At 39.1% G+C, this 121,896-nt stretch overlaps 3 protein-coding genes across 8 annotated transcripts; 2 read left to right on the forward strand and 1 right to left on the reverse strand.

The window, feature by feature from the left end:
* The first annotated feature begins 8,487 nt into the window (after positions 1 to 8,487).
* On the forward strand, positions 8,488 to 29,151 carry LOC128510350 (beta-1,4 N-acetylgalactosaminyltransferase 1-like). 4 transcript variants are annotated; one of them, XM_053482571.1, is made up of 11 exons: positions 8,488 to 9,098; positions 9,875 to 10,092; positions 15,046 to 15,210; positions 17,184 to 17,287; positions 19,697 to 19,734; positions 19,863 to 20,043; positions 21,036 to 21,137; positions 21,228 to 21,415; positions 22,868 to 23,008; positions 28,474 to 28,711; positions 28,858 to 29,151. In XM_053482571.1, the coding sequence occupies exons 1-11, from the start codon at positions 9,093 to 9,095 to the stop codon at positions 29,067 to 29,069; spliced, it is 1,593 nt and encodes a 530-aa protein (XP_053338546.1). In that variant the 5' UTR covers positions 8,488 to 9,092; the 3' UTR covers positions 29,070 to 29,151. The 4 variants fall into 4 exon arrangements, with proteins under 4 accessions (XP_053338546.1, XP_053338547.1, XP_053338548.1 ...); XM_053482572.1 differs by having other exon boundaries at positions 8,488 to 9,046; XM_053482573.1 differs by lacking the exons at positions 8,488 to 9,098; positions 9,875 to 10,092; positions 17,184 to 17,287 and having other exon boundaries at positions 15,074 to 15,210.
* A 14,460-nt stretch (positions 29,152 to 43,611) lies between these two features.
* On the forward strand, positions 43,612 to 76,016 carry LOC128510212 (beta-1,4 N-acetylgalactosaminyltransferase 1-like). Of its 3 annotated transcripts, none has more exons than XM_053482325.1 (11): positions 43,612 to 44,039; positions 48,618 to 48,832; positions 58,746 to 58,910; positions 59,452 to 59,558; positions 68,202 to 68,239; positions 68,425 to 68,605; positions 69,213 to 69,314; positions 69,410 to 69,597; positions 73,653 to 73,793; positions 74,180 to 74,417; positions 74,524 to 76,016. In XM_053482325.1, the coding sequence occupies exons 2-11, from the start codon at positions 48,624 to 48,626 to the stop codon at positions 74,733 to 74,735; spliced, it is 1,581 nt and encodes a 526-aa protein (XP_053338300.1). In that variant the 5' UTR covers positions 43,612 to 44,039; positions 48,618 to 48,623; the 3' UTR covers positions 74,736 to 76,016. The 3 variants fall into 3 exon arrangements, with proteins under 3 accessions (XP_053338300.1, XP_053338299.1, XP_053338301.1); XM_053482324.1 differs by lacking the exon at positions 43,612 to 44,039 and adding an exon at positions 44,138 to 44,542; XM_053482326.1 differs by lacking the exon at positions 43,612 to 44,039 and adding an exon at positions 47,717 to 48,272.
* Positions 76,017 to 80,765: 4,749 nt separating this feature from the next.
* Positions 80,766 to 101,421, reverse strand: slc26a10 (solute carrier family 26 member 10). Its single transcript, XM_053481770.1, has 18 exons — positions 101,054 to 101,421; positions 98,961 to 99,071; positions 97,686 to 97,843; positions 96,600 to 96,764; positions 95,954 to 96,106; positions 95,758 to 95,840; positions 95,456 to 95,603; positions 94,062 to 94,175; positions 93,868 to 93,945; positions 92,305 to 92,400; positions 92,100 to 92,206; positions 91,540 to 91,609; positions 83,878 to 84,057; positions 83,699 to 83,753; positions 83,510 to 83,598; positions 82,989 to 83,043; positions 82,500 to 82,606; positions 80,766 to 82,394 (listed from the first exon to the last, which is right to left on the reverse strand). The coding sequence occupies exons 1-18, from the start codon at positions 101,310 to 101,312 to the stop codon at positions 82,356 to 82,358; spliced, it is 2,067 nt and encodes a 688-aa protein (XP_053337745.1). The 5' UTR covers positions 101,313 to 101,421; the 3' UTR covers positions 80,766 to 82,355.
* Positions 101,422 to 121,896: the final 20,475 nt, after the last annotated feature.

The following is a 121,896-nucleotide window of genomic DNA, read 5'->3' on the forward strand; positions in this document are numbered from 1 at the left end:
TAGACGTCAGATTTCTATCTTGTGGCCAGGAGAGGGCGCCACAATGCCGCTCTCTCCCCTTTTTTGATGACCCCCATAACGAATTATCTCGTTCTTGGAATAAACCTTTCTCAGCCCGTATTTTTGTACCATCGACTTCGTTCTATTCGAACATCGTTGATGCAAAAGCACGAGGTTATGTGGTGATACCCCAGATAGAAGAGACGCTTGCAGGCTATTTCTCTCGTGGAACATCATCCTCATTAAAGAAGCCAACCCATCCCTCCAAGCAGTGTAGAACTTCTTCTATCCTGGTGGGGAAGGCATTCCAAGCAGCAGGTCAGGCCGGCACTTCCTTGCACACTATGGCGGTTTTGCAGGCGTACCAGGCTAATCTGCTGAATAATTTGAGCAAGAGCGGCACTGTGAATCAGGAAGCATTCACAGAATTACGCCGGGCTACTGATTTGTCCCTACGCGTGACTAAACAACCAGCCCGTGCTATCGGCCATTCTATGGCCTCCTTGGTTTCCGCTGAAAGACACCTATGGCTAAATCTGACAGGCATCAAGGATAAGGATCGAATGTTCCTCCTTGATGCCCCTGTCTCACCCTCTGGCTTATTTGGCGACGCTGTTAATTCCGTCGCCACCAGGTTTCGAGAGGCTAGGCTGTATGAACAGGCTTTTGGGAAATTTCTCCCATGCCATGCTCAAGAGTCAAGGCCGTCGGCCACCCAGCCTTGACCAGATCTGATTCTCGCCAGGCGAGAGGTGCAGAAGGAGAACGTTAGTAGCCGGGCACCAACCCATAAGGACTGGGGTACGGCTCGCCGCCCTTCACAGGCCGCCTCTAAAAGATCAGATCGCCGCGCCGCCTTCTTTTCAAATAAGAAGTCCTGAAGGCTTACGCACCCAGGACCGTGTGGGTAACCCGGGGAGGGGCATGTAACGTTCTTTTACACCTCCCAGGGGATCGGTGTTTAGTTTCCGCCGCCTTACGGAAAAGCTGGCAGCGTGGAAGCTACTGCCAGGCATATCTCCCTCCCCTAGAATAGTTTATGCCCTCAAAAGGAATGTATTTGAAAGTTGGTGCATCACAAAGCAAATAGAACCAGTCCTCTGCCGAATTGTTTCAGTGCTAGAGCTTCTGCAGGAAAAGTTGTCCTCGGGCTTGTGCCCTAGTACTCTCAAGAAGTATGTAACTGCTATTTCAGCCTGCCACGTCCTGATCGATGGGGTTACTGTGGGAAAACACCCTTTTAGTTTCTTGTTACATTCATGGAGCTAAACGGTTGAGGCCACACACTAGAGCCACAGTCCCTTTTGTGGGTTTTATCTATCGTGTTTAAAGGTCCAATTAAGACCTCTTTTGAACTACTAGAGTCAGCGCCTCAGGTTTCTGACCCTTAAGATGTTTTTTCTAATGGCCAATACCTCGCTAAGAGGATTGGAGATCTGTCAGTCTCCCCATCCTGCCTAGACTTTGCCCCTGGGCTAGTCAGGGCCATTTTGCACCCTCACTGAACTATCTTCCTGAAAGTTCCATTCTCAACATGCACCCTATTGTTTTGAAGGCTTCTGTCCTCTGCCTTTTACAGCTTCGGAGCAGGAAAGACTTCACTTACTGTGTCCAGTACGTGATCTTCAGATTTACGTCTACTGCATCAGCCAGTGGCGTAAGTCAGAGCAGCTTTTCACGTTTTGGGGCCGCAACCGGGGGACGGCCGCCACTACACTGGGTGAGAGATGCTATTGCCCTCTCCTGTGAGGCGCGTGGGCTCACTTCGCCTCTAGAAATCAGGACTCATTCAACAAGGGGGATTGCCTCATCTATTGCATTAGCAAGAGGTATTCCCCTGCAGCAAGTGTTTGACGCTGAGGGTTGGTCCTCTCCGCACACATTTGTTACATTTATAGTCTGGATGTTCATGCTACTCCGGGCCCATGGGTCCCCGAGTTAGCTGCCCAGGCATAGTTCTGAGATCTTCTCGGCCTTGTGCGCACACGCTACACAACCTTGGGGTCCAGACACTTGCAGTGCGGCGGTGTTGGTACTCTCGTTCCCATAGCGTTTTCACGCAGCATTGAGTGTAGCTTTTGAAAGGGAACGTCTCGGGTTACTTTGCTGTAACCCTGTTCCCTGAAAAGGCGGGAACAAGATGCTGCGTCCCAATGCCGCACTGCCTACGTGAACGGACGTCCGTTCAGACAAATAAATCCGAGGAATGTTTCCGGCTCACTCCTATTTATAACCTGCAGGTGCGTCTCATCAGATGACGTCACCCGACCGAGGTTATATAAGCCAAAATTTTGCGTGTTTGATACACACATGCTTCACAACCGGCAACATGACAAGATGTTCCCATAGCGTTTTCACGCAGCATCTCGTTCCCGCCTTTTCAGGGAACGAGATGCTGCGTGAAAACGCCCGAGTCGATTTTTGCCTAACCAACTACACACTGTTGGGTATAATAAAAAGCACCCCTATCTTTAGCATGCTTTGCCATAATACTAAAATATGTGTCAGATTGTTCACATGCACAGAAATATTTGCAAATACACACACATGCTGTTGCAACATATATATATATATATATTTTTTACAAGTCAGTGCAACATATGCACAACAGATATATTTACATGGGACTGAACAAAAATATTCTTACAAAAAACAGTAAACTGAAAGAAAATTTCAGGAAAAATATATTACAGTAAAAAAAAATTAGGCAGCATCTTGCCGCACAGCTGGGTCTGGCCACATCGCCTCATCAACATCACACGCATTATCTTCCCTTGCCAGACATCGAGGGAAGAAGCGCCTTGAGTGCCCTATCCATCCCTAAATTGCACCCACATCAATCTCATCACATGCCTCTTCCATGGCCTGCACAAGAGGCATGCGCACAAAGAGCTGCCAGTCATATACCTTCCACCGCCATGCCGAAAAGTGGAGGTGGAAGGTATTGCACGAGAAATGTTGGGTGGTCAGCAAACCAGTTTTGGACTGGGGCTGCACGATGAAAGCTGATGTTGTCCCATACTACAACGTACCAGTATCTTTGATGGTCTGCATCATTCATACGCTCTGGTGGTATGAAAATGTTGTGAAGTCTGTCCAGAAATGTGAGAATATGGGCTGTGTTGTATGGTCCAAGTTTGGCATGATGGTGGAGGACACCATGCATACTGGAGATGGCAGTGCACATTGTGATGTTTCCACCACGTTGGCCAGGAACATCTATAATGGCTCTGTGGCCAATAACGTTTCTCCCCCTTCTTCTGGTCTTTGCTAGGTTGAACCCAGCCTCATCTATAAAGATGAACTCATGTGGAATTGCATGAGCATCCATTTCCAGTACTCCCTGAAAACAAACAACAAAAATCAGTCAATATGGTGTTATCCAGTACTCTGGGAAACAATGTTGTGTGTAGTGTACTGCAGTCAATATAGTACTTACTTAGTACCACATATGCTCGTCTGAGCTCTTTGTTTCTTTGAGAGTTTCTCTTAAACGGCACTTTATGAAGTTGTTTCATTCTGATTTGGTTTCGTTTGAGAATGCAAGCCAATGTAGACAGACTGACTCGTTGTCGAATAAAGTGTTGTCTTGGATGATGTGGCTTTGAATTTCTCGTAATCTGATTTCATTATTTTTCCCAAACCAAGTTTACAGTGGCAGCTTCCTGTACCCCAGAGAACATTTGGCCCCTTCCTCCACCATGGTGTCGTCTTTCAGTCCTTTAGAAAAAATAAACTAAAAATATAGATAGGGCTTGGACAATGTAGGCTAAATATTTTTCCCGACAGTAGAGTACATTGGACAGGAAACTTATACAGTTCATGAATGGCTGATGTCATACACTAAGTAAACAGGTGTCACCCAACTGATACACTATGACATGGGGTATACTACATGTGTACTACATGAAATTTTGTTACATACCTGTTCTCCAGTCTACAGGTCAGGATGACAGAGGCGACAGTAAAACGGCTCAAGTTTGGCTGCACTCTTTGTCCAGCCTCACGCATTGTCAGCCCATGGTTGATGACATGATCTACTAATGTTGCTCTGATTTCATTTGAAAGTGATTGTCTTCTTTGGCCATGAAGTCCTCTACCTGTTCTACCCCTACCTCTCACTCCTTCTCCCCCTCTTATGTTCAACCTCCCTTTCCCTCTTCCTCTCTCTGCAATGTCTTCCATTGTTGTTGCAAAAAAAAAAATTCTCACCTGTGGTCTTTTAATAGTGCTTACATTCTCATTAAAGTGTTAACAATTATCCATTGAGGTGTTTGGCCAGGTGGCACATGTAATTGGCCAATTAGCTCATGTAGTGTCATTTTGAAATGCAAAATGTATGCGAAGCAGAATTGTGTAAACCTGCGATTGGTTGACAAAATGGAAAAAAGAGGCTCAATTTTTTTTTGTAACACGTGTTATGCGCTGAAATGCCCCCCTGCCATGGATTATCTCCCCTCCCCCCACCCCCCCCCCACACACACACATAATCGCAATAAATATTATATTAGAACATACATTTATAGGTTAATGGTTTACAAATTACATGAGACAATAAAATAAAATAAGCAATATGAAAATAAATATGTTGTATATGAAAAAATAGAAATATTAATATTTTTTTAAATACATGTATACTTTTATATTGTTTGTTATTATAAAATTAGTTTTGTTTATATAAATTATTATTATAAAAATATTTATTTTTATTATATATAATTATTTATTTGCATATTCATGACAAACCCCTGAAAAATGAATGTGCAAGATGCAAGGATATATGCAAGATGCTTTTCTTTTCCCACGTGAGTCAGTCCGCGTCAGTTGTGCTCTTTAACCAATTAGATGTGACCTCACCATTTCAACCAATCATAACCCGCCAGGAGCGCAGCCTAAATCCTGTTTACATGAAATAAACCTGCTTCCGAGCAGGTTCAGGCTTACGGATATGTTGCTATGACAACAAATGCGAGAAGCGCATCGAAGAATGAAACAATCCAAGATCAGGACAAATCCACAACAATCAAATCCAGCTAACTGAGTTAGCAACGTACGAAGAACGGACCCCTGCTCCGGAGCAGGTTCAAGCTTACGGATATGTTGCTATGACAGCAAATGCAAGAAGCGCATCGAAGAACGAAACAATCCAAGATCAGGACAAATCCACAACAATCAAATCCAGCTAACTGAGTTAGACACAGACGAAGAACCGACCCCAGGACTGAGAGGAGTCTGCAGGCGTGAGCACATTACGTTACACAGAAAACCTTCTTCAAGGTCAAATTCAAAGCTGACCAAGAGTCAGCGCTGCGTTCGACACAGAGGCTACGTAACCAGTTCGTTTGGTATGGTCTAGTTAGCTCTTTTAGCCGCCTGCAGACCCTGCCTGGGGAAGTAACCCCAACCATTTTGTGTTTGTTTTCTTGGACATTACTTTAAGAATAAATAAAGCCTTCGTTTCAATTATAATCCTGCATCTGCGTTCGCCTCTTCAGTGCAAAGTCATGACACACTCTAGTCTTTGTGTTTTTATTTTTTAACTGTATTTTGCTCTTCTGTAAAAGCCAAAAGTAATTTTTGCAGTAATCAAACAATAATTTTTACCATAAACAGACATACTTACAGAAATTTAGCAACAAAAAGTAACCAAAACAAAACAATGACGTGTGGTGGAGGGGTTATGGATCCCGTCTTCTATTTGGGTCTGGCCACAAGACCTCATCGACATCACAGACGATGTCCTCGCGGGACAGGCATCGGGGAAAATATCGCCTTTTGTGCCGAATCTACCCTTGAATCTCACCTCAATGTCTCAGCATGCCTCTTCTATTGGTTGCGGAAGAGTCATACGGACGTATGGTTGCCGATCATATACTTTTCACAGCCATGCTGAAAAGAATTCCTCAGTTGCATTTAGAAACAGCCTGTAAGGGTGCTGATATAAAAGTGTGAACTGGTTGTGGTTGTTGAACCAATCTTGGACCAAAGCTGCCCGGTGGAAACTGACATTATCCCATATGAAAACAAACCTGGAACGCTCTGGTCTGTCCTGCACAACTGCATGTAGTGCATCTAGAGATGCAATTATCTGTTCAGTATTGTAGGTCCCTAGTGTGGCATGGTGATGCAGGACGCCTTGGACACTAATTGCAGCACAAAAGGTGATATTTCCTCCACGCTGGCCAGGGACATTTACAACAGCCCTTTGTCCAACTGCGTTACAGCCTTTCACACACGTAGGGGCTGGGTTGGGTCAGTAGAGACAAAAACTACAAGCTACAAGCAGCATAAACCCTCATTCCAACATCACAATATTTAGTATGTAAAGTAAAGTGACACAAACCTGCACATAATCATGATGCACATCCTTGATTCTGACACTGTTTCTCTCAAATGGCACCCTGTACAGCTGCTTCATTCTGAAGTTATATTTCTGTAGGATGCGACTTATTGTAGAAATGCTGCCCCTGTTGATATTGCTGAATACATTTTCATCTGCAATTATGCGTTGTTGCAACTCACAAAGTCGGATTGCATTATTTTCTAGCACCATTTCAGTAATGGCACGCTTTTGTTGTAGAGTGAAGAGCCGCTCCCTTTCACCTTGAGGAGGTCATCCAACCATTCTGTCGAAAATGCCACCACAAGATGTCATAGTTTGCGTTCTTTTTCACATACTGTAACTTCAAACTGTACACAGTACTGTAACATCACAATGGTATTTCTTTAGATATACTTCACAGGACTACCCATTTTTGTATGGTACAGTTACATACTGTAATACCCTATGATACAGAATTATGTGACATACAGTAATTATAGTATAAACTTGAAGATATACTTGTTCTCCAGTTGGAATGTCCTTATTATCGATGCTACTGTGTACCGACTGAGGTTAGGTTGGACTCTTTGCCCAGCCTCCCTCATGGACAGGTCATGATTGATCACATGGTCCACCAGAGTAGCCCTGATGTCATCTGATACACGTCTCCACTCTGGTCCACATCTATGTCCTCATCCTCGTCCGACTCCTCTCTCTCTTTGTCCTCCTCTCACTCTGACTCTTGTTGCCTCCATGTTTGCATAGTTCTCAAAATGTCTTACCTGGGGCCTATTTATAGTCCTAAGACTGATTGGTGTTCTGTTTTTTGTGCAAGTGTTTTCAGGTGTGTATGTGAGTGACCACAATTGCCAGGTGAGCATTGCTTTGTGTGCAACAGTGTTTTCCCAATGATAACAGGTGATTTTAGTATTGGACAAAGTGTCTAATGAAAAAAAATGTGTGTAGTGTTTCGCAATAAGTTACAAATTTGTGAACAAAGTGCAAACTTGAAAATGAGTTTAAGCTTTGGTTACACTGTGTTTAAAGTTTAAGCATTGAGCCTTTGGTCTAAGCATTCGCTTTTAGTGTGTAAGCGATTGGCAAAAACTGTAAAACAGACATACCCACATACACATGCACGCACACACTCATACACATATGCATGCACAAACACACATATTACACATATACACACTCACATCTCACTCTCAGACACATAAGACAGACACACGCATGCACGCATAAACACACTCATACATCACACACATACTCACTCACATCACAAATGTTAACACTTACATGTACCTCTCCCTTTCACACATGCACACAGACACACATCAGCTTTTAGGAGGTCTTAACATATAATTCCCTTTATTCTACAGTACACACACACAAACACACACAGTTGACATGACAAATATTTAAGGCCCTAGCTGTCATCAGCTCTATTACTTTCTTGTAATAGTGTGAAGTGTGCAAGTTGTGCAGTGCACCTGGGCGGCGATGGCTTTTTGTAGGTCTTAACCACTCAAAAGACAAACAGGTTGTGCGGTACGCCCAGGGTGGCGTATCGCACAACTTATAGGAAAAATATACTTGCAAGCAACAATGGCGGGCAGTCAGTCTGCTGCTTTAGTGTTTTTAGATATTTTTATTAGATGTTATGGTATACAAAAGAATACTTACAAGCATTTCATAAGTGTCAAATTCTTTTACAGGTTATGACTGTACGACTTACAAACATCTGAGTTACATACGCACAATAGATATAAAAAGAAAAAAAGGAAGTAGCTCACATGTATTGTACAAAAACAAACACTGGAAGCTACAGGAGCCTCTGGACCAAGACAAGTGTGTTCAGCATTATTACCTTGCACTACTCATAAAATACTACTATACATACACTGTAAATAGAATTGCACTACACATCATTATAACTGTAGCACCTATTGTATATTGTATGAAATTACTTTCCTCATTTCACTTTCAATAACAAGTTGACTGCAATATCATAACCATGGTGTACAATACGTTCCTTCATGGCAAACCATTGCACTCATTGCACATAACTCTTCTTAGAATCAGAATCAGAAAGAGTTTTATTGCCAAGTACGCATGGACGTACAAGGAATTTGTATTAGTGACAGAGTCCGAATTGTGATATTCTGTACATTATTTACATGTGCATATTATTTTATCATGCTATATATCTTTCTTCATTGCTCTCAGTGTATATAACTTTTTATTAACCCTTTTTATGTACAGTTTACATATGCAAATAATTTATCATGGTATACAACGTCCTTTTAATTGCATACATCTAAAATCATTGCACTCATTGTACATAAGTCCTTCTCTGTATACAATACCTTCCTTATTGCACCAACTATACAGTAAGCATTTGCTCATGGACTCATTGCATTTACCTCCTTCACTGTAGTTCATAATGTATATTCAAATTAATTTGCACTGCGATTTGAAATACACTATTGGTTGGATGTTAACTGTATTTTGTTGTCTTGTAACCTACAGGTACATATATATTTTTTTTTCGTTAGTGACCTAGTAGCGTAGCCTGCCTGTATAACGCTTCCACGGCCCTATACTTTATGTACTGAATCTAGAAACTTCTTCGGCTCTGAGGGCGCCCGCTTGCTTTGTTCGCGTACATCTGGCAACCCTAACTGGAACCGCTCCCTTAAGCGCCGTTATGATCACTTTCAGGTGACAGATGTCGAGAGTTCATTTTTGAAATTAAACTGTTATAGATATGAAGGTAAGAAAATGTGTTGTTTGAATCGCTGGGTTGTTTGTTTATTTGTTTGAACTACATCTTAACTTTGTTTTGTCGCAAAACGCCGAAAAAAAAAGATGAACGCCGCACAAGTTTTACATGACATAGCTAAATAACTTACCACGAGTTAGTACTCCAAATTATTTTACCATGTTTAGTGGGATTTCTTTTTTTTAATAGTAAAAATTATTATTTATTTAATTATTATTATTATTATTATTATTATAATAGTTTATTTAAGTGAATTGTTGTAATTATATTTTCAAGGTTAACATTTGTGACCTTTTAAAAATACTTTTTGGTACTTTTGTCAATTCTTTAGATTGTGGTAAAGTAAATATAATAAAGATAGTGTTGTAGAGAAATAGCAGTGGCAAAAATATACCAGGTTTAATTTAGTATAACCTAAATGTTAATATTTGCAATGTACTACACAAAAGATTCTCAATAATAGAAAATCAAACTAATTAATTATTAAAGCAACATTTCTTATACATAAATAAATAGATAGATCAAAGACTAATTTGTGTTGCAAGTTATTTTTTAATATTTAGAATTATATACTGTATATACACACAAACACAAAGATTCTATACATAGGGAAAATAAATATTTTAGTTTTTAAAAACGTGTGTGTATGTGTTATATATATATAAAGAGAAATCCTGGTGGGAAAATGCTGTTTTTAGCTGTTTTTGAATAATCAATAATCTAACTATTTTGTACATCATCTATATCCCCATCTCTGTGGTCTCTAGGTCATCATGCATGTGCGGAGGGTAAAATTGTTGGTGGGATTTGCAATACTGGGACTATTAGTAGCTGTTCGTTTTCAGCTCTGGCCCCTAAGAACTTCAAATGTGATACACAATCAAAAAAGACTAAATTCTGCTAAAGAGGAGCTTCTTAAACATAATATACACAGAAAGAACAGTGACGAGAGTATTTCCTACCAGAACAAACAAACTGCAGCACGGTGAGTAGACTTTATTACAGCATTGCAACTCTAGTAATATGAATTTTTCATGAAGAGCTTTGGAAAATAAAAGTTTCATGAATGTTTAATAGTTACAGGTTGGTTCAACAGTTACAGGTTTCAATTTTATTTTTATAGCGCTTTTAACAATGGTCATTGTCTCAAAGCAGCTTCACAAAAATGAAAGAAATTCATAAAAAAATAAAAAAAAATAAAATAATAATAATGATAATAAATTGTGTATGTGAAATAAAAATGTGTCTAGATAATAATGAGATGAATGAATGAAATGTCTCTGATGAGCAAGCCAAGGGTGACGGCGACAGTGGCAAGGAAAAACTCCCTGAGATGGCAATAGGAAGAAACCTTGAGAGGAACCAGACTCAACAGGGAACCCATCCTCATTTTGGGTGATAACAGATAGAGATGATATAACATCATGTGTGTTATGCAGCTGAAAGTACAATATAACAGAGATTCTTTAAATTAACATGAAGTCCAGTTCAGCACAGGAATGAGTCAGTAGGTGCAGAGGGCAGATGGGGTCTGGATCACTGGGAGCACAGGAGCAGGATGTGTAGCTCCAACCATAATAAGCAGAATCCAGCTGGAGCTGGTCCTTCTCTGGATGCCTCAGGATCCTCGCAGGGTTGGCCTTTGTCTACTGAAGCTGGTACAATCCCCAGATGCCTCGGGATGGGTAGAAAAGTACAGAACAGATGGAGAGAATTAGCGTAGTTGCCATTCAGGATAGATGTACTGAAGTATGAAGTTATGGGATGAGTTACGCGTATGCCAGATTAAAGAGATGCGTCTTGAGTCTACTTTTAAACTGGGAAACTGTGTCTGAGCCCCGAACACTGTCTGGAAGGCTATTCCAAAGCTTTGGAGCTAAATATGAAAAAGCCCGACCCCCTTTTGTAGATTTTGAAATTCTGGAAATTACAAGAAGTCCAGAGTTTTGTTATCTTAAGAAACGTGGTGGATTGTAGTGTATCAGAAGACTGGTTAGATATATGGGAGCTAAACCTTTTAAAGCCTTGTATGTAAGTAATACAATTTTGTAATTGATTCTAAGCTGAACAGGTAGCCAGTGCAGGGATGATAATATTGGGGTTATATGATCATATTTTCTGGATCTAGTGGTAACCCTGGCGGCTGCATTTTGGACTAATTGAAGCTTGTTTATTGAGGATGCAGGACAACCACCTAGTAATGCATCACAATAGTCCAGTCTGGAGGTCATGAATGCATGAACTAGCTGTTCTGCATCAGATACGGATAAGATGCTCCTAAGTTTGGCGATATTTCTAAGATGGAAAAAGGCTGTTTGTGTGATATTGGAAATATGATTGTCAAAGGACAAGTTACTGTCTAATATTACGCCCAGGTCTTTTACTGTCGAGCTGGTAGTAACAGTACATTCTTCTAAACGCAGGCTGAATTGTGAAAGCTGTTGTGTGCTGGTTTTTGGGCCGATGAGTAATATATGTCTTTTTTTTCTGAGCTTAGTTAAAGAAAGTTATTGTTCATCCAATCTTTTATGTTCTGGACACACTCGGTTAATCTAGACAACTTAGGTAGTCTGGTTTTGTAGAGATTTATAATTGGGTATCATCAGCATAACAATGGAAACCAATCCCATGTCTTCTAATGATGTTACCCAAGGGAAGCATGTATATTGAGAACAGCAGAGGTCCTAAAACTGACCCTTGTGGGACCCCATATTTCACTGGCATTACACCAGACAGTTCTCCATTTAGATCTACAAAATGGTATCGATCAGACAGGTATGATGTGATTTTGTAAGCGATCTATGAAAATATTATGATCTATACTGAAAAACTAAATGTGAAACTTTAGGCTGAACTAGATCATGAGATGCTATTAGAGGTTGAACCTCCGTTATTTTCTTCCTTATGCTATCAATTTTTTCATTACAGAAGTCCATAAAGTCTTCACTATTAAAATGTTGTGAATTACTCTCTGCAGGCATCATCAGAAAAAAGGCTACTCTATCAGGGCTCTATTAACATGTCTAGATGACATAAAGGCATAGTTAGACCTGAATTTTTTATTTTATTTTAAGAATAAAAAGACAGGTTTTGATGTTTGGTCCTGGTGCCAGGGGTATAGAGTCCCACCTCTGGATTTGAGAGTCTTTGAGCAGTATGTTGGCTCCACAGCATCAGATTCAGGTCTTTTTTTTCGACCATGACCTTAAATTTGATAAACAGATCAGTGCTGTGGTTTAGTTCAGCTTCTTTCAATTGAAGCAATTGGCAAAACTTAAACCTGTTTTGTCTATTAGGCATTTTGAAATAGCCATTCACGCCTTTATTATTATTCGCCTCAATTATTATAATTATTAATGCTTTTTATTTTGGGGTTTCTCAGGCAGCATTACATCGAATACAGTTAGTCCTCCAGTCCTAGATTCCTTCATTGGCTATCGAATATAAAAAATATAAAAAAAAATTTGTCACGTTCAAATGTTTCCCCACCCTCCCTCTCAGACCTGCCTCAGCCCTATGCCCCACCTGGTCTCTCAGATCATAGGATAAATTTCTGCTGACTGTATCCTAAACCAAATGTAAGCTCAGGGGTGATTAGGTGTCCTGTGGCTGCATCCAAATTTTGGAATGACCTTTCCTTGACTATTCGTGAGGCTGAGGGTGTTTAAATTCCATCTAGAAACTCATACGTTTTCTTTGGTGTTTAAACCAATTAATTCAATTTAATTTTATTTGATTTGTATAGCACTTTTAACAATTGTCATTGTCGCAAAGCAGCTTTACACAATCAAAATAATTTTTTAAGTTGGTATGGAATGTGAATGTGTATGTGTATGAATTAAAATGGTCAGATAGTCCTTGGTGAGCAAGCCGAGGGCGACAGTGGCAAGGAAAAATTCCCTTAGATGGTAATACAGTAGGAAGAAACCTTGAGAGGAACCAGACTCGACAGGGAACCCATCCTCATTTGGGTGAAACAGAAAGCAGGAATTGATCTTTATTCATACTGTGTGTTAGGTGGCAGCCAGTTCAGCTATAACAGTTGATGTTAATTGATGTTAATATGGAGTCCAGATAGCTTATTGAAGACTCAGGTAGACTAAAACCATCCCCAGATACCAGACGCATCCCAAAGAGAAACACGGGGAATCCATGATCTCCAAAAAGATTGACAAGATCTCCAAAAAGAGGCAGGGCACCAGGATGGTTCAGACAGGTCTGGAGGGCAGAGGGAGTCTGGATCACTGGCACCTCAGGAACAACATGTGTAGCTCGACAGAGAGAGGGAAAGAGAGAGAGGGGGAGAGACAAAAGGAGAGAGGTAAACAAAAGAGAAGCGATAACAGTTAGGTATGGACGCAGTCACATAATGTATAATGTGAATGTATATTTGGTGTTTAATGCAATTATCAATGCATGTTGATTTTATATGTTGTGTTTGGGTTAGAGATTTGTGTGATGTTTTTTTATTTATGTCTTTTTATATTATTTAATTATTTATGTGAAGCACTTTGGGGCATTCTTTGTTTTTAAAGTGCTATTCAAATGGAATTTAGTTGATTTGGGGTGTTCTAACAACAGTTAACTCCACTAACTGTTGGTTGCCAGCATGAGTGAAAGAAGGTCATTATGGTCCACAGTACTGGAAAGAGTGGAAAGCAGCTGCCTACCAAAATCCACATTAATATCCATTGTCGTCTTAAAAAAACAATTTGTCTTCTATTAATTGCTCCTAAGTCGTTCCAAATTGCCTTTGAAACTTGTTGCTCTGTTCACATGCAGTAATTAGAGCTACGAAGCAAACTAGCTTCTAACACAAGCCTGAAATTATATTAAGGGCACTACTTGGTGTGTGGAACAAGGATATTGTACACGCAACATAGCGCACCAGCTTTCTCACTCACTCACACAGGATCACAGGTGGTCCTGGAGCCTATCACAGTAGACTTGTGATGAGGTACACCCTGGAAGAAGTGCCAATCCATCACAGTGCACACACTGACATGCTCATGCACACACTGCAGGCGATTTTGGAAACCTCATTTGCCTAATTTAAATGTAGAACATGCAAAGTCCATGCACACAGACCTGAGGCGGGATTCGAACCCTGACCCTGGAGGTGCAAGGTGACAGTGCTAAATATTAAGGCAGCTTGCTGCCTTCACTAGCTTTCCATTTAAGACTGCCAGGGGTAGCTCAGTGGTTAAGGCATTAGACTACGGTTCGGAAGATCCCAGGTTCAAACCCCACAACCACTAAGTTGCCACTGTTGGACCCTTGAGCAAGGCCCTTAACCCTCAACTGCTCAGATGTGTAATGAGTTAAAAAAAAAAAAAAGTAAGTCTGCCAAATGAATAAATGTAAATGTTTGGAATTTAAACCTGGAATCTGAAAATTAGCTGATCTTCTAAAGTAAAAATTTGTGGAAACATAAAGTAAATATCATAAAGTTCTCTGTTAGCTACCTCAGTATTTTATTCTCCTCACATTTTGGCTACAGACAGCGACCCAGTCAGCACAGTGTTCAAACAGTGTTCCTTCTCGTTTGATACTTCTTAAAGAAAAAATGTTTTGGACTTTAGGATTTTCAAGGGTAACATATAACTTTTAAGAAAGTAATTTTTTCCACAACCTTTTTCTGTTTTTGTTTAATTGGTTTTGGTATGGTAGCTTGTGAGTGTATACTCAGAAAGTAAGAAATATAAGCTGTTAGAATATGCTGCTTTATAAAACTCTTCTTCCATTGCAGTACTGACTGAGTAAATACTGTAGTTTACTGTATATTGTTGCTCTGTCAATGTTGAAAATCTCCTTAATTATATGCAGAGAAAACCTTATGATTCTGTAAAGATGCACAATATCAATATTCAAGATGAAATCTGTTTTAAAATTCTTTTTAATTTAATTATACTTATATAAGAATTATTTTATTTTGCAGAAATGAGTGTGTCTGTAAAGGAGACTCATGGCATATTAACGTGCCGTTTGGGCACTTGTTCTTTCCTTGGGTGCAAGCTGAGGACCTGCAGTCTGCATTCAAAGCCTCAGAGTTGGAAGAAATAAAAAAGCGTCGAAAACACGAGTACAGAGTCTTTCTCAAAAGGTGAGAAGAAAAAAATAACCACATGTACCACACCTTGTCCGGAGTACTTTATTTTTAACTATATACTTAGTTTCCTGAACTGAAGTATGTTTTTAGATGTTCAATTCTTACGATTTCAAATACGGTCACATGCAAAAAAAAAAAAGGGAGAGAAGAAAGGGAGAAATTATATAACAAGATCTTTTTCTAAATAAAATTCCACAGCTTTTACTTATTCAACAGCTTTAATTTATATGCAAATATAAAAAATTATTAAAACAAGAATTTTATTGTCAGTTGGAAATGTTACGATGATACCATGTCTATCTTTCTGCTTTATAACTGTAAAATAAGCTTTATCTCTCACTCATCGTCATTACCGCCTAATCCTGTATTCAGGGTCGCTGGGGGCCTGGAGCCTATCTCAGGAGACATAGGGCATGAGGCGAGGTAGACCCTGGACAGGGCGCCAATCCATCGCAGGAGACACACACACACATACACTCACACACTACGGGCAATTTGAGAACACCAATTAACCTTACCCACATGTCTTTGGACTGTGTGAAAAAAAAAACTGAGTACCTGGAGGAAACCCACCGAGCACAGGGAGAACATGCAAACTCCATGCTTGCAGAGACGGGAATCGAGCCTTGCCTATTTTTTCGGAATTAAACCTGGACCCTGGATGTACAAGGCGACAGTGCTAATCACTACACCACCGAGCCGTCTGAGCCTTATCTGTAATGTTTGTTGTTTTTACCCCCACAATTTGAGCTGTAACCTATAATATAGCCCCTGAAACATCAGATTAGAGAGTCGAGGTTTGGTTTATTAATTTATTAGTTAGTTCACTGACTTTAAATAATCCCTTACCATGTGTGGGCCACCCAATGATATTTGCTTACCTTTTGTAAAATACTGCCATCTCTGATCAGTTTACTGGTAGCGGGCAGTTCACTCTCGTGCTGCCACTCCTGTATTCGTTTGTTCTGCCACCATAAGAGCGGCATACTAAGAGGCAGTAAATGCAGCGGATACTAGTTGTTAAAGAACGAATAAGAAGGGCGTACTGATGATCGCACATGCTTTGCAGAGAAACACAGGTTGGCACATGAACAGGCTTTTCCGTAAAAAAAAAACTTAAGGAATATTAAAACTTTTAAAATTCAGGCAACACAGATCTATGTGGGAACACATCATTAGTCAATGAAAAAAAAAACACTTATTCTGCCGGTGTGTATACATCAAACTGTGCATTTGGCTTTTCTGAAACGTCACATACTGTGGAACCAAAGTTATCACTACTTTTAAAGCATGTAAATTTTACTGCTTCCAGAATAAGGGAATAACGAGGCAGAAATGTAGAACTCCCAAAAAGCGATTATTATTATTAGTATTTTTTGGTCTTAGGCACAACCTAAAACCACCCAAAAAAACAATTAATGTTATGAATCTGCGCTGTGTATTTTTCATTTTTTGCTCGGTCATGTTTGTATATATTGCCTAGGTTGTGCTAAAAAAAAAAGAATATGCCACTCTATATTGCACAATCCTGACCCCATATATATATATATATATATATATATATATATATATATATATATCAAAACAGAGTAAGCAAAATTGGCTCTGGTTTTTAAGTGCTACATACTCTGTACACCAGACAGTGTCTACTTTTTTCTCTTCACATACGGAAAGATAAAGATGAAGGTTAAATATTCAATAAAAATATTGTGTTAAAGGTATTATGTATTTTTTTATTTGTTGCATTTTGGAGACCACTTTTTTCAGATGGTGGGAAATCTTTAACACACATAGCATATGACGCAACTCCCTTGCTGTTTTAATAAGAATGTCGTTTATTAAGCAACTACTTATGGTTTATTTTGGTCACAGCAAAGTTTTGAGCATTAAATTAACACCCAGAGTGTCAGGGATTTCACACTGTCTTATCACTGATATTGCTTGCTCTTAAATCGTTGGACTTGCAGGTCAAATAATGCAGAAAAACTCATTGTTGCTGAAGCCAACATTCCTCTTCAGTACCCCACCCAGGGAGTGGAAGTCCGTCCTAAAAAGTCCATTTTAATTCCTGGTAAGTGCCACCATTTAAACGTGTTGATGAAAAGTTAAATAAAGTTAATTAAGGTTAGCACTGTCATCTTGCGCATGTGCAGCTGCTGTGTGTGTGTGTGTGTGTGTGTGTGGACTTGACATGTTCTCCCCATGGTTGGGGGTGGGTTTCCTCCAGGTACTCCGCTCTTCTCCCATAGTACAAAGATATGTGGTGTATATACAGGTCCTTCTCAAAAAATTTGCATATTGTGATAAAGAAAACGCTGCACAACGAGAAGAGGTGACCGGACCCTGAGGAAGATTGTGGAGAAGGACCGATTCCAGACCTTGGGGGACCTGTGGAAGCAGTGGACTGAGTCTGGAGTAAAAACATCCAGAGCCACCGTGTACAGGCGTGTGCAGGAAATGGGCTACAGGTGCCGCATTCCCCAGGTCAAGCCACTTTTGAACCAGAAACAGCGGCAAAAGCGCCTGACCTGGGCTACAGAGAAGCAGCACTGGACTGTTGCTCAGTGGTCCAAAGTACTTTTTTCGGATGAAAGATAATTTTGCATTTCATTCGGAAATCAAGGTGCCAGAGTCTGGAGGAAGACTGGGGAGAGGGAAATGCCAAAATGCCTGAAGTCCAGTGTCAAGTACCCACAGTCAGTGATGGTCTGGGGTGCCATGTCAGCTGCTCGTGTTGGTCCACTGTGTTTTATCAAGGGCAGGGTCAATACAGCTAGCTATTAGATTTTGGAGCACTTCATGCTTCCATCTGCTGAAAAGCTGTATGGAGATGAAGATTTCATTTTTCAGCACGACCTGGCACCTGCTCACAGTGCCAAAACCACTGGTCAATGGTTTACTGACCATGGTATTACTGTGCTCAATTGGCCTGCCAACTATCCTGACCTGAACCCAATAGAGAATCTGTGGGATATTGTGAAGAGAAATTTGAGAGACGCAAGACCCAACACTCGGCCCAACACAGCGGCTTAAGGCCACTATCGAAGCATCCTGGGCCTCCATAACACCTCAGCAGTGCCACAGGCTGATTGCCTCCATGCCACGCCGCATTGAAGCAGTCATTTCTGCAAAAGGATTCCCGACCAAGTATTGAGTGCATAACTGAACTTAATTATTTGAAGGTTGACTTTCTTTGTATTAAAAAACACTTTTCTTTTATTGGTCGGATGAAATATGCTAATTTTTTGAGATAGGAATTTTGGGTTTTCATGAGCTGTATGCCAAAATCATCAATATTAAAACAATAAAAGGCTTGAACTACTACAGGTGTGTAATGAATCTAAAATATATGAAAGTCTAATGTTACATTACAGAAAATAATGAACTTTATTACAATATGCTAATTTTTTGAGAAGGACCTGTATTTAATTGAATTGGTGTAGGTTGCTTGACATTTTCAAAAATCTTTTAATTAAATATAAGTGTGCTGTAAATATAAGGAAGCTGTTTATTTCAGACTTTAAGGTTTATGCTGAATATTTTCCTATGCCTGTGAGCTTTGAGGTCAGCGTGGAAAGGTGCAGCTGCAGTGAGTGGCCCAAGCCATGCCCCCTTGACTCACATACAATCCTTATATACAGTATACAGACTTTTTGTATCTGCATAGGCTACAAATGAGCTTTCGCAGCATTTTGAGCAGATGACGAGCATTTCACCATTGTGCCCACACCCCACAATTTCTCCAGGAATTTGTAATACTTGTCAGATGGTGTGGTAGCATAGTGGTTAACACTGTAACCTTACATCTCCAGGGTTAAGGGTTTAAGTCTCCTCTTCAGGTCTGTGTGCATGGAGTTTGCATGTTCTCCCTGTGCTTAGTGGTTTTCTTCTGTGTACTCTGGTTTCCTTCCTTAGTCTAAAAACATGCAGATTAGCTTAATTGGTGTTCCTGTGTTACCCGCGGTATATAGGCGAGTGTGTTAATGCTTGTGCCTTGTGATGGACTGGCACCCACTCCAGGGTCTACCCTGCCTTGTGCCATGAGTCCACTACTGCAGTCCACTACTGCAGGCCTCCAACGAGCCTGTACAGAATAACCGGTATAGAGAATAAGTGAGTGAGTAATACTTGCTAAATTGAGAAATTTGAGAAATTCGAGAGAAATTAAGCATTTTGGGATGTTAATCACCAGGCGTTGGGTTTTGTTTACACTAAAGTAATTGAAAGAGACATGTTCTTGCTCATGTTCTCGAAAATGTAGGTGTTTGTTCATAAAGCCAACTTAGATGTTAGGATTGTTAGCAATGTTCAGTGTGAACCCTGTTTTCTTTCGCAAAAGAAGTATAATGAAAAGAGGATGTGTGATCAACTATTTTAGAAATTGCTGACAGTTTGCCTTTAATGCAAGTGTCCCTCCCTTTTGTATTTTAATTAATTTCCTTCGTTTTTTCAAATCCCAATTCCTTTTTTTTTCTCTAAGGGTTGGGTCTGAAACCTAAGTCAAGGGAGTTTTATTCAGTAAGTTTTCTCCTCTTCCTCTCTGTTTATAGTTGCTATGTATTTTGTAAGTTTAGTTAAGGCAATTTATTGTTTGTATCGACTTTTCTATAGTAACGTTGACCTAAATGCACATCCCTTGTTTGCAGGTCACTTTAACTGCCAGCATGGGTACATTTGGTGTAGCAGCTTTGGTGGATGATGTCAGCAAAGCCGGGGAAGGGAAAATGCGCATGACCCTCTCCAGCCCATTTTTAAATGCTCTTAACAGACAGCTGCAGTTCGTCACGTATACAAATACAATTTTTCATCCCAATACTGCAGACATAGGTGAGCTGCCATGTGACAAAGTTTGTCTGTTAAATTGAGTTGAATTCATTTTTTTTAATGATGCTAACATTATTTAGGTGTCTGATTAATATGAATACTTCCATTATCCTGTCATAAATAAGATTAGATGATTTCTTGCAAATTCAAAGATGATGACGAGAGATTTTTATTTCTGCTTGGAGTTTGACATTAAACATATACTAATCAGCCATCATAACAACTGACGGATGAAGTGAATAACATGCAAGTGACTTGTCCCTGAAGTTGATATGTTGGAAGCAACAAAAATAGGCAATCCTAAGTATTTGAGGAACCTAGGTACAGTAGTGGCCAAATTATGATTCCTAGAGAACTGGGTCAGAGGAAGTCCCAAACTGCAGCGTTTGTAGTCAGAATCTCCCAAAAGGTGGCCCTAGAAAGAGTCATGGGTGGCCAAGGCTCGCTTCACAATGTTGGAGAGCAAAGGCAGGATGATCCAAAGGAAGAATCTGTATATATTGTATATACTGTACATTGCATGTAAAAAAAAATGTTAATATTATGGAAAAGTTTTTTTTTTTTTCAGAGTTTAATTAAGGTGACACTGTGAAACAGTGAAACAGTTGACTGGGATGGGAAGGTGTGGTAGGAAATAGTGTGCAAGCAACATGGATGAGCACAACCTTAAGAAAATTGTCAAGCAAACCCAATTTAAGACCTTGGGAGAGCATGAGAGGCAGTGGATATTAGATCTTTGATTTTCATGAGCTGTAAGCAAAATCAAGAAAGGCGTAAAATATTTCACTTGATCTGCACAGTTTTTCACTTTTTAAATTTAATTACATCCAAAAAAAAAACTTTTCCACTATATTACCTTTTTTGAGATGCATTGTATATATTTTAAATATAAATCTCTTAAGCGTGTCTGGTGTTAGCATTTTTTTTTTGTAGGGCCATGTTTTACCAAGAAACATGAACAACTAATCGTTTTTTTTTATTTTTTTATAAATCAGTGCAATTTGCGATTGATGGCTTCCAGGCAGCCTTCACCATCAAAATCCGACATGAACTAATTCCTAAACTCTATGATACTGGACCTGCTGGACCTACTGGAGGTAACTGACACATTTATTGAAGCACATAAAATGTTTTTTTTTAAATTAAGTAATTGTGTCTCATTAATATATACATTTCTTCTTGTGTAGAATACGACATAAGCAAGCTTGTCACAATTGCTACAAAAACATTTATTCGTTATGACAAGCTTCAGGATTTGATTGACAGCATTCGACAGTTCTATCCAACGGTCACGATAATTATAGCTGATGACAGCGAGCATCCCAAGCCTTTAACTGGCCCTTACATAGAGCATTACACCATGCCTTTTAAAAAGGTAGAGTTTTGTTGTTTCATAGTATAAAATAAAGTTAGGTGAGTTTTAAAGGATTATTGTAGGATATATTTGGATTCACTGTGGCCTTAATCTAAACATCAAACTTTTCATATTAAATTGTCACTTAAGTCTAATCCTGGCACATATAAAAAATAGTTACAGTAGAACTGAACAAATCATGTACAGTACATGGATTGTACCAGACACACATGATATACAGTTTTGGCAGCCTTGATGAGTTTCATTCACTCTATATACAGTGGAACCTTGGATTACGAGCATAATTTGTTCTTGAAGCATGATCGTAAATCAAAGCAAATTTCCCCCATAAGAAATGATGAAAAAATTTTCTTTGGTCCACACCCCAAAAAATAAATATATAAAAATAATTGCAAAATATAAGTGGCTAGCACTGTCGCCTTGCACCTCCAGAGTCCAGGTTCGATTTTCGGCCAGGCTCGATTCCCATCTCTGTTTGCATGGAGTTTGCCTGTTCTCCCCGTGCTTGGTGGGTTTCCTTTGGGTACTCCGGTTTCCTCACACAGTCCGAAGACATGTAAGTTAGGTTAATTGGTGTTCTCAAATTGCCTGTAGTGTGTGAATGAGTGTGTGTATATCTGTGTGCCCTGCGATGGATTGGCATCCTTTCCAGGGTGTACCCCGCCTCGTGCCCCAAGTGTCCTGGGATAGGCTCCAGGCCTTTGAAAAGAATCGCGACAGAGCAGTGTCTGTTAGAGAGAGAGAGTGTGTATGAAGGCGATAGGAGGAGGGAAGGGGCACGCTGCCCAATGACGTGTGCACACACACACTAAAGAAGTCAGTGCAGGCTGACAGATAGAGGACGAACCTAGGTTTATTTACCTCTCTAATAAGCCTTGCTTTTGCTTCACATGCATGCACACACGTTATAATTAACGTGCGTGTGAAAGGATGACTTGAAAGGACACACATATAAAAAGACAAAATAAAAGATGCCTTGCGCGCACACATGGTCACAGTGTTATAGTAAACAGTACATGCGCGCATGGATGTTGATTATGCGAGATAGAGACACGTACTAAGACCAAGCAGGGGAGACGATTACCCACAATTACGCAGCGCGCAAGAAAGAAGAACCATTGGCTCAGTGGTAATCATGTGACGCTCTGCATCAAAACAAAGAGCGCATACGTGCCATCATACTCGGTACTCGTACATGCTCGTTTTTCAAGACAATTTATTAGAAAATTTTGCTTGTTCTTCGCAACGCTCGCAAACTGGGTTACTCACATTCCGAGGTACCACTGTATGTTTATGTAAAAAAATTTTGTCAGTCAGTGTTGGTCTTATGATATGATTATTATATGATCAGATAGTCAGATAGATTGTTAATTTTACATGCAATCTGACCGCTCATTACACTGCCCCAAAACTTGCTAATTTTACTTGATACTTTTTTAAACTTTCCCACAGGGTTGGTTTGCTGGGCGTAATCTTGCTGTCTCTCAGGTGACGACTAAGTATGTGCTGTGGGTGGATGATGACTTCATCTTCACCTCTAAAACAAACTTGGAGAAAATGGTGGATGTTTTGGAGAGCACCAGTTTAGACTTGGTAAGAGGAACACATTTTCTTTTGCTTTACCTTAATCCCTGATTAGGCTGATCACCCAAGTCAGCTTTGTCTTCTGACTTGTTGCAGATTTTCTTCTATAAGTTTCTTATACATTTTCATTATATAAGTAGCAATGGTAAAATTAGGCTTTTTGAAAAGAATTATGGATCCACTGTGTTGAAAATTGGTTTGCAGCTAGATTTCTATGGGTTATGCACTCATCCAAGATACTGTTGATGGATCAACTGGAATGTGATGCATCATGTATGCACATTTAATAGGCTGATTTTCCCCAAACTGTATGTTTAATTACATTTTAGAAAAGGCAAATACATTACTGAGCTGAGATCTACGAATGCACTGCTATCTTCACTTTGTCATCAGAAGTTAATCTTCATCCTTTTAGGGCTGCTTTTATGGGACATAGAGTGTCGTCAGTGTGGGTGGAAGTGTGCAGACATGCATCTTCATGCAACATCACAATGCCCTTTCACTGGCATCTCACAGTAATGAGCATTGTTGGTTGTTAAACCTTTTTCCTGATAATGTTGAACTACAGTGGTAAATAATGTAAATGCAGATAATCTGTTTCAGCCACCCCCAAAAATTATAAATATTACCAAAACTATGAATATATTTTTTGCATAAAAAAAAACAATCAATACATTTCTAAAAGACTACTCATCAATCACTCACTCATCCTCTATACCGCTTTATCCTGTTTTCAGGGTTGCGGGGACCTGAAGCCTATCACAGGAGGCTTAGGGCACGAGGCGGTGTACACCCTGGACAGTGTGCCAATACATTGCAGGGCACACACACATACATACACACACTCACACGCTCATTCACACACTATGGGCAATTTGGGAACGCCAGTTAGCCCAACCTACATGTCTTTGGACTGTGGGAGGAAACCGGAGTACTGGGAGGAAACCCACCAAGCATGGGGAGAACATGCAAACTCCATGCACACAGAGACAGGCATTGAATCCTGAACCCTGAAGGTGGAAGGGAACAGTGCTAACCACTACACCACCGTGCCGCCTCCTTGATAACATTCCTTTAAAAAAACTTTGCTTGACTTTCACTAACGCAAACAAGTTTTAAATAGCTCTCGAATTAATGTGCAACTTAACCAGTGTTTCAAAGTCAACTTTATTTTTATATATTTATATTTTTTATGTGTATAGTACATACATATAGGGAATTAAAATAGTTAGTCTCAGTCTCTTACAAACAACACTAAGTACAAAAATTTCAATGTAAATGAACAAAATAGTGTTAAAAAAAACGCTAAAATAATACAAACTTTATCTGTCCTGCAAAAATGGATAGATAACACTTGGCAGAAGGCCGATATGGTGCAATGTAGAAACAGTGCAAATAATTCAGTTGTTCGTATGTAAAGTTCCAGAAAGACATTGGGGACTGCAATCTCCTCTGCTTCACTGAGACATGACTGAACCCAGCGGTACCAGACCACGCCATTCAGCCAGCCGAGTTCTCCTGCATGGACAGGACACGGTACTCTGTGAAGTCAAGGGTAGGCAGCATGTGCTTAATGTTGAACAACAGCTGGTGCAACAGTGTGAGTGTTGTTCCTCTCACACGCTCCTGCACACCCAACCTGGAACTATTGGCCATTAGATGTCGACCTTTTTACCTTCCTCTAGAGTTTACATTGGTCATAACTAGCGCCATTTATATTCCACCATCTTGTTCTGTAATCTCCACATGCTTTAAAGAGTCAATCATTGTTCCTGTCCCAAAGAAACCCGTCCTGTTTCCCTCAATGATTATCACCCAGTAGCCCTGACTTCAGTGATGAAGTGCTTTGATTGGCTGGAGACTCCATCATTTCTTCACTACCTGGCATGCTGAATCCACTAAAGTTTGCATACTGTCCAAACTGTTCACCAGATGATGATGCCATTTCACACATCACTCACTCCCCTGTAAGGAGAATTATGTTAAAGTGCTCTGTCAACCACAGTTCAGCGTTTAACACTATGATTCCCTCTTCACACTCACCACCAAGCAGGAGCACCAGGGACTCAGCCCATCTATGAGGGACTCAGCCCATCCATACTTTGCACACTGTTATCCTGCTTTACTCATGACCGCACATTTCCATCTTATTTCTATTTTTAAATCTATTTCTTATTTTTATTACTTGTACAGTGGAACCTTGGATTGCAAGCATAATTCGTTCCAGAAGCATGTGTACGGGCTGTGTATGTGTTTGTGTTTGTGCGTGTATGCGCTGTGTATGTGTGTGCACGCAACACCCTCTCCCTCTTCTCGTCTTGCGCAGTAACCCTTTCTCCTCTCTTATTTGAGAGGGAGGAGGAACTACTGTGCGGCATGACTCTCTCACTCACACACACACACACACACACACACACACACACACACACACACATACTAACAGTAATACTGCCTCAGCAAGAAAATTAACAAGAAATACCCCTGACACTCTGTGTGTGTGTATGCACGGGCAAGTGTGTGAAAGAAGGTGAGAGGAGAGGCGTGTGTGTGACGATGAGAGAAGGAGAGGTGTGTGTGTGTGTGTGAAGACGAGAGAAGGAGGGGGGGAAGGGTTACGGTGTGTGAAGACAATTTATTACAAAAATTAGCTCGTCTTGCTAAACACTCGCAAGCCAGGTTAGTTGTGTATGTAACAAATAAAAATTTTAATAGAATTTAGTAATTTAAAGAATCGAAATGACTCCCCAAGTCCAGTATATATGTCTGTGTGTGTGTGTGTATATACGTATAGATGAGCTGAACTCAAATATCATTTTCTACATACACAAAACACCCATTACTCTCAAATATTGTTCACAAATCTGTCTAAATCTGTGTTAGTGCGCACTTCTCCTTTGCCGAGATAATCCATCCCACCACATAGGTGTGGCATATCATGGTGTTGATTAGACAGCATGAATATTGCACAGGTGTGCCTTAGACTCCCCACAATAAAAGGCCACACTGCACAGTTTTGCCTTACTGGGAGGTTCAGAAAACCAGTCAGTATCTGGTGTGGCCACCATTTGCTTCATGCAGTGCAACAAATCTCCGTCGCATAGAGTTGATCAGGTTGTTGATTGTGATCCGTGGAATGTTACTCTTCGATAGCTGTGCGAAGTTGCTGAATATTGGCAGGAAGTGGAACACGCTATCGTTTACGCCGATCCAGAAAATCCCAAACATGCTCAGTGGGTGACATGTCCTGTGAGTATGCTGGCCATTCAAAAACCGGGATGTTTTCAGCTTCCAGGAATTGTGTACAGATCCTTGCAATATGGGGCCTTGCATTATCATGCTGCAACATGAGGTGATGGTCGTGAATAAATAGCACAACAATAGGCCTCAGGATTGTGCATTCACAATGCCATCAATGTTGGCATTGCCCATACCAGAACCCCCAGGCACCATGGGCCACTCGATCAAGTCGGTTACAACGACGACCTGCAGTGAGGTCCAGACCCCGATGAGGACGACGAGCATGCAGATGAGCTTCCCTGAGACGGTTTTTGACAGTTTGTGCAGAAATTCTTTGGTTATGCAAACCGATTGCGACATCTGTGGCATTGTGCTGTGTAATCACACTGCACATTTCAGAGAGGCTTTTTATTGTGGGCAGTCTAGGGCACCCCCGAGGAATATTTGTAAATAATATTTGAGAGTAATGGGTATTTTGTCTATGTAGAAAATGTTACAGATCTTTGAGTTCAGCTCATAATAAAATGTGAGCAAAAATAAAAGCGTTGCGTTTATATTTTTTTTGTATGTGTGTGTGTGTGTGTGTTTATATACAGTAAAGCTCCACATAATAACTTTTAAGTTAAATCACACAAATGCATTGGACACCTTGCACGTTTTATTCTGAATCACAACATGAAGAAAAATGTGGTAAATGGATTATTAGTTTACAGAAAGTGAAGAAAAACAAATATTAGTCTGTTAAAAAAATAGCAGCGTTATCATTCATCTTTACAAAGTGATTAATTTATCGTTTAAACAAAAATGCTTGAAGTTTAATCTTTCTTGTGCATCTCTGAACTAATATTTAGTTGTATAACCATGCTTTCTGAGAACTGCTTCACATCTGTGACAATTGTACTACACGCCACAATTCCTTGGTTTTGCCTCTGAAACAGCATTTTATTGTCAGGCCAGAACTTTTCTATTGGATTAGGGTCTGGTGGTTGGGCTGGCCACTCCATAACGTCAGTCTTGTTGGTCTGAAACCAAGATGCTGCTCGCTTACTGGTGTGTTTGGGGTCGTTGTCTTGTTGAAACACCCATTTCAAGAGCATTTCCTCTTCGGCATAAGGCAACATGACCTCTTTAAGTATTCTGATGTACTCCAAATGATCCATGATCCCTGAAATGTGATAAATAGGCCAAACACCATAGGACTAGGAGCATCCCCATATCATGATGCTTGTGTGTCTTCACAGTGTACTGTGGCTTGAATTCAGCGTTTGGGGGCCTGACAAACTGTCTGTGGCCTCTAGACCCAAAAAGGACAATCTTGCTTATATCAATCCACAAAATATTGCGCCCTTTCTCTTTAGGCCAGTCAATGTTTTCTTTGGCGAACTGTAAGCTCTTTAGCACATGTCTTTTTTTTTCAACAATGGGACTTCTTGCTGATAGCTTGGCTTCACATAGCCGTCTTCTAATAATAACAGTACTCACAGGTAACTTTACAGTAGGTGTTCTTTGACCATGCTGGAACTGATCATTGGCTGAGTTTTTGCCAATTTTGTTATTCTTCGATCCATTCGAATGGTAGTTTTCCGTTTTCTCCCACATCTTTCTGGTTATGATCTCCATTTTAAAGCATTTGGTATCATTTTAGCAGAGCAGCCTATTATTTTCTGCACTTCTTTGTTTGTTTTTTTTTCCATCTCTAACCAACTTTTGAATTAAAGTACGCTGTTGTTCTGAACAATGTCTGAAACGACCAGTTTTACTCTGGTTTTTAGAGGGAAATGCACAGGACAACCTTTTCTGCATTTATCCTTAAATAAGGGAAACTTGTTTGACACCTGTTTTTCACAGAATAATTTACCTCTCAAATCCAACTCCACACTGCTATTATTTTGAACACGCCCAATTAATGATTAAATTACACAGAATCAGGTTCATCCAATCTTGACTGTTGGGTCTGTTGGTTTGCTATTACTCCACTACACCTACAAGTAAAATATTTACCATGAAGAAATATAATTTTTCTCCAAAACAATTATTGATCTGGTTACTGATGTTGGACTGCTATTATTTTTCAACACAACTGTGTGTGGGTGTATGTGTGTGTGTGTGTGTGTGTGTTTGTGTATATATATATATATATATGTATATATATATATATATATATGCTGATGATAGTAGCTTGACACAAATTGTTTGCCTACTTGAATATGAGCATTTATTATATGTTATTCATCCAGGTTGGAGGGGCTGTCAAGGAAGTCTCAGGATATGTTGCAACCTATCGCAATATCATCTCATCGGAAAAAGGTGGAGAAGATGGAGACTGTTTACACATAAGAAGAGGCTTTTATCATGCCCTTGAGGGCTTTCCTAATTGTGTGGTTACAGATGGTGTTGTTAACTTCTTTATGGCACGCACAGATAAAGTGCAGCAAGTGGGCTTTGACCCTCTCCTGGCACGCGCCGCACACCTAGGTAAGCAGTTTAATGTGGAAAGAATATCTTTATCTGATTGGTGCTGTTGATTTTGTGCTGTTTTACTTTTATACCAATAAAAAAAAATCCATAAATCTCAAAAAAAAAAAAAAATGAAAATCACAATAAATTTTCTTCCACTTTAGAGTTTTTTGTTGATGGCCTTGGTGATCTCCATGTGGCTTCCTGTGATGACATTGTAGTCAACCATGCATCAAAGATCAAAGGGATGTTACCATGGGGACAGTCAGAAACTGATAAGTCCTATTCTAAGTTTCGTTATGTCGACTATGCTGGCAAAGTAAATGGTCTTTATTACTTTAAGAACCATTTTAAATGCTTAACCAGTAATGCCTAACTGTGATTCTACCCTAGTTTTAAGTAATGTCATTTGCAAATTTATACAGCTGTCACTGAAAACATGACCATGTGCCTAAACACCTCTGTTGTCACCATGTTATTCTCTTGAAGTGAAGAAAAGCATCCTTTTATCTGTTTTATATTTTTATTTAGTTATTTATTTATTAGTTTTAAGTACGACATTATGCTAAAAGTCCAAAAATATAAATCCCTAAAATTAATGTTTAAACTATTGTGGTTTTGTACCCGTGTTAAATATTAAAATTATTTCTATAAAACATTTTTCATAATATTTTTTTTATATTTTAAACTTAATATAATAGTAAAATAAGATTTTACTGTTCTAAACATTGTATAATGTAATATGTTTTACTTCATATGACATTTTACATTTACCATAGTGTTGGTTTCCTGGACATAATCTCACCATTTCCATTGATTACACATCTAATGCAGTTAGAAGATTTAAAGTTCTAGGAAGCTTAATGCATACAATTAGCACAATAATATTGTAACATATTGTCATGATTTATGCCCTGTCTGCCTCGTATTCCTTTTTTTCTCCACGCTGTCACCTTACCCACGTGCCCATGTTTTCCCCCAGCCTGTCATGCATTCTTTCCCACGCCCCCGTTTCCGCCCCGTCCACACACCTGTTTCTCATCTCCTCCGCTGATTATCCCAGTGATTTAAGCACGCTCAGATAGCTGGATTATTGTGTGTAGTTATACCTCGATTCTCTCGCGTTTTCTTTCATTGCCTTTCACGTTACGACCTCGCTTTGTTTTCTCTCGTTTTTGATTTTTTGCCTGCCCATTTTGATTGTTCGCCTGCCTTTTGATCTCCCGGTTTCGACTCACGCTTCCCCCTTTGATTTACGGCCCCTGTCTCTCGTCCTTTTGGTTTCGCTTTGCCTCGCTGCTTGTCTCCCCGGTTTTGACCTCGCGCTTTTCTTTTGACTACGGCTCTCGCTTTGTGTTTTGTTTTGGACGCTTCGCTGACGGACTCACGGCATTCGACCCTCGCTCACGCCTCCGACCACGCCCCCCCACATCTCGATACGGTCATTATCCGCGCTTGGATTCATATCGTTCTGCCATTTCCTGCGTGACAGAATAATCCAGCCAGCTATGGATCCAGCGGCTTCTGACCGTATGAGAGCGGCATTGGAGAGTCAAGGTGCTTTGCTTGGAACTCATCAACAGGAACTGCTCAGCACAAAGCAGACTCTCGCTGACGTCACGTCCCAGCTCCAGAGGCTCCAACTCTCCCTACCACAAGGAGCCACTCCCCACGTGCAGCAGGAGCCACGCCTCCCCGCCCCGCCCACCTACGAGGGAGATCCAGGCACCTGTCGCTCCTTTCTATCTCAGTGTTCCCTGATCTTCGAACTCCAAGCCTCCGCCTTCTCAACCGAACGATCCAAGGTGGCCTACGTCATCACGCTCCTGTCTGGACGTGCCCGGGAATGGAGCACCGCGCTTTGGGATGCCCACGACCCCTGCTGCTCCAATTACGAGGACTTCGCCAGAGAAATGAAGAGGGTGTTCGACCGCTCCTGCCACGGCAGAGAGGCAGGCCGAAGACTGCTGAAACTCCGCCAAGGCTCGCGCTCGGCCTATGATTATGCCATTGAGTTCCAGACCCTGGCCCTCTCCAGCGGCTGGAACAACCGAGCGCTATGTGACGTATTTATGGAGGGGCTGACAGAGAAGCTCCAAGATGAGCTAATATCACGAGAGCTCCCCTCGTCTCTCCAAGAGCTTATGGATCTGGCCGGCCGAGTAGATGCACGCCTCCGTCTTCGTAGGCCGGTCCGGTTTTCTCCACCCAGGACTCTGCCGCGACCTCCACCCCATGCAACTGGGCAGAACCTGCATCACCCAAGAAGAGCGTCTCCGCCGCCGAGTGGAAGGGGCCTGCTTTTACTGTGGGAAACCAGGACACCTACTCAGGAACTGTCCAGCAAAAGGGGGCGCCCTCTAGTTCAGCTGGGAGCACTAGAGGGCGGGACTCCAAGGAGACTCCCAGAGCAACGTCACCTGCTTCCCATCCTTCTCATCCATGAGCGACAGACCCACCTTGTGCAGGCCCTGGTTGACTCAGGTTCAGATCGTAACCTGCTGAATGCGGCTTCAGCCAAAACCCTGGGTATTCCCGCGCTGCCCTTGGAGAACCATCTCAAGGTCCAGGCCCTCGACGGGAGTCCGCTCCCATCTATCACCCACAGAACCCCTCTCATTGGTCTAAGGGTCTCCGGCAACCACTTGGAACAGACGTCGCTGTTCATCATGGAGGGGTCACATGCCACGGTCGTCCTGGGCCTCCCCTGGTTAACCCAACACAACCCGCACATTGATTGGGTCAGGAACTCGATCGTAGTCTGGAACCCTTCTTGTTCCACGTCATGTTTACGCGCCGCCACCACGCCATGCCTCGACCCCGTTCCCACAGAGGAGTCACCGGACCTCACCCGTGTCCCCCCAGAATACCATGACCTCAGGATCGTGTTTAGCAAATCTCGTGCTGTCTCTCTTCCCCCTCACCGACCATACGACTGCGCCATTGACCTTCTCCCAGGCACCACAACCCCCCAAGGGCCGTCTTTACTCTCTGTCACCCAAGGAACGCCAAGCCATGGATCAGTACATCACGGAATCCCTCGCTGCAGGAATCATCCGCCCTTCTTCTTCTCCGGCAGGAGCCGGATTCTTCTTCGTAGGCAAGAAAGATGGTTCCCTTCGCCCGTGCATTGATTATAGGGGTCTCAACGACATCACAATTAAGAACCGGTACCCCCTTCCTCTAATGTCTACTGCTTTCGAACTCCTCCAGGGGGCCAGCATCTTCACCAAGCTCGATCTGCGCAACGCCTATCACCTTGTCCGCATTCGGGAAGGGGATGAATGGAAAACAGCCTTCAATACGCCAACTGGACATTATGAATATCTGGTGGTCCCCTTTGGACTTACTAATGCCCCTGGAGTCTTTCAGGCCTTAATTAATGACGTTCTCAGAGATTTCCTCAATTCTTTTGTATTCGTCTATCTGGATGATATCCTGATCTTCTCTCAGAACCCAGAAGAACACCAACGTCACGTCAGGCAGGTGCTGCAGAGGCTGCTGGAGAACAACTTGTTCATCAAGGCTGAGAAGTGCGAGTTTCACACCACGTCTACCACGTTCCTCGGGTTCACCATCGGCCCCTAAGGCATCGAGATGGAACCTGCTAAAGTCCAAGCTACCCCCCTCCGCCGGCCACACCTGCATCATGACCGTGGTTGATCGGTTCTCTAAAGCTGCTCACTTTATCCCCCTACCAAAACTTCCATCCGCCAAGGAGACTGCTGAGCTCATGATTAACCACGTGTTCAAGCTCCACGGCCTGCCTATGGACATTGTCTCAGATCGGGGCCCACAGTTCACCTCTCGATTCTGGAAAGCGTTCTGTAAGCTGATTGGGGCCACTCCCAGCTTGTCCTCTGGTTTCCACCCCCAATCTAACGGCCAGACGGAGAGAAAGAACCAGTCCCTCGAAATTGCCCTGAGGTGTATGTCTGCTCGAGACGTTACCTCCTGGAGCCGTTTCCTACCTTGGGTGGAGTACGCCCATAACTCCCAACCCTCATCATCCACCGGTCTGTCTCCCTTCCAGTGCTGCCTGGGCTATCAACCGCCACTATTCCCGTCTCAGGAGGAGGAGGTCAGCGTCCCATCTGCCCAAGCTTTTGTCAGGCGCTGCAAAAAGACCTGGCTGCAAGCGAGGAGAACGCTGTTACGGGTCGGCAAAAGATACAAGACACAGGCCGACCGCAGACGCTCTCAGGCTCCCAAGTACAGGGTGGGACAGAGAGTCATGCTCGCTGCCAGAGATATCCCCCTAAAGACCACCTGCCGCAAGCTCTTAAACTCTTGCTCCCCTCAACTATGCGGCGAATTAATCCTACATTCCACGTGTCCCAGCTGCGCCGTCTCGCCTCATGCCCATTAAGTCCCCCCACCCACCCTCTACCTCCTCCCCGTATCATTGATGGCAGTGAAGCCTACACTGTCCGCCGACTCTTGAAAGCTCGCCGCCGAGGTAGAGGCATTCAGTTTCTGGTGGACTGGGAGGGTTATGGACCTGAGGAGAGAAGCTGGATCCCTGCCAAGTTTGTCCTAGACCCCAAGTTAATTTTTGACTTTTATAAACGTTACCCTGAGGCCCCGCGCTCTAACGCCCAGAGGCGTTCTTAAAGGGGGGGGTACTGTCATGATTTATGCCCTGTCTGCCTCGTATTCCTTTTTTTCTCCACGCTGTCACCCTTACCCATGTGCCCATGTTTTCCCCCAGCCTGTCATGCATTCTTTCCCACGCCCCCGTTTCCGCCCCGTCCACACACCTGTTTCTCATCTCCTCCGCTGATTATCCCAGTGATTTAAGCACGCGCTGCGCGCTGCTCAGATCGCTGGATTATTGTGTGTAGTTATACCTCGATTCTCTCGCGTTTTCTTTCATTGCCTTTCACGTTACGACCTCGCTTTGTTTTCTCTCGTTTTTGATTTTTTGCCTGCCCATTTTGATTGTTCGCCTGCCTTTTGATCTCCCGGTTTCGACTAACGCTTCCCCCTTTGATTTACGGCCCCTGTCTCTCGTCCTTTTGGTTTCGCTTTGCCTCGCTGCTTGTCTCCCCGGTTTTGACCTCGCGCTTTTCTTTTGACTACGGCTCTCGCTTTGTGTTTTGTTTTGGACGCTTCGCTGACGGACTCACGGCATTCGACCCTCGCTCACGCCTCCGACCACGCCCCCCCACATCTCGATACGGTCATTATCCGCGCTTGGATTCATATCGTTCTGCCATTTCCCGCGTGACACATATTCACTATTCACATTTACATGTAGGCATTTGGTAGACGCTATTACTCTGAAATTCTTTAGTCGTAGCTTAATGATTGCCAGTGACTGTCACTCATCTAGAGGAAATTCATTCCACCACCTAGAATTTAGCAAGGTTTAAAACAAGCTGTCCAGCTACATTCTGGATTAGGGGAAAGGATGAATGAGTTGCAGTAGTCCAGTCTTGATATAACAAGAGACTGAACAAGCACCTGTGTGGGAAGAAATGGAAAATTATAAACTACTCTAAAGAGACATGACAACGAATGAACAAGCCACATTTTGCTGCAATCAAGCAGGACTAATTCAGTGTGTATGCGTTTTACTGTGAAAGAAAAACGAAAAAAAGCAAACCATCAATAATTAACAAACTTCAAGAAGAAGCATTGCAGAAAATACATAATGTCTGTTTAAAAGCATACAACCAATTAATTTATTAACAGTGTTTATTAACAATTTGCATGTCTATAGATATACAGAGAAAGAAAAAATTGTTGGTTTGTTCAGTTTTTATTATTATTATTAATTATTATTATTATGAAATGTTATTTAAAAGCAGTAAAATGCAAAGAACTTATGTGAAATCTAAATGATGAAATATTTGTGATTTACCTTAATATATTCATCATAAGTTTTCAACAAGATCACTTTTGAGCATGAAGTTTATAAAGATTTAATAAAAACCCTGTATTGTTTCTTGCTGGATGATATTCAGAACAACTTTGTCAGTTTCATTCAGTCTGATGTTTTTATACAGTATCAAAATATGTAGATTAAGGATTAGATATCATTAAAATCCTTCGAAACAGATTTAAAATTGAATTGAATTTATTGATGTAAGTATGCAATCATTTTCATGGTCAGCTGAAATTGCTAGGTGCATGCAGAAATGTTTATCTAAAACAATTTTACACAATAATGTATGTATTTTAATCTTTTATCTTTGTCATTTACAAATATTGTACATTAATTTTATTTCATTTTAAAATTTGTTTAGCTCTTACTTCGCTCTTCAACTGGCTAACTGTTTGTGAGAAGAGACTGCAAATAAAAATATAGTTGCAAGCAACGTTGACAGGCCCAAGACTATATAATTAAACAAAGTTATTAACCACTTTTCAGCATAAGTTTAAGGCTTTATCATGGCTGACCCGTTTGAAATATCAAAAATCCCTCTGCAGTTTTGCATTCTCAATGCCTTTAGATCACATTGACCCATATACATTTCCTAGGAAGAGTATATCAAAATCAATCGGGTGTGTTTTTGCGAACGACCAAAAATAACCGACTTCCTGTTGAGTTAAACTCATGACATCCTTGCGAAAGTTGCTCTCAAATAGCTCTAAATGTGTCCCGAGTTTCCTGTTCATATGTGCAAGTGTGTATGAGCTATGCAGCAAAATCTCTTGTGGGGCCAGGTGACTCTCAGATTCCAACCTGACTACCAATTTTCATAAGTTTTTGAGCATGTTAAAACCCCCAAATAGCCCAAAAGGGTGGAGAGAAAAAAATGATCCTTAGGAAAACAAAGAGGGTCCTGCGCATCGTATAGTGTTTAGGCCCTAATAAAAATCCTTAGGAAAACAAGAGTCTACACTACCATATAGCGCTTGAGCCGTAACAAAAAGACAAATCAACACCAACTAATTTCATTCACAAGACCAAAACAGGCCCTTAAAAAAAACACACGCACTCACACTAACCCAACTTTAATTTTTCTCCCTGTTCTTCTTGTACCTTCTTTCAATAATTTGAACCTCCTGAAATAATAGTTTTTTTGTTTTTGCCCATGCAGTGTATGATTGCAGTAAGAAATTTATTTATTTATATATTGGAATGTGTTTCTGACTTAAAATAGCCATAAGGTGAAATAAATATCTATACTTATTAAATTATCAGTATAAAACATAAAAAATAAGGATTTTGATATTTCACTAAAACCTTGGTTTGGAGGATGAAATTATGAATTTTCTAAGTATAGTAGTGGCAAAACAGAGTTTGATTTATCCCAGATATATATTGTCCTTTTTCCTGAGTTTTCAATGCTCCAACTCAATTGTAAATTTGCAGCACACAAGCACTCAATCTAACCGTACCAGAGCAGCATGTTTGTGCAAATCTTTGGACCTGTAATACCCCCCTCCCTCCCTCCCCCCTAACAGCTTTTAAGATCTATCCATTATATATACCGCTGGACTTGTTACCACTGAACCTGTTGTTGGGGCCTGGACCCTACCGCTGAAAAACAACATGGGGTATGCCCTGGATGGTATGCCAGCTCATTATAACAAAAACAAACTCATTTGTCACAAACACAAACAGACAACCTCCCACAACAGGTAATTTTCCACCTAAAGGTTTAAGGCGGCACTGTTAACCACTAAGCCATCATCCCACCACTTTTATAATTAACAAACAACAGTAACATGGGTTCAGGCATTCAGGCTTGGTCTTTTAAATGAGTAATAGGAAGGAACTCCACCTCTTCCTTTCTACATTATTTCTTTAGAATCTTGTGATTGTGTGCAACTGTTGCTAGAAACATCAATATCAGAACCCCAATCTTCCAATGTTAGAACCCATGATTCATAAACAAATTAATCAGTTAATCAATAAAAGTACCCAGTTTTTTCCACTAGTATACATATGTAGTCTGTGGTAAAATGGGTAAAACAAGCACACATACACAAACAACAAAAACACTTTTACAAATCTATCTACAGCAGGTATATAAATGAAATCACTTTTTTAAAATAATCAATTTTTTTTTTTTTTTTTGCTTTGCAGACTGAAATGAAGACGGTTTTTGTTTTAGCCAACAGTTTTTTCAACTTTTAACATCCAAGATATAACACTCACTCACTCACTTACTCATCGTCTATACCGCTTTATCCTGTACTTAGGGTCGGGGGGCCTCAAGCCTATCCCGGGAGACTTGTTGCATGAGGCGGGGTACACCCTGGACTGGGTGCCAATCCATCACAGGGCACACAAAAATACACACTCTCACACGCTCATTCACACACTACGGGCAATTTGGGAACGCCAGTCAGCCTAATCTGCAGGTCTGCAGGAAACCCACCAAGCATGGGGAGAACAAGCAAACTCCATGCACACAGAGATGGGAATTGAACCTGGCTGGGATTCGAACCCAGACCCTGGAGGTGCAAGGCGACAGTGCTAACCAATATAACACCAACATGTCGGAACAAAAAGAAAAAAACAAAAAAAAGCACTGATTTGAAAAAAAAAAATGAGATGAAGGTAATCACCTTCTCAGTGGCACAAAAAGGCATTTGACTTTCCACTCTCATCAGCTGTGGTTATTTTTATTATCTCAGCAGGAAAAGCCAGAAGATTTCAGACCTTAGTAGTTTAACTGAAGTAATCAACTATGGGTGGGAAAGCACTTTTAAAAGATCACTGAGATAAAGTTGTGCAAGGGCAAAATTCAGAAGTTTTTAAGGCTTGATCACTCCCTAGAAGCACAGCGAAGTCTATTATTAAGAAGTGGAAGGTATTTGATACAAAACAAACTCTTACTGGATCACCAAAGGCACAATTCAGAAGTTGGATACAAAAAAAAATTCAAAGGCTTTATCACTCCCTAGAAGCACAGCAAATCTGTTATTAAGAAGTGGCAGGTATTTGGTACAAAACAAACCCTCCCTGGATCACCACGTCGCCTGATGAAAACTGACTTGAAAGAGCCAGGAGAAAACTGGTCAGAGAGGCTTTCAAGAGGCCTACAGTTGCAGGAATTTATGACAAAGAGTGGTCATTGTGTGCTTGTAAGAACAATATAGTGTAACAAATTCTCCACAAATATGGCTTGTCTGGGAGGGTTGAAAGAAAACCCACTCCTCAAGAAAGGTCACATGCAGTCATGGCTGAGCTTTGCGAAAACACAGAAGATTAGATGGAACTAAAATGTTATTATTTGGCCACAACGCCAGTATCGGAAATCCAAAACAGTTTACAATCCAAATGACACCAACCCTATAGTAAAGCATGTACAGTACGAGGTATGATCATGATATGGTGTGTTTCTCTGTGGCAGGATTTGAGCACTTGTCAGGATAGGGCAAATGGATAGGGCAAAATACTGTCAAATTCTTGAGAAAAATCTGCTGCCCTCTGCAAGGACAGTTGGCTGACCAAATCTGACCACATATTGTTTGAAGGAGTAAAAGCTGCATCTCCTTGCATGGACTAGTCACGGACCAGACTTGAACCCTCATTAAAAATCTGTGGAATGACTTGAAGACTGCAGTCCACAAATGGTCACCATAAAATGGTCACTAGAAATTATTTTACAAATCAGTGATTGCTTTATTTATTTATTTATTTATTTGTTTATTTATTTGTATATATTTCGCTTGAATGTTTAAAATTGCACAACTAAATGTTTCTAACATGAAATAGCCGTACAGTGAAATAAATATCTACACTTTCTCACATATACACAATTCTCAGTATGTAACATTAAAAAATAATGATTTTGATATTTCACTGATTATGAATTTCCAAGGATAGTATATACCGGATTTTTCTTAGGCATATATTTTTCTTTTTCCGAAATTATTTAAGTTTTCAATGACAAACTCAATTTTATATTTGCAGCACACACGCATTGGATTAAATCGTACCAGACCATCAAGTTTTGAATCTCTACCCCTTACAGCTTTTGAGATCCTGTATCTATCCATTATCTGTACCACTTATCCTGTATAGGGTTGTAGGGGCCTGGGAACTTGGAGAACAAGGCTTGGTATGCCCTGGATGATATGCCAACTCATCATAAGGCACAAGCACCAACAAACACATACCCACAACAGGCAACCACATGCATTTGGAATGTGGGAGGAAACCAGTGAACAAACATTCCTGTGTTTTTGAAGGTTATAAGTATAAATATATACCTGAAGGTTGAAGCAACAGTGCTATCCACTAAGCCATCAAATAAATCAATCCATGAAATTACAGTGAAACCTTGGATTACTACCATAATTCGGTCCCGAAGCGGGCTTATATTTCAAAACACTCGTAAATACAATTTTCCCATAAGAAATAATGGAAACTCAAATTATTAATTCCACAGCCCAAGAAAAAATAAATACATACAATTAATTAATACAAAACAAACTAAGAATACAACAAATTATCCTGCACTTTACCTTTGAAAAAAGTAAAAATTAATCCAGACAGATAAGTGTTTCTATTAGTGTTTCTATTAGTGTTTATATAGTGTGTAACTGTGTGTTTGTGCACAGCTGTGTGTGTGAAGCTAAAGTAAGAGGTGAGGCGGAATGAGCCCCTCCCCTCTCTCTCTTCTCGTCTTACACAGTAACCCTTCCTCCTATCTTATTTGAGTTTCCAAGACCTTGGAAAAAGATTTTTTTCCAACTAGTTTGGTATACGTATATACAGTAATATGTGATAAAAACATGTCCTATTTATTAATTGACAAATAGATATTATAGAAAAATTACACACATGGTGACTATTACACACAGTTAAAACTGAATTAACTTTACACACAGTAAAGAAGATTTTTTTTTTACCACTCAACTGGGTAAGCAAACTAGAAATGTCATGTCATTTGTAGATTTTAACAAACGACACCAGTCTTCACACTTTGTGGCATTTCACACTTTGTAGACTTTCACACTTTTTTAAGGCTGACTGGCTTCTGCATGGAATCTGCTCTTTTTCGTTTGAAAAAGAGCACATGCTTCTGTACAAGCATTATGAACATAATGTACTAAGTCGAATCTATCTACAGCAGGTATATAAAATAATTACCTTAAAATACTACCCTTTAAAAAGAATTACGCTTTAAAATAATCACATTTTAATCACATTCATCAAAATGAAGACAGACACAATTTTCGTTTTATCCAGCTGTTTTTACTTAGTGCAACTTTTAACATCCAAGTGAGAGATACTCTATAACACCAATATGTCAGGAAAAAAATAAATAAAAAGCAGAATCACTTAAGTGAAAAAAAGGATCCACTACCAGCAGCTTTTAAAGTGGATTGTATTCTTGTAGTCAACAACTTAAATTTTGCAATGTTGATCATTCTATTTGTTTCATTGTTTTCCTTGCACAAGATAAGCAAGGAAAAAGGATTTTCAAGCATTTACAAAAATGGATTTGAATGGAAGAATGGATTTGACCAGGATATACAGATATTACTTCTTCTCACTAGGAGAAAACACTTTGGCGGCATTAATAAATATTTATGAATGTTGAATTATTTTTAATTAAATTAAATTGTAATTATATTTTAGAACCTAAATATGTTGCAAAACCTTAAATAATGACGATATAGTCAACAGTCAATATTGGTTTAGTTGCATACTTTTTGGTTTGTTTTAAGGAAGCACAGAGTTTTTTAAGACGTGCCCACAGTTTGATAAGACTCGAGTGTCATTAGAGATATTTCTTGGTAATTTTCCCAATCAGGCAGTGTTTTCATTTGTGTGTGTGTGTGTGTGTGTGTGTGTGTGTGTGTGTTAGTATGCGCACAAACAGAAGCACCTATATGTCAGAATTTATTTTTACAAAAATTATTTTTATGTATTTATGTATTTATTTTTTGGGGCTGTAGAACAAATAATTTGAGTTTCCATTATTTCTAATGGGAGAATTCACTTTGATTTACGAGTGTTTTGATAGATGAGCCCACTTCCAGAATGAATTATGCTGTATTTGTAAGAAAAAAAGTGGATCCTTTTTTTTAGAGTAATCAAAGGCTTTCACTGCGGGTCACCACTGGAAGTCATTTTACATATACATTCATAAGTTTGTTATGTCAGATTTGGCCTCTTACTGCAAAAGATATTCCATAATATGTGAAAGAATATGTAAAAACATTTTAGATGAAGTACAAAAGGAATGAATGTAAAAGTGCCTGTTAAAGCATAAAATCCAAAATATTTTCAGAATGTCTTCATTTAAAATTAGCATTAGTCTTTTGTATTTAGTTTTTATTTACCTTTATTCAACTGCACCTTTCCCCCACCCTCTCTCTCTCATTTACACACAGTGCACCTCTCTAGTCTCATCTCAACCTGCTTCCTACTGACTTACTGTTATGAAAGATTGTCGATGACCGCAGGTCATATGGGATTTAGGAACATACCCACTGCTGAGTAAACAGTTAATTACTTTTAACAGGGGTTCTGTTATTGCTGGAACTATCTGCTTGAGAAAATGTGTCGGTATCGGATCTAATTCACAGGTTGACGATTTTGAGGAGGAGATGAGTGAAATTAGTTCACTCGCTTCAAGGGGAGTAAAGTATTCTAGGTTCTGATGTGATGTGATTAATTTATCATCTGTATCACTTAAATTGTCTGGTTTTAAAGCCTGAATTTTTTGCCTAATATTTATGATTTTGTTATTGAAAATGTTCATGAAATCCTCACTACTGTATGTTGTTGTTGTGGAGATTTCTGCAGTGGTCTTGTTTTTAGTTAATTTAGCTATGGTATTAAATAAAAATCTAGGATTATTTTTGTTATTTTCTATAAGAGTGGAGAGATACATTGACCTAGCAGCACTGAGAGCTCTCCTATAGTTCAGGATGCTCTCCTTCCATGCTATTTGGAAAACTAACAATTTAGTTTGACGCCATTTGCGTTCTAATTTCCGAGCGGTTTTCTTTTAGAGTGCGTGTGTGATCGTTATACCAAGGAGCAAGTTTCTTATCTCTAATCATTTTTCGTTTAACTGGAGCTACATTATCTAAGCTATGATGAAGTGTTGACTCTAGATATTCGGTCGCTTGATCGAGTTCTGTGAAATCAGATGGCGATCCAATCAAAGTTGATAACTCTGGAAGATTATCGATAAAGCTCTGTGTGGTATTTGATGTGAATGTACGTTTAAGGCGGTAGCGCGGCGCTGTGCGTACATTATTACTATGAGATAGAGTAATCTATGAGATTACTATGATCTGATATAACTTCAGACTGTGGAATTGTAATTATGTTTCTTATACTCACTCCGAAGGATAATATTAAGTCCAAAGTGTGACCTGCTTTATGAGTGGGTCCTACTACACACTGATTTACTCCTACTGAGTCCAGTATGGACATAAATGCTGCTCTCAGAGGGTCTTCTGGATTCTCAAAATGAATATTAAAATCTCCAGCAATTAACGCTTTGTCTACGGAAACGACAAGGTTTGAAAGGAAATCTGCAAATTCACAGAGAAATTCAGAGTACGGCCCTGGAGGTCTGTAAATGATGATTAGCGGAATCGTCTGAGCTGACTTTATGTTACTAAAGAGAATTTCAAATGCATTAAATTTAAATCTGTGTTTTTGTACGCTAGCCAGATTATCATTGTAAATAACTGCGACGCCTCCTCCTCTACCAGTTAACCGAGGCTGGTGTATGTAGCTGTATCCAGGAGGACTAGCTTCATTTAGAGCTACATACTCGTCCTGTTTAATCCAGGTTTCAGTTAAACATAATATATCAAACTCCTGGTCTGTGATAGTTTCGTTAATAATAACTGCTTTAGATGCGAGAGATCTAATATTTAACAGTCCTAGCTTCAGATCAGAGGTGCCGACTGCGCATTCAGTATGATCTGAGTTTGTAATATCTATGTTAATTAAATTATTAAAACAGACTTTCTGAGTCTTTCTAAATTTGTTTTTAGCTCGGGGAACAGACACAGTCTCAATACAGTGAACATTTATAGTGTGCACATTTTATTAAAAAATATAGCACTGTCTCATTAGCTATGCAACAAGTAAGCTAGAGGCTGTAGACTTTTTACCGGACTTTGGTCAATATGTTTCATCGTTGTCACAACAACCGCAATACATTTTACATTTGTACATTTGTATACACTTACGCCTCAGAGAGACTCAATGACTGCTCTTGTAAATAAAGCATATCAACAAGATGTTTCCAAGAATAGTTGATGCCATTTTTGTTGGTCCTCAGATCGGACATGTTATGAATGACATTCAGTTCAAAGATCTTATGCTTGGGCCAGAACAGATTGCTTGGAAGGCCTTCAAAGATGTTGTTGACAGTTTCCTTGGCAATCACTGAGCTCCAAACTATATTGAGCTGGTAGACAATCTTCCTAAAACATACCAAACAATGAAGTGCAACATGTCACTCAAGATCATTTCTTCCACTCAATTCTCGGTGCCATCAGTGATGGTGTCCTTTCATCAGGACATTGCTACACGGGAAAAAAATTCTATTTGCAGTGCACAAGAAATTTCAATGAAAAATATTCTATGTGATGCAGCCAAACCAATACTATATTTGTATAGTTTACAATAAGGTGCCTATCACAATTAGCAAAAACTTTTCAGGAAGCCTTTTAAAACATTTGTTGCAGTGTTTCCTCCCACAGTTCAAGGACATGCAGATAAGGCTAATTGGCGTTCCCAAATTTCCCATAATGACTGTGTGTGTGTGTTTTGATGAAAGTCTTCTGGGGTTTCAGGCCCCTCCATGACCGTGTTTACAGGATGAAGCATTATAGACTACGAATGAGCACTAAAAAGGAAGTACTGTACTGTAACACCAAACACATGTGACACCTAAACCCATGTAACCCCATTCTGTGGATATTTAGGTTACTACAGCTACAAAAGGGGAAGATGTTTTTACGTAACTTGTTTGAAAATAACATTTTAGGCACATCGCAGATGCCCTTATCCAGAGGAACTTACATCATTATAAATCTAAGGAGTTGAGGGCCTTGCTCAAGGGCCCTAACAGGTCCCAGACCACTTGGTCCCGTCCCGGGATTTGAACCTGGGACGTTCCGAACCACTGTTGCTGTTTCTGTCCTGCTCTGTGTCTTTATCTTTCTTAACCGGAGTTCAATGCTGAACCCACTTCCTCTAGTGCAAGATTGCATAGGTTTGCTTATTTTTATTTTTTTTAAATGAGGAACATGCATGTATAATGGCTGGTACATGTTGGTTTGCTTTGTCCAGGTTATTTGACTTGAATGCAAAGAAAAATGCAGTTTCCAATCGTGTATTCCAATAATACACAACTTAAAGTGGGAGAAGTGGTTCGACCTACAGTGAGAGAATGGGGTAAATATATACATGCTTTTTAATTATTACCTTTCAGTCGCGTCAGCTGAATAATAATTATAATAATAATAATGATAATAATAATAAAGCCTGTTAATACTAAACGCATTCGACGAAAGCAAGGGTAATTCATTTTACTGTATGGGTAACGTATGTATTCGTATAATATTGTTGTATATGTAATGTAAATATTTTGTACAATTCTACTCTAAAGGTACACGCTGATGGGTTTTTTTTCGCGCCGATCTGGCAACCCCAAATGTAAGGCGCGCCTGCTGTACGCCGGGCACTCGGAATTACGCTCAGCTGAGCCATACTTTGGAATTAAAGGGATTAAAAAGACAGATTTTTTTGGCGGAGGGGAGATATTTATTTAATAATTTTATAATGTAATAAAGCTACATATTTAGCTCTGATTTTTTTGTAAGACGAAAAAGGAAAGAAAAGGCTGAACATCCGCTGCGCTTGGCATCGAAACTCGAATCGCCGACACACGTGTAGATGTAAGTCTTTATGTCTTTACGTCTCCAGGTTTTGTCTATGTCAGAGTTTTTTTAAATGTTACAGTTTAGTAGTTAATTCATATTTAAAGGATTGTTTTTTTTTTCCGTTTTTTTTGTCTCAACGAGCTTCCTACACCCGTACGAAGTTAGCCCGCAAATAAGCGGAAAATTAGAGATATAAACAGGTATAGGTTTTTTTTTCCCCGTCGTTTGTGCGTCTTCCTCTTTCAACATTGTATTTAATGCACTTTAAATAAAAAAAGAGCGACAATTCTTAAGACTTTCTTTGCTCCACAGATGAAATCTGCTAATTATTATGGTTTTTTTTAAATTTATTTATTTATTTATGAAAACAGGACAATTAAACTATTGATTGGCTATGGGTCATTTACAAGTTATTTGGCGTATCATAGTGTACAATAATCTGTACTGTACATATAAAACTGTAAATTGCTCATAAGAGACACACTAAGTGGTGTATATTAGATGAATGAGAAGTTTTCTCTGTCTCTTCTTGTAGCATGTATTTTGCTTTTGTGTTTAAAATTCAAATACAGACAGGGAAGTTCAGAGGCAAGAATCAATCCGTCAAAAGAGCTTTTTTTATTTCATTAACTACATCAAATTAATTTCTTTTTAATATGGCATATATAGGGTGTCCCAAAACATCTGGCATATCATTTGAAATATGAAAGATTTATTACCAAAATTCCAAGAATTTTGTAAAAAAAAAAAAAAAAAAAAAAGATTTTATAATCGATTTTACAACCCTAATAAATCTTCAACATGCACACACCGCCTGTGAAACGACGCACGTCCAGTCGGTAGTCCAGCTTCAACACATTCACTTTCGGCGAGTTCCTCTTGTGCTCAGCTGTAGCGCAAGGATTTTCTTGAACTCGCACCCTATGCTTGTTGACTTTGACATTTGTATGAAATGTGGCCTCAGCACTGAAAACAAGAAGTGTTTCCTCATCTTCCAGGCTCTCAAGACTTAAACATTGAACTAAGTTAGTTTTTTCATATATTGTTAAAATTTGAGATCATAATTGACTGTTGACTACAAAATTGTCATTTTTGGGACGCTGTGTGTGTGTGTGTGTACATTTATACTGTAGGTATAAATAATCAGCCATAACAACATGTTCTGACACATTTCTAGCACAACCAGCATGCCTTGTGCATCAGTCACATCAGGGCCACCCATAGCCCTATAACCAGTTCACCGGTTTCCCATGTTTGGATTATTCTGATAGTCACTCAAATCCTTATGCTTGCCCTTTATTTTTTTCTGCTTCCAACACATTAACTCACATAACACATAAAGGTTTATTTTCAGACTAATATAACCCACATACATCTAGCTGCTCTTGTAACAAGACATTAAAAATGTAGCTATTGAGAGAAGGGCCAAATTTTAATGGCTATACAACTGGGTCGGACCAACCCCAAAACTGCAGCCCTCGTGGGATGTTCCTGGTCTGCAGTGGTCATGAGTGGCCAAGCCTCACTAATGCACATGGGGAGTGAAGGCAGGCCCGTGTAATCCGATCTAATAGAAGCAATAAAAATAAAGATAATAGAGAGAGATAAAGTGTCAGTGCAAAGTCCAGTGGTGGAGTGTAAATGTTTCAGTAGTAAAAGTACAGACTACCATCAAAAGGACTCTGCTTTCAACACATACACTTCAGGGCAAAAAAGGTTAATTTGCAGCCTAATATATCCCACATACTGTACATCAAGCTACCGTTGTAACAAGATATTGAAAATGTTCTCTTTTGAGAAGGGCCAAATTGTAACGACTAAACAACTGGGTCAGAGCAACTCCCAAACTGCAGCTCTTGCGGGATGGTCCCACGCTGCAGTGGTCTGGACATACCAAAAGTGATCCACGGAAGGAAAAACGGTGAACCGGCTGGCCCGTGTAATCTTATCCAATAGAAGTAATATATATTACACATACTGTACATAGAGGTAAACCTTTAATGCGAACATAATTTCTTTTCAGAAGCATGCTTGTATATTACAAGATTCAAGAGTTTTATTGTCATATGTACTAGTACAATGAACTTCTTACTTTGTTAACTCCTCTCGAGAATGATGGAGTGGAAGGGGGGAATGATTTACAATATAAAATATTTTTAAAAATATAGTATATACAGTAAAGTTTAATCAAAATGTAAGCAACAGCAGCTAAATTTTTTTAAAGGAATGAAAGAACAATAGACGACTCGCATTCTAATTCAAACAACCAACAATAAGAATTTTTTACAGTTTAAATGTACAGTGCAAGTAGCAATAAAGTGACCATTTGACAGTATCAAGTGGTGATAAATTGTCAGTGTAAAGTCCAGTGTTTGAATTGTCCCTGATATTAGTGAACATGTTTTAGTAGTAAAGGTACCATGGAACAGACTTTTTTTTCCCCCATAAGAAGTAGTTAATTTATTTATATATATATATATATATATATATATATATATATATATATATATATAGGGCTGTAGCTATTGAATATGTAAGTAAGTGAGTATTCTACCAAAAATGTAATCGATTAATCAAGTAATTGGATAAAATGTACTTTTGCTTAATATTTGTTGCACGACAAACAAATATTGCAATGTAAAATATATAAGAGAAACAAAGATTAAATGGTTTTTAGAAATCAACTTTTATTTTTTAAATGCATACAGCATTTTATCAAAAATAAACATTGTCATTATCCACAATACAAGGAAGGGCTTAAAGTTGACAGAGATGAATTAAGTGTGTTACAGTGCCATACATTCTTATTTTAAAGCGTTTTCTCAAATTCAAAAACTAAATTAATTTTTTTTAAATAAATAACTATGTATCAAAAAAACTAAGGCACAGGTTAATACAAATTTTTATATAATTTTATCGCTCCCTTTCAGTTTGCATCCCGCAACAGAACGCTCCCTCAAATCAATACACAGCTAAATGTTTGCTTCTCCTTCTGCTTTGTGGGTGACGTAAGCGCTTCTTCTTTGTTGGTGTTTACTGGCGGCTTACATCCGGAACACGCTGTGTCACGCCAAACAAATAATTGCACAAAAACACAACACAACCTTTTAAAATTAATTAAAAGAAGCTTTGAGGCAGAAGATTTTGCCCCGATAATTTTTTGTAATCGAGTTACTCGAGGAATCGTTTCAGCCCTATTTACATCACAGGATAATATATGCATGGCTGTAAAGAAAAAAATATAGTACAAGACAGACCAGTTTTCAAAGGGAAACAAAAAACCTAATGTACGCTTCTGGAATTTGCATTAAAAATAAAGCAGCGTTTTTATACAAATCTCAGGAGTATAAATATCTTTCTCCGTCATCTTCCTGGCCTCTAAAAGTCGATTTTCCACATCAGCCTTCCTTAAAACGCCTAATGCATCCTTTCCTAAGTCTGTTTTGATGACTTCTGTTTCTTGACCTCTTTGCCTGTGTCTTGATCTCTTTGTCTGCTTTTTCCTTGTACTTCCACACACTCCTCCTATACATTTCCCTTTCAGTACCACTCAGCATCTATTTGGAATTCTGTATCACCACCTAGAGGTCTCAATCTCCTCAGCTTCCATGTTTTTTAAAGCCGACTTTCAAGTCCAGTCTCAACAATAATCTTTTCTTGATCAGTGACTCCTGGTTCTAAAAGGCTCTTAAACATTGCCTTCTACTCTCTGTAGTTTTCCGAGCTGTGCCATCATATCTAGCAGGTATATTATAGCCTAAAAAATTCTAATTATTTAGGTTGGCATTCCTGTCAGACTCGTTACCATTGGCACAGTAGCATATTTTGAACTAGGGCAAACTGATCACTCTAAGCATTGTTTTTATTTTCAGGAAATAAAAGTTAACCTGATTTGCCTGTTGCTGTTTCAGAAACATTTTGGTTGTAGACTAGTGAAGTAGTAGTAGTGCATTAGTAGTGATCATAGTAAAATTGGCCAACAGGGCACTAGAACGATAGTACACACCATAAGAGGCAAATGTTATGTAATCTGTGTTATAAAAATTATCTGTACAGTATTCATATGCTGTGCTGTCTCTGTGACTTCTAGGTCATCATGCGTGTGCGGAAGGTAATGGTGTTGCTGGGTTTGGTGATACTAGGACTATTAGTAGGTGTTGTTTATCACTCGACTCAGATCAATCCAACTGTGACACAAAGTCAAAAAAGACTGCACTCGACCATACAGAAGATTCTTGACCGAACCGAACAGCTGAAGAACAGTGACAACGACATTCCCTACCATCTCAAACAAGCTACAGCACGGTGAGTAGACGCTGTTATGGCACATGATGAACATCATTATATCACGTTCATATAAATTTGGGGCCAAAAACAAGGCCGCCCAAACTGAATCCTTTTGTCTGGTTAGTGTTTTTTTTTTTTTTAAAGCTACACAGCCGTCACACTCCCCTGAGTTCTATTTGCATTGTATGTGGAAATGCTCCTACTTCCACTAATAAACACAGCTGAGGGTTTAACTTTTTTTTTTTTTTCCAGTGCTCAGAGAAATAAAATAAAAACCGTAAGAGCGCCATCTCAGACACTACAGACATTACTGAGCATGTTAAACGTTAAAGTCCTTTAAATCACAATTTGAAAAGGACTGAAAAAGTATAATTTGTTTGGAAGGGTTGTCAGAAGAAAGCCATTTCTGTCTAAAAATAACAGATGCATGACTTCTGGAACGATGTTCTATGTACAGATAAGACCAAAGTGGAGCTGTTTGGCCTTAATGCCCAGCACCATGATTGGCAAAAGCCGAACAGTATTTTCAGCAGAAACACCTCATATGAAGTGTCAAGCACAGTGGGGGATGATTGGGTTTGTTTTACAGCCAACGGCACCTGGGCACCTTTATCTCTGTATATCAGATTATTCAACAGATAAACGTAAGGAATGTAAAAAAAATAAATAGGCCAAAATTCCTCCAGAACGATGAGGGTGATAAAGTCATGCAGGAAACGATTGCTTCAAGTTATTCCTGCTAAAGGTGGATCTACAAGTTATTGAATCATAGGGGTACTTGTATTGCCCAACTGTTTTTTTTTTTTATTTGTCTTTATTTTTGTTAAATTAATAATGGCGCAATGAAAAAAGCTGTTTGTTGGAGGTAGTATATGCTTAATACTAAAACCCATAAAAACTATCAGATGATCCTTATTATGTTTTACACAAAAAAAAATATAATTGAAAGAGGGTTTTCTAGCTATCTTTCTCTGTCTCTCTTTATACTGTATACAGTACTGTGCAAAAGTCTTAGGCACCATAATATGTGCTGTACCAATTTTGTTAAACATGTTTATCAAGTCTGCATAATTATGTACAATATTGAGTATTTCCATATACAACTTAATAATTAATAAATAAGTAACATTAGAGGAGAATATATGCATGGCTATAAAGAAAAAATATATAGTACAAGACAGACCAGTTTTCAGAATGAAACAAAAACCTAATGTACACTCCTGGGATTTGCATAAAAATAGAAAGGACAAAGGTAAACCTAACAGCTGTTTTACTTATAGTACTGTGCAAAGGTCTTGGGCACATACAAAAATATGGCATAAGCAAAAGATGCTTTTGAAAACATTTCTGCATAAAAGGAACTTCTATAAAAAGCAATAAAGAGTAATAAAATAAACAGTAAATATTTTGAGTGAAAACTCATTGCTTAAAATCAGGAGTTTTAGACACAGATTTGTGCAGTTTTATAAGAAAACAGGTTTTACTGATCTTGCTGGAGAATATGAGTTCTTCTGGTAACTTTGTCACACTCGCTCCATTCTATTTTTATGCCAATCCCAGGAGCGTACCTTAGGTTTTTCATTTCCATAAATAAAACATGGATTAAAAACATGGAATAAAACATGATTTTGACTTGCTTCTTCCTGGCTATAACAAACCTTGACACCTCTACTTAAAAAGCCTGTATGAGGAATGTACAGTGGTGGCCAAAAGTTTTGAGAATGACACAAATATTGGTTTTCACTAAATTTGCTGCTAAACTGCTTTTAGACCTTTGTTTCAGTTGTTTCTGTGATGTACTGAAATATAAATACAAGCACTTCATACATTTCAAACGCTTTTATCGCCCATTCGACTGGGCATGATCTCAATCAACTTCTGGGCCAAATCCTGACTGATAGCAACCCATTCTTTCACGATCACTTCTTGGAGTTTGTCAGAATTTGTGGGTTTTTGTTTGTCCACCCGCCTCTTGAGGATTGACCACAAGTTCTCAATGGGATTAAGATCTGGGGAGTTTCCAGGCCATGGGCCCAAAACTTCAACGTTTTGGTCCCCGAGCCACTTAGTTATCACTTTTGCCTTATGGCACAGTGCTCCATTGTGCTGGAAAATGCATTGTTCTTCACCAAACTGTTCAATTCAATTAAATTTTATTTGTATAGCGCTTTTAGCAATTGTCATTGTCGCAAAGCAGCTTTACACAATCAAAAGAATTATTTAAGTAGTATGAAAAGTGTATAAATCAAAATGGTCAGTTCGTCCCTGGTGAGCAAGCTGAGGGCGACAGTGGCCAGGAAAAACTCCGAGATGGCAATAGGAAGAAACCTTGAGAGGAACCAGACTCAAGGGGGAACCCATCCTCATTTGGGTGAAACAGAAAGCAGGAAATGATCTGCATTTATACAGTGTTTTAGGTGACAGGCAGTTCAGCTATAATAGTTGATGTTAATTAATGTTAATATGGAGTCCAGTTAGTTATTGAAGACCCAGGTAGACTTGTAGAAAGTTTCAGTCCTGAACTATCGAACTGTCAAGTCTCCAGAAAAACAGTTGCCAACACCAGTCGAGGCCAGAACCGTCTTCTAGGTAGAGAGAATCATCCCCAGACGCCAGACGCATCCCAGAGAGACACATGGGGCATCCATGTGACGAGATCTTCAGCCAGAAGCGGGGCACCAGGATGGGTCAGACAGGTCCGGAGGGCAGAGGGAGTCTGGATCACTGGCAGCTCAGGAACGACATGTGTAGCTCGACATAGAGAGAGAAAGAGTGAAAGGGGGAGAGAGGAAAGAGAAAGAGGGGGAGAAAGAGAAGAAGAGGAGAGATGGCAGTTAGGTATGGTCACAGTCACACAATGTATAATGTGAATGTATATTAACTGTAGAGTGCAAGCAGAGACTCCGGCAGGACTAACTATGACAGCATAACTAAAAGGGAGAGCCAGAAGGAAACACAAACATGAGGGCTTCCTGAAATGTAAAGCAACCAATCACCTCACTGTCAGCAAACCTGAGTGATCAATGAGAGTGAGGAAGACAGCATCCAAACATACCAGTTCACCATAATACTCTACGTCCATGAGTCCCCCAGATCTGCTCCTTTACCTATGGCAAATCTATTTATAAAAATGCTTGGCTAAATAAATAGGTTTTTAGCATAGACTTAGTCATTTACTACTTTAACGAGTGATGTCTCTGTACTGTGATGAGGCCTAAATCCTGACTGAGCATAGCTGCTCCGCTACTATCTTTTCCAGAATCTTAGAGATAAAGGGGAGGTTTGATATTGGCCTGTAACTGGACAGCTGACAGGGGTCGGGGTCAGGTTTCTTAATTATTGGTTTGATAACTGCTAATTTAAAAGATTTTGGAACATAACCAATGCTGAGTGAGGAATTAATTATTCTCAACAGGGGTTCTGTTATTGCTGGTACTATCTGTTTAAGAAAATGTGTCGGTACAGGATCTAATATACAGGTTGATGAGTTTGCAGAAGAGATGAGTGAAATTAGTTAATTCTCTTCAAGGAGAGTAAAGTATTCTAGATTCCGATCTGACATAGTTAGTTTAACATCAGCATAAATTACATTGTTCGGTTTCAAAGCCTCAATTTTATGCCTAATATTTACAATTTTATTATTAAAAAAGTTCATGAAGTCCTCACTATTGCATGATGTTGTTGTGGAGATTTCTGCAGTGGTCTTATTTCTGGTTAATTTGGCTTCAGCATTAAATAAAAATCTAGGATTATTTTTGTTATTTTCTATAAGAGTGGAGAGATATGTTGATCTAGCTACACTAAGAGCTTTTCTATAGTTCAGGATGCTCTCCTTCCATGCTATTTGAAATACTAACAATTTAGTTTGACGCCATTTACGTTCTAATTTCCGAGCGGTCTGTTTTAAAGTGCGCGTGTGATCGTTATACCAGGGAGCAAGTTTCCTATCTCATATATTTTTTATTTTAACTGGAGCTACATTATCTAAGGTATAGCGAAATGTCGACTCTGAATATTCAGTCGCCTGATCGAGTTCTGTGGGGTCAGACGGTGATCTAATCGAAGTTGGGAACTCTGGGAGATTACTGATAAAACTCTGTTTGGTAGTTGATGTGAATGTACGTTTCATACGGTAGCGCGGCGCTGTGCGTACATTATTACCGAGACACACTTGATTTGAGACAAGATAGTGATCTGAGATAATTTCAGATAGTGGAATTGTGAATAAATTTCCTATACTTAATCCGAATAATATTATTAAATCTAAAGTGTGACCTGCTTTATGAGTGGGTCCTACTACACACTGATTTACTCCTACCGAGTCCAGTATGGAAATGCTGTTCTCAGAGGGTCTTGACAATAACTGCTTTTGATGTTAGAGATCTAATATTTAACAGTCCTAGCTTCAGATCAGAGGTGCCGGCTGCGCATTTAGTATGATCCGAGTTTGTGGTCTTTATGTTAATTAAATTATTAAAACAGACATTCTGAATCTTTCTACATTTTTGCTAAGCTCGGGGAACAGACACAGTCTCAATACAGTGAACCCTGGGTGACGACTATGCACCTAGTAGATGGTTGGTTTAGCCTGTCTGTCTGCTCCCTGGCCTGGGCTCTGGATTGTCACCGATTAACTAGGCCTTTTCTGAGACTAAGAGCTATACAACAAGAACACCGTCCCCGTCTCGCCCTAACAGGCCAGTTTTGCCCTCAAAGGTCTTCCAATTATCCATGAAACCCACGTTGTTTTTAGAGCACCACCTGGACACCTCTATAAAGTTGTTCTTATAAACCTCTGACTGACGAAGGCGTATATCATTAGCTCCAGCATGTACTACTATCTTAGAGAACCTGTGCTGTCCTAGAGCCCTAAGATAACCTGCTATGTCCGGGGGGTGGTTATCTCCGCCTGCGGCACCCAGACTGTCCGCTACAGGAATACCACTGCTCTCACACTCTCTAACCCTTTTTAAAGTCTGGATGCGCTCCTCTAACGCTGATATCTTCTTTGTCAGAGTGCTCACTAATACACACCTATCACAAGTAAAATTACCACTAACGACGGAGGAAGAATGTCTAAACATCCTGCACTCCACACACTGAACAAGCTGAATATTATCCATGATATCGTACCTGATTTGGAGTTTAGTTGTTTGGAGCTGAATTCCTTTTGTTGTTTTTAGACGAAGAAACTCGCGCGTTCTCAACTGTTTTTGGATCGTTAGAAGAAGTTGCTGTTGGAGGGTGTTTTGGTACTATTCTTTATTCATGGCTGTGTTTTTGGGCAAACCTCGTGAGTGAGCCCACTCCCTTGGATGAGAAGCAACCCCACACATGAATGGTCTCAGGATGCTTTACTGTTGGCATGACACAGGACTGATGGTAGCGCTCACCTTTTCTTCTTCGGACAAGCCTTTTTCCAGATGCCCCAAACAATAGGAAAGTGGCTTCATCGGAGAATATGACTTTGCCCCAGTCCTCAGCAGTCCATTCATCATACTTTCTGCAGAAGATCAATCTGTCCCTGATGTTTTTTTTGGAGAGAAGTGGCTTCTTTACTGCCCTTCTTAACACCAGGCCATCTTCTAAAAGTCTTCGCCTCACTGTGCGTGCAGATGCGATCACACCTGCCTGCTGCCATTCCTGAGCAAGCTCTGCACTGGTGGCACTCCGATCCCGCAGCTGAATCCTCTTTAGGAGACGATCCTGGCACTTGCTGGACTTTTTTTGAACGCCCTAAAGCCTTCTTAACAAGAATTGAACCTCTTTCCTTGAAGTTCTTGATGATCCTATAAATTGTTGATTTAGGTGCAATCTTAGTAGCCACAATATCCTTGCCTGTGAAGCCATTTTAATGCAACGCAATGATGGCTGCAGGCGTTTCTTTTGCAGGTCACCATGGTTAACAATGGAAGAACAATGATTTCAAGTATCACCCTCCTTTTAACATGTCAAGTCTGCCATTCTAACCCAATCAGCCTGACATAATCATCTCCAGCCTTGTGCTCGTCAACATTCTCACCTGAGTTAACAAGACGATTACTGAAATGATCTCAGCAGGTCCTTTAATGACAGCAGTGAAATGCAGTGGAAAGGTTTTTTTAGGATTTAGTAAATTTTTATGGCAAAGACATGCTATTATAAAAACTTAAGCAGCAACTTTTCCAATTTCCAATATTTATGTAATTCTCAAAACTTTTGGCAACGACTGTACATCAAAAAATGCCCCGTGCAACGATTTAACGCATGTTCTAAACATGCCTGGACGATTCTTTTTTCTGTTAGTAGAATTTTAATTATGCTTGATGTGTAGCCAAATGTAAAAATGAAACCTTCGGTTTAGAAATACATGTAGGGAGAAGTCGTTGGTGGAACTGATCACTTTCACCTTTTTATAGCATGATAAACATGTATAACAAAATTGGTACAGCATATAAAATGGTGCCTAAGACTTTCGCACAGTCATACATATACAGTGAGAAGAGTGCGAAAGGTGGTTAAAAAAATAGTATGCGAGTGCTGTTATGTTTTCTTAATAGTCCTCTATATACATTATGTTCTTACTGGCTATGACTATCGCCTAAGGGTTTGGTGCAGGAACAAAAACCGTCCTTTTGTTTGTTGGGTGGAGGTTAACAGAACCAGACATCCTGGAAAAGTGTACAGCTTTAATAGAGAAAAATTAACAGGGTGGTTGACGGCTGAGAATAGAGAAATAAACGTAATTTTTAAAAAGTTGCTAACCAAATTAACAAGTAGCACACCACTAGCTGACAGCTCTTGACCAAGTTAATCAAGATACAAAGGGTGGGACCTGCCCCTTTTGCTAGGGTGAGATAAACAATTATCTGTACCCATGTGGTGAAATATACTGGCATGCACAGTTTTATCTCTCTCTTCAAGGTGCGGAGCCATCAGGGCTCCACCAATAGCATGACAACGGCTTATGAATAATAAATGGATTACAGTTTATTCAGTATGTTGAATAACTGTATGGCACCTTGCTGTTTTTGCAGTACTGTTTTAATATTGAAAAAGACATCGGCCATGGAGAGCATCAGGTCCTGGCATATTAAAAGGCTCAACCTAAAAGTAAAAGCATTTCGACACACACACAGTGTCATGAGAACTTGCAGGATTGCAACTAAATAGTTGTGTGGGCCTGAGCAAGTCACTTGTTACTAATTAGAGAAAAGGCTTCAGTTTGCTAGGAAGCATAAAGATTGGACTTTGGAGGAAAAGGAAAATGTCACATGGTCTGATGAGTACCGATTGCCCTCTATTCCAGGACGATGGTCATGTCAGGGTAAGAAGAGAAGCACATGAAGCGATGCACCCAAGATGCATAGTGGCCACTGTACAAGCGCCCGGAGGCAGTGTTATGACCTGGGGGTCTACAGTTGAACTCTGATGCACTGTGTATATACTCTCATACCCATAGATGTGACAAATTTGAAAATCCTGCAGATTGCTTTTGGCCTATATACATATAAATTTTTTCTGTATGCATGTGACGGCACTGCAGGCTTTCATCATTAACCTTGGGTGCTGTCAGTGGAAAATAGACTGTATACAGTAGGCGAAAGTTCGTTTTTTTTCTTCCTCTTATGGCCCTGCCCCTTTTATACATGCTTTTCACATAATACGCTTCGGGGAAATAGAAAATTTCCCAACCACTGTTGTCTGAAATGAGGTCATACTGTAACTAGCTAAAGGTTTTCTTAGGTACTGTAGTTACAAAGAGTTCTAAGAATTCGCTGAAATAATTAAGAAAAGCATTTTTAAACGTTTAAAAGCATAAACAAAGGATTTAAAAGCATACAATATTTTTGCTCCATGATAACATTTAACGTAAATTTGATTTTCCTTTTTTTGGATGCTTTTTTTAATTATTGTCTTTGTAGTTTGAGTGATTCGGTGAGATAATGCTGTTGGTAATCTGCATTAATGTCTGAGTTCCTTTTTGCTAACTACAAAAGAACAAAGATAAATAGCCATGAGTTCTGAACGGTCAGAGGCAGATTTTCAAACTGTTTGTGTTATTTTCCTCCTCCTTTTTGAGGAGTCCTCTAGTGCTGCACTGAGACTGTATACAGGAGAAGTATACAGGATAACAATACAAATGCAAAGTCAAAAATGAAACCTGAAGACTTATTAGAATCGTTCATATAAATAATAGATTAGTTAGGTAGTTTCCTTTTACTAATATTTGACAAAAATTTGTAGATAAGCAATATAATATGAGAGGGAGTGCTGTTATTATGAATATCAGCACGGCTGTGAAGTAGCTTAAGGCTTACAATCTATTAAGTTTCTCTTTATATTTTCCACTTTAGAATATCTGCTACGGTAACTTACAGGTTCCAGGGTTAAATCCCTAAAAGCGTTAAATTGAAAGCTAGTGCGCTAGGATGTACAATTACATGTCCACACACCAAGTAGTGCCCTTGATTATGGGGTTCAGATGGATTTGGGATTCAGCCTTGTGTAAGAAGCTAGTTGGCAATGTAGCTCGCCTTAGGAATAAATAAAACCACACAGAGGCTCTTCTGAACGACTTTTGGTTTTGGCAGGCAGCTGCTCTCTCCTCAGTACTGATGAACCATTTGTTCTTGATCACACCTTACCAAAACAAGTCTCTGACTTTCCGGAGATAGAATTTAAACACATTTGAGGTTAAGTTTTTGATATGAAGGGTTCCCTTTTTATGCTAATTACATTATGCAGATCATTGTTACTGGTTATTGTTTCGCAAATTATTTAATAATTTATATGATGATGTAAGAGGACAGACTGCCCTGACACGAATTCCACTCCAGAGAATGTTTGATGCTTAAAATAGGGCTGTGCGATATGGACAAAAGAAACCTATCACGATTTTCTTGAACAATATTGCAGTTTTGATTAATTACGATTTTGACACACACAGATGTTTTACAGCGTGAATATGAAACATTTTTCCAAAGGAAAACAAATGGATCTTTATCAAAGACCTGTAACATGTCACTAAAACAGACATAAGGCAAAAACAAAAATCACCTAGTAAAGGTGTAACAAAATGTCTCTAGAACAGACCCATGGCAAAAAGTAAATGTGTGTTAGGGCTGTAGCTATCGAGTATTCTACCAAAAAAAAAAAAAAAAAACCTTAAATAAAATGTCATGTAGTTTAATAGAACAGCAATGTAAAATATATAAGAGAAACAAAGATTAATTGGTTTGCTTTTTAGAAAAAAGTTTGCTTTTTATTTTTTAAATGCATACAGCATCTTATCAGAAATAAACATTGTCATTATTCACAATACAAGGAATGGCTTAAAGTTGACTGAGATGAATTGCCTTACAGTGCCATACATTCTTATTTTAAAGCCTTTTCTCAGAGAAACTAAGGCACACTGTTATGCGCTAAAATGCCCCTCTGCCAGTGGTTTGCTACTCGTCTATTTGCATTTTATTTCCTGTATTTTATAGCTGCTTGACCTATACACTTTCAGTGAATTCTTTTTTTAGATAGTAAGTCATTTAATGAGAGCCTAGATCCTTCACTTTTGTGGTGTAGCTCAGAAAGTAAGAAGGACAAGTTGCCGGTATATGCCGGGGTATTAACTTTTTACTAACCAAGTTAATATTTTGCATTAATATTGTGTGAGGTTTAAGCTTTGTTCCTCTTTGGTTACATATGCAACCTTGTAGGCTTCTTCGTGATTTTGCATTCAGAACCATAAGATTTGTCTCATGATCTGTGCACATGGTTTAAAATGAACCAAAAATTAATGTAATTATAAAGTTAACTCATTGGTAATTTTCTCAAATTTGTGGCAGTATACTGCATGTTGCCTTTCTTTATATATATATATATATATATATTTTTTTTTTTACCACCACTTATTTTTATACTTATTTACCAACAACTGTTACATTTTTCTCAACAGAAATGAGTGTGTTTGTGAGGGAGACTCAAGGCTTTTGAACGTCCCTTTTCTTGACGTTTTTTTTCCTCCGGTCGGTGCCAAGGAGTTGCACTCGGCATTTAGCGCCCCGGAGCGAGAAGACATAAGGAAACGACGTCACAATGAGTATACCAACTTCCTAAAAAGGTAAGGTTATCAGTTCCACCACAATGAGTTTCGCCTTCGTGTATTTCTAAACTGAAGGTTTCATTTTTACATTTTGTCACTTCTCAAGCATAATTAAAGTTCTACCAATGGAAAAAAGAATTGCACAGGCATGTTGAAAACATACGTTAAATCATTGCACAATGCATATTTTGATGTACATTCCTTATGCAGGATTATTTATGGCTTTGAGGCGTTTTATTACAAAATTTTGCCACAATTGTTTTATGCTTTCTCGGAGTACCCCACACGTACAGTAACAATTTTGTTATATATGTTTATCATGTCTGGATAATTATGTACAAAATCATTCAGTATTTCCATAAATAACTTAAAAATGTATAAATAAATAACATTACAGGAGAATATATGCATGGCTGTAAAAATGTTTTCAGATGGAAACAAAAAAAACCTAATGTACGCTCCTTAGATTTGCATAAAAATCGAATGGAGCGATTGTGACAAAGAGGAAATCATATTCTCCATCAAGCTTATTATGAATGCATTCTTTTTGCTCTTTCAGATCACATACAGCAGCCGACGTTCTGATCATCGCCGAGGCAAACAATCCTCTTCAGTACCCCACCCAGGGTGTCGAGGTCCGGCCTAAAAAATCTACTTTAATTCCTGGTGAGTGCCACTGTTATGAAGATCACTCTGAATAGATAATTAGGGTTTTGAGATTGTATGTGAACATATCCTTAAAACTATGTTTTTAAAGTACAGTACCTTAAAAAATTCTACATCCCCCTTGTACTTTTCCACATTTTGACATGTTACAGCCACAGACGTGAATGGATCTGATGGGAAAGTGGCAGGTTATTTGTGAAGTGGAAGGAAAACTGATGACAATGAAGTTCTTTTTACAAATACAAATATAAAAAGTGTGCTGTGCATTTGTTCTCAGTCCCCTGTACGCTGATACCGCTAACTAAGTCCCGATTATCTAGGGCTAATATTTATTAAAAATAAAAAGCATGTTATTTAACAAAAGAATGATTGATATGCCGAAGCTTGTCCTTTTTAAAGACCTACATTAAACACCAAGTTTCCTGCCACAAGAACGCCCTTCAGAGGCCTGTTCCTGTTTCTTGGTTTCTCATCTGTTTTCTTTCTCTTTTTTTTGGCTTATGTGTCCTTGAAAAAATAAAAAAGAGAAGTAGTTAATGGAATGATTGTCGTGTGACCTGCCTGCACAGTGGTGTTAATTTCGTCAACAAAAATGATTATGAATATTATTGAAAATTAACATTCGTTAACGACATTTTTCTTCTGTGACCAAGACGAGACGATGGCGAGACGTCACGGATATCAGTGAACAGTAACGGTGACGAAATCAGCATACGATATCGTTGACGAAAAAGACGAGACTAAAATGTGGTTTAAAAAATTAAAACTAATAAGACATCTGTCATCATTTTCGTCAACATGAATTTTTTGTCATAATCCGCTGTGTTATTCGTGTGTTCAGTCATTATGGCGCGAGCAGCAGTGTTCACCGGGTCACAGCGCGCATCGTATCAGGAGTAGTTACAAGCTCAGTCATGTTTAACTCTTTGTCATCACGGCAGCATTTGAGATCCTTTCTATAGAATTTAAAGAGACGTATTAAACTTCCCTTAAACACACACAAGCTCTGTGTGCACGCACCTATGAGACGCACGCACACACACAGATTATCCGTGCAGCACATTTCATATGTAATTGTTTGAGCAGTTAGTATTATATGTGTATGAATGGTTGTTTCATATGTGTGTGTGTCAGTGTTTCGTGTGTGTGTGTGCGTGAGGGAAGTTTGATTTAAGCCGTATACGGAGCCTCATACTGTAGATTTTGAAAAAAAGTATAGTAATATCGGAGGGAAAACAGTGTGGGCACACAATTGCGAGGAAAAATACTAAAAACGTGAACGGACACATTAAGGCATACCATAAAAATCTGCCTCTTTGTGATAATTATGTGACCACATGTTACCACATGTTAACATAATTATGTTGTGAAAAACCTTAAAAGGTTTTGGCTAGACTAGATTGACTGTAGGCTTAATAATAATATTATTGCTTAAATGTTATGTTTTCATCGATTAAAACTAGACAAAAAAATACTTAAAGGTTCCTCTGACTAAAACGAGACTAAAATGTCCAGACTTTTAGTCGACTAAAACTTGACCAAACAAAAATAGAATAAGATTGACTAAATATGATAAACACTAACAGGGACATTTATCCCGGGACTAAGACTAAAACTGAAAATAACTGACAGAATTAACACTACTGTTACAGTACAGACGACACGTACAGTACATCACCCCGCGCCATCTTGCAATCGCATCATCCATTGTCGTCACATTTTTCTTTTATAAGCATCTCCAGTAAACCATCCTTAGCAATTTGATCAAAAATTCACAGAACCTTTATTAGCTGGTATAGAAGTACACTGGCTATGTTATTAGTTTTTTTTAAACATTAACCACAGGGGGAGAGTCGAATCTGAAACTCCTCATAAATCATTTATAAGACTTGTTGTAATCATTGACCAAATTGCACAGTACCTTTTTAACAGAAAGCACAGATGACTAACTTACTTTATACCGTATGGTGGACATGAAGTCTGTCCCAAGAGACTTTGGTAACCATAACCAATGATCAGATTGTCCCTGGTGAGCAAGCCAAGGGTGACGGCAACAGTGGCAAGCAAAAACTCCCTGAGATGGCAGTAGAAAGAAACCTTGAGAGGAACCAGACTCAACAGGGAACCCATCTTTATTTGGGTGATAATGGAAATGAATATAGCTACAGTATAGAGAGAAAAAAGAGAGAAGAGAAGAGCGCAGAAGAGAAGGAGAAATAACGGTGAGGTATGGTCACTGTCACACAATGTATAAGGTGAATGTACAGTATATTTAGTGCAGAGGGCAAGCAGGGACTCCGGCAGAACTATCTATGACAGCATAACTAAAAGAGAGAGCCAGAAGGAAACGCAGACATGAGGGCTCCCTGAGATGTAAAGTGACTTCACTGTCAACAAATGATTGACGAGTGATCAGTGAGAGTGGGGAAGACAGCATCTAAATATACCAGTTCACCATAATACTGTATGTCCTTGAGTTTCCCCAGATCTGCTCTTTTACCTAAAGCAAATCTATTTACAAAAATGCTTGGCTAAATAAATTGGTTTTTAGCCTAGACTTAAACATTGAGACTGTGTATGAGTCCCGAACATTAATAGGAAGACTAGTCCATAACTTTAGGGCTTTGTAAGAAAAAGTTCTGCCTCCTGCTGTAGTTTTCATAATACGTGGTACTGACAAGCAGCCTGCATCCTTTGACCGAAGCAGGCGTGGCGGATCTTAAGACACTAGCAGTTCACTCAGATATTGCAGCGCGAGATCATTTAATGCTTCATACATCAATAGTAGTACAGTAGAACCTTGGATTACGGCTCGTGTTCCAAAACACTCGTAAACCAAATCAAATTCTTCCATAAGAAATAATGGAAACTCAAATTATTCGTTCCACAGCCCCAAAAAATAAATACATAAAAATAATTAACACAAAATATAAAATGAAAAAAGTGTATATGTACGTGTCTGTGTGAATCTAAATTAAGCTCCCCTCTCCCCTTCTCATCTTAGTTACCCTTCCTTCACCAATGCACGCGCACACAATGCAAACACTGTTTAATCAGAAAAATTAAAAATTACTCTCTCTAATGACACTCGATTGAGCGACAAACTAACGGAATCACTGCTATAAAGTAAAAATAAAACAAATTAACCTGCACTTTACCTTTGAAAAGAATCACGACAAAGCAATGTTCCGTGTAGAGAAAAGAGAAAGTGTGTGTGTGTGTGTGTTTGTGTGTCTGTGAAGACGAAAATAGGAGGGGTCTGTGTGTGTGGGGGGGATGTCCAATGACGCGTGCACGCACACAGACACAGAGCAGGCTGAACCAGGTTGAGAAAGAAAATAGATTTTTAACCTCTCTAATGAGACTTGCTTTTGCTTTACAACCGCGCTGTACACACATGCATACAGACACAAAATAAAATGTTTTACGCGCACACACGTGTTCAGTGTTAAACAGTACACGCGTGCACAGATGTTAATTATACCAGTAGGAGACACGCACTAAGATTCAGCAGGAGAGTTGATTATCCACAATTCCGCAGCGCGAGAGAGAGAAAAACCATTGGCTCAGTTGTGATCACGTGGTGCTCTGCGTCAGTACAAGAAGCGCATGCGTAATCGTGATACTTGGTACTCGTGAACCAAGACAAGTAAAAATTAATTAAAAATCTCTGCTCGTCTTGCGGAACGCTCGCAAACCGCGTTACTCACAAATCAAGGTTTCACTGTATTTTGAAATCGATGAGAATTTCACAGGGAGCCATTGCAGTGTGGATAAGAGAGTTATCATATCTTCTGGTTCTAGTGAAGACTCTCGCTGCTGCATTCTGGACTAACTGAAGCTTGTTTATGCACCTAGTTGAGTGAACAGACAGTAAGGCGTTACAATAGTCCAACCTAAAGGTGATAAAAGCATAAACTAGTTTTTCTGCATCGTTTAGAGACAATATATATGAAAGAATGCTGTCCTGGTAATATTATTTACATGTGCTTCAAATTAAAGGCTGGAATTTATAATCACACTGAGGTCGTTTACTGTTGCACTTGATGGAACAGAAAGGCTTTACAGCTAATAAAAACTCAAATTTCATGATCTCAGAAAATGTTTTATCTTATTTAAGACTAATTAAAATATTTGATCAATAAAAAAAAAAAAAAAAAAAAACACACAAAAATGTTGGATAACTGAAAAGTATGAACATGTACAGCACTCAATACTTGGTCAGGGCTCCCTTTTCATGAATTACTGCACCAATGCACCTTATTGCTGGCCTTTGAACTCTGCTGATGTTTTCATGCTGTTGCCACCTACACTTTTTTTCAGCTCACAGCAACACACACACACACACGCACACATTAATAAGGCATGTTCTCTTTAGGTGTGTTCTCACCCACCCACCCGCCCACTTACCACACTCTCTGGACCTTCACCCTACACGTCACGTCACTTCACCACTCCCCTTCACCACAGACTTATCTAATCTTTTTTCGTTACAAGATAACTCCCATAATTACCATCTGCCATTTTTAAGCTTGAATAGTATAATTATTGTTTAATTGCTGCTACTTTACTGATTAAACAAAAGCTAAAACCAAGGAAAAACAAAGTTTATTAAAAGACATTTTAATGAAGTATTCATCTTCATCACCTTGGCTCAGTTACCACATGCACAAAACTGCCTAACTCAACCATCTCCTTCTTAGGTTTTTCCCCTTTTTCTTACTTCCCTTGACCAAATTCGCCCACTGGTTCCGGTTACTTGTTTTCCCTTTTTTCATCCCATGGGTTTGTTTTATCTGGTCTAATTTATCGGGTTGTTTCCTAATAAGAGATAACGAGTGCCTCTCGGCTACAACAGCCCAACAGTCCATTCATACTTTGTCCATTCATACTCTGAGTCCATTCTCCTTACCCTTTGCTTTGGCGTGGCATCTCTCCTCAAGTTTGTATATTTCTTTTCTGAGTCGGCCAAGGATAACGTTTTCTTCCTGCAGTGTAAGAGTTGTGCTCACTATGATTTTAGGTGCGAACGCACCTCGCTTTTCTTGGGCCCTCTAGTCCCACAGTTCATCCCATATGAGTTTTTTTTTATTTTATTTTTTTAATGAGTTCTAAAATTAGGTTAAATGGTTATTCTTAGTATTTGATTAGTGAAAATATTTGTTTCAAGTGTTTAACATGATTAAATAGTCATTTACTTGATTAAATATGTTTTGTCTAAAAACATGCTTCCATACCAGTCAACTTGTATATGTTAGTGCGTGTGTAAATGTGTGAATTTGTATGTATGTATATGCATGCATAAGTGAGTGCATGTGTTGAAAGCAACACATGATTTTACATTAGGTTTGTATTCACAATGTTGATAAATACATTTTAAAGCTGTTCTAATGCAGCCATTCCTTTAACAGAGGGATTTTAGTGTCTGAAGCTTTCTTAGAGCTATACCTTTAAGAAAGGTTTTTAGTGTCTAAACTGCTTTTACTGCTATTTATTCGAATGAAGAATCCTAATATCCTGATGATAGAAACTGATCCATAGTTTTTTAGTCCATGCGGACAGGCCCATGTACCGCCTGCCAGGTGGCAACAGAGAGAAAAGTCTCTCTCTGTTGCGGGCAGTGTGGTTGTGGTCCTGGATAATGCAATGGGCTTTCTGCAGGCATCGCTGTGTCCACCACTTTTTGCAGTGCTTTGGCTGGAACAGTTCCCATACCACACTGTGGTACATCCTGTCAGCAGGCTCTCGATGGTGCATCTGTACAACTTTATGAGTGTGCTGGTCTTCATGCAGATCTTCCTTAGCATCCTCAGGAAATAAAGCCCCTGGTGAGCTTTCTTTACCCCGGTTTCAATGTGTGTTGTCCAGGAAAAGTCATTTTTGATGTTGATGCCAAGGAATTTGAAGTTGTTCACTTTCTCGACCTCCGCGCCATTGATGTAGATGGGGGAGTGTCCAACCCTCTGCCTCCTGTAGTCCACTATCATCTCCTTTGTTTTGGAAGAAGAAGGTTATTATCCTTGCACCAGTTGGCTACTCCCATGACAACTTCTATGTAGGCTCATGATCTGTAATGAGACCCAAGGTGGTCATGTCGTCCTAACATGTAGATGTAATTTGAGCTGTATTTAGCAATGCAGTCATATGTGAACAGAGAGTACAGAAATTGTATTGAGGGTTATTGATGATGAAGTGTGGCTACCGATTTTTACCACCTGTGACCTGCTGATCAGAAAGTTAAAGATCCAGGTGCACATGGATTATGGATCATGGATTTGCATATCCATCCCCAGATCAGCAAGTTTATTAATTAGTTTAAAGGTTATGATGGTGTTGAATGCAGGACTGTAGTCTACATAATGCATTCTTACATATGTGTTCCCTCTATGTCTGTGGCCCTTTCGTTTTGTATGCAAACAAAGTAGTTTGTAGTTTGTTTAGTGTGTCAGAGAGGGCGGGGCAAATATGTGTTTTGACTAGTTGCTTGACGCACTTCATGGTGACTGATGTTAGTGCCACCGGTCGATAGTCGTTGAGACAAGATATTTAGTTTTTTAGGAATAGGAACAGTGGTTGATGCCTTAATGATGGAAGGGACCACAGACTAACTCAGAGAGAGGTTGAAGATACTGGTGAGCGCCTCCATAAGTTGGTTGGCACATGGCCTCAGGACCCGGCCTGGGGTGCCAGCGGGTCCTGGGGCTTTGTGTGGATTAACTTATTTGAGTGCTTGTCTTACCTCAGCCGTCTCCAGAATAAGTATAGCTTCATTCCTTTTCACGTGTGGTCTAGTGCAGTGGGTGATAAGATTATCTGGAAGTGTTGCGTCGAATTCTAGCTTACTCCTTTGTAATCTGTGATAAAGCGTATTCCACAGACTCCTGGGATCTTGACTTTGGGAACTCCACCCTTCTCTTGTACTCTCTCTTTCTGAGGTTATTCCCTGGCAGCTTTGTAGTCATCAGGATTCCCCGAATTAAAGGCAGATGTCCTTGCTTTCAGCTTAATGTGGACTGCCTGATTCACCCACAGCTATATGTTGGGGTAGAAGCAGATGGTGGATTTAGAAACAATGAACTTAGGGATATAGCCTGTGACAGTCAGTGTATTCATTGAAGCTGCCATCAGCTGCGTCCTCGAACACCTGCCAATCAATTCTTTTTAAAGCAGTCCATTAACATCTCTTCAGTTTCCCTGGTCCACTTGTAAATGACTCTGAGAACCGGTTTACCTTGTTTTGGCTTTTGTCTGGATGCTGGCAAGAATATAATTGAGCAGTGGTCTGATTTTCCGAAAGCGGACCGGGGGAGAGGTTTATAGCAGTCTCTGAAAGTGATTCAGAGTTTGCTCTCCTCTGGTGGGAAAAGTAATGTGCTATTGATATTTTGGAAGCACCTTTTTTATATTAGCTCTTTTAAAGTCTCCTGAAACAATAAAAGCAGCATCTGGGTGTGGGTTTTCCACTCCATTTATGATCTTGTACAGTTCCTCCAATGCTCGTGATTTATCAGACTGTGAGTGAATGTAAACAGCTATGAGGAGTACTGTGCTGAACTCTCTGGGGAGGTAGAATGGCCTAAATGTAATAGTCAGGAGCTCTAGGTCTGGTGAGCATTGAGGTATTAGCATTCAGACATCTGTAGCCTACGCAGAATTAACCATAAAGCAGATCCCCCCCTCCCTCAACCTGCCTGAGTTTACTATTCTATCCAGTCGGTAGAAGGAAAAGTTGTCCGATATAACAGCATAATCCAGAATGCTGGGCTCAAGCCATCCCTCTGTGAGTGCAAGGATTAATTTCTGATGTCCCAATGGTATTTAATCTGCACGCAGCTCATCTGAATTATTACCCAGGGACTGGATGTTTGCAAGCAGTATGGAGTGCAGAGAGGGTCTGTTGTTTCTCTGCCGGTCTCTGTACAGCTCGCCTGCGCGCGTTCCTCTTTTCCGAATTCGCTGCCAGTCACAGTTGAAGAAGAGAGTCGCAACTGTGTTGAAAGTGCGAAAGTGCAGGATAAACCAAACAAAATAAAAATAAAAAGACAACAGTTTACTAAGTTAGCACTGGTGGCTCAGTGGTAGGCGTTTCGTCTGCCATGCGAAAGGTTCAGGTTCGATTTCCAACCAGTGTCCAAACCCCAGCCACTAAATACAGTGCTGGTCCCGAGCCCGGATAAAATAAGAGGGTGGCATCAGGAAGGGCATCCGGCATAAAACCTGTGCCAAGCTTGTATGTGCGGACCGGATGTTCCGCTGTGGCCAAAAGTTCAACAGTTGGAATAAAGAAAAGCATGACACACTGGCTAGATAAAAACAGATTATGCAGTTTTACAAAGGGTAAATTAAAATCTTTCAAATAGGACTGGGACTACATGCCACAACCTTAACATTGATCAAACAAACATCCAGAAATCTCACACACCATCCTGAAATTGCTTTTTGCACAATATTTATCACCTGCTCTTTGCACAAGGACTGTTTTTATATCTTCGCTGCTAATTACAAGAAATGTTTATTGTTCTCATCTCGCTGCCTGAAATCATCATCTCATTACTAGTCTATGGGATTGTCATGCTGTTTCTCGTGTTGTTGCTATAGTACTTATTTTTTCTGATAAATATTTCTTTTTTTTCTTTCCTTAAGGGTTGGGCCTTAATGTAAAACCACAGAAGGTTTATTCAGTAAGTTTTCCAATTGCTTTTCTTCCATCATGTTTATTATAACTGCGTGTTTGGTACATTTAGATTTAGTCCATTCTCAAGTTAATCCCTGCAGGATTTTATACAGTATGCTAACAAGACATTATTTTCTATTTATTATCTTTGCTATAGTAATATTAACCTATATGTATGTCTGTCTATCGCAGGTTAATTTAACTGCCAGCATGGGTACATTTGACGTAGCAGCCTTGGTGGATAAGGTCAACATATATGGGGAAGGAAAAATGCACATGACCCTCTCCAGCCTACGTCTATCTTCTCTTAACAGACAGCTGCAGTTCGTCAATTATACAAATACAGTTTTTCATCCCAAAACTGCAGACATAGGTAAGCTGTCACATACTGTACAGCTGAGGCTGTTAAATGAAAGTTGAAGTAAACTAAATCGTTTTAATTGTCGGCGGCACGGTGCTGTAGTGGTGGTGTCGCCTTGCACTTCCGGGGTCTGGGTTCGATTCTTAGCCAGGCTTGATTCCCGTCTCCCCGTTGTTTGTGGGTTTCCTTCGGGAACTCTAGTTTCCTCCCACAGTCCAAAGATATGTAGATTAGGTTAATTGGCATTCCCAAATTGCCTGTAGTGTGTGAATGTGTGTGAATGTGTGTAAATGTGTGTGTATGTGTGTGTATGTGTGTGTCCTGCGATGGATTGGCACCCTTTCCAGGGTGTACCCCGCCTTGTGCTCTAGGTCTTCTGGGATAGGCTCCAGGCCCCCCGCAACCCTGAATACAGGATAAATCTGTATCGCTACGTAGGTTGTAGAATGCCTTGTTCCACCAACCAAGTAGTGCACATGTTCAGGGGTTAGAGAGGGATTTGGGATTAATGGCATTTGGATTTATTAATGCCGTATTAAATTGTAAAAGAAAATGTAGCTTTGTATTATTTTTATATCTGATTCCTTTGGTTAACCGATTGTGTACCTTTCCAAACCAGTGCAATTTGCTACTGATGGGTTCCAGGCAGCCTTCACCATTAAAATCCAACATGGAATCATTCCTAAGCTCTATGATCCTGGACCTATTGGGCCCAAAGGAGGTAACTCACCCAGTCCTTCACATGTAATAATGCACATAAAATGTTATTAAAATAAAATAATTGTTTCATTCATTTTTACTTTCTTTCTCTTGTAGAATACGACATAAGCAAGCTTGTGACCATTGCCACGAAAACATTTATTCGTTATGACAAGCTTCAGGATTTGATTGACAGCGTTCGACAGTTCTATCCAACGGTCACGATAATTATAGCTGATGACAGCGAGCATCCCAAGCCTGTAACTGGCCCTTACATAGAGCATTACACCATGCCTTTTAAAAAGGTAAAGAGCTTCACTGTTCTGTAGTGTAAGATACAATTTTTAAGACAAAAAATTAAATGTGTTTTAAGGATTATAGTAAAATAGATCTGTATTTATCTGATTTTTTTATTTTAATTTGTCCTCAACATAATGTTCCAGGCCTGATCTCACCAGCCTGAAGCAGGGACAGAAAGAAAGAGAGCAAATAAACTACACTGGATAATATTAATTAACTTCCATTTTCAGTAAATATGCCGATTGAAATCGGTTGCCTCTCAACTGGCCAGTCATATAAACCGTTATTATTGTGGTGACACAAAACACAGGAGGCGACACCCACATCAACATGTCGTCGCTGGTCTGGGAATATTACCCTGTGTCTTTTTAAATGCGTTAAATTTGCAATATGCAAAGATTTTTCTTAAGCAAAACCATGTGGAAAGGTGTGCTAAAAGCTTTAACACGACAAATCTTATTCACCACTTGAGAACACCACAACGTGAATAATTTGAGTCTGAATAATTACCCGCAAAGGGAGCAGATAAATCTCGTAAGTCGACCCTCACTCAACCAACCACCTATAGCAGAAGTCCTTAAAAAGACTTCTTTTTTTAATGTTCGGTGCAGATATTCAATCAGTTATTCACTTAGAGCTTTGTTTCATTTGCTGCATGCTGTAACGAGTGGCATGTGAAAGTTTGGGCACCCCGGTCATATTCTATTAATGTGAACAGTTAAGCAAGTGTAACATAAAATGATATCCAAAAGGCATCAGGTTAAAGGTGACACATGCCCTTTATATTTCAATCAAAATTTATTATTTTATTTTCATCTTTTATATTTTCAAAGTATACAAAAAAGGAAATAGGCCTGCAGCTAAAGATTTTAATCTATTCTTTCTTATAACAGTAAAGTCAAGTTAAGTTGGCTTTTATTGTCTCTTTAACCGTATACAGTTTAGTACACAGTGAAACGAAACAACCAAGGTGCTACATACAACATAAGGTTTATACAAAAGAGACAAAGTGCGTGTGCAAATGTGCAAACAAGCGTGACAGAATGACATTGCGACAAAATGATATCAGTACTTTGTGGTAATGAGATAATGAGTTGAGGTAGTGGGAGCAGAAACAGTAAACGTTTCTTACAAGTAGCAGCAAAGATAAAAAATATTTTGTGCAAATTAAAAAGTAGTGAATTAATATTTAAAATAGTATATACACGCTGTATATATAAAATAGTTTTCATTTAAAAAAAATAATAAAAAAACAGTATATTTGTCATCTTTTTACTAGATAAACTTTTATTAAAATCTTTAAACTGGGGCAGCTTTGACCAGCGCTGTTCTAAAGAATGCTTCCAGAGCCGGACTGAACACTGATGTGCGCTGTGCAGCATTCGGAGCTCATGCTGACTTAAAGAGTAAGATCAGTGTCTGACAAAGTTAATAAATGTTAAATGCTCATTGCAGCAGCTGACTGTTGAAACCACAGCAGTGGGCCCTGAATCAAGCTGGAGGTGCTCTATAAACCTCACTTTGCAGCTTGTATTGCATAAAAACACACAAAAAAGGACAACAGGAAAAAACACACAAATGACCACATACCACATGGTTTCATTTTAAGTATTATTTCCTTAAGTAAAAATGTACGACACTGTCTTGAGTATGTAGAGTATTGATGACAATTTATTCCAAAAAAACTTTTTTAATAAATCTGTTTTTATTTAGCAAGCATATGAGCGTTGTAATATTAGTTGTACAAAATAAAAGCTTGTATTTTTTGTACTAGCATTTATTTGTTTTCTATCCTATCAATTTCTTTGTCCAATAGAGCCTGCAAGAAAAACAAAATATTGTCCTATGTGGAAATATTTTGGACTAGTCACTTTAAATACCAATATGCAACAATTAAAGCAAGAATTAAAATTGTTTAGCCAACACACACACACGCGCACACGCACACGCGCACACGCACACACGCGCACACAACAAACTTGGATGTATGCCTAACCATAACAGTGGGCATTTCAGTGTTTCTGTACATTCAGTTCTGTATAATAGTGTGTGCTCCAGTGCTTTCTTCTGTTTTGTACCACATGTTCTGCTCAGTTGCAGTAACAAATCCAATCACACTATTACTGAACCCCCCGATAATGACATTGCACCCTTCATTTTATGTTTCGGTGCATCCTTTACTTTGGCAGTGCCAATTACTACAAATTATTTAACCAAACACTAATAAATAAAAATAGTTATGTATGCATTAGGTACTGTGCAGCCAGTTTCTTACAACATCCTGCATTGACTAAGCAATGACTGATTCACACAACATCCCTTTCCGAACTGTGAATCAGTTAGTTTTCATCCGTTTCTGGGAATTTAATATCCTAAAGGTCAAATATTATACTACTTTCAAACAAGTCTGCATCAGACTTGGAGCTCTCCTGCTGAAATACAGCGCAGATCCAATATTCTGGCAAGCCTGATTTCCTTTCTGTTTTACTTCTTTTCCAAACGCGCTGTTTCAGTGTCTGTAGCTTTAGATGAGCTGTCCCAGAACACCCCTTTGAATGCAAGGACTGGAAACTTTCTAATTTCAGGACCTTATCAGGCATTTCCCATCCATGTTCAGGCTTTTCCCACCAATGTTTCTGACAAACAACAATAATGGAGAAAGTATATGTATATGTAGGGTTTACGCTAGATGCATCCAGGGGCAGGCTTTGGGCATTGGGTGTGAATTGAACCCCGGCCTTCCACATGACAGGTGAGAAACCTCTCACTGAGCTGCCGATGACCTGGAGAAAGTATAAGTAATATCCTTAATTCTCAGTGACATCCTCACTATTTACTCTCTCACTCACTTATTCATTCTCTGATACCACGTATCCTGGGCGTTTGCCACGGCACAAACATAAACAAACATAAACTTGCATACACTTACACACCACAAGCAATGTGGAATTGCCAGTTAGCCTTATCTACGTGTCTTTGAACTGTGGAAGGAAACTAGAGGAAACCCACCAAGCATGGGGAGAACATGGAAAGACCCGAAGGTCTGATTGAACTGTTGGGAGGGCGTGAGTGCTAACCAGTACGCAACCGTGTCACCTCCTCAATATTCAGTGGAATAAAATTAACAAATAAATAAATAAAACATCACCAGGTTGGCCGCCACCCAATCATTATTTCCTGTAGCTTTTAAAAAATTTATTCCAAAGAACAGCAGAGCTTGGCTGGACTAAGCGTTAAGCCAGGGAAGGGTCTCTTGAAATATGAGGTCACAACAGGGGGAAATTTGAATTGATTATTTAAGCCAATACAAAAAAGCTCAAACAGCAGGGAATGTTTTTTTTTTTTTTTGGTTTGTTTTTTTGTGCCCAGTATGTTTTTTTTTTTTTTTTTAAGCCAACTGGAGAGTCATTTGAATGTCTAAAAATGACAAAGTGAATTTTGCATATCGGATCTCCTTTAACACTACATTTTTAAATGTAGGTTAGCATAGCCTCTACTTGCCACCAACTGCTAGCTAGCTACAGCACATGCTAAATCACTAGACTAGCATACAAACTGTGTTCATTAACACCTTTTTAACATTAACATGACCTGATTTCAAATTAGGTTTTAAATTTAACAGTTTATCTAGGTAAATTGGCATAATATTTCAGATGTGTTTAGTTCACTCGTCCTAGTTCTTGGTTGGCCTGGAATGCTAGTTCCAGTTTACTGTAGTTACTGGTTAAAAAAAAAAAAAAAAAAAAAAAATATATATATATATATATATATATATAATATATCTTTATTCTTATTGTTTTAAGGTCTGTTTTTTTCTTTTGGTGTGATATTAACTGCTACCTTTCCTCATTGCATTCCTGTGCTCGGTCAATGATCTTCATTTTAAAGAATGTTAAAGATTTCTGTCGGTTTTAAAAGGATAGCATATTTACAGTACCTGCAGTGAGGCATTTAACATCCTTTGAGCAGTTTATCAGTGTAGTTCTTCTAAAGAAAGCAACTACAGTATTTCAGTCTGACTGCTGAACTTTATCAATAACATTTTTAAATTTAACCACAGGGTTGGTTTGCCGGGCGTAATCTCGCTGTGTCGCAAGTGACGACTAAGTACGTGCTGTGGGCGGATGACGACTTCATCTTCACCTCTAACACAAGATTGGAAAAAATGGTGGATGTTTTAGAGAAGACCGATTTAGACCTGGTAAGAGGGACGCACTGACGCTCGCTTTGACTTTTGCTCTGTGAGGTTATGCTGATGGGCCATGGCTCTTTTTTTCCTGATTTGTTGACAATTTGCTTACATTCTGCATATACAAATAAGCAGCTGAGAGGGAGTGCTCAAGTTCAGTCATCCCTTTAGCCAAAGCTTCTTCACTGGTTTCTGTTCACACTTGCTTACCTTTCTTTTGACTGATCCTTATGTGCCACAAATGTTTTTCCGTCATTATTCTGGCTTATTGCAGTAGATTGAGTCACATTTTTCCAAGACATCGAATGTTTTTCAACTTGAGAGAGAGAGAGAAACTTTTCTCGATATTTAATTCACTACAGTGTGAGACTGCTTTGTGTGTGTTTGCATGCAATCAGGTTGGAGGGGCAGTCAGGGAGGTGACAGGATACACTGCCACCTACCGACATACTATTTCTACAGAAAAAGGTGGAAAAGACGGAGACTGCTTACACTTGAGGAAAGGCTTCCATCATGCTCTCGAGAGCTTCCCGAATTGTGTCGTCACGGATGCCGTCATCAACTTCTTCATGGCACGTACCGAAAAGGTGCGGCAAGTAGGCTTTGACCCCCGCCTGGCGCGGGTTGCACACCTGGGTAAGAATTATAACATCTTTCATATTAATTGATCATCTGATCAAAGACTGTTGATTAAATGACTGGAAACCTTTAACTTTAACGTTTATTTCCTCTGTCACTTTAGAGTTTTTCATTGATGGCCTTGGGGTTCTACATGTGGGTTCCTGTGATGATGTTATAGTCAACCACGCATCAAAGATAAAAGGGCTGTTGCCATTTGGACAGTCAGAAACCGATAAGTCCTATTCGAAGTTCCGGTATACAAACTACTCAAGCAACCAAAACGCTCTGTTTTACTTCAAGAACCACTTCAAATGCCAAACCAGCAATGGTTAACTGATCCTAAACATATTTGCACTATTTATGTCATGCCCAATGAACGTGATGTGCCTAAAGAGACTTTTTACAAAGTTTAAGTTTGTTACAAAGACATATCACATAAAATGCAAATCTCGGGACCAAACATGACGTGTTAGTGTGTACCTCATGCAACATTTACTCTGGAAATCACAGAAAGCACGTTTGCAGTTTTACCTTTTCATTTTTCAGTATGGACTTGGGTGTCGGTGTGGCCTTATTTATATGGTATATGGTATTTGGTAAGACTAAACAATTGAAGCACTTGAGAAACACTTTTGGAACTTTCAAGCTTTTTTATACTGTAAATAAAAATGGCTGTTATCACTTAACATTTTTCTTATTTTATATAATTTCTATTTCCTTTTTTTTTTCAATACCTAACTGCTAGTTATTGGCTTGCACAATGGCGGAGCAGGTAGCATTGCAGTACTTAACACTCATCATAACACTCCTGTGCTGGGTTACTGTCTGTGCAGTGTTTTGCACCTTTTCTCTGTCGCTGTGAGTTTCTCTCTAGGTACTCAGGTTTGTTCATCATCATGCAGCTAGGTGGGACTGTTGCGCTGAACTACCTATAAGTGTGAATGAAAGTGTATATGCTTATATGCATGGTGCCATCTATTGGACTGGAGTCAGATTCAAGGTCCAGGATGAATGTATGGATGGTTCTTCCAGAGCTAATTTACATCCGGTGTTCCACTTCAACCACTGGATGGCAGTATTGCATTAAAAGTGTTTTTATGTTATATTTTGATGTAATTATTTTTTTATATATAATAATAGAAAAAAATGTAAACTTTTTAATATAACTTTTTAAATGTTTACATCTCATTGACTATTAGATTACATCCCACTGTCGACTAAAAATGAGCTGTTATATCAGCTCCTTAAATTATAGATAAGTACTAGATATCAGAAAATGGTTAGTTTAAAATATCTTTAATTACAGTAATTACTTTTTTATTAATTAGATAACACCTCAATGTCAAGTGTTCAAGGGAGATTGTTGCATACTTTGGATGATATTTTGGATGCCTTCTGTATTGTTTTATTTTGCAAACAAGAAAAAAAAATAAAATGAGAAAAACCCATTGAATTAGAAGATGTGTCCAAACGTTTGACTGGTAGTGTATATGTTCAGTATGTTTATAAATATCAAATTATATAATATTTTGTTTTATACAATGCAGTCTAATGGGTGGTGGGCACTGTGAATGTAACCTGTTTAAAGGTTAAAATAAAAAAGCTTTAGGACAATGATGTCAATTTCTATTTTTGTTGGGCCCACCTTGTCTTCATTCATTCTGAGTGTACGGACAACACTGATTAGCTCCGATTTGTGCATACCTATACTGCCTCTAATGCAATTTCTAAAGTATGATTATGGGCTAAGTATGTATAAGTATGGGCATTCAACATCATGCAGCAAAATGTTTTATTTTCTTCCCCACTTTTGCATGCTGCATTAACTTGCGTAAGGTCAAGTTAAGGGACAAGGATTAATGATGACTAGAGCAGCAAAGATGAAAGGAGACAGCAGAGGGCAGTGTGTCATTTTGTGGTATAGTGCCATAGTGTACATACAGGGTGGCCTCATGAAACCATAGGCAAAAATAAAATTCATTTTCATCTCAAACTGGGAATTGTGCAGAATAACTTTAAATAATAATAATAATAATAATAATTTTGGTCTCTGTATAATCTCCTGCTGCACTAATGCACTCATCCCAGTGTTTCACTAGTGCTTGGAGTGAGTCAAGGCTTTTATTAGGAATCTAGCCTTTTATTGTCATTTCAACCATATACAATTCAGTATATGATGAAATGCAACAACTTTCCTGCTGGACCAAGGACCAACATAAATTAACAAATACTAACCAGCTAACTAACTAAGAAACCTAATTAGCTGACTAGCTGAGACGAAACAGATTAACATTATAAATAAACAGAAACTAAGTCCTATGAAGAAAAAGATATGGGATACCATTAAGATAAAAAGTTTTCTCAGTATGCCAGAGTTATGATCAGATTTCTTTTCGTCTGAAATGCCGGCCTCCCGGGAACTCCTGTAATGCCCCAAACATGTAGAAATGGCTTAAACCGAGGTCAGGGCTGTACATGGGATGTGGGAATAACTCCTAGTCGAGTTCCGGTAATGTTCAAGTGGTGTTCCTGAATGTGTGTACAGTTCCCATAGACTGTTGTGTTTCTTCTGCAAGTTGGCAACAAGTTATCAGTCAACTTTTAAGCATTGTGTGTTCCATATGTAGAATGTTCATGGAACGACTGCAGTGTGCTCTTAACCACCTCGGTTGGGATGGTCATTCATGGATGTCCGGGCTTCTTTAAAACATTTGCATACAGTAAAACCTCGGATTGCGAGTAACGCGGTTTGCAAGTGTTCCGCAAGACAAGCAAAGATCTTTAATAACGGAGCCAACGGTTTTACTCTCTCTTGCGCTGCGGAATTGTGGGTAATTATAAATATGTTTACGGTGTTTAAGGTTCACTTTTTTGACTTTGTACAATAGTCAGAGATCAAGATTATATTTGTCAGTGCTTCTTGGTGTCACAGTTTTGTACTAATAAATGAAGTCATTCTTAAACATTAGCATTTCTATTTATCGTTTATTCACCGGATCTTAATTGGTAGGACATCACATAATGACTGATAATAATAATAATAAAAAAAACCACATTTAATTATACAGGTGTTTTAAAAAATGTGACATAATTTCATATTCTAATAACATGCCCAATTCTTGCTCGAATGAATAAATCAGTGCTTTGTAACATTTAGTGTGATGTTTGTTTGTTTGTTTGTTTACCGCACTGAAAAGTTGTCAGGACTTTCCTTTTTCTCATTACATCAATTTTTTTAAACACATGATTTTTGTCTTAATTTGATGATTGTTTACTGTTAATAGACTATTATGCCATAAAATTATGCCTAAAGTAGGATTAAGCAGTATAGACGATGAGTGAGTGTATTTAAACATAATTACAAGTAAAAAGTACAGTTTGGTCCTATTGTTGATCATGTGTCATGCACTGGGTCACAGGAGGCCTGGAGCTCAGCAGACCCGGGGTACGAGGCGGGGTGGACCATGGATGGTGTGACAGTCCCTTGCGTAATTTAAAACTTGGTGCCAAATGTTTAATGTTTTTTCCAGTTTTACTATAATGACAATGTGCTGTTAAAATAGCCACCATGTTCAACTGATTTGACACATTGTGATTTTTTTTCTATGGGGCTACTGTATGTGAAAATAGTGGTCTTTATCATTCATAGTTTGTATGAAATGTGAATGTGTGAAAGGGGTTTCCCTTTAATTCTTAATTCAATAACTCCATTTTAAACTTAAAAACATCTCCTGTTATTCTGAACTTCCAGTCTCACACAGTATGACTGCAGATCAATCCCTGCTATCCGTTTCACCCAAATGAAGATGGGTTCCCTGTTGAGTCTGGTTCCTCTGAAGGTTTCTTTCTATTGCCATCTCAGGGAGTTTTACTTGCCACTGTCGCCGTTGTCCTCTATGAAGGTAAAACAGTAGCAAAACAATTTGTATTTGTAAGTTGAAATTTGTACTCACAGCTCTGATGTAAAAAGCTGCATCTATCGATTTGCACACCTGTGTTTTGAATTCGAAGTTGCAGATTAACAGGCACAATTGTGTACTACACATTTATGTTTGCGCTTTACTTCAGTTTCGCTGTACAACCACAAGTCGGCGCTCACAACCTCTCAGATCTGGCAGTACAACCTCAAATCCCGGCGCTCTGACTTTTGCTACTCATTTTGCGATATTCCTGTAGCAAAACTGACTTGTGCACTTGTAAACACGGGGGCGGGGCTGGGGTGGAAATGAAGTCATTTTATTGGTCAATGCCTCACTAATGAACAACGCCAGCCAGAATGCAAACATTTGTATGCATATGTATCAGCTATTTTGTTTTTAAACGCTTGGAAATTTTTTTTATTAACTATCATTAGTTTTACTGGATTTTATATACCAGTAAAAACGCAGCAATGTCGTTTAATTGGTTGGCATAGACGACCACCACCACCGAAACGGCGCAAGCTGCTCTGTGTAGTCTGTGACGTCATCGCGCACAAAACGTCCCACTTCATTGGCTGGCTCCAACCAATTAAATGTTCATTGGTGAGGCATTGACCAATAAAATTACTTCATTTCCACCCCAGCCCCGCCCCCGCGTTTACAAGTGCACAAGTCAGTTTTGCTACAGGAATATCGCAAAATGAGTAGCAAAAGTCAGAGCGCCGGGATTTGAGGTTGTACTGCCAGATCTGAGAGGTTGTGAGCGCCGACTTGTGGTTGTACACCGAAACTGAAGTAAAGCGCAAAGATAAATGTGTAGTACACAATTGTGCCTGTTAATCTGCAACTTCGAATTCAAAACACAGGTGTGCAAATCGATAGATGCAGCTTTTCACATCAGAGCTGTGAGTACAAATTTCAACTTACAAATACAAATATTCATTTTACAAGTTCTCACATTCGAATTTGCAAGCTCTCGGGTTTTGCTACTGTTTTACCTTCATAGTCCTCGGCTTGCTCATCAGGGACAATCTTAATGAATCAATCTTAATTTTGATTCATACACATTTACATTTCATACAAACTTCAATAATTCTTTTGATTGTGTAAAGCTGCTTTGCAACAATGTCAATTGTTAAAAGCGCTATGCAAATAAAATTGAATTGAATTGAATTGAATTGAGGAGAATGTTATGCAAGATATGCTAGGGATACCAACTTGACATGTGTCATGTCCCAGACAGTGCGCATATTGAACATGTGTGAAGCTTTGTGAAATCAATTATAAAATCTTTGTCAATTTGAATATGTTGTTGGAATTTTGATAAATCTTTTATTTTTCAACATAAAGCATATTTAATTTAATTTGCCTATAGGACATTTACAGTAGTTACTCAGATATTCATATTTAAAAGAAATTGAGACACCCTATATATTCATAGATAAGCTTTCTGTAGGGATATATTTAATATTTACGAAAGTCTCTGGTGTCAGTGCTTTGTAACATTTAGCGGGATTTTTGTTTTTGTTTGTTTGTTTACTGCACTGGAAAGTTGTCAGGCCTTTTTCTTATTACATAATTTTATTTTTAAACACATGACACATTTTTGTCCTAATTTAATAATTGTTTACTGTTAATAGACTATTATGTCATAGAAAATACACTACTTTTATAAAGTAGGATTAAGCAATATAGACAATGAGTGAGTGTATTTAAACATGATTCCTACTGTTGATCATGTATCCTGCACTGGGTTACAGGCAAGGCGGGGTGCACCATGGATTTACTTAAAAGAAGAGATACCCTAGGTAAAATATTACTTAAGTTAAAGTCCTCCATTTTTACTGGATCCAAAGTACAAAAGTATTTACCTTAAAATTTATTTAAGTATCAAAAGTTTTTAGCTACTGAAGCGCATTGCAGTCACAAAAAAAAAAAAAACCCTCCTCCTTTCTCTTGTAATGTGCTAAAAGTGTTGATTCGTCGCTGTATGCAATGATCTGGACTTGATTTAAACACCTGCTACATAAATAAGTATTTCACAGAAGAAAAACTAATAATGAAATTATGCATTATAGTCAGCATGTGGCATTTATTTATATACTATTTAAATACTAGAGATTTATTTAAAGACTATATGAATACTACAGAGTAAAATCCAAGCCCAGGGAGAACATGCACACAGACCCGAGGCGAGAATCGAACCCCAACCCAGAACGTGCAAGAGAACAGTGCATCATTTACTGTAATTTTTTTATGGAATCAACTTCGCAATGCGTTTAAACGATTAGAGTTCAACAACATACTTTCATATTTTAATAGTGTTAGACAGTTCTGAACCCAGGCCAATTATTTTACCCTTCTAAAACTTTTTTGCCTAGTATATTTGTTTTGCACAGGCCTGATACTCATTTATGAAAATTCCATATCTGTGCAAAAGTTTTGAGCCTCCTTACGTTTCTTCATATTCTGCTTACAAAGAGCCAAACATTCTTGTATTTTAATGTTGTCTTAAACTTTTCACCAGGGTTGGTGTAAGACTTTGTAGCTCTCATTTTCAGTCCAGTCTTTTTACCTTACCAGATTCAGAGGAATGATTAGAGGCATGAACCAGTGAGAAACAGGTGCAGATAATGACAGACGATCAGGCCAGTGATTAGTATACTACTGATGCTGAGTGGTTGGACGAGAGGGGAAATAAGGTTGCTGCTGAAGTTGTTACATAAACAATAGATTTTTTTAATTGTATTTTAGGCACTTTTTGCCTTTCGCAGTAAAGCATTTGTTTCTATTTCTTTCCTTTAATGAATTCAGTTGAATATGAAAAAATCATGGGTGGGTCAAGTTTTTGCACAGTTCTTTAGTTTTAATGATACACACATACCAAAAAACTGATATTCATAATGAGCATTTTCAAAATTTATTAAAATACATTTTGGCCATTCAGTGCATCCTCCTTTATAATTGATCATAAAAAAAATATAATCAATTACAAATCATACAGGAAATAAAAAAATAAATAAATATATCTAAGGAATGGTCACAGGTTTTGCAGTATACAAATATACTAAAAATGACAATCAAATAAAGGTGGCTTAATTACAGATCTTCCCATAAAACCCTACATTCAGAGGTTTATGGAAAATAAAGGCACAGACTAAAAGAAAGAGAAAGAGTACTTGTGTATATATACATATTTTCTGTGCACTTGAACCTTTAAGACATACGATTATGTACAGTATTTGTGTGTGCTTCATAAGACTTACAGCAATAGTGCACATTTGATTAGTGATGGGTCGTTCTTAAACGATTCGTTCATGTTAAACGAATCTTTAGTGAGTCGTCACTGGGAATTCTTGGTTCAGTCGCCCATGCGGAATATCGTAGGCTCTGTACAGGAATTAGTTCATCTGTTTCGAATATCCGGTTTTCCCGAGATGTTCGTTCATCGTGTGACAGCCCCGGACTTAACCAATGCAGTCTGAGCGCAGAGAGAATCGATTTGTTCGTCTTTCGAGTCTTCGAGTTTTTTGAGTCGTTCGTTCACAAAGTGACAACCCAAAGACTCGAAAGGTGAGGAACGAGCTACTTAAACCCGGGAAAGGTCACAAGAGAGGTAAGCTGTATTAATCATAGATTAAAGACCCAGGTAAATAATAAATTAAATTAAAATTAATTCTATTTTTATCTTGTTTGTTGTGTGATCAACATTTGCGTAAGTACAGTAGTAGTAGTAGATGTTAGGGAATTAACACGTAACATTTTAATTACATTTTGCTAAAATGAATGAAATGGCTCAAAAAAAAGATCTGTTAATTTTGCTTAATGAGACTCAAAGATTCGAGTCGCTATTATCGCTTTCCATCACTATTATCTACCACAGTGATCGAAGTGACACATGGCCCGCTCTGAATACACTGACTCCACTACAGATATGTAATGCTAAAGAAAAAAAAAGATTTTTGGTATCAGCTGTGTTTATACCCAGTGTTGAAACTGAAGTAGCTGTGTATTTTCTGATGCTCTTGGATATTCACACCCAAATCATTTTGTTTTCTGAATCAGGCTTCTCCTGTGAACGAAACAGCAATGACATTTACTATAAAATCACTTTACGTAAACAAAATGATTTAATTTTTTTGCGTGAATACGACTTCCGAAGGCCAGATCACTTTACCTTTTGCTGTTGGATGAAAACAACTGCATCGTGGACTGTGACGAAGATGTGCTGCGGGTTCATGTAGCTCATCAGGCCGCTTGCTGTAAGAATCTCCAGCACACTCTCTGTAAATATACAAGATTAATCTGCTTTGTTAAATAGACTCGTTTAAGATTCAGTGCTTAGACTGGTACCATTTGGTTTAATGTTTATAATTATACCCCAGAAACTGTTGATTGAATAAAATAAATCAAATAAACTGTTGATTTTCCATTTTGAATCCAAAATGATGTGTTGTACTGATATGCTTAGACATAATCAACTTTATTATTAAATTAACTCACTTTTTTCCCATTTATATTAGCATGCATTGTTGTGTTTTATTTCCTACTTAACACATACTGTACTGAATTTGTTGGCTGGGTTTTTTTTTCTAAATACTGTACATGGAACCTGATGTCTATAAAACAAATACTGTACATACAAAACACACATACAAAAACATACCATTACAGTTGGCCAAGAATATCCGCAATCCCATCTTCTGACAATCGATACACATCTATAACAAACAATAATGTACATATGACAACAATGTACAGTATATCATGAGAAAGATACACTCATATTAAGAGACAGTCTGGTCAAGCCTGGACTCAAAATAAACATCTGTCTTTGGGAACTGTACACACAATCATTCACGAACACCACTTGCACATTACAGGATCCCACATAGGAGTTATTGCCACATCCCTGTACAGTCCTGACCTCGCTCCAAGCCATTTCCAAAGCAGGCAGTCGGATCGTGGCATCAGCGTATTGAGAAAACTTTCTCTGTGTTAATATCCAAGCACTAATGAAACCCTGGGATAAGTGCATTAGTGTAGCAGGGGATTATACAGAAAAATAAAGGGAGCTTTTACCCTAACTGTGTTCTGCACACTCAAAAGTCCTGGTTTAACTTAAACGCCCTCATAGTTTAATTCAACAGTGATAATGAAAATTCAAAAGCCAGTCAGTCGGTGTACCTGTATAAAGAGCTTGGCTCCTGCAACATCCATGAAAATCACACTGCTGCAATCAATTAATACAGTCTGGACCTCAGTCTCTACTATTTCTGCAGAAATTTGAATAAAAAATACAGTATAAGCATCAGAAACAAGACAAAGACAAAGTTTGCATCAAAGCCTAGTTTTTTCTTGATCAGTATTAAATACCTGAAGTAAAGAGGTCATTGTCCGAGGAAAATGAGGTGTTCGCTAATCCCCGGTCCTGAAAATAATCAAAACAACACACAAGCATGAAACTAAACATAACGTTCACTATTACACAAAAATGTGTTTTAAAGAGGTTATGTGTGTGTTAGTTTAAATTAAAGCCGAGACTTGTAACTAACCACAGTGTTAATGGACTCTTGTTCCCTCTTCTCCAGCGCCTTCCTGGCCTTCTCACAGCTACGGATACGTTCAGGTGTGAGACCGAGCAGCTGGGTCACATCTGCCTTAAAGAAACTGCGGTTGCCATAGTAGATGGGTCCGTTATAGGTCAGTATTTTCATGCCAGGGACTTCATAGCACTAAGGTGGAAAAAAAAACAGATAAGTGACTAAGGATGTTTACATGAGCACTAGTGACATAACAATAACCTGCTTTGACAGTTTAACTCACAGGATTCACAAAAGAAGCAATCAAACATAGATGAATAAGAGTAAAAGGCATTAAACTTATTAGCAATAGTGGAGTCTTTGTGGCATAAATAGTGATAATAATTAAAAAAGTGTACTGTACTGTGACATAATTTATTATATTATATTATATTATATTATATTATATTATATTATATTATACATGGTGCTTTAGAATTATTTATCTGATTATTTGATTAATCAAAAATGTTTATTAATTTTTATTTTTTTATATTAAGTTAAATTCAAGCACTGTCGCCTTGCACCTCCAGGGTCTGGGTTTGATTCCCGGCCAGGTTTGATTCCCATCTCTGTGTGCATGAAGTTTGCATGTTCTCCCTGTACTTGGTGGATTTCCTCCAGGTTCCCCGGTTTCCTCCCACAGTCCAAAGACATGTAGCTTAGGTTGATTGGCGTTCCCAAATTGCCTGTAGTGTGTGAATGAGTGAATGTATGTGTGTGTCCCTGCGATGGATTGGCACCCTGTCCAGGGTGTATCCCGCCTCGTGCCCTAAGCCTCCTGGGATAGGCTCCAGGCCCCCCACGATCCTGAATACAGGATAAAGCGGTATAGAAGATGAGTAAGAGTTAAATTCAATCATTTTAAGTTTATGCAACAACCTCAGCAGTGACTTCATTTCTCAGAATTCGGCATCACCAGTATACTAATCACTGGCCTGATCATCTGTCATCATCTACACCTGTTTCTCACTGATTCACGCCGTAAGTTGTTTTTTATGCCTAAATGATTCACAGGTCACTGTGTGGCTAAACAAACAAAAGACATTTCTCTGAAACGGCTCAGGTACAGGGACTGGACTGAGAATGAGGGCCAAAAACTTGACAAATCCAGGAGGAGAGGGAAAAAAAATTTCTTTAGGAAGCTTGGAGAACTATTTCTCAAGACGACATTTAAATACAAGAAAGTTTAGCTCTTTGGAAGCAAAATATGAAAACAAATGATGGGTGGCTTAAGACTTTGTAGCGCAGCCACATAAAAGGGCATTTTAACAAACAGGGAAATGGATTAAGGAGCTAATGCTGCTCACCTGTGCTCGTAAAATTGCCCGATCTGGTTTTATTTGTCCCCATTGACAGTGTTGGTCACAGGGTAAGCTCTCGCGAGCATGCGCGATCGCAGCGCGAGAGAACCCGGAAGCGGCGTCGGGTCACGTGTGCCGGTATAAAGCCGGAACCGGCAAGTGGCTCGGAACGGAGAGATTTACCCAGCGCGCTGTTTTTCAGAGAGAGAGTTTGTTGGATGGTTGTAAAGGAGTACTTTTCCCCGGTCGGATTATTCCTCATAGACACTAACAATTCACCTCTCGTTCCGTTGCTCGAGCTCCCGGATTTGTCATCAACACCGGTGAGGCCGAGCCAATCTCTCCCGTGCATCATTTCACACACTGCAATATCATTAACTCTGGACTATCATACACGCACTCACACACCCGCATACACCATACACATTGTTTCTATTTGTATATATTTTGTATATATTGGTTTTTGGTGCACCTTGTTTGTTTGTTTGTTTGTTTGTTGGTTTAATACACGTTGGTTTGGTTTATATATAGTTATTGTGTCGCGTCTTTACTTGTCCTGTCTTGATTGCGCAATACCGGAAGTGTTGTTTAAAAACCCGTATTATGATTCTCGACCCCGTAGCAAAGTAACTAGTGGTTTAATTAAATCCAAGTGTTACATAGTGGTGGCCCGTACGTACGGGGAATCAGTATTTTCGGGTATTTTCCGGTTTTGTGTGTCTTGGCAGAACAAAATGGATGCTAACATTGCTAATGCTAATGCTAGTGGTGCCGTGCAGGCCGACCTTGCTGTAGCTAATAATGTGCTGGAGGATGTAGATGATGCATTTGTTACACGCCGTAACCCTACAGCTGAAATAACCTCATTGATTAGCTCACTATATATATCTGACAGACATGATGATGATGATGATGATGATGTTGTGTCTGATATTAATGTTGTGCATACATTGCAAACTGAACTGAATCAATGCAAGGAGGATATGGGGGCGCTTACTGACAAAGTGAACACGTTGGAGCAGGATTTTAGACAATCCGTAAACAGCAGTCTGAACAGAGAAACCAGTTTTCGGGACGCAGTGGACGCTAGCTTAGAAGGGCTGGAGCGCTACTGCCAAGAGGCCCTGGAGAAACTGGAAAGAGCTGTCACTGACTGTTTTCTGCGATGTGACGTAATCTGGGAAAACCAGATGAAAAAACTACGGCTCACAAGTACGCCCACCATCCAAAGGTTAAAGGCCTACACCCCTGCATCTCCCCAATCTCCTGTTCTACTTTCTCCCAGCACGGCGATCACAACATCTACAGCAAAGGTACAGCACATAAGCAGGCATGAAACATACGACATTCCACCTTGTGTTCAACCACACGCTTCTGCTCAGCTTACCTCCTCAGTTTCACCCTCTTCTTCTTCCTTTTATGGCCGACCACCCATCCGCCTGGAGTTTCCAGCCTTTGGCGACGCTTCAGAGACAGCGGATGTTCTTAACTTCATTGAACAGTGTGAAAACTATCTGGAGATCAGACCACTGCCCAGCCCAGAACTGCTAGGAACCCTCAGCACGGTGCTACGAGGACCAGCTTTGAGCTGGTGGAAGGCAGAGAAAGGCAAGGTGAAGGACTGGAGGTCTTTTAAACAGGCATTTATGGCGGCTTTCTTACCGGATGACTACCTCACAGAAGTGGAAGAAAACTTAAGGTCTCTGGTACAGCAGCCCAGTCAACGCCTTAGAGACTTCGCCTATGACTACCGCGCCCTCTGTATGAAGTGGAAGCCTGATATCTCAGAGGAAGAACTAGTGGGGCGAATCCTGAATAACATCAACCCAAGAGTGGCAGGATGTATGAGAGGAACAGTGAACACCGTGGAACAGCTGGTGAAGATAGGTTCTAGGGTGGAAAAAGACTGCAAGAGCTCCAAAGACTATTGGCAGAAGGTGGACTCCCAGCACAACAAGGAAAAGAGTCATAAGAAGGCAGGTGAGCGAGTTCCTTCAAAGCACGCAGCGGGACTCTCCATTGCTCAACCTCTGGCAACTCCTTCGCTTCTCCTGGTTCCAGTAACAGTGCAAGGAAGGAAGGTGAATGCTGTGGTCGATACAGGAAGCTCCTACACGCTGATGAGGGAACATCTATGGAAGCAGCTCTGCGAACAGGAAGTCAGGTGTGATGTTCCTTCTCCTCAGAAGTTTGTTATGGCTGATGGGAAAACACACCAGGCGCAAACCCAGAGAAGGCTGCGTTACAACTGGCACACGATCGACTGTGAGCTAGACACTTACGTCATGAGCAACTCTCACCTGGCTTTCCCGCTGATCGTGGGGCTGGACTTCTTAAAAGCCACAGGAGCGACCTTGGACGTCGCACGCGGGGAGTATGGGCTGAAAACAGAGGAGGGAGTCACTTATCATCCCTTTATAATGTCCCAACCCCACTCTGCGCCATCTAAGTCAGCTCAAAGGACACACACACATCTCCTGGCTACGGCTAACCTGTATCTAGCCTTACCGGTGATTCCTGAGGATCGCCTATGCGTGGAGGAAAACACAAAAAGTGTGACATCCTGGGACACCGACAATGAAGAGGAGCTGCTGAAACTAATGGCCACTTGGCCCCGCACCACCTCCAACATCTTGGGCAAAACAGCATTAGAGAGACACAAGATCACTTTATCTGACGACACCCCATTTAGATCCAGAGCGTACCGAGTATCACCCTTAAAGAAAAAAATTATAGAAGATCAAGTCGACCAGATGCTGAAGGACAACATCATCGAACCTTCATGTTCATCATGGTCGTCACCTGTTGTTTTAGTACCTAAACCCGATGGGACTTACCGTTTCTGTGTGGATTTTAGAAAATTGAACAGCAAAACCAAACCTGATGCATATCCAATGCCTTTAATACATGACATCATTGAATCACTGGATGGCGCCTCCTGGTTCTCAACGTTGGATCTACAATCTGGTTACTGGCAGGTGGAGATGGAGAGAGACAGCTGTGAGAAGACTGCCTTCATCACTACCAAAGGTCTGTTTCAATTCCGGTCCATGCCCTACGGACTCAGAAACGCAGCTGCAACGTTCCAACGACTGATGGAGAAAGTCTTGGCGGATCTAAGAGGAAAGTATTGCTTCGTCTATATAGATGACATCATTATCTACTCTCAATCACTAGAACAACATAGGATGCATCTCAACGCAGTATTTTCCAGACTCACCCAAGCCAATCTCTCCCTCAACATGAAGAAGTGTCATTTCTTCAAAAGGCGGCTGAAGTTCCTTGGTCATGTCATCTCTGAAGAAGGTGTGCAGTTAGACCCGGAGAAAACAAAGGCGGTGGCAGAATATCCTCCTCCTCAAGACTTAAAATCTCTTCAACGTTTTCTGGGTCTCGCCGGCTGGTATCACAAGTTCATTCCCCACTTTGCCGACATAACAGCTCCATTAAATAATTTAAAAAGGAAGGGAGTAAAATGGGAGTGGACCGAAGAATGCCAGAACAGTATGGATGTCATCAAACACGCACTTCAAAACCCACCGGTACTAATACAACCGAACCTAAATCTGCCATTCCAATTGCACACCGACGCCAGCGAAGTGGGCCTGGGAGCCATCCTCACCCAAATGTCAGCAGAAGGAGAACGAGCAGTAGCTTACGCCTCACGAATGTTGAGAGGAGCTGAGCAGAATTACTCCACATCAGAAAAGGAGTGTTTGGCCGTGGTCTGGGCTGTAGAAAAATGGAGGCACTATCTAGAAGGTCGTGCTTTTGAGGTCTTTACCGACCATGCCGCCCTGTCATGGGCCTTCAACTGCCCGAAAACCAGCTCTCGTCTCACCCGATGGACGTTACGCCTACAACAGTTCGTTTTTACAGTACATCATAGAAAAGGCTGCTTAAATTTGGGACCAGATGCGCTATCCCGGGCGCCCCCGCCGTTGGAAGTGGGCACCGCTCCATGTCTCGCCATCACAACCTCTAAATGTTCATCCGACTTACCAAACGACCTGTGCGAAATAACTCAAGCCCAACATGAGGACCCCACCATCACGAAGCTGCTCTCTAATGACCAGCCACGAAGCACAAGGGAGCAGAGGGTCTCGTTCGAACATCACCAAGGGGCGTTATATCGCCGGGTACCGGTAAGACACGGAGAAAAATTTCAACTAGTTGTCCCCCAGTCATTAATAAAAAACTTTTTACATTACTATCATGACAATCCCTTGGGAGGACACCTGGGGCAACTAAAAACCCTGCTGAGGTTACTAGATGTGGCATGGTGGCCTACGGTGCGGAAAGACGTCTGGCACTATGTGAGAACTTGCAGCGTCTGTCAACAGTATAAAACAGAAAACACTAGACCTAGTGGGCTACTACAGAGCACGGAGGTTCCAGAGCCAGGACACACCGTGGGATTGGACATCATGGGTCCTTTTCCCCGAAGTAAAAGGCAAAATGAATATTTGCTGGTGGTGGTAGATTATTTCACCAAATGGGTGGAGATGTTTCCCCTCAGGGATGTAAAGACGCCAAAACTGGTGAAGGTTCTAAGAGAGGAGATCTTTACTAGATGGGGAGTCCCCAAATATCTAGTTTCCGATCGAGGACCACAGTTTACGTCTCAGCTCTTGGCACACCTCTGCCAAACCTGGGGGAGCGTCCAAAAGCTAACTACGAGCTACCACCCACAAACGAACCTGACGGAACGAGTTAACCGAACTCTGAAGACAATGATCGCTTCATACGTCGGGGACCATCACCAAAACTGGGACCAATGGTTACCAGAGCTCAGATTCGCCATCAATACAGCCCAACAGGAAACTACTGGAAAGACGCCTGCAGAACTCACACTAGGTCGGCAACTAAAAGGGCCACTCGAAAGGCTCATGAATCACCCTCCAACACCTGATCACACCGCCTACTCACTACTGGACAGACAACGACTTATCACGGAGGAGGTGAGACAAAGAGTAAAACAACAACAGTCCAAACAAGCTAGATACTACAATGCCCGGAGAAAAGATGCGCACTTTAAACCGGGAGATCTAGTTTGGATAAAAACTCACCCACTCTCCTCCGCAGCGAAAAGATTTTCTGCCAAGCTAGCGCCCAAGTGGGAGGGACCAGCAGAAATAAAAAACAAAAAGGGACCAATCAATTACACAGTGTCTTGGGGCAATCCACAAAAAACTGATACAGTGAACGTGGTTAATCTGAAGCGCTTTTACGGACGTTCTCCTCAGACGCCGGAGGCTTGGGGGGGGGGTCTATGTAGCGCAGCCACATAAAAGGGCATTTTAACTATAACAGGGAAATCGATTAAGGAGCTAATGCGGCTCACCTGTGCTCGTAAATTTGCCCGATTTGGTTTTATTTGTCCCCATTGATCGTGTTGGTCACAGGGTAAGCTCTCGCGAGCATGCGCGATCGCAGCGCGAGGGAACCCGGAAGCGGCGTCGGGTCACGTGTGCCGGTATAAAGCCGGAACCGGCAAGTGGCTCAACACGGAGAGATTTACCCAGCGCGCTGTTTATTTTGAGAGAGAGTTTGGTTGATGATTCTAAAGGAGTACTTTTCCCCGGTTGGATTATTCCTCATAGACACTCACAATTCACCTCTCGTTCCGTTGCTCGAGCTCCCGGATTTGTCATCTATACCGGTGAGGCCGAGCCAATCTCTCCCGTGCATCATTTCACACACTGCAATATCATTAACTCTGGACTATCATACACGCACTCACACACCCGCATACACCATACACATTGTTTCTATTTGTATATATTTTGTATATATTGGTTTTTGGTGCACCTTGTTTGTTTGTTTGTTTGTTTGTTGGTTTAATACACGTTGGTTTGGTTTATATATAGTTATTGTGTCGCGTCTTTACTTGTCCTGTCTTGATTGCGCAATACCGGAAGTGTTGTTTAAAAACCCGTATTTTGATTCTCGACCCCGTAGCAAAGTAACTAGTGGTTTAATTAAATCCAAGTGTTACAACTTTGCAGAGGACTGTATGTCTTTGTTTTAAATTGCTATGGTTTGTACAGAAAACTCCACAAAACCTTTTATTGCAGACACTCCACATAATCCGATGAGTTTCTGTGCTATTAAACTCAAGAAAAGTTAACTAACAATAAATATATCTATAAACTAAATCAACCTGTTATATTACAAAAGGAATAAAACACTTCTGGAGACATTGATGAATGATTGTTGATTATTTTCCCATAACAGCATGGCCATCATATTTTATTGCTTACATATCACCTGACCTAATTCACAAACCTTGTGAAGACATGCTGTTAATGTCTTTATTAAGTTAAATTACCTTATTGTGATTGTTGATAGGTCGGTAGATTTCTGTATTGGAGGCTCGTCCTAACACCGAGCAGTTAGCTCTGGAGGAACAGAGATTAGTAAGGCGTGATGGTAATATATTTATGTCTTAACTTCATCTCATTATGGTTCATATGCTATTAAACATGTGGTTTGCACTGCATATTAATTCAGAGTTTTCTCAGACTGCTTTTGAGCTTTGGCATGCATAAGTAAAAAAAATATATATATTAAAAATTCAGTTAACACAATTATTGAATATAATAAATGAAAAGATATTGGAAAGAACACTTCTTATTACATTGGCTGTATTACTGCATGTGCTCAATATTTGCTTTCCCTGGGACTGCTCTAGTTGGAGAGCTTATGCGGGCATCCCTGGTGCCATGACGGATACATTTCATAGCAAAATCCCACAGTTTGTCTTCCAATTCTTTTAGAAATAATAACTTTGTTATGAATAGTACAGACTGACAGTGTGACCGACCGACTTCCTGATGATACAGAAATTAACAAAAGGAGGTTTCTAATATCAAAGCAAACTTGATTCACCTCTGTGTACGGCAAACGACCGTCATCATGGAAAAAACAACCCCAATAGCCAGACCCAAATCCACATTAAGGACAACCACCGAAAGCCAGGTCACCAGCCACACCATCTGCACACACACACACACATGCACATAAATGTTTCAAAATTTCATATATATTTTGTAGGTGTAATCAAATCAAACTGTCCCGTTGATGTTAATCTTACAAAGTCGATCCGGCTGACCCTCCACAGATCCGGCAGGTCGTGAAACTGCAAAAACATTTGCCGCAAGCTGGTCACATTTATACACGCCAGAACGGCCTGGACGGAGACACAGAGAGACAACACTGCTGTGACAAATTGAAGGGAAAACTTTTGGCTCCATTTTGCAAAAGATTTTCTTTTCCAAAATTTTATTTGAGTCCACGTAACTAATAAGAAGTTATTTAATTATCCTCCTAATTGCTTTTAGGCTTAAAATCTCTTTTATTTTCTTTATGTTGATCTTTTTCATATTTGTGAGTATATTCTGTATCAGGGTGTTCTGACCTGATGTGTCCCAGCATAAGATAAGTGCATGGAATGCTCATAAGGAGAAAGATAAAAGTTACACGTTATCAAGTTAAGTCTTTTCATCAAACACTGAGCTAAGCCCTCATGAAGCCCTCATTTATAACCTCATGAACAAAAAATTTTTATAAACCTCTAAGTCCATACATATTTGGTCAATGACATAATTTTCATAATTTTGCCTCTGTGCACCATTACAATGTTTTAAAAATGAAGCAATCAAGATGTGACTGTATTGTAGTATTATACAAAAAAATAAATAAAAACAATAAAAAAAGTAGGCCAAAAGTATTAAGACGACATACAGTATATCATGTATTATGGTTTTCCCTGTGCACAAAACAGATGATGCCACTAATTTATTCAAGCCTATCTGGTTGTGCTATTTAAAATTAGCGGCTTGGGTTTATGGATGAAGCAAATATGTAGTAGGACTTTTACTTTCTGAAACCAGAGTGCAAAAAAAGGCTAAAACTATCTAAAAAAAACAACAACATATTTTTTATTATAAAGTGCATTACAAACCTCTGTTGCTAATTTCTATGAGTAATCTTTAGAAATTGAACAAGCAGGCATGCATTAAGCGATTGACACCACAGTACCGAAGACACCATGTGCAGGCGGATCCAGCATATATATATATATATATATATATAATGGTTATGTTTAACAAGAATATTGCATTTACAGTTTATTATTACAACATAATTATTTTTTATCAATTGGTTATTAATTAATATTTTGTTTATTTAATTATTTGATAAATGATAAAAACTGTATTACTGTCCAAACATATATATATATATATATATATATATATATATAGAGAGAGAGAGAGAGAGAGAGAAGAAAATATTACTTCAATAAATCCAAAGCTATTCAGATTAATATTCGTAATAGACGTAACATCATGATCCCACAATGCAACGTTTCTAACCAGATGGTAGTGGACTCTTTCAGTATGACCCCTCCCCCTGTGTGCTGGGTACACTGGCTCACCACATGAGTTGATGAAGACGTAAATATATATTTTATACTCTTCATTGATTTCAGTTGCTCCTGACTGTCATTGAAACACCAATATATGGAAGAACAGTTCCACTTTACTAATGTGCACCAAAGCGCTCCTGTTCATTTGTGGTGGTTTGACACCTAAATTTTCCTTTAACTATTTTTCTTTGTTTAATACTTGCACTTTGCACTTAAGCCACAACTCACCTTGGGCAAAAAGTGGAAAAGAGGGCCAATGAGCAGCAGCACAATCAGGACCACCAGACTTGTGAACAAACCTGAGAGCTAGCAAATTAAACAAAGCAGCAAGCTTACAGATCAGTCACAATCATCTATATGTGAAAAAATAAAATAGAGACGAGCAGTCTGATATGTCTGTGGTGTATGGGCTTACTGGGTACCTGTGTGTAACCACCAGCGCTTTCCAAAATGTTAGTGGTGGCCAGTGTAGCTGAACTGGGAAAGCAGGTGAACAGGGAAGATACAGTGTTGGAAATGCCATGTGCCAATAATTCCTGTAAGAAAAAGAAGATTCTGCATTGGCCCTGTGTTTATACGATGCATTTAAACCTTAAAACAACTAGATCCATTTATGATTGGAGTAATAAATATTGCTATTCAGTATTTCAAATAGAGGGTATTTAATGATAAAAAAAAAATGTACTGTAATTATACATGATTTTTTCTGCTTAATTTGTGCACATTATACAAATCTTGTGTTATTCTGATTATTACTCTGATTTGCAAATGTTATCAGTGACATTTGTTATTCTTGACATTACTCCACTTACTTAAGAACAAATGTTTATGCATTTATAATCTAAAGCAGTTGTGCTATGGTCTTACCAAGTAAGAAATATAGTAGAAAGACACAGACCTGGTGTTAACTGATTAAATGCAGTCATTCAAATCATGAATACAGTGTTTCTATATTACATTATATTAACGCTCTATTACATTATACACTGCCTGGCCAAAAAAAAAAAAAGTCAAATAAAAGAAGGGTCAAATATTTGGGCTGCATCAAGCAAAGAAAATAACAGAATAAAATAAAGAGATTTTAGTAGCCTATAACTGCTGGAACTGATTTATTATTTATATGAGTCTTTATCAAAAACATGGAAAAACTGTATTAACCTGTCAACTTTGTGGATGAAATGTGTTAGAAAAAAATTATGAATAGAGATTACACTTGGTTAAGTTGCATGGTAAAAAATATACTTTAGCTATGTTTAATAGTGGAAGTAAAAGCATTACACACACAATGTGATGAGAACTCACAGGATCAGGACTAAACTGTTGCGTGGATATGAAAAAAAATTTGTAAGAAAGAAAAAAAAAATAAAGGCTTAAATTTGCTAGAGAGCATAAAGATTAGACTTTTGAGCAGTGGTCATGTGGTCCGATGATTCCAGATTGACCTTATTGCTGGGTGAAAAGGTAACAGATGAAGCGATTCACCCATCATGCATTGCACCCACTGTACAAGGAGGCAGTGTTATGAGTTGGTCAGGTCTAGACCCAGCAATGTTATGGGACAATAAACTTGAGTCAGCTGATGACCTGAAAGTAATGAATGACCAGGTTATCGCATCTATGGAGTTTTTCTTCCCTGATGGCGTGGGTATACCGCAGGACCCACATTGTGAACGAGTGGTTCTGGGAGCATGAGGAAGCAGTTTCACAAATGAACTGGCCACCACATTGTGTAGCTGTAATCACAGCTAAAGGTGACTGAATGTGAAAAACTTAGTTTTGGCCAGGCAATGTATTTCAGATATTAACATAGCTTTACCTGATTAGGATGAATAGAATAGCCATGCTTATCGGCGTATATCATTGCAAGTGACACAGACACGGCATAGCCTACGAATGTGATAGCAACTGTATCACCAGCTATGTCTGGCACTGTGTGCAAAGCGGGCAGACGAGGACGGGGGAACCTGCAAAACAGAACCAGCGTTAGGCCTGCTACATTCGTTAGGCCTGCTTTCAGTATTCAATTTAAAACAATGTAAACTACTATTTATCATACAACGAATACTCAAGTGTAAAAGGAATTTGAAGATAATAAGCAAAAACAGGACTAATTGTTACCCTGCAGGAATGTGACCCACTATCTGGACATCATATCTGGAATCCAGAGATGAGGCATAAGCTACACCTGTAGCAATTATCACCTGTAGAGAAAGAGAATAAGGCACTGAACAAATAAATTTATAAAATCTATGTTTTACAATTTTAATTTTGATATATTGTAGATTGTTGTTTTAAAGTTCAGCAGATGGCGTACAGTGAGGATCTCGACTGGAATGGGAGTGCGCAGACGCTGACGAAATCGTGTGTTGACTTCCTTAATGGGAACGAGCACGGCTAGGCAGAGCAGCGAGATAAACAGCTCGGCAAGGTTAGTGTGGGGCAAGTTCTCCATCACCGAGGCCAGCGTCTGTGGGATAGAGTGAATTACTCATGTGTAAACATATTTTGTCATCAAGTCACTAAACTGGAATAAATTTACTCAGCTCTAAATTTTCTTTTTTTTTTTTTTCTACAACGCAGAAAATCTGCTATAAATAAAGCTGCTAAAACAGGCCCGGGGACACATTGATCAGTCAGAACAGATGACAGCCTGGCAAGATTAGTACATTTTTGTCTTTCGGTTTACCCTATTTGGTATTCAGAGGAAACAGAATGAACCCAAAACAGCATTATGGACTTGATTAAAAAATAAAATAAATAAATAATAATTTTTTAAAAAGATCGTCTCATATATTTATGATTCCACTACTGACGAAACCTCACGATACATGATTTAATTGTGACCGATCAATATATTAACTTTTGGCCCTCCCTAATATTTAATACCACCACCTGCCATTACTGATAGTGTTATAACAAGTATTGTAATAACTGGACACAATTCATTGCCTCTCACAAACCTTGAAGAGAGAAAACGTGCCCGTGTGGCGAGGAAGCCTCAATCCCAGCATGTTCTGCAGCTGAGAGACAGTCACATGAAATGCAGCAGCGCTGGTGAATGCCTTAACAATAGGCTCTGATAGGTATGTGGAGAGGAAACCCAACTGCAAGCCAAACATACAAAGCTGGAAACGAAAGCCATAAAAACAAGCGCCATGAGCATTCCATAACACAATCATGCTTAGCAAAGAACAAACATAATACACAATTCAGCCTTTAATATATGTGCCATACATCTTACATTTAGGAGACACCCTTAATTAGAGCGAATTACTTTTGTATTTCATTACTCGTGTAAGCAGTTGAGGGTTAAGGGCCCTCAGGGGACCAACAGGGACAATTTGGCGGTCGTGGGATTTGAACCTGGGGACTTCCGAACTGTAGTCCAAGGCCTTGATCACTGAGCTATCCCAGAGCTATTGTATACATATTTTTATGCATACAACTATTTGCTGGAAAAAAAATTGAGGGGACAAAAGATAGTAACAGAACACATCAAGAATTTTTTTTTTAATTTTTTTCTGTCTGTTTGTTTGTGCATGCATCATCTAAAAACTACTGAACGAATGTTAATGGGTTTTTTTTATCGCAGTTGGCCCTATGGAATACTTTTTATTATTTAAATTATAATATTTAAATTTGAAATTTTAAAAGAAAATGCTTTTATATATATATATATATATATATATATATATATATATATATATATATATATATATATATAAATCATTGGTTCAATTCAACAGATGGTACTGAACATTTTTTTAATACGCTTTTATGAGTGTGCACTTGAAATCTACTTATTAAACACGATCTCACACCTTCATTCCGCGCACTTCACGGTGACACAAAAAAATTTTAGTTTATTCCAAAATTCAACAGATGATGTTGAATGATGATTTTATAATGCGCTTATGAGTATTTTATTAAATTCCCCGTGAATAACGTTGCGGGCACATCTAGTATGAAATATTGTTAGATATACAGTATATATATATATATATATATATATATATATATTTTTTTTTTTTTTTTTTTTTCCTGACCATCATCACTCCTGACAGGAATGCTATGGCCGAAGCCACTCCGATCCTCTGATTCTCGAGTTCTGTGAGCTCTGGGCTACTGCAGTTCAGATCAGGAGGAGTCGGCACCAGCTGCTCCACCACCGTGCCGGTCATCAGACTCACTACTGCAAAAGTACCTGTACAGAGCAACACTAGAAGTGAGTATAAACAGGAAGAAATACATACAATATACATGAAGGATGAATATGCTGCATCTTGGAAAGATATTTTATGTATAACAAATACACATACAAATTTAAACTTTGAATAGCTTTAATGACAGAATTCAATAAGGCGTGACAACGCTTTGATCACCCTTTAGTCTCAGGTACGAGTTTTTATAAGGATATTAGTTACTATGTATTACTAAGCATCCTTTAACACACAGTTATTCTGAATAATCTGACTTTTGCATGCAAAATCCAGCAACTTCCTTTTTGTTTTTTGGTTGTTGTCGCAACCATTCCATTTTATCCAGACCTGGGACCGGCACTGCAAGCAGTGACTGGGTAATATAGGGAATCCTCAGACCCCTAAATCTGTTTTTATAAGCTCTTGTTTCTTTTCTTGATTTTTGCATACACTGTAGACATTTATACACAACCAGACCAAAGTTTGGACACGCCTTCTAATTCCATGGTCTTTCCTGATTTTTATTTCTTGAAGTCATCCAAAATATGCAATAATCTCCTTAGAACAGTTAATGTTGAGAAGTGTTTCCTAAGTATGCTTTTTAAAGCCTTTATAACGGTGCTAATCTGTGGTGCTGTTAATTGGTGCTGTTAATTTTTGAGGCTGGTAAGTCTAAATCACCTTTTTTATCACGGTGCTTGATGGGTTTTGCAATAGCACTTGACAATTCTGTTTTTGTAAGAACTGTTCTAGAGCAGCTGACCTTTGTACCTTACAATAACAACTGTTAGTGACCTAATGGCATATGTATTATTTCATAGTTTTGAAAATCTTCAGGTATTGTTCTATAATGCCAAACTTGCATCCAAACTTTGCACAAGGAAACAAGTAAAAGTCAAGTGTCGTGACAATCATGAATTTGTAAAATTCTGTACATAGTTAATTAAAACACTTGACACTGCACATTGCTTAACTATGTTCATTAAAAAAAAAACATGACAGAATAAAAGTTACCACACAGCACTACAGTAAAACCATAACTAATAAGTTACCAAAGAGACATTTCCTAAGGAATGTCTAGACTTCTACTACTGAACATTGAAATTTATTTATTTATTTTACCTGTGGAGACATGACGCCCCGTCCCGAACAGCATGTAGAGTACTACTGGGAAGAACGATGTGTACAGGCCGTAGATCGGAGCCACTGATGTCAATAGTGCAAAAGCCATACCTGGTACATAAAATCACATAAGTGAGGAGTGCTAAAATTCACCTGACTTTTACAGATATTTTAAAGACAACTTTGCATTTTGGCGAATTAAAAGTAATTTTGATCAACATGTTTTTTTCCATATATCAAACATACAAAACTTGTATAGGTGGATTTTTAGATTTTAAAAAGGGTCCAAGAAATAAAACAATTCGGTCTCTAAATTTTTTTTTTTTTTTGTGTATATGTTACAGAAGTACAGTCTACCACTATTAAAGTATTAAATAACTAAAGTGTAGTTATTTGAGATTTTTATTGTTATTACCAAACGTGATGGGTCAGCCTATAAATAAAAACAAGCCTATAAATAATGTCAGTGTGGCCCTAAGGTAGTCAGTTATTACTTTAAAAAATAGCTAGAATGTTACTGCACATAGTTAAATGTCCTTAATGTTCAAATAGCTGAACAGGACCAAGTTCATGAAAGAAATATTGTCAAATGGGAGTCAGTAGATATTTTTAACAGTTAAAATACATGGTACAGAATACAGATACATGCCAAGTTTAAACTCAATCTCTAACTCACTCACTCCTCGTCTTCACCGTTATCCTGTATGGAGCATTGCGTGGGGCCTGGAGCCTATCCAAGGAGATTTAGGGCACAAAGTGGGGTACACCCTGGATGGGGTGCCAATCCATCGCAGGGGACACATACATACACACACTGATGCACACAATGGGATGGATATTGTAGATTTTTTGGTATTTTGGTCCATCCATGTACCATCTGACACATCTGATGATGGTTACTCCCCACTCTTCAGACATTTTTTTGTCATTTCTGTGGCAGGTACTTAAGGGGTTGGGTTGCCAGCTCCACGTCCAACTGTTATTCACGCACACTATGGGCAATTTGGAAACACCAATTAGCCTAACCTGCATGTTTTTGGACTGTAGGAGAAAACCAGAGTACCCGGAGGAAACCCATCAAGCACGGTAAGAACATGCAAACTCCATGCACACAGACCCGAGGCGGGAATTGAACCTGGACCCTTGAGGTTCAAAGGTGACAGTGCTAACCACTAGGTCGCCATGCCACCCTGAATTTAAACTATTTAGCAGAATTGGTGTAATAATACTAATAAAACATATACAGTGCATAAGGTAAAGAGCGTCTCAGCATCACAAATGACGACTTAAGACATCTTAATTGGCTTTTGGTGGCCTTAGAAATTAATTAAACTTTAAATGTAACTTTGTTTAATGAGTATTATAAACTTGCAGGAACACATTTTAAGCTGGTGTAAATTTCTTTACCTTTAAATTTTATTACCTTTAAGAGAAAAGAGTCTTAACATATCATATGAGCTGCACTTCATACTGCAATTATTCATCAATCAAAATCCTGTCCTATTAGCAGTGCTGGAGAAATGCATATAAATTCCGTAGAACAAGAATGTCTTCAAGAATATATATATAAAGTTAAAGTTGAGTAAACAGAAAATAATGAAAGACAGTCAGTATTTGGTGTGATATACCCTGTGAGGAACTTTTAGTCTCGGGTACTCTAGCTGCCTTCAGAACAAACACCAGTTCTTCTAACAACTGACTGCTTCTTTTTTGCACACAAAATCCAGCAACTTTTTTTTTTTTTTTTTGGTCTGAAAAGTTATCGCCTGTATAATGTACTGCTTTCCTTTCTGGCAGGTAAATATTTTTCTTTAAGTTTATCTTTTGTGATAGAACAATAAGGCTTGAAAATCAGAAATGTTTTATTGTACTAACTCTGTAATAACTCAAAGCAAAATTAGAAGGGGAAAAAATGAATAATACTAATAAATATATACAGTGCATAATATAAGGCGCGTCTCAGCATCACGTGACGACTTAAGACCTCTTAATTGGCTATTAGTGTCCTTAGAAAGTAATTCACACGGAAAACTTTGAGTGTAAGAGTATGAGACAGTAGCAGGAACACAAGGGAAGCGGGTGCAGATTCCTACCCTGTGGAATGTGCAGAATCCCGACTGTCAGCCCTGCCACTGTGTCTCCTAAGATCCATTTCCTGAGTCTGTATCTCGGCAGCCAGCTGAAAATCGGCATCCGCCGCTCGAGCAGGTGCGCGCACCGGAGCGGAGAGCAGCGGCAGCGCGCGCACAGGCGCTCCCGCAGAGGCTCGCGCGGTTTGGCCTCCGTGCCGTAGGTCTGCCTGAAGCGGTCCTCTGTGTAAATGTTCCTGTACACTGCTACTGACGCGCTCATCTTGTCCCCTCAGTGCGTCCCCTCAGTCTACAGATTCCTGGACGCGTTACCTGTCCATCCTTATATACAGCCCTGAGCAGTCTGACAGCAGGAACCATTGTGTTTTCCTGTCAAGCGTTTTCTGCGAACTGACAGGATCAAAGCGGAAGGGGTTTGTTTTCTGGAGCTTAGAAGAATCACTTTGTAGCCTTTTTTTTTTTTTTTTTTACCTGATTTGGTGCACTCACATAAAGGTGTACTTGTCCAACTTTAGGCAGATGATGTTTTCTCTGGGTCCTACTGCTAAAAGATTTCCGAGACATGTCTCCTCCTCATCATCATCACCTAATCTAATCACAGCCTTCATTTTTCTTTTTCTATCTAAGATGAACCAACAACAACAAGCATAAAAAAACTAGCAATATATCAGTGTGGCCTTGCACCTCCAGACTCGATTCCCGCCTTAGGTCTGTTTGTATGGAGTTGTGTGGAGTTTGCATGTCCCTGTGCTTGGTGGGTTTCCACCAGGTGCTCCAGTTGTGCCCACAGTGTGTGAGTGAGTGTGTGCCCTGCGATGGATTGGCACCACATCCAGGGTGTACCCCATCTCACTTGGGATAGCCCCCCCCCCCCCAATAACAATTTGTCATTGCCGCAAATGGTATGCAAATAATAATAGTATGTTTTATTTCTTAATTGCATATATTAGGCTTTATTATTCCCTTTACAATTTGCTTTTGTGATCTTTATAATAAAATTTAGAAATTACTCTATTTTCTATGTAAAAATAAATAAACAAATAAATAAATAATGAGCAAATAACCCTCAGCAATGTTCGTCCCTGACCAGTGGTGTCAAAGTCATAGGTCATTGAGGCCAACCATCAGTAAGCCATGTCAGATTGAATAAATGGATGAAATATAATTAAGCAATATCACACTAGAGGATGTGCTGTTGTGCGGAATATGAGAATGGCTGTAATGCAGTTGTAGGCACAAGTGTGCAGCTTGTGCTGATAGCATCACAGATGTGCTGATATTCATTACAACTCTATGACCTCAAGTGTGATATTGCGTTTATACAACTGTTCCAAAAATACCATTTATTATCAATGGATTATGGTTTGTTTATTTAATCAGTTATCTTGTCCATTAAAACAAATCCTTCCACAACTTGCGACTAAGTACTAATCACAACTAACTAATCGCAACTGGTGGGACTGGGTACCAACAGCTAGTGACCGCTGGTTACTTACCGCTAGTTTTATTAACAGCAGGGAAAATAGGTTTTCTTACCAGTACTATGTAGACAAAAAGTAAGAAGAATGAACCATGAAGGTGGCGGCATCAACTATCTGGAAATAGGTTTCAATGAAAATCTAGTGCACTAGGGTGAACACCTACTTGTTCAACATACCATGTAGTGTCCTTAATTAGAGATTACAGAGGGATTTGGGATTCAGTCTTGAATTAGTTAAATTAGCTTTCTCGACCACCAGCTCTTGGAACTACCAATGGCAATTTGGAATGACTTAGAAATAGTCATTAAGTAGACAAAGTTTAATTAACGATTATACACATGGAATGCAGTGTAATACAGTAATACAGTTAAACAGCCCAGCGCTGTTACCATCAATTATCACCACTTGTGGAATGCCACTTCTCCAATCAGATTCCTTCATTGAAACTAACTGGTGTATAATAGTATTGCTAATGGCACAATTTCAACATGAAGACTACTGTGTCTATTACATTGTCTAGATTAATAGTACTATATCTTCACTGATTTTACTTTATTTCGCACTACTATGACTGCACTAATGATGTTGTCCCTCTTTCAGCCACTTCTGTTAGTGATTATCACAGCAGATCATCAAGTCTGCCTATTTGAATTGGCACAGGTTTTATGCCGGCTGTCCTTTCTGATGCAACCCTTCCATCACTTAGAGTGCACTGACTTATGCACCCTTGTCACTGTGGCTCCAGCCACGCTATTGATATATACGTATATTAGTTTCCTTGCTATACAAGTATATTTAACCGTATTGTATAAACACTAATAGTACTATACCTACATGACTACCTCCACTTACATACACATAACCCTAAAAGCCTTGTCTTTATAAACCTTAACTCTTCTTGCTTGTGTGCCATACAGGAAAAGAAGTGTACAATGTGTACCTGTGTTTGAGCCCACACTGTGATCAAAGTGCTATTGTTTATAGACTGAAGGTGTAACTTCAAACCATGTGCATTTAACAGTTATTAGAGTCACTCATTTCCTGAGGGGGATGGATTTCTCTCTCAGACTCCCCCCCCCCCAATATTCTGCTTAGAAACAAAGCAAGTTTAAGACATGTAATGATATCGGTTTCGGTCTCGTCTCACTGATCAAACTGGAACTTGACTCTGATGAGTCTGTGTTGTCTTTTTTTTTCTTTTTCACATTGACCATCATTGGAAAGGTAGTGTGAATGGCTGCAATGTAGGACAAAAAGTTCTCAAAAATTTCTCAAAGTATATAAAACATATGCTTTTATTGAAAAAATATTGATATGTTTAATTGCAGGAGACAGAAATAGTTTATTATATACACCATGAAGTAGATACCACACTTTGTCCAAAGTGGGTTATACCTCTTCTACCAGAGCAATGTGCCAGTGATTACAATTATTCCAAGCTTTTAATCATATATTTACATTTAACCCAAAACATTTTAGTCATTTTAATGCTTTAATGAATATAAAGTCAGGCCCCCTGTTTCATGTCTTCCTGCAACACTGTACGGGATAAACATTAAAAAAGATGAATGAATGAATGAATGAATGAATGAAAAAAATGGCACAGATCCATGCCACTCAAGATTTAAAGCTTAATGCTGTGGAACATCTTTGATCCATGTTACTTCAGCTACTTATGTTAACTCTTCAACATCTTCAAACTTCTTTCCCTATTTTATTTATTTGAGTCAAAGATAACAATCAATGTTGTCAATGCAAATGGTTAAGATGTTGCCTAATGATAAGTATCAATATATTTATAAACAGAAGAAGTCACAATAAATGCTAAATTGTTGTGTGATGGTGCAAAAGCACACGTGTGTTTGGACCTTAAATCCACTTTTTGTTTCGTAATATGATATAAGGTAATTAAAAAGCCATATTATTATCATCTGATTTGTTATTGATTTTTTTTTATCATAGCATACTTAATCAAATGGTAGAGATGGCTTAACATAGTGACTGTTACTGAGTGCTGAAGACCTTTTTAATAAATTAATTTTTTCCTTCCTACATGAAGTTTTACTAGCCAAATAACTTTTGAAATTTACTTACTGTTGTTAGCCTTAGATTATAAAGAGCATTCATTGTACAAGTCCCTGTTATTATATAACTGTGTGCATTAATATAACTATTGCAATCAGAAATTCTGTTACTGGTGTAAAAAGGATTTTTTTTCTTCTCAAAGCCATTTTAACATTTTACCCTATTATCGAGGTTAATAATTGAGAAACATTCTAAGGGCCTTGATGTTCCACCTTCATACATATGCAATGAAACTGGAGTTTCTGATAATATCATTATCAAAGGAACTGAAGGAAGCTAAAGCTTGAACTTCAGTGTGAACGTGATGGAGCTCACTGCCTGTATAATCTTAAAACAATGTCTGCAACGTGTGCCGCAGATCCCAATCTCATACCTACACCAACCTGGTATGAAACAAAGAGTGAATGCTTAACATATTTTGGTAAAAGCTCAATGTTTTGCATTATGAACAGACTCCTCCCATTTATTGTTGTATGCTTAGTGCTCTGTGCAGAAGACCATGCTTTCAAGCTGAAAACATCATGGCTGGCATCAAAGTTACCGTCCACCAGATTAATCAAAGTATTAGCTGATGTATTGACATAATGCTTTTATTGTAATATGAAATCAAGATATTAATATATACACATATCTCTCACTTACTTATTTTCTATACTGCTTTATCCTTTATAGAGCAGCCTGGGGCGTATCCCAGGAGACATAAGGTACAAGGCGGGGTCCACCCTAGATTGGATGCCAATTCATTGCAGCACACACACATATACACACACTCTCACGCTCATTCACACACTACGGACAATCTGGGAGCGCCAGTTAACCTAATGTGCAGGTCTTTGGACTGTGGGAGGAAACCCACCTAGCATGGGGAGAACATGTAAACTCCATGTACACAGATCCGAGGCGGGAATCAAACAAGATATTATTATAGTACAGAAAAATTACACATTACCAAAATAGTAGAAATAATGATAATAATATATATTATTATTATTATTATTATTATTATTATTATTATTTCTACTATATAATAATAATAGTTATCATCATTTGTATTATTATTATTATTTATCTAAAACAAATATTTTTATTTTTATTTTTTTGAAAACACAGATGTGTTACCGTTTTCCACTATAAAAAAAGATTTTGTTTTTTCTAGCAAATACATTTCTAGCATATGTTAATAATGATTTGTTTTATAATATAATAATATTATATTATTTGTCACATGTACTTTACAGCAGAGTGAAATGTCTTCTTTGCATATCCCAATTAGAAAACTGGGGTCAGAGCACATGGTTAGCCAGCTTACAGCACCCCTGGAGCATATAGGGTTAAGGACCTTGCTCAAGGGCTTAACAGTGGCAGCTTGGTAATGCTGGGGCTTGAACCCCAAACCTTCTGATCAGTAACCCAGTAACCCACAGCCTTAACCGACTGAGCCACCACTGCCCCTATAAGGTATAATACTATAAGATTATGTCGCTTCTTATACTGTACCATGGTAGCACCAGTTTTATACAGCATTCTGATATATTGGTGGTTCAAGTCTTGCGTCCAGTCTGTAAGCATGGAGTTTGAGTTTTCTTCAGGTACTTCCTTCCACAGCCCAAAAACATGCTGATTGGCATTTCCAAATTGCTCGTAATGTATTATTGGATGGGTGGGTTTGTGAGCTTGTACCCTGCGAAAGGCTGGCACCCCATACAGGGTGTACCCTGCCTTGTGCCCCAGGATAGGATCCAAGGCCCCTCATGGAACAACACAAAGTGGTATTAAGAAAAAAATGTAAGGGTGGATATACAAAAGATTTACATCTACAGTATATGATGCAGTAAAGACTGTGCAGGTCTATTAGGGGTCAGGTCAATCATGCAACATATACTGTACTTAGTCTCAGTCTCAGCAAAGCAAGGATATTACAATGTGACATCTGAGATGGAGTAAGGTTACTGCTGTGTAACAGGCTCTTATCTGTGATGTCTCCTTTTTGCTGCATTATTCTCATTTTATTTAAAAAAATGTCCTGTTAGGAATGTTTTTTCTATCTGCATTCTGAGCAGTTTTAGGAAACTAAGCTTCAACGTTTGCGTTATCATTTAAAAACACCTCACGTCATGTTAACTCAATTCATCTTCATTTCGGCAAAAAGGATAGAACCTTATAATTCCAAGGGGACCATTTGTTGTTGCAATTTTAGCAAGCGATAAATATCATCTGACAGTTAATTTTCTATTTTTGGCAGTCATTTTTATCCTCGGTGGTGCCACACTGATTTACCGTAGTGAATTTGTTTTGCAGAATCTCGAGATCTCAAGTGTTATGGAGATGCTGTGCTATGTGTTTAAGAATGCAGCTATTGTGTTGATCAGCTCTAGAGAATTTATGGACACACTAGCGGTGTGTTGCGTCTGGTGGCTGTTTAAACAAGATATTAATCAGCGGTAAAATGAACAATGCGCTGAATAGAAGAGGATATGGAGCGTTAAGCCGGTCTACCAAGACAAAGTCCAAGCATTCCAGTACGGGTTACTAAAACTCGAACAAAAACAATATAAACAGCCTGGCATCCCGATTCGCTTCGCCTGGTGTTTATCCACTGTCTAATTCAGATATCTGTCTGTTTTCACTTAAGATATTTTCGAAAATATTTTTCTAGTCTTTCATTCTTGTTTTTGAAAGTATGACTAAAATGTGCCAAGAATATTTTATGGTACATGGTGAACATTTATGGCATTTCTTTCTCAGCCACAGCGCATGATCTCATCTGGGAGACAGCTTCATATGTGTTTATGCACTTAAGAGGGGAAGAGTTATGGCAAAGTTATTTATGAGCGTCTCCATGCCTTTGTGTCTTATCACTCTCCTTCTTAGATAAACATTTATTTCTTTACAAAAATATCCAGTTGGCTCCGATGTCCACCTCGTGCTGAGCGTGTGTCCTGGTCCCCCCCGGTCACGAGTCTCTGTTTGCTTCATCACTCTATTCTTCTCAATGAGGGAGGGGTCGTATGGATCTTTTAATACTGTAGTTCCTCTCATTGTTCTTAATCTTTTTTTTTTTTCTTTATGGGTTGCTGGTGCTGACCAACCGTGGTATGTCCTTTAGCTCTGACCTCGTCTAGGAGATTTGTGCTCGCCTTCTCCCTCTGTCTCCATCTCAACCACCTCTCCCTTCCTGTTCCGTCAAGTGTGTGTCTCTTCATCTCTTTTTTATGGTCTCCCAAGATGAATTGTTTTCTCAGGAGTTCTTTATTTTTTGCTTTACCGTTTTACGCTAGGGAATTGTTATGGGCATAAACATTTCCTTGACTGTGCTACTGTCTACTCTATTCCATTTTTCCCTCCCCGAGTACAGGGCACCATCCCAGTGACTGCTGAATGTTATATTTCAGATTTTATGCTCATACAGCTTCATCATTAGTACTTTACTAGCATAAGTACCTGTCGTTGACGGGAAAAGAGTTCGTAGAAAAAGTCAAAAAGTTAAAGCTAAAAATAAGCAAATCAGTTTAAATGTAATCAGTGATAATATTATTTCAGGTTAAAGCCCACATACAGGTCTGGCTGTCTTTCTGTACTGCTGAACTCTTTGCCTAACTTATTAATACAAAGAAAGAAAATTTAGTAAGGTTGAGTATCTTACTAAGCCTTGTATGATAAGTTCTAATCCTTTCGTCATCAGTCTAATACACTCCCTGTTCGGTAATCGGAGAGTGGATCACAGATCGTCAAAAAAAGTTGATCGGTTAAAGGTCCAGTGCATTAAAATTCACTGATACTACTTCAGCACTCTGACAATATGAAGTAATCCCAGTACAAAATATCTAATTTAGCTTTTCTAATAATATCTACTGGTGCAGGTGTTTGTTTACATTGAGCAAGTATCTAATTTTAAAGTATTAAATCCAACACATAACCGTTCATAACATCAACATTTGGATTTCACTTCTGGTGCAGGTTAAACTTCAGGTAGATATCTAAGTACTGCAAATCTTTTATTAAATTCTGTCCAGAGGTCAATTTAAGACGCGCCCATAGTTTGATGGCACATAACTGCTCATAACTTCACTTTTTTGCAACATTTCGATTTCATTTATGCCACAGGTTTAACTTCAGGCAAATACCAGAAGACTGGTGAAGTTTCATAAAATTCTGTCAAACCAGTTTTGCGTGATGATGTGACAAAATTTCGCTGGACAGACATACAGACAGAATCTGAGACTGGTTTTGGGTCATCCAGTGTATGTTTTTTCAATTACAAGCTTTAAAATTCAAGTATAAAACTCTTTTATCATTTTTTTTATTTATTAACAAAATGTTTAAATTAGATATAGAGAAAGACTTTGTGCTTTAGACATAAGCACAGTTGAATGGGTTCTTTGTTTGACTCCTGAAAAGTCTTATCAGTTCTGCATTCATATATATATAGAATGCCTATATAATTTCCCTTTCTCAAGCCTGTTTACACAGCACTCTTAGGAAATGTGAAAATCAGTGGGGTCAAATGGAGCTCATAAGATATTCTCACTCACATACCAAAAATCCAATGCCTGTCTCTAATGGGAAAATTTAGCACATGATTCGGCACGCCTCAGTTAGGAAATTAAAAGGAATAAAACAACAGATGGATAAGATAAGATATAGTCTTGAGGTCATACTTTATTTACCATTAAAAAAGGAGATGCTTGGCAGAGGTCAAGGTGTGGTCCATCAGCATTTATGTTTCTAACAGAACAAAAGGTCATGACACACGTCCTCCCTCCTCTTCCTGTTCATGCTGCTGCGTGGACGCCAGTGTCACTCTTATTACTGTCATGCTGTTTTGACAAAAAGGCTGTAACTATTGAGCCAACAATTACTGTTTAAGTGCTTGTTCATTCACAGACGTAGACAGCAATAAAATGTCTGGTCCAGTGTAATGTGTAAAATAACTAATCCTAATTCCATTCATTGGATGGTATCTTAAAAGAAAAAAACAAATGTTAAATGTAGGTTAGAAATGTATGTATAAATATATTCTAGTAAGTTTTACAAAAAATATGAATACAAAGCAGCCAGTTATTCACGCAGTTATTCACGCTCGCAGTATGCTGCTGTAAAACAAAAGTAGGCTATATTTCATGCAATAAGGTAAGCACCTTTGAATGACAGGTAGTATAGTTTCTACAGGTATAACACTACATCTAAATCAGTATTTCCATCCCTGCAATATATGCTGCTACACCTATACCAATAGGCACCTATCCCAAAAAAACTAACGCAAAATCCAAGATTTCATTGAATGCCTTTAGCATTGATTACATGAAAATAATTCCTCATCCTCCCAGAACCATACAATATTAGTCCTGGAATATGTTAGTGCCATCAGAGAAGAAAAACCATAGATGTAATATACTAATCATTCAGTACATTCAGGTCGTCAGCTGACTTCATTTCATTGCTACATAATGCTGCTGAGCCTAGACCTGACCTCCTGAAGCAACCCCAGATCATAACACTGCCTGCAGAGGCTTGAACAGTGAGCACAATGCATGATGGGTGCATCGCTTCATCTGCACCCTGACACACCCATCACTGTGAAATAGGGTCATTCTCGACTCATCAGACCACATGACCTTTTTCCATCGCTCCAAATTCCAATCTTTATGCCCCCTAGCAAACTGGAGATTGTTTTTTTCTGGTTTGTCTCACTAATAAATTGTTTCCTTATGGCCACACAGCTGTTTAGTCCAAGCCCTGTGAGTTCTAATGACATTTTTACTGTCTTTTTTTTTTACCATGCATCTTTCATGATTTTTATTTCCGACCACACTTCTTACATGAAGTTGATGGCTCAGCACAGTCCTTACAGGTTTTAATAATGTGTTGAAAGGTTCTTAACCCAGTTCCAGTAAAAAATTTTGTTATGTTTGTAGTACTGGATGCACTTCTTTCTCTACACAAAATGACTATACCTGCATTTATAATTACATATATTATAAAAGTTAACTCCCCTCTGTAATAACCTATATAACTCTAAAAGCATTACATCCGTTATAGACTATATAAAGCCCAAGCAGCCATAACATTACAGCGCAAAACATTAACCCCAGTTTTGTGTAGGTTCCCCTTGTGCTGCATGGGCAGCTCTGACCCCACGGGACATTACTCCACAAGAACTCTGGGAGGGTGTCAGAACGATGGCATATTATCCCCTGGGTGCTGTGGGTCATGGGTAGGTTGGCCTCTGTGGATTGGACTTTGTCTGGTGCATCCCATGGGTGCTCAATCAAATTGGGATCTGGGGGTTTAGGGGCTATATTGGCGGGCTTATAGGTTCTTTGGGCTGTGTACAGTATGTGGTGGGCTGTGATGCATGGGACTGATGTGTGCTGTATTGGCTTTTCTGTGGAATCAAAATAGATGGGCTGGGTTTTGGTTTCTATAGGTTTTAATCGCTAATTTATTGGTATGACAGGTATGCCTGGTGGACAGGTAGCAATAAGAGGGCGGAAACGTTAAATGTACATATATAAGAATCAGCTGGAGGACAGATTTGCAACTTATAAGGTCAATTGGCAACATGATTGGGTATAAAAAGAGCCTCTCAGAGTGGCAGTGTCTCACAGAAGTCAAGATGGGCAGAGGATCACCAATTCCCCCAATGCTGTGGCGAAACATATTGGCGCGATATCAGAAAGGAGTTTCTCAGATAAAAATTGCAAAGAGTTTGAAGTTATCATCATCTACAGTGCATAATATCATCCAAAGATTCAGAGAATCTGAAACAATCTCTGTGCGTAAGGATCAAGGCCGGAAGACCATAGTAATAATCAGTGTCGATGCGTTAATGTTATGGCAGATTAATGTATATATGAATAAACAGTAATAGAAATAGCACTGTCAACACTAATAGTATTATGTATGTACTTATATTGTGCTATTATATCTACATGTTACTCTATCTACTTTAATGGTGCTATATTTATCCTAATACTACTACATATACATATATAGTATTTCCCACTTTTAGGATCTATACCTGCAATAATTTACTGTATATAATATAATTGCAAATAGTACAATATTCACAATAACAATACTTATTTTTACGCAATAAACTACCAGCACTATAATAGTATAATATATTTAATAATATATATTACTTTGTGATATTAATCCAACGTAAATATAAGTATTAATAATTGAATACAGTAGAAGATACAACTTGTTCTAAAAACAAATGCTGATTATAAACTACGTATGAAGGACTATGGCTGAAGTTTTTTGACCTGAAGTGGGATTACTTTTTGGCATTTATCTTAGCATTGTGATACTCTAAAGCACTGCAGCCTTGAAAAACACCAAAGAAAAAAGTCTGCTTCATTGTCTGTACCTCCATCGTTTAGTGTGCCCTCCACCCATGTTGCCTTGACACTCAACACTGCCTTTCAACTCCACCCCAGAGACCGTTAGTGAGGAATGATGATGGCCATGGCAGTATAGTGCCCCAGACACACACACAAACACATACATACGCACACAGACACATACACACAGACACACACACACACCTTTTAAGCAGAGCCTAGAGTGCTTGAAGGACTCTTGGCTCAAAGTGACTCTAGTGCTGACACTGGTGATTTCTAAATTTGCTGGGCTCATACGATTAACATTTGCTGATTCACAAAAAAAGACATCTGAGCATTCAGAGACATTATGTATTAAACAACCATCCTCTCTCATACATTTAAAAAACCTGTGTTACCTTTCGTCAAAGATCTCACAGCTAACCCAATCATGGCTAACTTTAGCTAACTAACAGCTAACCCAATTGTAATTAAATTGAGCTAACTAACAGCTAACCCAAGCATAACTAACTCTAGGGAACTAATGGCTAACCCAATCTTAGATGACTTTGGCAGACTAACAGCTAATCCAATCTTAGCTAACTTTAGCTAACTAGCAGCTATCCCAAGCATAGCTAACTCTAGTGGACTAATAGCTAACACAAGCTTAGCTTATTTTAGCTAACTAACAGCTAACCCAAGCATAGCTAACAGAGGACCAACTGCTATCCCAATCATAGCAATTTTAGTGGACTAACAACCAACGCTGCTGAAAAATCCAGCATAGGCCAGCGTGAGTTATATGCTGGTCTGTGCTGGTTGATACTGGTTAGTGCTGGTTTAGCTGGTAAACCAGCATAACTGATGTAAGACCAGCATGCCTGCTGAAAAATCCAGCAAGGGTTTCGTAGTTAAAACTGGTAATCCCAATCATGGATAACTTTAGCTATGATCCCAATCATAGCTAACTAATCATAGCTAAACAACAATGTGCAAAACAAAACACACCCATCTGCTTCTGATGGCTGTTATTGTTTTATTATTTTGTCTGCAAACTAGCAAACTATCCAGTGTGTGAAGCTGATTGAATATGCAAGAAGACTCTGTCCGTCTGAAGGCCAGGATGAAGTATGCAAGAAGTGTCAAAAGAGGAGCATTTTTCTAGCAGATTAAAAAAAAATTTCAATTAACACAAAAAAAGTGCTATAACTATAAGACCTTCGGGAGTCTTGTTAGTTTCAGAGTTATGAGCAGTAGAAAAAAATCACAAAAAGCTAATTCATTATATCACAAGCTACATCACCATATCACTATTATTATTTGGAGATCGCTGGTTTGATTTACAGGTGATGCTGTAATCTCTCGCAGCCGGAGGTCTAGAGGAAGCTGTTTGGCCGAGCTCTCTCAGAGGGGAGGAATGAGAAGTACTACATGCTCCCACATTAATTACGGCTCTACAGCCAACCAGGGGCGTCTGTGAGCTCACGCAAGCTGAAGGAGCGGATAGCGCTGTCCTCCGAGTGTGTTACGCCGCCCCCAATAGTGCGGGAGCGAGCAGTTTGAAAAGATGCAGTTGGTTGGTGTCACGTAGTTCGGTAAAAACACGTAATAGTATTCGGCCCTCCCAATTGAGTGGTAGTAGTAGCCTTAATGTGGGAGCCCCCTAGTGATGGGGAGGAATTGGACACGGGGGGGGGGGGGGGGGAATAAAACAAAAAAAAAACCACATCTTAACTGATCTCAAGAGAACCCAACCTCAGCAACATAAATCTCTCTCTTCAGCTCCATTATATAACAGGTTCAGGGTTAAGGATATTTTAACTAATAATTGATGGTCATCCAAAGAATTTGTACCTGCTATTGCTACAGTTGTCATAATGCACAAGATACAGTTACCTTTATAATGCCCATTTCTTACAACTATCAAGCCAGAATAGGGTTAAGCTGTCATTGTATAGACCTTAAGCAACGCTTTTAACCATGGTTGCTCCATGGCTGATCCTTTGCTCTGATCCCAATAATCCTGGGATACGTGAAGGAAAAAATTTCACTGTATTGTACTGTATATATGACAAATAAACGTTTATTAATTCGATGTCCATTATAGTCCAGAAAAGCATGTGATCCCTTTTGATTTTGGTTTTTTTTTTCAAGGTTTAATCAGCCTCTGTTGCTTGCTTATTGGGAAACACCATTCAGATTTCTGTAAAGCTGTTTTATTTCTAATGCTATAAGGATATCTTAGCTATCAGGATATATTACAGTGAAGCACATAAAAGATAAACTGAGGGACTGAAAGATGATCACCTTCTCTCTCTGTAGAATTAGGCAAAAATAATCTTTTAATTTAAAAGTGTCACTATGTTCAATAATGTTACTCAAATAGATATAAAATCCATATCTTTTTTGTCAATGATTTCCCTTTAGTTAGAGCAGTAATTTTGAAAGGATGAAATCTCCCTTCTGCTGTCTTTCGTCACCTCCCCTTGCTTCTGCACCCGCCCTTCACCCCTCTGATTCCAGCATCAAAGAGCACTTGTGGCTCCGGCTGGGTGGCCACTGGTCTCTCATTTCCTCCTCATGTGCACTGCAGCCATTCAGATTGAACAGGCCCCATCAGGGCTGAGTGGGCCCCAGAGAGCCAGCCAGCAGGGCCGCTCATGAGCGCTTCCTGGTCATTTAAGAAGCAAAGCACAGAATGGAGAACCATTGTCCCACTCTGTTATCTGATGGCCTAGGCCAAAAGGTAGACAAAGCCAAGCGCCTTGGGACTCCTCCTCCCGCCTTGCTGACTGCAAGGGGGCTTTTACTTCTCGGAAGCACGTTTATGGTTGATTTAAGCAAAGTCCAGCGGATTAAGACAGATAGGTAGACAGAGATAGGCACTATGTTACACAAATATATATGCAAAATAAATGGCTTAAACTAGGCTGTTGGTAGTTTTGCATTTACTTTTGTACTTGTTTTTATGTGTAGAGGATTCAACTGATGGAAAGTAGTTCCTCTTTACTGTAACTTTTAACAGTTGTTTCACTTTAGAAGAGCCTGCTTTCCTTCCTCCAAATCCCCAAATTGATCGGCGCTGTATAAACTGCATACATTTCAATTAAACGTTTCTTGTATGGCATATTTAACACTATATTTTAATCAGTCACAGCATTAAAACCTTGTATCACCAAAACTGCTTTGACTTGGTAAGACAAAATCTAAATCCAAAATGAGCTGCAGTGTCTGAATGAGTGTGTGTGCAAATGACAATTTGACATGGAGCTGGCAACCTGACCCTTTAAGTACCTGCCAGAGAAATGATGGATAATATCTCCAGGGTAGTCAGTATCCATCACCTGATGTGTTGGATGGCACGTGGACGGACCAAAACACCAAAAAATCTACAGCATCCTCAAAAAACAGTAGGTGTTAATTTTCTTCTACCTTCGGTGTACTAAAAATTTATTGAAGTGCCCTTTGTTATTCAGATTGACCTCCTTTGAATCAAGGCTGGTGATGATGCACCCTCATGCTGTACACCTATTTTAACTTTTTCACTAGAATTGCCTCTAAATCAATATAATAAACCGAATACCAAATAATAAATACATGTCAACTTCCAACATTCTCCTGTAAGAGCTGACTTGGTCACATCTGGCACAATCAATGTTTTTTTTTTGTTTTTTTGTTTTTTTAAGGTGCAGGTGATTTGCCTGACGTAGATACACTGCTCCATTTTAATGAACACACAAGAGCGTCTGGGGTAATGCAGTCCTGGAGTACTGACACTGCCATCCTGCTTAAACTGAGCTGGGTGAATAGGTTTTAAGAGTTATGGCTGACTGACAGACCTTTTCCACTAACACTGTGCCTTTTAAAGAAGGTTTCTAAAAACCCACATGGACTTTAAACGCTCAAATGTGAGCTTTTTCAAGGCCAGTTATAAGCTGCCAAAACAGAGCTTAAGCTGATAGACTGAGAGAGTCTGTGCCAGCTGGTAAGTGGTAGAACGAAACATTTTCTAAAATACTGCTACTAATGTTACATCACATAGAAGTTAGAGTTTAGGAAATACAGAACAGTAAGGCAATTATTCATTGTCGCCAGTAAGCACTTCATCCAGGTCAGGGTCACTTTGGATCCACAGCCCATACCAGGAACACGGGGCCCAAGCTAGTAACACACCCTGGAAGGTACTTCAGTTCATCACAGAATACTATGCGCACACACATTCACACCTAGAGACAATTCATCTTAGTCCACTCTCTGGCATGTTTCCAGTGGGTGGAAATCAGAGCATCTGTAGAAATGGTGCATTTAACTTGCATCGGAAGTGGGCAGTCTGGAATTGGAATTTTCGACTCTGTTGATTTACTGTAGGAGTGGGGGAGGGGGGAAGGAAGCTGCCATGTTTGCATTGTAAGCAATAAGCTAGCTAACTAACTGTGATATGTAATGTATATTTTCCTGTATAACTGTATAATCAGTGTCATCGTTTTAACAAGCTATTACAACTATAGATTTATCGATCTAAAGCAAATACTTAAATTTAAGGCATTTTGCATATGGCCTCATTCAGAGTGACATACAGAAGTGAAAAGATTCTACATTGATACTCATTTATACAACTCAACAGTTAGGGTTTAATTGTCTTGCTTATAGGTAAAGTGGGGACAACTGGGAGGTAATGAGCTAACCACTGAGCTACAACTAGAAATGTAAATACAAGTACAAAAAATACACTCAGCCAAAAAGGGATCAGGGGTACTTTAGTGGTTAGGAAATTAGACTACCGATCAGAAGTCCCAGGTTCAGACCTCACCACCATCAAGTTGCCACAGTATGGCCCTTGAGCAAGGCTCTTACCGCTCAACTGCTCAGATGGATAATGAGATTAAAAAATTATCGCTGTAGATAAGGGCGTCTGCCTAATGCCATAAGTATAAGTCACATTTTGGATTTAAAAGAGTAAACCCTTAGGAGGCTTTGACTGGATAATTGCTGGATAACGTATGCAGTGAGTACCTTCTCACTTCCTAAACAACTGTTTCACAATATTTATCCCGTTATCCTGGAACAGATGATTTTTGTGTTTCAGAAGGACCAAATGATTGGCCTGCATTACATAAAGAAAACAACTAAAAGAAAGCCTTTTTCCAAAAGAAAGCTACTTGTTAGTGGGTCTGCTGAGGCCAGATTATTCCTATTCCGGAGTGATGTGCACATCTGGGTAAGAAGGGAATAAAAAGATGCACACATCATGTATACCCACTGCCCACTGTAGAAGCCTCTGAAGGTTGTGATCTGGGGTTGCTTTAGTTGGTCAGGTCTAGGCTCAGCATCGTTTTGTGTTAATAAACCTGAATGTACTAAATGACCAGGTTATCACATCTATGTTTTTGTTTGTTTGTTTGTTTCTGTTGCCATTGAGCAGGACATCAATGCCAAGATTTCCAAAATTTTTGAGTTTCAATTTGAGAAGGCTCAGTTTGTGAAAGTCAAGTCAAGTCAAATTTATTTAATGCACATTTAAAAATAACCAAAGTTGACCAAAGTGCTGTACAATGATTGGAGTAAAACGAGCAGAATTAAACAGCATAAAATGAAAGCAAATAAAATGAAATCGAACTATGTAAAAAGTAATTAAAAATCAGTTAGTGACAGTTGATAAAAAACAGTAATCAAATAAAATCATGCATAAATAATTTCATTTGAATGAGTAATCAATTAAACTTACTGTAAATAAATAAAATAAATTATTTAAAAAAAAATAAAAGGGATCAAATGTCTCAGCCATGTGTAGGTTCGGAAGATCCCAGGTTCAAACCCCAAAACCACCAAGTTGCCACTGTTGGGCCCTTGAGCAAGGCCCTTAACCCTCAATTGCGCAGATGTATAATGAGATTTTAAAAAATGTAAGTCACTCTGGATAAGAGCGTCTGCCAAATGCCTAAATGTAAAAAAGTGAGCTTTCAGTCTGGATTTAAAAGTTTCTAATGTAGGTGCTGCTCTAATAATAAATGGTAAACCATTCCATAATTTGGGTGCAGCGACTGCAAACGCTCGGTCACCTCTGAGCTTTAATTTAGACCTTGGGATAGAGAGAAGTAACTGGTCTGAGGATCTGAGATTTCTTAATATTGTATGCGGTTGTAAAAGCTTAGAGATGTACAGAGTGTGAAACCATTCAGTGATTTAAAAACAAGTTATAAAATTTTTAAATCAATCCTGTAGCGAACCGGGAGCCAGTTAAGTGACTTTTATACCAGAGCGATGTGATCACTTTTGCGTGTATCGATTAAAAGTCGAGCAGTAGATGAGCTGTAGACGAGAGAGCGATGACTGATTCCTGTATATAACGCATTACAGTAATCAAGTCGAAATGAAATAAAAGCATAAATCTTACCTAAAATTCCCAGTTGGAAGAAACTAGATTTAACCACTGAGTTTATTTGTTTATCAAATTTAAAATCATTATTAAATATTAAGCCTAAATTCCGTACAAATGGTTTACAGTACTTCGCTAATGAAGCAAAGTCACTGCCAGGAGCACACAAGGAATCTATTTTTTTTAAAGGCCACAATCTCAGTTTTATTTTCATTTAATTTGAGAAGATTTAGAGACATCCATGCTTTAATGTAATCTAAATAAGATATAGGGGCCTTGATGGCATTTATAGTGTTTTTTTTGTTTGTTTGTTTAAAGGCAAATAGATCTAAGTGTGTCTAAGACATTGTGTTTGTTTATGATGGAAACCAGAGGCAGCATATATAAAGAAAAGAGGATGGGACCCAGGATGGAACCCTGTGGCACCCCACAAGTTAGTGGAGCCTCTGAAGAAAAAACACCTAGGTTCACTGAAAAGATTCTGTTGGTCAGATAAGATTTAATCCAGTTCAGAGCTAATCCTCGGATGCCACAGCAGTTTTCAAGGCATGAGATAAGAATGTTGTGATCCATAAAAAGTATCAAATGCCCCACTAAGATCTAAAAGCACTGGAATAGCAGGATTACCTGAATCAGCTGTCAATAAAAGATCGTTAGAAACTTTTAAAAGTGCAGTTTCTGTGCTGTGGTATGCTTTAAAACCAGACTGAAATAATTCGACAAATTGCATTTTTATTTAGAAAAGTCTGCAGCTGTAAGCACACAACCCTCTTTAATACGAGAGAAAGAAATGATTTCGAGAGAAATGGCAGGCATGGAGGCATGGATGGGTCATAAGCAGGAGGTGTAATACATGCTCTAATGTCATTGATTTTATTTATAAAGAATGTTAGGAGATTCTCACACTTATTTGCACTAATATCACGACAGGTAGTGTCTGTGGGGTCAAAAACAGTGCTTAATGTCTTAAATAGAACTCTTGGTTTGTGGTGGGGTTTTTTTTCAATCAGATCAGAAAAATATTAAATTCTCTCTGTTTTGACAGTTTTCTGGTATTCTAACAGACATTCTTTAAAAATCTTAAAGGACACCTGTAACTTATATTTTTTCCATTTACATTCAGCTCTCCGGCATTTATGTCTGATAGAGCGGGTTCTCTCATTTAACCAGGGCTCAAATTTTAGTTTGGAGCGCTTTGGTTTAAGAGGGGCGACACAGTCAAGGATGCGTGAAGAGGTGGAGCTAAACAGAGAAAATAAACTCTCAGCAGTCACTTCGACCAGGATTTACCAGCTCAACCAATTCAACAGCATTCTCATATTGTGTACAAAATTGTGCCGCAATTGAAAGAGTGATTCTGAGCATGAAGAATCATTTTTATTTATAAACTGGCAGCCAGAGTGTTCAGATTTTACAGAGTGGTCCAATTGTTATGTCATTAATTAAAATCTCAGCCAAAAATTTAATGCAATTCTGGATGTTGGTTGTCGTAACAGCAAATGTGTGCAGTATCCAAAGCTAAAGGTATATCAATTGAATAATTTTTGGTAATGCATTGTACTTGGATATACAGTACAGCATAACTCATTTAAAGGTGATAAGTAGTGCTACTTTGGTTCCTGCTGGTGCAATGTTGCTTGGGTGTCACTTGCTGTTCTCTGAGCAGCTCGAAGTTGAGGAGACCATACCATGTTCCCAATTTGGTGTTCGTCTTGAGTTGAGTCAAAAATTGAGTTTTGACCCCTTGCTGAAAGTAGCATGAATCGGCATTGATCTGGGGAGAATAGGTGAAACTGCACATAGAGTGTAACATGAGCTTGGATGCAATCCTGGATCTGTAAGACAGTTAAAAAATGTCAACCATTTGTTGGTCAGTTAAATTGGAAGGGATATATATTACCAGACGTTGAAGACAGTCTACCAATTTAACCAGCTTGGAATGTCCTTTGGCTGGTTGTCCTACGAAGCATGAGTTTAAAGCCCATGTCCTGATGGACAGTTCATACCTAAGTCATATTCTAGATACACATGGAGCCTGGCTAATATTTGAATTCACCATGGATCACCATGGATTAGACACTGGTCATGCTGTGAACAGTGTCTCCTAGTGGAGAAGTGAATTACAGATTATTTCAGGTGACCATGATGCCCTCAAGCTGCTTGAATTTGCTCTATGATTGATAACTCTGTTGCTTTTCCAGAATGGTGTGTTTCCAGCACTTTTCCAACAGGTAGACAGGTGAGAGCTAACACACAAAGCCTGTATTGTGTGTGTGGTATCAAAGAGAGACTTGTTAAATATCATCCACATCAGTGCAGGTGTAGTGGGAGGGGGATGGTGACCTAACAGCTCCTGTTTCAAATATTCTTTCCGTTAGAGATTTCAACGTAGGCGTAGGTATAAATAGTGATTTAAACTGGTTATACAGGAGACTTTCGATACTTGTGTACAAGTGTTGAGAGAAATGCAGAAAGTGAGTAAGTTTGATCAGTTTCTTGAACAAACCTTGTCTAAACTCTGCTTATCTGGCTCATTTCTGACACCTGCTGGTGAATCAATTACAACGCATGTGCATAAAAATAGTTCAAAGGTTCTTAAACTTTTATTATATAATAAAATTTATTCAGTATGTAGAATAAAAGTTATTAAGAACTTTTATTCTATATACTGTCAAATAAATTCCAATATTAATACAGATAAATCGATATACGGATTTGTATATTGTATGTTTGTACTGTATATTGTATAATCTGTATATTGATCTGCATCAATATAAAAATATATTGATACAATAAATATCATACAGATATATTTTTTATGTATTTTATATATGTAAATAAAATTCACTTTTAGTCACTTATCATCTATACCACTTGATCCTGTTTACAGGGTCGTGGGGACCAGGAGACCTAGCACACGAGGCGGAGTACATCCTGGATGAGGTGCCAATCTATCGCACAGCTCAAACATGTTCATTCAGACACTATGGCTAATTTTGAAACACCAATTAGCCTAATCTATATGTTTTTGGACTGTGGGGTGTACCAGAGTACCTGAAAGGTACCCACAAAGCATGGGGAGAACAGGCAAACACACACACAGACAGGCAAAAAGGCACACAGACCCGAAGCTTCTTATTATTATTATTATTATTATTATTATTATTAATAGTAATAATAATAATAATAATAATTTTAAGAGGCTGGTTATAAATGAATGTTTATAGCTGCTGTAACATAAGAGATTAGAGGAAGCAACTTGTCTTTACAATAAATGTAACAATACATAGATGTATAGAAGTTGTTCAGTAATATGTTTTTATAGAGTAATGCACTTTTCTGGTTCAATGATTTATGCACATAATATTACAAAAATTAAAACGCACAAAATAAAAATAGCATAAAGTTTAAGTTGGTAAGACAAGCATGATGGCATCTGATCCATCCTTCTCTGTCCTTAAGTCTCTCTCTCTTTCTGTTTTTTTATTTTTATTTTTAAAGATCAAGCAATGGCAATTTCTTTTTTGAATAATTCCGTGTCTTTTGATCTACGCACAGAAGTATGGGTTCATTTCC

The sequence above is a fragment of the Clarias gariepinus genome, chromosome 22 (assembly GCF_024256425.1).
Source record: "Clarias gariepinus isolate MV-2021 ecotype Netherlands chromosome 22, CGAR_prim_01v2, whole genome shotgun sequence".
In the NCBI taxonomy this organism is placed as follows: Eukaryota; Metazoa; Chordata; class Actinopteri; order Siluriformes; family Clariidae; genus Clarias; species Clarias gariepinus.

Bases quoted from the DNA above. Each gene is read 5' to 3' on its own strand.
- slc26a10 (XM_053481770.1), bottom strand. From the start codon at position 101,312: ATGAGCGCGTCAGTAGCAGTGTACAGGAACATTTACACAGAGGACCGC. The intron at 83,754-83,877 runs GTTAGTTACAAG...GATTATTTTCAG, and splicing joins AAGAGTCCATTAACACTGTG to GACCGGGGATTAGCGAACAC. The intron at 83,044-83,509 runs GTACACCGACTG...TGTTTGTTATAG, and splicing joins GAGCCAAGCTCTTTATACAG to ATGTGTATCGATTGTCAGAA.
- LOC128510212 (XM_053482325.1), top strand. From the start codon at position 48,624: ATGCGTGTGCGGAAGGTAATGGTGTTGCTGGGTTTGGTGATACTAGGA. The intron at 58,911-59,451 runs GTAAGGTTATCA...TTGCTCTTTCAG, and splicing joins TATACCAACTTCCTAAAAAG to ATCACATACAGCAGCCGACG. The intron at 73,794-74,179 runs GTAAGAGGGACG...GCATGCAATCAG, and splicing joins AGAAGACCGATTTAGACCTG to GTTGGAGGGGCAGTCAGGGA.
- LOC128510350 (XM_053482571.1), top strand. The intron at 10,093-15,045 runs GTGAGTAGACTT...TTTATTTTGCAG, and splicing joins AACAAACAAACTGCAGCACG to AAATGAGTGTGTCTGTAAAG. The intron at 23,009-28,473 runs GTAAGAGGAACA...TTATTCATCCAG, and splicing joins AGAGCACCAGTTTAGACTTG to GTTGGAGGGGCTGTCAAGGA.